The sequence below is a fragment of the Trachypithecus francoisi genome, unplaced genomic scaffold (genome assembly GCF_009764315.1).
Source record: "Trachypithecus francoisi isolate TF-2019V2 unplaced genomic scaffold, Tfra_2.0 Lachesis_group15, whole genome shotgun sequence".
In the NCBI taxonomy this organism is placed as follows: Eukaryota; Metazoa; Chordata; class Mammalia; order Primates; family Cercopithecidae; genus Trachypithecus; species Trachypithecus francoisi.
In genome coordinates, this window is record NW_022681460.1 from 52133740 (window position 1) to 52267497 (window position 133758).

At 43.8% G+C, this 133758-nt stretch overlaps 2 protein-coding genes and 1 non-coding gene across 3 annotated transcripts; 2 read left to right on the forward strand and 1 right to left on the reverse strand.

The window, feature by feature from the left end:
- The first annotated feature begins 14398 nt into the window (after window positions 1–14398).
- Window positions 14399–37443, forward strand: NR2E1 (nuclear receptor subfamily 2 group E member 1). Its single transcript, XM_033234785.1, has 9 exons — window positions 14399–15167; window positions 19848–19993; window positions 23208–23295; window positions 24875–25110; window positions 26457–26603; window positions 28676–28772; window positions 29160–29309; window positions 29896–30001; window positions 35947–37443. Exons 1-9 carry the CDS (start codon window positions 15143–15145, stop codon window positions 36107–36109), a joined length of 1158 nt encoding a protein of 385 aa, XP_033090676.1. The 5' UTR covers window positions 14399–15142; the 3' UTR covers window positions 36110–37443.
- A 24090-nt stretch (window positions 37444–61533) lies between these two features.
- Window positions 61534–112039, reverse strand: SNX3 (sorting nexin 3). The gene is made up of 4 exons (XM_033234786.1): window positions 111536–112039; window positions 72958–73053; window positions 64793–64917; window positions 61534–62273 (listed from the first exon to the last, which is right to left on the reverse strand). The coding sequence occupies exons 1-4, from the start codon at window positions 111695–111697 to the stop codon at window positions 62168–62170; spliced, it is 489 nt and encodes a 162-aa protein (XP_033090677.1). The 5' UTR covers window positions 111698–112039; the 3' UTR covers window positions 61534–62167.
- LOC117098181 lies at window positions 93869–93972 on the forward strand. Its single transcript, XR_004443234.1, has one exon. It is a non-coding gene; the product is annotated as a small nucleolar RNA U13 (small nucleolar RNA).
- Window positions 112040–133758: the final 21719 nt, after the last annotated feature.

Here is a 133758-nt window from a genome sequence, read left to right on the forward strand (position 1 = left end):
ACAATAATATAAATGTAATAAAGACTCCACTTAAATGATGAAGATTGTCAGACTAGGTTTCTGAAAATCAGCAATATACTGTTTACATGAGATTTTTAAAACATCAAGTCATAGAAATGATGAAAGTCAAAGGACAAGAAAACAAATGTTAATAGAAGAAATATGATGGGGCTATCTACATTGATATAAAAAAAGAGACTATGGCCAAAGCATTACTAGAAATGAAAAGGATTGCTACCTAATTCACAAAGAATATAGACCAATTAATTCTACGCTCATATGTACCAAAAATCATGTACTCTTTTTTTTTTTTTTTGAGACAGTCTTGCTCTGTCATCTAGGATAGAGCGCAGTGGCAGAATCATAGCTCACTGCATCCTCAACCTCCTGAGCTCAAGTAATCCTCCCACCTCAGCATCCTAAGTAGGGGACTACAGATACAAACCACCACACCCAGCTAATCTGTCTTGTTTTTTGTAGAGATGGGGTCTCCCTATGTAGCCCAGGCTGGTTTCAACTCCTGAGCTCTAGCAATCCTCCCACCTTGGCCTCCCAAAGTGCTGGGAATATAGGCGTGAGCCACCGTACCAGGCTGAAAAGACATTTTTAAAATACTTAGGTAAATGGAAAAATAGCAAGTTGTTAGTAGAAAGCTTTATCAATAGCGTGAAGATGTTAATTCTCCCCAAACTGATTAAATCCAATTCCAGTGAAAATATCAACAATATTTTTCACCAAACTTGACAGGCTAATTAAAAAATTTAAATGGAACAGCAAAAGGTAAAAAATAGCTAAGTGTCCCTAAGAAAAAGAATAAGGTAAGCAGACTTGCCCTCCCAGATGTCAATACTTACTAAGTAAATAAGACATTGTGATATTAGCAGAGGTATCCCACAAAGAGGCCAATGGAAGATGATAGGGAACCTGGAAACAAACCAATGCATATATGGAGACTTGATTTTATAATAGAGTGGGCTCCAGAGATGAGTAAAGAGTCAATCAATGGGCCAGGCAGGGTGGCTCACGCCTGTAATCCCAGCACTTTGGGAGGCTGAGGAGTGTGGATCACGAGGTCAAGAGATCAAGACCATCCTGGCTAACACAGTGAAACCCCATCTCTACTAAAAATACAAAAAAATTAGCTGGGCGTGATGGCAGGTGCCTGTAGTTCCAGTTACTCGGAAGGCTGAGACAGGAGAATGGCTTAAACCCTGGAGGCGGAGGTTGCAGTGAGCCGAGATCACACCACTGCAGTCCTGCACTCGAGCCTGGGCGACAGAGAGAGACTCTCATCTCAAAAAAAAAAAAAAAAAGTCAATCAATGGTACTAGGAAGTTTGATTTTGTATTTATTTTTTATTTTTTGAGATAGAGTCTCACTCTGTCACCCAGGCTGGAGTGCAGTGGCACGATCTCAGCTCACTGCAACCTGCGCCTCCTGGGTTCAAGAGGTTCTCTTGCCTCAGCCTCCTGAGTAGCTGGGGAGCAATAATAACTCTTACTACCTTCTGGTGGGAGTGTAAATTAATACAACCATTTAGAGAAACAGAATGATAGTAAAATTCAGTAGGAAAGTCAATTCTGCTCCTGGGTTTAGGTACTAGAAAAATTTTTGCATATGTACACCAGGAGGCATGCATTACAGATTCTCATAGCAGCATTGATCAGAATTACTAAAAAGAGAGAGACAGAGAAAGGGAGAACCCAAATGTGCATTCATAGTAGCAAGGAGTAGTCACTTGTGGCATATTCCTACAGTGGAATACTATACAACAATGAGAATGAAGAAACCCCACTGTGCAAATGTAACACATTTAACTTAATACCAACATTAAACAGAGTGTTGGAGAAAAACCCAAATCACTGAAGCTATATAATGTATGCTTCTGTTTATGTAACATTCAAAAAGGAAAAGCAAAACTTCACATGATTTTAGGGAATGTATATATAGAAGTTGTAAAATTATAAAGAAAGCAAGCAAATGAATACAACACAACTCAGAGTGGTGATTATCTCTGGTGTGTGTTGGTGGTTAGGGGAGACACCACCTAAGGGGGCATGAAGAGGTCCCCTACGGATACTAAGATTCTGTTTCTTTAATGTAGCTGCTAGGATATAAAGATTCATTTTATTTCATTCTTTTAATTGCTCAAAAACATTCATACTGTATTTTATATGTATGGTACATTTCACAATCAAATGGTCCATGTGGCCAGGAATGGTGGCTCACACTTGTAATCCCAGCACTTTGGGAGGCCAAGGCCGGTGGACCGCTTGAGGTCAGGAGTTGGAGACCAACCTCGCCATCATGGTGAAACCCTGTCTCTACTAAAAATATAAAAATTAGCCAGATGTGGTGGCATGTGCCTGTAATCCCAGCTACTCAGAAGGCTGAGACAGGAGAATTGCTTGAACCTGGGAGGTGGAGGTTGCAGTGAACCAAGATTGTGCCACTGCACTCCAGCCTGGGCAACAACAGAGCAAGAAGGTCTCAAAAACCAACCAAACAAAAAACAAGTAGCCACTGTGTGTTATTTCTGGGATCTTGACTAAACACATTGAAGCTGGGCTATGTCTTCTCTGTCTCCCTCTCCAAAATGAGTTAGAAAATTCCATTCTGGCCAGGCACCGTGGCTCACACCTGTAATCCCAGAACTCTGGGAGGCCGAGGAGGGCGGATCACCTAAAGTCAGGAGTTCAAGACCAGGCTGGCCATCCTGGTGAAACCCAGTCTCTACTAAAAATACAAAAATTAGTTGGGCATGGTGGTGCATGCCTGTAATGTCAGCTACTTGGGAGGCTGAGACAGGAGAAACACTTGAACCTGGAAGGCGGAGGTTGCAGTGAGAAGAAATGGCACCACCGCACTCCGGCCTGGGCAACAGAGCAAGACTCCGTCTCAAAAAATAATAAATAAATAAATAAATAATAAATTTTAAAAATGAAAATTCCATTCTTCTATTGATTTAAATCTAGTCGACCTCTGGACAAGCCCTTCCCTTTGGCTTATTACTACTGTATTCCAAATCTAGTGCTGTACTTGTCCCTGCTCCACCATTATCAGCAGTCAGATTAAAATAATTCTTTTTTTTTTTTTTTTTTTTTGAGACGGAGTCTCGTTCTGTCGCCCAGGCTGGAATGCAGTGGCCGGATCTCAGCTCACTGCAAGCTCCGCCTCCTGGGTTCACGCCATTCTCCTGCTTCAGCCTCCCCAGTAGCTGGGACTACAGGCGCCCGCCACCTCGCCCGGCTAGTTTTTTGTATTTTTTAGTAGAGACGGGGTTTCACCGTGTTAGCCAGGATGGTCTCCATCTCCTGACCTCGTGATCCGCCCGCCTCGGCCTCCCAAAGTGCTGGGATTACAGGCTTGAGCCACCGCGCCCGGCCAGATTTTTCTACTTTTCTGGCAACCTAAGCTTAGGGGGTACTAAGATCATCCTCTTGCCTTTCCAACAGTGTTTGCTCAGCCTGCAAGTACAAGAGGGGGGGAAAAAAAGAGGTTTAATTATAATCACTTCTCCAGGAACTGCTTTCCTCTAATGATGTCCACATCAAGTGACTCCAAAATAATTCTTCATTCTAAAAGAGAGTAATTCTGGCCAGGCATGGTGGCTAACACCTGTAATCCTAGCACTTTGGGAGGCCAAGGCAGGTGGATTGCCTGAGCTCAGGAGTTCGAGACCAGCCTGGGCAACATGGAGAAACTCCGTCTCCACTAAAATTACAAAAAATTAGCCAAACATGGTGGTGCGTGCCTGTAATCCCAGCTACTTGGGAGGCTGAAGCATGAGAATCTCTTGAACCCTGGAGGCAGAGGTTGCAGTGAGCTGAGATCGTTTCACTTCACTCCAGCCTGGGTGACAGAGCAAGACTCTGTCTCAAAAATAAATAAATACATACATACATACATAGAAGAGAGTAATTCAAGGCCTTGAATATCAACCAGAGTGAGTGATGGAAAGGCTTGATACCTGTATGTCACTCATGGCTTTCATGGGTGGACCTTTTCAAAATCACCCAGTGTCCCCCTCTCTGAAAACCTTCATCTGTAAAACAGAAATAGTAAACAACTGTGCTGAATGTTCTTAGAAGGCGTGGTCATAAACTTTCTATTAATAGGTGGTAGAGCCTGTTGTCAACTCTGTCTAAATCTATACATTAACTTGGAGGTTTCATCAGTCTGACTCGTATTTTCTTTTTTCTTTCTAATTCAGTAGCCCAGCCTTTACACCCTCACTCAACTTCTTTTGGCACGGACATGCTCAGCATTGCCATACTTGCTAATAAAGGTAAAACCTATACTTTTTTTTGTCAGGCTTTAATAACTTTCATAATGAGCTACCATGCCTGTCATTTTTTTGATTTGAACTTGCAAAGGCATCAATAAATTAAAAGAAAGCATACTGAGATTTGGTGGAGGAAAAAAATGTCCCAAACTCATCTTTTGGAAATTCAAAATACACAATAGAGCAACAGCTGTTCTAGATTTCCATCAGAGATTAGCAGATAAGTTATTATTGAAATTCAAAGTTGTGACATCTTTAGATAAATATTTGCCCTTGATTTTCACAGCCTCTGATTCAACAGAAATCTGGAAGGGTTCACAGCTTGGCCCAGAGAAGATCGTTTTAAATCTACAGCTTTAAAATGTGGTTGAAAAGGAGCCCAGGTTGGATCCTGCCAGCAGGTCTGCTGGCCGCTGTTACCTCCCCACTGTCAATGCCTAGGTCTCTGCCTCCAGCCCTGTTTCAGCCTGTCCTTGAAGATTTGCCTCACCTCATTTACTGAGCTTGCCACAGATTCATTACCTGGCGTCAGAGCTCTCCTCTCACTGAGCCTGCCCAGAGGGCTGCCAGTATACTAGCCAGATGCCGCTGGAGGGACTCCACAATAAAGCCTGGCTATTGAAGACTTCGACACTCTCATAAAGTCACATTGCCAGCTATAGAGCACACAAGTGACCGCAGATCCAAGCCTCCTTCCCTCCCCAAAAAACACCTTGGATAAAGCCTTGGGATATCATCCACATGGCTCCAGCCAACACATGAATTCCCTTACACCAGCACATGGTCTCTCTTTCCTGTTCATTCACTTTGGAAGACAGTCCTTGAAATGATAAGGCCTGGAGTGTCTTGTACAACTACCGCCAATCCAGTTTCCAGCAGAGGCTTGTGGGCTAGGGAGTGTATCGATTTGTATTGTTAAAGAAATTTCCGGCTCCTCTCAGTGTCAGCTGAAGGGCCCTCTGCAGTCATTCTCCTATTTTGAGAGAAGTGAAACGAGGAGACCAACTCCTGGTTGCTTCCTACGGGGTGTTTAGACCAGTGACAATGTTAGTCCTACAATTTGGATTTATTTGTTTATTTATTTTTTAATCACCGCCATTTCTCCAAGTACAAAGTCTGTGTCTGTAAAGCAATTAGATATCTTCCATATGTTACACTGGCAAGTCCATCTCATCATTTTACAACGGGATGGTGACTTCCTTTAGTCCCCCATACTGACCGCGGTCCCTCACCTACTGACTGATTGACTTGTAAATCTGCCCCCACCCACTTGTCTGTCCATTGAAGGCAAATTCGCCATCGGGAACACAGTAGTTTCTCAATAACTATCTGATGAATGGCCACCCTTCCCGGGGTTTAGAATATCAAAGGGGCGTGTCCTTTCCTCCGAAATCACCTGCCTGAGCTTCCCGCAGCCAGGTGTCCCCAGCCTTCATCTCGGTCTGGCCACCACCTCATCCCGTTTCTCCGCGGCTTCCAGGCTTCGGGCTGGGATCTCAGCTCCTGCCTGTAGGTGCGGCCCAGCGGGTGCGACACGCGTCGGAGCCGGGCAGCGGAGGCGGGGACAGGGACGCGGCAGCCACACCCGCGTCTCTTTCCCCTCCCGGGCATCCCCGAGGGCCCTTCTGCCTCCAGTTCCTTGAGCCCCCAAGCCCCCCGTGCGGCCAGAGCTAGTCGCAGGAACAAGTGGAGAATCTTGGCCGCGGCCCCCTCCCCCGCCTTATAAAAAAGAAATTGACTTTTGTTTGGAGTTTGTGAAAAGTGGGGCTCGGGGCCCAGTCAATGGGGCGCCCCGCGGCGCGGGCTGAGTGGAGCTAGCGCGAACCGCTCAGCCGCGGCCCCAATTAATCCGCCCTTTGTGCTGCCCGCCCGGCCGCCCCCGCCGCAGCCGCACCAGCGGCCCATTGTTCGGCCTCGCCGGGCCGCGGGATTTACCCTTTTCAAACAGCCGGTTTTGTCCAGGGCAGTTCGAGCGGAAGTTTCTCACTGACAATTTGCCCCAAATAGATAGATTTGTCAGAAGCGACCTTCGGGAAGGAAGCAAAAAGCCACCGGCCCAAAGGTTGGGCCCGAAACAGGGACTCTGCGTCCCACCCGCGGCCGCGCCGCCCACCGCCCCGCGCCCCCTTCCCCGCGCCCCCTGCCCTGCGGCCCAGAAGCCCCGCGGGGTCCCGACCACCGCCTCTGCTGAGCCAGACACTCCGAGGACCTGACCTCCGTTTTACCCATCTGTAAAATGGAGCAGCTGGGCGCTGGCAAGCCGTAAGTCCAAGAGCTTTGGCTCCACCAGCGTGTACGACGCTCATTTCCTTTCTCTCTCCCCACACCCTTTCCAAAAACTGTAAACCAGAAAACCTGGCCAGGCCTCCGCGAAGGCGAGAAACGGTCTTGAAGGTGGGTCGCGGTAACGCGCTCCGGATCGTGCATGTGCTGTTTCGCCGCTGCCCTCCGACTCCTCCTTAACAAAGATGTCAACCGTGCGAAATCACAGGTGGTGCCTTTGTAAAACCAGCTATTGTCCCCTCATAAGTCAACATATAAAACGCTTTGTACTGAATGGCCCATGATCTGGAGCTCTCAACTTGGGAGTCGAGCTGTTAGATATTTTTTTCCCCACCCACCAGAGCCACTCTTCTCCCAAATGACCTCACTTAATAAGCAAAATTTAAAAGGGGGGGGACTCAACACGCTGTGGATGAAAAGAATAGTTACTGATTTCTTCACACTTAATGGCACGTAGAAGTCTTTTAAAATACAGTCTCATACCAAACAGATCTATGAATTTTAAGCAGAACTGAATTGTATTAATCAGTTGATGGGTTTGTTCATCTTCTATCACTAGATGAGAAATACAAAGGTTGGGACTCCACAGCATCTAATTCTACTGTACTTAAGCAATCTCCCTTTAGTCCAGAAAATTTCCTGCTAGCTGCACATGAGAGAAAAATTGAAGCAAAAAAAAAAAAAAAATCTGTTTTTTGTTTATCCATCAGGTGAATACACACTTCGGCATCATACAGAGGAAACCCTAGGTGGTCTTTAGCAAGATTTCAGTGGTTAAGAGCTACAATTTAGAAAAGATGACAATACATACACAGTGTCAATAGTATTTAAACAAACATCCCAGACAACAGAATAATGGTTATTAACTATGATGCTTTGGGCTTCTGACTAATTTCCCATGTCTGTCTGCAGCCAAACAGCTGCAGGATTTTTCCCCCTTTAAAAACTGTTTGTGCATCATTTTAAAAATTGCATTTAACAGCCATAGTCTCCAAAACAGTCCCTCTGTGTGGAACTGAAGTGAATGGTTTAGCAATAGCGATGAAGCCAGTAAGTAGTAAGAATGTCTTTCATGCCAAAAGAACTCTAACCACTCTGCTAGAAATGGGCTACTTTAAAAGATTTTACTCTCTGAAATGTAGACAGCTGTCTGCTCCCGTATGACCTTCAGTATGGTTTACATGTCTAAATAAATGGAATTATTTAACCCTGCTCACACGTGCACTAGTGTTTTCAAAATTGATTAAGTTGTGCAACTGTACTAAAGTGTACCTTTCTTGGGGTTTGAAAATATTAAAGAAATCAAAAGAGAGGGTAAGATTATTTTGCAAAATTGTTTTCTCACTCTTCCAGACAAATATTACATTTTTAAAATTACTTGGTGATCCAAAGATTAAAATGAATGCATTTCTGTATACCCCAAATATGCAATTTCAGTGATTATTTAGCTACTGCAACTGGAAATACATATATTTAGGGACACAGATATGTACAATTATGAATACTTGGGTAATTACACATTGTAACTAACCATTAATGCATGGACTAAAGTCAAATTGCCTCCACTGTTTTCATTGTTATTTAGTACTTAATGAGTATCCACTTGGCACTAAAAGATGGTCAAAATATATCAAACAATGTCAGCCTTCCAAAAAAGGCATCAAAATACTTACATCCTAGATAGATACACATATGTTGTATGTAGTGCATGTTGGTGTTTCAAATATCTCATTATTTATTGTCCTGATCTGATAGAAATGTTAGATTTCAAATCACTGTTTCATCTACCCCAAATTCATGTCAGTTACACCTGAAATTTTAGAGGCTGAGGAGAAATGTCTGCAACCGACCTCCTCAGTTGTGAACTCCTATACCTGAAAGGCCAAATCCTCCTCCTCCCAGCAGGCAATCATCTTATGCCCTGAAGCATGAGATCTGATTACCCCTATCATCATCTTAGCTTGCATAGATACAGATGTTATTAACGGCTGTAGTTTATCCAACCCTTTTTTAAAACGCAGCTGCAGCATTTGACTTGGGGACCTCCTGTGAATCCCACTGGTTGACTCCGTCTTGCACAAAGCACGTGGGGTTTCGGGGAGGGAGAAGAGAGAAGGAGGTTTGTTTTGTTTTGGAGGGTTTTTTTTTTTTTTTTTGAATCAGAGTTCCCTAAATAGCCACTGGGCATCTTTGTAAGTGATGTGAATTCTGAAATTACTTACTAGAATAGGACAACAGAGTACTGTGTGAACTAGATCTGTTGGAAACAAAGCATAGGAGAACGTATGATGCTTTTCACTTCATTGGCAGAGATCAAATACGTGGTCCTGATATACTCATCCACATAATAAAGAATTGTAGCTTATTCTCAAATATTATTGGCCACATTCAAACTGGAGTACCTGATTTTACATAACAATTGTTTCTACAAATGTTGAAACAGTAACCTGGATAAAGTAGGTCCTAAACCTGCTGTGAAGGGAAGACCGCGATGTTTTTCAAATCTGAAAGGCCCAGATTGTCAATCCAGGCAGATCAAATTCAGTGACTAATTGCTCAATCTAATCATTGACTTTTTCTCAGCATCTATGATGTGTGTCTCTAAATATTGCCCCTGTAGGTCACATCATCCCTTCTATAAAACAGAGAGGACACCTCACAGGTTTTCTATACCTTGGAACACAGCAAATTTTAAGTACTGGCAGAAAGGGAATTTAGAAAATAATCCTGTGAAGAAAAGGAGGCTGACGTTGCACAAATACTGAACTATAGTTTCAAGATGCACAAAACACTGTTCTTAATTCTGATTACTTCACTAGTAAGTAAGTGAAATTGCTTTAATTGGAGCTTCTAGAAGCCCTTCTGGGAAATGAGAGGTAGCTCGATGCAGTGGAATGCAGTGGAATGAGTATTTCAAAGAGCACTGGACTCAGCATCAGGAGCTCTGGGTTCTGGGGATGGTCTCTGTCTCTCAGTGAGTAAGCAAAGACAAGTTGTCTCTAAGGTTCTCACTTTCCTCACCCATAAAATGACTACATTAGAGGAGTGCCTTGTGACTTATGTGTTCTGTGATTCCGGGCTAAATGGAAGCTAAGTTAGACTGTGTAATTCACAGGAAATTAGGAGACTGAAGAAAGCTTGGCAGCCAGTATCTCCCTGGATGTAGTCTGTGCTCTGCTTTCTTTAGTCATTCTTTTGTTTTCAGAAAGCCAAAAATGACCTGCACTACTTCCAAACGTTTGGAGATCCAGAGGACCTGTCCCTGTTCCCTTCCTACTCCATTGCTGAGGCTGAGCAAAAATGAGCTCCTCACCTCAAGCTTCAGCAGCTTTCATCGAGTATCATCAGGCAGGTTCACTCATACATTCCACATTTACAAAGCACCACTATGTGCCAGGGTGCAAGGGACTAGAAAGATGTTTCTACTTGATTATTCTCGGAGCCAGAGAATGTCAAGACACAGCAGGACTCTAGAAGCCTCAGAGTCTCAGCCCGACCTTAGAACTGAATTTTTGCCCAACCAAGGGTGTGAATAAATGCAGAGACATGATTTGTTATTTGTTAAGGTTGTGTGTGTGTGTGTGTGTGTGTGTGTATGCGCGGGGGGGGGTCACACAGAGCACTGTCTTCTTGTTGCTGTTAGCAAGTGTTCATCTTCCTACTTGTGGGGAGTAACAGACTACTTTTGGCAACACAGTGCTCAAAAGTGTCAAGAAAAAACCCTGCAACTCAGGACCCACTGGATTCTAGAGAACAAGGGTCCCTTTTCTGGATTGTTCTTGTTTATTTGGGGGGTAAATTTGGATAGGAATCAAACAACTTGTAGAGAGATCCACAGCAGAATCAACAGCAAGCCTGCAAACACTGTTTCTTTCATTCTGGCACTTAGCAAGCACCTACTATGTGCCATACACTGCTTCATGCCCCACCTCCTCTCTCACCATCCACTGGGCAAACAACAGCCATAGGTTGAATTATGATGTGGAAGCAAATGCAAATCAACTTCCTCCTTCATATAAACAAACAAACAAACAAAAACTTGTGTCAGAGTGTCTTTTGGATACTAAACATCAAAACTCAGCCAAGCTCCGCTGGTAGGTTTTCCCAGCCATTTGCTGGGTCTGAGCATCTCTTTACTCTGCATGTCAGTAAGGGGAATGGTATTTTAAAGGAGTGACTCTCTAGAGGCTGAATGGCCTCTGTGAGGGAGTTAGTCCCTGGTTGGGGAAGGAGTCTCTTTAACACCAGTTCCATCAGCTCTGCTTGCTGATGGGAAAGCTTGTCCTTTCACCTTTAGTATTTTAATTTAGAACAATGTGTGTGTTTGGAGGGGGTGTTAATGGAAAAAAATGTCACCATTTTTAGAAAAGCTAGTGAATGGCAGAGTTAGCAGTCAACCTCAGATAGTCTGAAACTTAGAGGGGTGCTCTGTACCCCTGCCTCTCTCATACAACCTAGTTAATAGGATTCTCTTTAACAGGGCATTAGCAGAGCAATGAGCTATAACACAATACAGTCCTGAGAGGACTGTAGAATCAGTAGATTCTCCTAACACAAGGCCAGCTTTCCAGGGCAATTCTGGACAGCCTATCCCACTGCACACTCGTTTAGGGCTCCTTGACATATATTTCCAGTGTCCTGTGTTTCATCCCAATCTAAAACATTTATCACCTTTTATGTGTCTGCTCCCCGCTACATTGAGAAAGGAGTCATGTCATTAATCTCCTATATCCCCAGGGTCTGGCATGCAGTATTTGATGAGTGGGTAGATTGATGGATGGGCAGAAATACCTCTTGATCCATGGTCTTCTCATGGTCTTATTTCCTGTCTCTTGGACCAAAATGTAAACCTCTTTCAATAAAAGATACCTTCCCTGCGTTTTAGGCTTTGGTTTTGGTTGAGAGCTCCATACTCACAAGTGCCTACGGAGGAAACTAAGGGCTATGTCTGAACCTGTTTAGAAGGGTTTCAGAACCTCTGAGGGTGTGGCTATCCCCACCACCCTCCAAAGCTATAAACTTATCCTTGTAACTTAAGGTCTTGTCTCTGTTAAAAGATAATTCTGAAGACAGATGGTATTTGCCCCTTATCAATCATTTCCTTTAATGGAACACAGGAAAAATCTTTGAAAGTTAAGACTGAACAGGGTGAGAATCCTTTTACAAATAACAATCTGGAACCCAGAGAGGTCTAGTCACTTGCCTAAGGTCCTGAATCCCAATCTTGTGGTTTCCAGCATTTAGCCTGGCTGTGCCTCCCCTGCCCCTCAGGGCATCTGCAGGTGACTTCCCTTATTCATTTGCCCAACATTTATGCAGCACCTACTATGAATCAGGCAGCATGCTGGGGCCTGTGGATAGAAAGATGAAGAGCCACAGTCTTTGTCCTGCAGAGGCTTTCTTCTCTGAGCGGTACCCATGGTAGCCCCAAGTTTCTACGCCTTAAATTCGAGGTCCCCCGTGGCCTGCAGCAGCTTTGCCTGAGTAGAAGGCAGCCGGCACTAAAGCTCCTGGCTTCTTTGGGACCTGGTGGGCGACGGGGCCTCAGACCCTCCCGCCTACCCTGGAGCTTGTTGCCGCCGTTACCACTGAACCAATCATGCCAGAAAGTCATCACGATGATTTCAGAACTGTATTGTGATTTATGCAAAGCGCGCCGATAATTACAGCCGGGCGCACAGAACACAGGATGCATATGCTGCGGGTGTGTGCGCGCAGTGTTGTGCCTTTTGCCAGGGCTGAATGGGGTGTGTGTGTATTCCGTAGGCATCTTCTTGACACCCTGCTTGATTAAGGACTGGTGACAGGAAAAAGAGGGAAGATACCCATTTTGATTTTGAGACAATTTGATGAGCCTTGGGAGTATTTTCCAGAAGTTTTGGTGCCTACAAATGAGCCAGCCTGGCGGGAGTGTTCGAGAGTAGGGGAAGAGGTGGTTTGGAGCCCAGGAAAGCCATCGTCCAGCCCCCGCACAGGCAAAGCAATTCGTAGTTCTCCTTCTCGAAACAGACCCCTAAATGCTTCCCCTGGAGACAGGCCTGGGTCTAGTCACCACCCCTCAAACTGCCCTCATCTTCGCCCGAGATAAATTAGTTCCACCCTTGAAGTTCTTTGTCCTTAACCAAGCACCGTCTTTCGCGTCCGCGTTATGGGGGTGGTGGTGGTGGTGGCTGAAGCAAGTGGATTTCTGGCGTGAGCCAGAACCTGAGGATTCCAAACGAAGCCTGGCATCTTACTGTGTTTCTCAAATCCTGCCCGAAATTCCTCCCTTCTCTGTGCGCCGAGTTCGAGAAAGTGCCACGCCGCCGGTCGGGCTAGCTCCACAAGCAGCTGTACAAGTTGGCTGTAAAAAACGCTGATTTCTCATCCTGTCACCTAATAAAACCCTATGCGCTTATGGCCTCGTCCCACAATTCCCCAATCGCGTCCCAATTCGGAAAACGGAGGAGGAGAGAATAACTTGAGAGATAAAGGTCCCCCATCTTGCTCTTTCCAGCGGACCCCAGCCTTGGTGGCGGCGCTCCACTCGGGAGGATACAGGCTCTGGTGTGTGTGGTGTGAGCGACCCCGAGCTCGAGGCCAAGCCAAGGCTGGGCAGAAAGTTGCAATCACGTGCTATCGCAGCCCACGGGAGCGCACAGCCCGCTCCCCCTGGGACGCCCGGGCGGAGGACCCGCTGCGCCCTCCCAGGGCTCGGGGGACTCCAGCATTCACTTGCACGCACAGGCAAACTCTGATTGAAAGCCTGGGATGACACCGAGTCTGGAGAAAGAGGGACCGGGGGTGGGCTGGCCGAATTGCAGAGCGCGGGCCACAGCTCCCCTCCCCTCGAACATCGAGCGGAGGGCGGGAGGTGTAACCTCTGACCTCTGGCCGGGCCCACGCCCTGAGCAGGGACTGGGAAGCTCTTGTTCGACAAGTTCAAGCTGCCGAGAGAGCTTAAATAGAATTAATCTCTTAGAGATCGGGGATCATCGCTCCCTCGGCATGCGCTCTCCCAGCACCGCGCACAGAGCAAGGCGCGAGAGAGCTCAGGAATCGCGGGAAGGCAAACGGAATGGGGCCGGAGTAGGGGATGAGACCAGCTCTTCACGATCCCTCCGCCCGGAGAGCGGGAAACCGCGATGCCCGCAGAGGACAAGCCGTGGGAGGGAACGCTCTGCCCTCCTGCCGCCCGGGTGCAGATAATGGAGCCGACAAGAGATTCGTTCAGCGTCGGATGGGCCAGCTCTGCTTGGGGAAGCTGGCGGCACCCTCCCCTCAGCTGGAGACCAAACCCACCTCGCGAAGGCCGAAGGAACGCGGAACCTCCAGAAGACCCCATCCTCAGCCCTGACTTTCCGTAGATATGTGCAAAATGAGTAAATTACTCACCTCGGGCCAGATCCAAGTTTTACCCAACAGAAGGGGCACGGGACCAAGAATGAACCAACTCACATGGCCGTGTCCGGCGCGCACAATCACACGCCAGCACACAGCCACCCAATTTCTTCCGCGAATCTATCTGGCACTCTGGAGAGAGGGGGAAAAGCGTTTTGAGAAAGCCCCGTCACCCCTCCCCTTCCTTCTTGCCGTGAAATATACGAATTCATTTTTTATTACGAGCCGCACCGTCCTCACCATCACGCACGCACAGAGCCACACTCCCGTATTCACACTTTCTAACTCGTAAGCTCTGAGAGCGCCTGCATTTTCTTTGGGAGCCGCTTGGAGGTTCATTAATATCATTAGCATTTAACCCCCTCCCTCTTCCCATCCCCTCCCCGCACATGGCTGACGTCAGACCCCGCCAGGAGTTGGGGGAAAAGCTAAGTGGGCCAGGGACGCCCTATTCCCCTCCCCGCGGCTGCCTGTCAGAGCGCTTCTGGAGATATTACAGGGGACCCAGCCCGCAGCGACAGGCACAAAGTCACGGGGTAATGAACTTCGGGGACCCTTCGCCGCTGCGTGTGCGGCTCTCCCCGGAAACCCGGACCTGGCCGCCTCTTCCCTCGGAAGATTTCCCAGCAATCTAGTTGTCCCACTCTGCGCTCGGGTTCCGGCAGCGCGGAGCCCGTCTGCCTCTGAGACTGCGGTTGTGTTTTCCTTCTTTCCTTGGGAGACCAGCGGTCGGCAGAGATTGCCCACACTCTGCATACCTATGTAGAGGGAGAGATTGAAGACTGAGTGACAGGAATGGGGAAAAAGAGGGATTTCGCTCCGTAGGAAGGCCATTTTCGTGTCTCCATCTCTGTCCTTCAACATCCCTCTCTTGCTGTTCTCCCTTCTTCCTCAGTCTTCCTGTCCATCTCTTCATCTGTCGGTCCATGTGTGTGTCCATATCAAGCAGCACTCCCAGCAGCTGCGGTTTTGCAAGAGCCGGGAAGAAACTTAAGGATGCTTAAATTTCCACTGTGGAACGAATTCTGAGCGCCCAGGGAGCAGCGCAGCGCGCGACTGACACCCACCTGTCCCGCCCAGGAGCCTTGCAGGCTGGAGGGCGGCTGGAGAGCGGCGGCGCCGGGCGGCGAGGCGGGCGCTGCCTGCCGGGACTCGGGCAGCGCCCACCAACCGCTCCGCCCCGGGACAGCCAGCATGAGCAAGCCAGCCGGATCAACAAGTGGGTACCTCTCCGGCCGCCGTGGGGCCTAGACGCGCAGCGTGGGGCGGGCGAGCAGGGAGGCTGGGGAGGTCCTGCCTGGAGCGCTGCGACTCTGAGCCCCGGGACTCCAACGGGCGTGTGCGTTCGGCCCAGCCCTGTAGACCGTGAGTTGGAGCATTTCGTGGTGAGGGGAGAGCTGTTTCGTTGCCTCTGGATTGTTTGATACCCCCTGTCTGGTGCGGTGAGAAGGTTACGACCCGCGCAGCCCACCAGTCGGATGAGTTGCCTCCATTTAGCCGCCAGGTGCTGGGTGGGGGGGGCCATGGGGGCGGGAACTGGGCCGCAGTTTCAGGCGGTAGCACAATAACACACTCGCTCAAAACTCCGAGCTCCAGCGCGCAAAAGCAACTCTGTGCAAAGCGGATTTTGAATGGAATGCTTTGCACCCCGTTTCTAGCTATTTCAAATAATCCTGCAAACTGGGAAGCAGAAACAATTTAAAAGTCACATTTTCCTTAATCCTAAATCCGCGTAGGTCATAACTGGGGAATTTAAAGTATGGCGAACCACTCTAGCAAAGAGAGGACCAAATCCCTAATCCCAAGGACTTTTCGAGCCGCAGCCCAGCAGAGGCAGGAGTGCTTGGCCTGCTCCCTCCGTGCGCTTCTCTCCTTCCTCGAACTTCCTTAGTTGCCGGCTCTCCGACCGCCAGGCCGCAGCTGACCTCTCGCCACCCCGAGACTCAGGAGCGCCGGGCTAAGTGTGTGTGCGAGGGCATTTGCTTGCACCATGCCTGCGGAACCCAAGAATGTGCAGGCCCCAGCCAGCGTTGAGCAGGCGCAACCACGGTGCTTAGATCTCCCGGGGGCATTTCAGTTCCCGCCATCCCGTGGCCCACGGCTGAGGGGCTCCAGGGTCTGAGGCTGGGGACGACCGTTGCCGCCGCAGTCCCCATATCCCGAAGTTGCCTTGCTGCCCGTGTTGTTTTCGCGGATAGCATTTTTTGGCGCTCTATGCGTTCCTTCCCGCCCCCTCCCCCTTTCACTCGCCCTCATTGTCCTGAGTCTTTGAAAGTTGGGAGAATCGGAGATACTTCTGAGGACTGGTAATGAAGTCTCACTTAAGTGGGATGCAATTCCCGCCCTCCTATCCCCCTCCAAGAAGGAGGTTGTATTTTTCACTTTGTCCGTTGATTTTGCTTTGGGTGCTGACCTTTTAAAAATTAAAGTAAATTGAACGTGAACAAAAAGAAAAGGAGAAATATTTCGAGCTGGGGCAGAGGGAGCAGAGAAGGAGCCCTAACCGCGGCCAGAATGCAGAGCGGACCCTGGCGCAGGACTGAGTTTCCCGTTAGGCTCGGGCCTACTCTGGCCCTCGCTGTTGGAATTTCCAGGAGGCAAAGCGACCTCGATTTTTGTTGCCCGCATTCCCGGGCGTGAGTGTCCTTCCCAGGAGGCGCAGGAGGCCGTTTCTGTTGCATTCTGAGCCTCCATTGCAAAAACTGAAGCCCGCGGGTCTCGGCAGGCCTCCTAGCTCGCTCGCCCCGGGACAGGCCCTCGCCTACACCCCTGGAAGTAAGGAGTACCGGGCTCTTTCGTCCATTTCAGGGTGCGGAGCCGCTGGGGCCCTTGAAAGGTGAGGCCTCAGAGGCGAGGGAGGGGTGAGCGGGGAGCTCTGCCCGCCTGCGGCTGCGCCCCTGCTGTGGACTAGGAGGCAGGCCAACCCTCCAGACGTTGGGGGAAAAACCATAGCGGGCTCATTGCGGAAACTTTGGCCGTTCCAACTTCCCAAGAGCCTGAGTGAGGCCTTGGAAGCCTCCAGCCCCGGCTCAGGTCGGGACGCGGCTGCTGAGCTTTCTCAGGCCCGCAGGACAGAGGCCCCCGCCCGTGGCGCCGCTGCATCTAGGCCCTTTCCAAACCGGTGGCGGCAGCCAACCCGAGACCTGCGTCCCTCGGACCCGGGGCGGCGAGGAGGTCGGCGCGCAGCGGGCCGGGTCAGGACTGGGTCGAGCAGCCAGAGCTGCAGCCCCCGCCTTGCCCGGCTTTTCGCGGCTGGAGAGCAGAGCGATGTCACCCGGAGCCCCGCCTGGGTGGTAACGAGACCCTGGCCAGTCACCCCTGCAGCCCAGACTAACTTCTTTCAACAGCCTCTGATGGTAATTACAGTAATCGAAGCTGCCATATATCTTTAGGCAATTATGACACACAAAAAGCCCCGAGGGGACCCCCTGGCGAGGGAAGTTAAGAACGGTTTTCCAGCTTCAGGAAACTCCGGCTCGCCTCACGTCGGAGCTCACTCGGCTTGCTAAATGAGAGGAGCTTTGCAACGGGGTCAACCAGCTTGTCTCGTGACCCCAAGTCACCTTAACGTGGCTGGGTGGCGGAGTCTGAGGCACAGACCGGCTATGCCCCGGAATTTTCGCGTCCCTCCCTCCTGGGCCCCGCCCCAGCCCGGTTGCCTGTCTCTAATCTGCCCCAGAAGCCGCGGCTCGGAGGTCTGCGCAGAGGCAGGACTCGCACTGGTGGTGGCCTAGGGGGCAACAGTCCGGAAGCTCGGGCGGGGGAGTCCGAGGAGGGGCCCCCACCCTGCGCTGGTCTTCCCTCCACCCTCGTCGGGTTCTCCAGCGATGCTGTCATGGGCTTCCTGTCCGGATGGGAAGTGGGGAAAAAGAGACCCCATCACTGCTCCTCCCACTCACTCATCTTGGCATCTTCAACAGTGCCACGGGGAAGAGGATAGCTGGGGTGACAGTACTGCTGGGCCCCAAACGTGGATCCTGGAGCGGTCAGAGGGCGCGTGTTGTGCAGAGGATGGTTGTAAAATATAGAAACCAAGTTTACTGCTTCCAGAGTGAGTGCCGTGCAGCGGCGCTCCAGACCCGGTTCCTGAGCGACCAGGAACTCCCTTGGGCGCAGTGACAGGCCCAAAGGAGTGGAGGACAAGACCCGCTGTGCCCTCGCCTGGCTCTCTCCAGCCCCTCCCTCCCACAGCACAATCTCCCCTCCCGCCCTGTGGGAGAGGGGGCGCCGAGCCGGTGGCCGCCGCGCCGCGCGCCTCCCCTGCCCGCCTTTGTCGCCGTCCGAATTCCCATGCTACTCTTTTTGACGGGTCACTGGTGGCTCTATAGGCAGGTGCTGCCGCGGGGTTGTAATTACCCGGCCGAGCCTGGTCGTTACCGAACACCCCCCACCCCCAAGCACGGTCCCCCGCGCTCTCTCTCCTCCCACCCCCTCCACCTGAGACTAGGCTGGGACCCAGGGTGCAAGCTCGCCCGGACGCCTCGAGTTCCAGGAGCAAGTTTACACCTCCGGTGCCTCGAGGCCCTCCCCGCGCCACGCCCTCACCTCCCCTGCTCCCCTCGCCCAGACGTTTCACTGCCGCCCCTCCCCACCCCAATCTAATCGTAGTCCCCAACCCAAGCGCTTTCCGCAGAAGCTGTCGAATTTCAGGGAGGCCTGAGGCCGCTGGGGCCCAAACTGAAGGTCTTCGGATGGGTAGAAGAAGAGAAAAGCAAGTGTTAATAAGTCAATTGTTATCAACTATTGTTATTTTTAAAATTAAAGTGTTAATTAAGTTAACAGTTTAATACTCCCTTTGTTTTGCGGGAGGAAGCATTTCTAAGTCCCTATAAACCGCTTCAGGCACTTGTTGGACTCTTGAACCTTAGAGGAAAAGAATTCCTCCCTTTCTAAACGGCCAAATATTACCCTTTCCCTGACACTCCTCCAGGGTCTGTGGCCACCCCAGGCTTGAGGGGATTCCAGGGAAAGTTCTCTTGAGGTGGGGTCCATGGGGGGTGGGGGGATTCAGCCTAGAAAAATCAGTCAGATTCTTAATTTAAAAAAAAATCAGGCTCACACAGCACTGGAAAAACTGGGAGGAAGAGACCCAAACAGGACCAAGCGTGTGGAGGCCAGTCGTCTAGGGAGAAAGGGCTTAGGAAGTGGAGGGAGAAGAACGCCTGTCCCAAGCTAACCCGGCAGGGAACCAACAACTTGCGTCGCTCCCTTCTCCCTTGCCTAGCCCCGAACCACTTTGCGGAGAAAATAATTTTTTCCTAAAAGAAATAATTTCTCCAAAGCGACTCACCAAGCATTTTTTAAATAGGTAAAGCGAAAGTTGGCCAATTACCACTACCCTTATTATCATTAATAATCCAAGTATTAGCATTACAATAATAATCCTAATAATAACACCGCCCGGCGGAGCTCAGAGAAAACTCGATTGCCTTCCAGCTGCCACCACTGGTTCCAGCCGTGTTTGTTTTTCTTCTTTTCCCTTTTACATTTCAAGTTTGTCTCCTCGCGCGCTCACTAACAACTTTCTCTGTTAAATGCAAAAGCGAAGGAGGGAGGCGGCCAAACTTTCCGCGGAGCAGAAAGGCAGTGGAGGGCCGCGCTGCCGCCCGGGCCTGCTGTCATCTTTTATTCCAAAATGGGTCTCGCCGATTAGAGGAGACCCAAATACATGTAGCGGTGCATGAATAATGCTCATTGTAGGAAACTGACACTTGCTCAAGGAAAAAAAGTTTGGCTATAAAATCACTTCATTATTTGCTTTTACCGCAGCTTCGGTGCTAATCCCTTCAGAGGTCAGATTGCTTAGCATCTCTCTCTCCCTCTCCCCTTTTCTCCCTCTTCTCCGCCCTCCTTTCCCTCTCGCCCCTTCCCCCCTTCCCGGTCTTTCCTGCGATTTCAGGCCGCATTTTAGATATCCCCTGCAAAGTGTGTGGCGACCGCAGCTCGGGGAAACACTACGGGGTCTACGCCTGCGACGGCTGCTCGGGTTTTTTCAAACGGAGCATCCGAAGGAATAGGACGTATGTCTGCAAATCTGGAAACCAGGTACCTTAGCCAGGGCTGCACTGCTCGGCTCCCCTCTGCTGCCTCCTCACTCTTTTGTTTGTGCCAAGGCCTCCTCTGAGTTTCCACGCTGTTGAGGAGAGACCCAGCCCTGACCTCTCCCTTCCTCTCCTCTCCTTCTTGCCTCAACTCTTGGAGGCCCTTTGGCTGGGGAAAGGCGGGAAGAGGTAACGGAAGATATGAGTTTATAGGAGGAAGTCTGAAGTCCTAGAGCCTCCCTACACTTTTTTTTTTTTTTTTTTTTTTAAGTCTGACAGATTTTGACACTGGTTAAGGCCCATGCCCAGTGGCTCTAAAGCTGGTCCAAGGGACCTAAAGAATTTAGCATCTAAACCACAAGTAGCCAGAAGGAGAAAGAGCTTTGTTATTGTGCCTGCCCACCCCACCCTCACTCCTAGCAGCATCAAGCTCAGTCCCCTGATCACTTGCCTGGGATGCAGAAGTAAGTGGCACACAGACATCTGAGTCAAGGTCACCACCACCTTTAGCTGAGACCACCAAGTGAGTGCTGGCTACTTGAAAGAGAGGCAGTGCTTTCTGAAGAGCTGTGCCTTTTCAACTCCAGAGAAGCAGGGTTGCTCTGGAATTGGGCAGTGGGAATTCAGCACCCATGTGACCTTAGCTGTGCCTTGTCAGAAAAGGGCAGGGTGAGGAAGAAGAGAAGATTCAAAAGGAAGGTGCAACTGGGATCCTCCTCAAGCTTCCATATCCCTGTTCTCCTTCTCTGCTTAGAATATGGACCCAGTTAGTGGTTTTGGTCTTGAGTAGGCAAAACTGTCTCAAAGAGACAGAGGAATCTGGCATGGGCTCAGTATGAGCCAAAGCTTCTAGAAAGAGTGAGCAGAACCCCTTGACTCAGTTTCCAGCTCAGTAATAGGCTGATTTTAACTAAGGAGATCAACCTTCTGGTCCCACACTTTGCCCTCTCCTTACCAGCCACTCAGACCCTCAGCACAGAGGCCTCCATTTCACTCCTGGAAAGATCCCTGAGGGTGCATTAGTCAGGAGTCATCCTTTGGTAACAAAACAGTAAAACACTTTTCACTAATTAGTAAATATAGGGTACATGTATACACATGCATACATTGTCTGCTGCTAGCGAATTGTTCTGATGTCTTTTTCTGAAGTCATGTCTGCTCATATCATTTTCTAATAGTTTTGGATTAACCACAAAAACAGAAGATATTTGCATTGAGATAAATTTTGAGCTCTCTAGCCCTGTTACCTGTTTAATTGGATACTGTATCAGTTTCTGGCTTCACCATATGGACACATCACATTTTACATGCATAGGACTGTATCCCAATAACTCCACAGGATTGTGCGATTACTGGGGGTTGTCAGATTTGAACTAACTTCTACTTAGATTGTCTTTTGCTTTTATGCAGTGAACAGAATTGGAAAATCAAGATCTCTGATGTTGTGCTTGATCTTTTAAAAGGGGATGGCTATCAATTCAAGCATATTGATATCAGTCCAAGTGCTTGTAAAGGACTGATAATAGACTCATCAGGCCTGGTGTTCTTCTTGCAAGGAGAGTAAATGATCATAGCTGAGGCATTCATCCTTCTCTCTGGCACTAGATATTTATATACATTTGATCTGATTTGAAGACACACTTAAGAACTAATGAAGGTTTCCATTTTGCATTTACATGTTTATAAGAATACTGGAAAGATACCATCTGAGGATAGATATATGATTACATTTAATAATGAGTTTAAAAAGCCTATTTACAATGAACTATTACATTGGCCAGCAAAGATGCCCTAAATGATTCACTTTGGACCCCAAAATTATTTTCTTTCTCTCTTATTCTAAGATTAAATTATATTCCAATGTATTATTAATAGTAATGAGGACATTTAGAAATGGATGTGAACATCTGTCCCACCTTTATTTTAAATAAATCATCATATTTTAAATTGGAGAAGCACGAACTCATAAAACTGCATTCTGATGTGTAATTTTCCCCTAAAGGGCTTCTGGGGAAAAAGCATACTCCAACTCCAGAGTATATGAATTTTTGAGATTATGAAGCAAAATAAAAATACATTTATTATCTTTCCTCGCTACAAATGTAACAGTAGCAACTTCTATAAATATAGGAGAGCACACAATGTCTTAAACATTTTCTGTGTATAAAACTCGTGAACATGACTCTTTATGTATCCATGCACATGTCCCCTCAGTAATGACACCTAACACTGAATAAATTCCAAAGGAAACTTTGTCTGTAGATTTCCTCTTTCAATGGCTAGTTTTTTTTGGAAAATTGCATTAGGTAAAACATCTATTTTCTCATGCATCTCAGATAAATATTTCTAAAGAAGTGACCACCTTTATTTTTTCAGTTACCATGCTAACATTCTTAGTCCATATTATCATTTAGACTGACAGTCCGTCACATTACCTTCCTGGTCCTGTTTACATGGTGGGCATTTCTATATTTTGCTCAAGCCTTGAGCTCTTCCTTTTTCACCCTCACCTTCTCTAGGCCTTGCCCTCCTAACCCCTCACCTTCCAGGAAGGGCTGTGTTTCTATGCAGCTGGGCCAAGGCTAGTCTTTAAGGCAACTCTCAACTTGCTGATGATAAGGTTGGCTTCATACAAAAGCAAAAGTGAGGTAACAGGAGAGTGAAGAATAAATGGGAGAGATTTATCTGATAGATAAACGGGCTTGCCCAGAAAGTGGCAGAAAAAAGGTAGACTCAAGTACTGAAATCGTTGGTGGGAGGGCGGTATGGCGTGAATCCTGACCCAAAAGCCAGCTCTTAACGGAACTCAGAGGCCTCCTTCTCTGGGGCCAAGTCGCTGTCTTCGGTCCTGAAGTCTCATCCCTGTTCCACCACTCCGCGACCGGCGGAAGTTCCCCTACCGAGAGCCCCGCAGGCCTGCGGGGTCTGCTAACCCGGCTCTCTATCCTTCACCTGCTTGGAGAAGGACGTTTTCCCCTTGTCCGCTTTCTTGGGGTCCGGGACTGGCCCTCTTGAAGTAGCCTGGGACGTCCCAGCCCCTTCTTGATCTGGCCCTCCTCATGCCCAAGGCGCTCGCGTTTTGCAGGCCCAGGCTCGGGGCTCCAGGGCCTGTGGTCGGGCAAGGTCGCGCCTCCACGCCGTTTCCCCGCCCGGGTGCCGGCTCCGGGTCTCCCGCCTAAAGGCCAGGGGGACCGCTGACTCCCTGCGCTCTGTTCCAGGGAGGCTGCCCGGTGGACAAGACGCACAGAAACCAGTGCAGGGCGTGTCGGCTGAAGAAGTGTTTGGAAGTCAACATGAACAAAGACGGTAATCAGTGCATCCCTTTATTCCAATGTTGATTGAGTAGTAAGGAAATTATATGTACAGAAAATACTTGGCAATCCTATGCATGTAAATCAACTCCGGAGCGCTTCTTTCCAGATGCTGGGAATTGGCCTCGGGCTTTCAGTCGTAGCCTTCCCGTCTGTCAGCAGGAGCCACTGACGACCCCTAGAATTCCCCAGGGCAAGACCCATGCCCACATCAGGAACTTGCGCCACACAGTCATTTCCACAAAGGCAGCCCTTGGGGGGACCCCACTCTCCAGGGGACCGCGGCGCATTTTCTACCTCCGGTCCTAATCCCTCTTTGCAGCCCTTCGTGGCCACCCTTAAGCCTGCTAGCCTCCCCCAGGATCTTAAAGTCTGGATAGTCTCACGGGGAGGAGATCATACGGGCTGGAAGATCGCGGTGTGTTGGAAAAGCGAGGGCAGAGACGCGAAAACGCGCAATTTCCAGCCCGTTTGCAAATTCAAGATCAGTACGGCCATTGGGCCGATGTGAGCTTTTCCAGGGCCTTCTCTCTGTTCTACAGAAAAGAGGGAAAGGGGGCTGGAGAGGCACGGTGACGCCCATGGGTGCCTCGGACACCCAGCTCACCCAAGGCTCTTAAACGCAGAGCAGCAAGAACCAGGACGTCAGAGTGCTTCCTGGGCCTGGAGTACAGTCCGAGCTGCGTCCCCCACTGCAGCCTGTCGAGGGCGCCCCAGGCTCAGGCAGGGGGCGAGGGTAAAGGGCTGGAGGACACCGTGGGGCCTGGGAACAGGGTGCGAGTGGGTTTTGCTGTGAGGCGGCTCGGGCCGGGTGGCTGCTCCAGGAGGAGAGAGCCCCTTCCTCCGCGGCGCAGGAAGCCGGAGGGAGCGTCCAACCTGTTGAACTTGTGTATTGACAAGTTGTCAAGCTCGGCGGGCGGAAGATTGCCCTGAATTAATTTGTTTATTTAAACTGTTGGTGGTAATTGTCACATCTCCCCTGCCTTTCTCCAGCATACTAGGAGACGGGTTCTCCCTCTTTCCATCCCCTAGCAATCCCGGGACTCGGTTCCTTTTCCCCTGCGGCCCTCAGAGGCCAAAAGCCATTTCGCTGGGGGCAGGGCCTGGGGGTAGGGAGGGTTGTTCTTGGGCGGAGTTGGAAAAGTCTCTGCAGAGACGAGGTGTCTGGCGTGCACTACGCTCCCTCTCTTTTGGATGAGTATACCTCTTTTGGGGCGAGTATACCCGCCTACTCCGGCCCAGAGGGTCTCTGGTTTCCCTGAGAATCCCCTTCCCTGGTCGGAAGGAGCCCTGGACCGACCGAGAACACACTTAGTCTTGCTTGAGGCTCTGCCATTATCATGGTACTTTGAGCACGGGCCCCTCTTCTAAGTCTCAGCTTCCGAATCTATTCACTGTAGTGGTTAGACAATCTCAGAATCCCTTCCTCCCTCAGATTCCCTCTCTCTTCTTTTCACCTCTTGGGCGATTTTGCCTGCCCAGACTTGACATTGGGGCGGGGCTGGGGGGAGCGCCGCAGCAGCTGTGTCCCGACGTCTCTGATCGCCCGCATACGTTTCTGTTTGCCTCTGCAGCCGTGCAGCACGAGCGGGGGCCTCGGACGTCCACCATCCGCAAGCAAGTGGCCCTCTACTTCCGTGGACACAAGGAGGAGAACGGGGCGGCCGCGCACTTTCCCTCCGCGGCGCTCCCTGCGCCGGCCTTCTTCACTGCGGTCACGCAGCTGGAGCCGCACGGCCTGGAGCTGGCTGCGGTGTCCACCACCCCTGAGCGGCAGACCCTCGTGAGCCTGGCTCAGCCCACGCCCAAGGTCAGTGGCCTTGCTGGGCCCAAAGAGACTCGTGCCAGCGAATGGAGGAGAGGGACGCACCCAGTTCTTCTGAGCTGTGAGGCGGATCAGGCATACTGGGGAGAGAACTCCAGGGTGCTTGGCTGGTCTCTGCATGGAGCTCCAGTCCCCCTGCTCTGCCTTGTTTAGCCAGGGGTGTTCAAACTTGAGTGTACAGTAGAGTCAACCTCCGAGTGGCTACAAGTGTGCAGTCCCGATCTTATCCCCCCAGAAATTTCGTTTCTGTAAGTTTGGGGTGGAGTCCAGGAACCTGCACCTTTAGGAAACACCCACTGGTGATCGGTGGTGGGTGGAGCCCTCGTCTAAACCCAGAAGGCAGCCTCAGGTGTTCCTAAAGGCCAGAAGAACCAACGTTCGTTTTTAGAGGAGAGGACTTGGCTACAGCTGGAGGAAGTGCCCCAGAATTCCAGATCTTGGCCTGTATGCTCTTGGGTAAAGCCATGAGTTTCTAAGGCAAGAGAGAAATGTGGAGATCACACTGTTAGAACAGTTTGAGGAATCTGAGTTCATTTCCCATGGTTCCTCACCTACTTCTGAGGCAGGTGGATTTACAGCAGAGTTGATTCCATAGGAGCAGGGCCCAGCCTGAACCACCTGGAAAGGCTGCCACCTAAGGCCTACCCTCCAGGCCTCCAGCTGATACCTACTAAGACCCCCATTCCAGGTCGATGAGGGCCTAGGATGTCCCTCAGAGGAGGGCCAGCTGCAGCCGCACACTGCAGGGAAGCCAGACACCTGGGCACATGCACACGCACAATATTTAATATGGCTTTCTTACCCTTGATGTGTATAATAAGCTCAGGGAAGTAGTGTTATGAATATGTTGTCAGTTATGAATGGGAATGCTCTGTGAATGATTAAGATGTCTAATTGAAATATTTCCATAATATACTAATCCTTTCTAAAAATACTCATATGCATATTTGTGTTTGGGATGCCTATTAATTTATACTTTTTCACATCTATTTTTATTTACACAAATGCAAGCAGCTCTTGTCTAAATTGGGAGCCAGGCTTGGCTCAGCCCAAGGAAAATTTGCTGCAGGGGATAGAAAAGCCAGAGGACCCTCTGGAAGGGAGAGGCTCCCAAAGAATGGAAATGGACCTCCCCCAACCAGTATTACTTTTCAAACTCTATAGATAGAGATGTTTGATTTTTTTGCCCATCGATGGCAACTTCATGTTTAAGCAAAACATCCAAATTCCTTTTTATCCCCTCCCTTGCTTTAATTAGAAATTAAGTTTGTCTCTTCTTGCAAAGCTGTGGTTTCCTTACTTCTAGGTGTCTTTCTTTCTTCCCCACCCAGTACCCCCATGAAGTGAATGGGACCCCAATGTATCTCTATGAAGTGGCCACAGAGTCAGTGTGTGAATCAGCTGCCAGACTTCTCTTCATGAGCATCAAGTGGGCTAAGAGTGTGCCAGCCTTCTCCACGCTGTCTTTGCAGGACCAGGTATGACCACCAGAGCACTGAGGCCTTGGGAAAAAGAGAGTTGGGAAAGAAGCAGTAGCACTTAGTCTTATAAAACTCCCTCCATCCCCAGGTAAACCACCCGAGGCAGGCATCCATTCTTAACAGCAACGTGGAAACTACTTGTTTTTACTTGCTTCTTCCCATGGGCTCAAAATATCTACCTATATGATCCTTAGTAAGAAACGTAATTACATTATTTCAGAAAAGCTGGGTCCAGTCTATGAAAAACACACATACAAGAACATTACCTCTTTTTGTTTGATTGAAACAGCAAATATAATACCAAATTTTAAAATTGTAATGATTTTCTAAAACTGTCAAAACAATGTTTTACTAAGAACATTGGAACTGAGAGAAGTAGAAGGTGGTAAGAGTAGTAGATTTTCGGAACTGATGTTATTATTTATATTCTCAGCTTTATGTTCTCCATTGTGATGCTCCCAGTTTTGGTCATTAATTGATCAGCATGTAAGACCAAGGGGCACAGTGCACACCTCCTGCAGGCTAGGATCTTCCTCGATTCTTCATGTGCTTTTAGACATTTTGTAAACAAATAGGCATTTTGCATAATTCTGTGGTTGTAAATGACATTCAGAGGAAGAAAAAGTGTGTGCAGTGAAACATTGTATTGTACTGAGACCCAGAAATTTTGTTGTTAGGAATATCAGAAATGCTAACATTTTTCTAACCTTAAAGGAAAGAAAGAAAACAAAGTGTTCCCAACCATTGGCTGTCACCAGTGCATTCACAGGAATTAATGACAAATTTTCCAAAAGGCTAATGTAGTTCTAAAAGCAAAGGATTTATTTCTTCAATTCATTTCATACCTAATTAAAGCATAATAGTGGCCCTTTATATGAAGTATGTTTCCTACGGAAAGATCAGGCAATGTGCTAAAAGCATTTCATCTTCTAGCATGAGATGTTCTTTTTTTCACGGCCTGCCCTTTCAAATATGGCCAGAATTAGATATTGTTTACCTTGCATTTTACAATTATTTCCTGTACTTAATGCAATAAAACTAAAAATAAAACATTTAAAAAATTAAACCCTTTGGTCTAACTGTGATTTTGGTTACAAGCCTTCATGATTCAGCTCTTAGCTCCCAAAAGAAATCCTTTTACATAAATCATTTAGAATTGGCTGGTTTTTAGTTTTGAGATTTTTTAAGGTAGTTAGGTCCTATCTTTGAACAGGTTTACTGCTTAACTCTAACCATTTGCTGTGTGTGTGTGTGTGTGTGTGTGTGTGTGTGTGTAGATTGGCTTTTTCTTTTTTTTCAAAACAAGTATTTGTATACTCTCACCCAAACAAAATTTACTTACTGTCTGCCACTTAGCCCTTTGGTAGAAATGCTTCGACAAAGAGCAAATTGCAGTGAAATGGTATCTGGTATATTAATTTGGAAAAAGAGACAGATTTTCATTTTAAATATTCAATAGCACACTTTATTAGAATAAAAATGACAAGCACCTTGATGCTGTCCATTTATGGGTCTCAGAAAAATCACGCAGTGAGATGAGGAAAACTCAGCAAAACCCGATTAACATAATTGCACCCTGATTTCCCCCGAATGCCTCTTGGGAATTAGTGATCTCTGTCTCTCTCCCAGCCCAGCCCCCTCAACCCTCCAGGAAGATGGGGACCCAGCTCTGCAAGTGTCTGAGGAATCCTCAACCCTGCTAATAGCAGCATTCTCTGTGAGGGGAATCCACCTGCTGGGCTGCTGGCATTTCATAAAGCCTCGGTCTCTAGAGGAGCTTCTAGGTGGTCAGGAATGGGTGGATACAAGGACAAGAAGGGCAAATCCTTTTCTGAGAGAAGGAAACTTTGGAAAATTGGAATGGCTGACTCTCAAATCCATGTGCATATCTATAGGCACCTTTTCAAAAGGAAAATATGGGAAAATAAGGGAAAGCTAGAATATTCAGAAAAAATTACCAAGACAGGCATTTAAAACACTTTTTAAAATAATGGAAATTTACATAGTGAAATTGTTTATAAATTTATAAATTACACACTATATTATATTATACATCTATTGTATGACAGCTGATGCTTTTGGAAGATGCTTGGAGAGAACTGTTTGTTCTAGGAATAGCACAATGGGCCATTCCGGTTGATGCTAACACTCTACTGGCTGTATCTGGTAAGAATTGCACAATTTAATGACTTTGTTGTAGAAATTACCATAAAAATACATTACTGAAAAAAGAACAACATGTAAAGAATAACAAATTCCTGCTGAACAATAGAGTATACCTGTCATTTATAAATCTATATTTAAATGCAAATAATGTTGTTTTGTTGTATTCATGACTGCTTGCATTGTTATTTAAATGCAAATTACTGTGTTTGTTATCATCCAAGAGAAGATTTTATATTAACTTTCATACAATATAGCCAGTTTACATGGAATCAGATATCTTAGAGTGACAATTGAATAGATATTGATATGCAGGATTTTGTCAAAAATCAATATTAAATCATGAAAATGCCTTCATATTAGAGTATTTATCCCATATTTTTATTCTAGGCATGAACGGTGACAACACAGATTCCCAGAAGCTGAACAAGATCATATCTGAAATACAGGCTTTACAAGAGGTGGTGGCTCGATTTAGACAACTCCGGTTAGATGCTACTGAATTTGCCTGTCTAAAATGCATCGTCACTTTCAAAGCCGGTAAGCAGACACAGACCCCTGTTTCTTCTCCTTCCCCAGTTTTGCCACCTCACTAATTCAGCCATCTTGAAGTTTGAACTGACCTTTGCAAAAAGAGGTGATGGTTTTCAAGGGAGCTGATACTCTTAATCTGGCCCCATTTTTGATTGCTATGGGAACCTGCGTATTCTGCTGGGCATCCACTTCCACAGAGGTGCATTCCCAGACCCAATTTCTTTTTTTCTATTTTTAATTTTTTAAATTTTTTTTTGAGATGGTGTCTTGCTCTTGTCACCCAGGCTGGAGTCCAATGGCCCCATCTCGGCTCACTGGAACCTCTGCCTCCTGAGTGTAAGCAATACTCCTGCCTCAGCCTCCCAAGTAGCTGGGATTACAGACACGTGCCACCATGCCCGGCTAATTTTTGTATTTTTAGTAGAGACAGGGTTTCACCGTGTTGGCCAGGTTGGTCTCGAACTGCTGACCTCAAGTGATCCGCCTGCCTCGGCCTCCCAAAATGCTGGGATTACAGGCATGAGCCACCATGCCTGGCTCCCAGATGCAATTTCTATGCTGTCTATCACAGTTTCCTGGTCTTCATTTCTAGTTCCTACACATAGTGGTTCTGAACTGAGAAGCTTCCGGAATGCTGCTGCCATTGCGGCCCTTCAAGATGAGGCTCAGCTAACGCTCAACAGCTACATCCATACCAGGTGACCCTTGTTTGCCTTGAACATGTACTTAAGAAAATTGCCTCATTGTGAACGTCTGAGCAGGCGGTAATAAGCCAGTTCAAACATTGTGACTAATTATCTTGTTGCCAGCCAGTTAATTTAGGGAGAATCCATGTCGTTACCTATCATCTCAGCAAATCTAATTAGATGATCAAACTGAAAGCACTGTCAGACATATTACAGTTGTCCTGGTGGAACAAACTAATCCATCAAAATAATGGAACAACATTTGTGTGAATGGGTATGGAGGGGTCAAAAATGAAGCCCAGGCCAGGCACGGTGGCTCACGCCTGTAATCCCAGCACTTTGGGAGGCCGAGACAGGTGATCATGAGGTCAGGAGATAGAGCCCATCCTGGCTAACATGGTGAAACCTCGTCTCTACTGAAAAATACAAAACAATTAGCCAGGCTACTCGGGAGGCTGAGGCAGGAGAATGTGGTGACCCTGGGAGGCGGAGCTTGCAGTGAGCCAATATTGTGCCACTGCACTCCAGCCTGGGTGACAGAGTGAGACTCCATCTCAAAAAAAAAAAAATGAAGCCCAGAGTGTCATGGTTGGTATGTGAGAGAGTGGCCACATCATCCTTGAGAAAACACAGGTGCCTTTCTGCAGATGCCAATCTCAAATAAAAGGATGAGAGAACTTTCCAGAGAGGTTTTTTTTTGAGACAGGGTCTTGCTCTGTTGCCCAGGCTGGAAGGCTGAAGTGCAGTGGCATGTGAGCATGGCTTACTGCAGCCATGAACTCATGGGCTTATACAATCCTCCCACCTCAGCCTATTGAGTAGCTGAGACTACAGGTGCATGCCACCACACCCAGCTAATTTATTTATTTATTTATTTATTTATTTATTTATTTTTGAGATGGAGTTTCACTCTTTTACCCAGGCTGGAGTGCAGTGGTGCAATCTCTGCTCAGTGCAACCTCCGCCTGCAAGCTATTCTCCTGCCTCAACCTCCCAAGTAGCTGGGATTACAGGTGCCTGCCACCACGCCTGGCTAATTTTTGTATTTTCAGTAGAGGTGGGGTTTCACCATGTTGGCCAGGCAGGTCTTGAACTCCTGACCCTGTGATCTGCCTGCCTTTGCCTCCCAAAGTGCTGGGATTACAGGTGTGAACCACCACACCTAACACAACTAGCTAATTTTTAAAGTTTTTGTAGAGATAAGGTCTTGCTATGTTGCCCAGGCTGGTCTCGAACTCCTGGCCTCAAGTGATCCTCCCACCGAAGTCTCCCAAAGTGCTGGGATTACAGGCCTGGGCCACTATGCCCAGCCTAGAGAAGTCATCTTTTCACCTATCATAACTGTTGTTTGGCCTTGGTGACTGGTATCTATTATTTTGAGTCATAACATCTACCAGGTTACCTCTGGCTTTGCAGGGCCCACATGCAGAGGCTGTTCTTGACTGTTTGTAGGAACTCTCAGAGACTGGGGCTCTAACAAAGCTCCTCCTGGCCCAGCACTGGGCAAGCCCATCAAGAAGTATAGACTGGGGGCTGAGCTGGCTCACACCTGTAATCCCAGCACTTTGGGAGGCCAAGGCAGGCAGTTCACTTGAGCTCAGGAGACCAGCCTGGGCACAACATGGCATGACTCTGTCTCTACCAAAAGTTAAAAAAAAAAAAAAAAAGAAGTATAAATTTTATTATGCCATTAAGGGGGGGAAAAAAAAAGGCTGGCTTTTAAAGAGAAATGGAACCTTTCTAGTTTCCTGAGTTAGGACTGTGGTAGATTTGAGGTTGGAATAGAGTTGCTATTCTCTAGGCTGATTTGAAAGGAACCTGCGAAAGCCCATCTCCATAATCTCAACATCAGCTATAGACACTGTGGTGGGAATAAATACATCAAATGGGTAGAGGCTGTTAATGCCTCCCTCAACTAATGGGTCAGAGAAATCCCAAGTCAACTCTGTCCATTTGGGGTGATACCACTTCTGCTAAGGTCTCCCTATTTCTATCATAAACCCTCTTTTGAATACTAAATGAATAACACTGTTCCCTGTCCATGGAATATCACTGAAACTATGTTGATAGTGCACCTGCATATGTTTTTCCAAATTAAAATGCCAGGATTTGAAATTTTTAATGCATATCGAATTACAGAATATATATAGTAGGCAGTTAATATTTGTTCAAAATTATTAAATGGAGCAGTACATAATCTGGGTACTTCCACTAACTTGTAGGCCGGGCAGAGTGGCTCACGCCTGTAATCCCAAGCACTTTGGGAGTTCAAGGAGGGTGGATCACCTGAGGTCAGGAGTTCAACATCAGCCTGGCCAACATGGTGAATCCTGTCTCTACTAAAAATACAAAAGTTATCTGGGTGTCATGGCATGCACCTGTAGTCCCAGCTACTGTGGAGGCTGAGGCAGGAGAATCGCTTGAAGCTGGGAAGTGGAGGTTGCAGTGAGCCGAGATTGTGCCACTGTACTCCAGCCCCAGGTAACAGAGTGAGTGAGACTCTGTCTAAAAAACAAACAAAAAAATAAAAAAACAAAAAAACAAAAACAAACTAACTTGTATGTACTAACTGACCTTTGACATTTAGAATCATTATAGTATTAAGAACTTAAAAATGAGGCCGGGCGCAGTGGCTCATGCCTGTAATCCCAGCACTTTGGGAGGCCGAGGTGGGCGGATCACGAGGTCAGGAGATCGAGACCATCCTGGCTAACACGGTGAAATCCCGTCTCTACTAAAAATACAAAAAATTAGCCGGGTGTGGTGGCGGGCGCCTGTAGTCCCAGCTACTCGGGAGGCTGAGGCAGGAGAATGGCGTAAACCCAGGAGGCGGAGCTGGCAGTGAGCTGAGATCCGGCCACTGCACTCCAGCCTGGGCGACGAGCGAGACTCCGTCTCAAAAAAAAAAAAAAAGAACTTAAAAATGAGAAGAACATGGTATCCAGTTATTGATCCAGTCAAGCCTTTACCGAGTACTGGCCACATGCGGGGCTGCAGGTGGGCATTACGGGATACCAGAAGGAGCAAGACACTGCCCTTTATCATCGCAAGCAGTGGGCAGCCCTGTCACTCCAATCCAAATAGAGAAGAGAGGAAAGCAATGTGGGGAATGTGAGAGATGAATCCTAGACAGAGGGAGTGAGGGACAATTGGAAAGGCTGAAAGTCTGATTGGTGGAGGAAGGAACATGTAAGTTGGTCCTTCAATAGGAGGAGGATTTCAGCAGGAGAGAAGTTGTATCTTGAGAGTGGTGGAGGAGCTGGTAGGTGTCCTGTGGGAAGTGCCAGGGAGGTGAGTGAGGAGGGGAGCCTGGTGTGCCAGGAGCTGCTGATAGGGTGGCCCAACAGAATTCAACCATGGGTTAACAACAGCCTATTTTAGAGAAATGGCAAGTAAACTACATCTCCCCAACACCCCAAAAGAGGAAAATCATGTATGGAAAAAACACATCTGCTTTGCCATGGAATTCGTATTATTTCTATTAAATATTTGAATAGTAAATATTAAATAAGTATCTTATTTCTTATTAAATAATGGAATTACGGAATTTCTTATTTTATGGAATTCTTATTTCATTCTGATATCAGCTACAGCTGTAATTTAATATTTATATCTAGGGTCATACATGTGACAAAAATGACTATGCCTTATTTCTTAGCCCTTCAAATCAGTGAACACTTTTGCCTCCAGCACTTTCCTGTCTAGAAAAATAAAATCTGAAATTGAAATGAAAAGTTAACACGCAAACTGAAATTGAGCCCAATTGTATATTACAGCTCTCTAAGCTATTTCTCTAATTATCCAGGATGTAAGGAAGAGCCTAGGAATTGACATTCCACACAAACTATATGCTATAATGAAGATCAAATGTGCAAATCTGTAATAGACCTAAAACACTTAAACCTGAAAGAAAATCCAATTATTGATGCTAATAGATGAAGACAAGGGCATAGATATTCTAAAAAATAATTTTGATTAGTCAGACTCCCTCTCTCTCTCTCTTTCTCTGTCTGTCTCTCTCTTTCTCTCTCTCTCTCTCTCTCTCTCTCACACACACACACACACACACAGTTTTTGTTTTGAATGTCCAGGCTGTGTTGCAGTGGTGCAATCGTGGCTCACTGCAACCTCTGCCTCCTAGACTCAAGCAGTTCTCCCACCTCTGCCTTCTGAGTATCTGGGACTACAGGTGCCCAGCGAAGTTTTGTAGAGATGAGCCTTGCTTCGTTGCCCATGCTTATCTTGAACTCCTGGGCTCAAGCGATGCTCTTGCCTCAGCCTCCCAAAGTGCTGGGATTACAGGTATGAGCCTACCACATCTGACCTCATACATTGCTATTTCTGGTAGTACCGTATGCTACATATAATAGACAATTAATTTTTGTTGACTGACTAACCAACCCTTTCCCAACTAGAGAATAAAATAAGTGGGAGAGTAGATGAGTGGGTAATCTGTTTGCAGAAAATCAGGAGTTGGTTGTCTATGGATTCCCCCAAATTCATCCTTTCTGAAGGTGATGATTTCTCGCAGTGGTTTCTCACCATGGGAAACGTTCAGCATGTTGGGTGGATGCTGCAGATGGCAGAGGTCGTCCAGGCAGCCACTGCCTCCAGCTTGCTGCAGAATTATCTCTACTATGCCTGGTCCTGGGAAGGGAAATATAACTGTTGAAGAAAAAGGTGGCCAAGGTGAAAGGGAGACATGGATTTGGGGATTACTTTCCAAGAAACATTAGAAATACATTCAACAAGGAGAACAAGTGGTAGGATTTAAGGTTTTCTTTGTTTTGTTTTGTTTTTCTTTTTTTCTTTTTTAATGTAGATAAGCTTCGCCATTTCCACACCACACTACTAGATGTGGTCTGGTGGCCCCTGTCCCCAGGTGGTCATGAAAATGGGCAGTGAAAGAGTCAGCTGAGGTCCTGAGAGGCCCAGAATGAACTATAAGCCTTGTCTTCTGTGGAAGAGAAGGACTCTTATGTGCCCAAAGCTAAATAGACAAGCATGAAAGTTGCTCCCCTGAACTTTATTTGCAGAGTGGAGTTATCCAGCAGTTAAACATAGCCACCTGACTCCTTTGGAGGAATTTTGATATCCCTTAGCTTCTAGCACCTTGTGGCCTGGGTTGAACCCAGCTTAGTCACAGATGTGTATCCCCGAAGGTCAGTTTTTTAGGTGTTTCATTTCAGTGGAGGGAGCCTTCCTTATGTATATTGATATCTAATTCTAACTATTGGCTGAAGAAGTATCAGGGCTGCAGTGAGGAGGTGGATGCAGGCATCTAAAGGCAGCAGAAGATTGAACTTGCACATCTGAGCACAGATATATGTTGGACATCAAGAGAGGAAATTGTTAAGCAATTTCTCACATCTTTAATTACATGCCAATTTCATTGACATGAGAGTTGGGTGGCACTGCCCCAACAGAACTTAGTCTTTAATTTGCAGTGTAATAAGGATGGAATTATTCCTGAGAGAGACTAAGTATAATGCCTGAATAATAATTTGGAGAATTGCTTAGAAAAAGAAGCCATTTTATGTGAGGGAAATAGCCTTGTGAAGGAGTCCTGAGAATTAGAAAATGTGTATTCTGTTGCTAGCTTTATCCTCAACGTCCTGGTCATTTTCTATAATGGAAATCTTAAATTTATTATTTGGCTTAAAATTAGTATTATGTTTCTTAAAATTCTTTTTTTCCCCAAACAAAATGCAATCCTTTTGTTAATGTAGAGAGAGTATCTGTGTGATTTTGGCAGCATCATTTATGGTCTCCCTGCCTCAAGTAGTCTACCTGCAAAACAGGGACAACAGTGCCTGTCCAAACTTTGCTGCAGGGAGACTGTGTTATTCAGGAGACCTAGATCAGGAATGCAGGAGATGATGTATGTTCAAGTCTAAGACATTAGTTTCCATGAGTAATGGACTCTGACCTTGTTTTCATGGCTTCTCATATTCCAGATATCCCACTCAACCCTGTCGCTTTGGAAAACTCCTGTTGCTTTTGCCAGCTTTACGTTCTATTAGCCCATCAACTATAGAAGAAGTGTTTTTCAAAAAAACCATTGGCAATGTGCCAATTACAAGACTGCTTTCAGATATGTACAAATCCAGTGATATCTAAGCTCACAAGGTACCCACTTTTCAGGATGGGACAGTATCAGATGAACTTCGACCCACGGAGAACAAGCCTCAACTAACAAACCCTTCAGGAAGCATACACCGGGGAATGTGCAGCCTTCAGGAAAAAATGCCAATTGACACAAAACATTCCAGTAGCTATGACCTGCCGCCCTGACCAGGGTAGGGAGGCTGGGAAGGAGAGGGGTGCAACAGGACCGCCTGCGCTGAAAACTCACTGCTGCCATGCCCTGGGAGGGGGCAAACTGGGGGTTGCCACAGGCCATGCCATTCTGCCTCTTACCTGGAAGATCAGGCTGAACGATCAAAAGCTGAAACATAAGTAGTGCTTTCTTTTCCTTTTTAGCATATAAAGTTTGGTAACCAAATATAGCTCTGTGTATAACATCATACTGCGGCCTTCAGAACTACGTTATGTTGGAGCATTTATTTTAAAAATAATGGTAGGTTTTAAATTAAAAGTGTTATCAAAAGTTTCCCCTCTATTGTAATACATTATTAAATGGCCTTCAGAACTGAGTTAATAAGTGAAAAGTAGCTTATGCTATGTGATTTGCTTTTTCGCTATTTTCTTTTTTCTTTTCTTTCTCCTTCTTTTGTTCTTTCTTTTTCTTCTTTTTTAATACCATAGGCCAGGCAACCTTGTCAAAGGAATTGGTGGACAAAATGAGATTCTCACCAGGACTTCAGGTTGGATAACATCTCAAAAAGAGAAGAGCTTTACTAAAAGAACATAAGTCAAGGGAGAATGAATCAAAACAGCAAAACCAAATAAAGTGGAGATGAGTGATTGAGTGAGGTAGATTGCTGTCCCGTTAACATAGTGCTGAAACCAAAGGCAGTGGGGGTCCAAACTCATGGTTCAGCAAGTCACACCAGACAGGAAATGAGTATGGACGTAATTGCAGAAGGAACTTCAAGGAGATGAATGCTAAGAGGGCTCTTGATTGATCCATTGCTAACAGCCTGAGACTCTTCAATGCCTTTCCGAAAACTGGTTTCTAGTAAAGCCTTGAATGAACATACACACACACACACACACACACCACACACACACACACCGTCCTACACTTTAAGCTGCTCCTTTGGTATGACTCTATACTTACGGAAATGTAGAAACAAACATTTTTAAATAGCTGCTGTACTTTTCACATTTTGATTTATTAGGTACTAGCACTGAGGGAAAACATTCAGCACTTGGACTATCATAGGAGGAGTAAAACTTTCCTTGTACAAAGTGAATTAACTGATTTGTGAAGTTAAAAGGTTGTACTCATTGTATTTACAAAGAATAAAAATATATTGAATTTAAATGAACTCTGCCTGATTTCTTACCCTCCCTCTCTGGCTGGTTCTCACCCACCAGAAACAAGGTAGGGGCAACAGCTGGTGTTAAAACTGAAGCTCGGAGCACTCCAGCACAGAGCCTGCAGAACCGAACTACAAAGGCAATTTCCTTCTTACAGTGAATACCATTTGGAAAATGAATAAAGAAATAAAACGTAAGATTCTGTTCTCTACAGCTTTCAAATGTAATTGCATCTGTTAGAAAAATTGCTGTGTGAGGAAGAAAGAGGCCGATTAACAGAGTCTTCGTTCCTTCCTCTGTTTCTAACTCTCTTGCCAACATTTCAATCCTGACCAGACACCTGAAACCATTTAATGATCAAAAATATGAAGTATGATAAAGTTCATATGGTGAGTAAGATGTGGAAGGAGCAGTAGAAAGGTCATCCAGATGTTCCCAGCAAGTCTTAAGGCACTGGTCCCACAAGGAAAGGCCAGAGATAGAAATCAGAGGTCCCCAAGACCACAGGCACTGTGGACTCCTTTTGGGTGGCAGCTCCAGCAAGAGATGCTTGTGCCTCTGCTCTTGCTAAAATGGCCTTGCAGACTGCATATGTGAAATTTCAACCAGCCGTGCACTTCTTGTCTACTTATTCTGCAAAGAATGAGAATTGGTCTTAAAGAAGAGCACAGTACTCAAAGATTGTGCAAAATGTCCCTTGCAACACTGTTTGTATTTAACAACTTTAATATCCATTGACAGAGAATAGGTACATTGTAGTGAATACAGACCGTGTTGCCATAGGCAAAGTGAATGGCTAGAGCTAATGTATCAACATGGGTAAATCTGAAATACAGTGTGTTTGTGTGTGTCATGGGGAAAGTAAATTGCAGAGGACACAGACAGCTTAGTATCATTTATATAAAGTTTTACAAGGCCGGGCGCGGTGGCTCAAGCCTGTAATCCCAGCACTTTAGGAGACTGAGAAGGCAGATCACAAGCCCAGGAGTTCAAGACCAGCCTGTGCAACAAGGTGGAACCCAGTCTTTACTAAAAATACAAAAAACTAGCCGGGCGAGGTGGCGGGCGCCTGTGGTCCCAGCTACTCGGGAGGCTGAGGCAGGAGAATGGCGTGAACCCGGGAGGCGGAGCTTGCAGTGAGCTGAGATCCGGCCACTGCACTCCAGACCGGGCGACAGAGCAAGACTCCGTCTCAAAAAAAAAAAAAAAAAAAAAAAAAAAAAAAAGTTTTACAACCTACAGAACAATACTAGACAATGTTTATGGGTATATAAATGTATAGGAAATATTTAAAATAGGCATGAGTATTATAAATACTAACTGCTTGATAGTGGCTACTTCCAAGAGATGGGATGGGTGAAGCATACTTAGAGGACCCTCAAATGTTTCTGTAATGGTTAATTTCATAAGAAAAAAAAAACTCAAACAAATATGAGATCAATGACAAGATTTAGTAAAGCTGAGTGATGGGTTCAAGGCTGTTCATCTGTATCAGTCAAGTTTTCCTTCAATAATACTGAAAAACAAACATCCCTCAAAGCTTACAGCAATAAACTCTTATAACTTGCTCACAGGACTGCCAGTCTCGTGTGGGTGTGCAGGGCTTGGCTGGGATCAGCTGGAGCTGACTCCAGGCTATAGTTTGGGTTTAAATATGTTCCAGGGAGTCTGGGGGAGGTGACTCACACCTGTAATCCCAGCACTTTAGGAGACTGAGAAGGCAGATCACAAGCCCAGGAGTTCAAGACCAGCCTGTGCAACAAGGTGGAACCCAGTCTTTACTAAAAATACAAAAAATTAGCCAGGTGTGGTCATGTGCACCTGTGGTCCTAGTTATTTGGGAGGCTAAGGTGGGAGGATCACTTGAGCCCAGGAAGTCGAGGCTGCAGTGAGCTGTGATCATGCTGCTGCACTCCAGCCTGGTGACAGAGTGAGACCCTGTCTCAATAATAAATAAATAAATAAGCTTCAGGGTTTCCTCATCCTGGACTAGCAGCTTTCCTAGGATAACTTCTTTTCATGGCAACATGCAGAAGTGCAAGAGGCTGATGCAAAGACATTTACAGCTGCTACTCACTTCACATTGCTTACTTTCCCCTGGCCACAGCTAGATTGATGGCCAACCTTCCTAACCTTAAGTAGACAGAGAAGTGTACTCCTCCCGTGGAGGTGGAGTGAGGGGAGAAGATTCACTGAACTGTAACAAAACCTAATACAATCACAATCTACTTTAGTCTATTATAAATATTCTCAGGGAAATTAAAAGAGAGTAAGATTCTTGGAACAAGCCACAGAATACTGATTCCTACTGGGATGACTTTTGTTTTAGGCATCTCTGCCATTATTTAAAAAAAAAAAAAAAAAAAAGCAAGCCTGGCCTTCAACATTTGAAAAAGCCCAGAATGTAAAGCATTTAAAACTCAGTAACAGTCTCTTCTGGGATGTTGGGGTTTCTGCTGGATGTAGCCTGAGGATGGGCTCTTTTGGGTTCTTGAAGAACATTACTACGTGCATGGACTTAAGGCAGATATTCTCTATGGTCTCTATGGTTGGTGTTGTGGGGGAGGCTCAACAGTGGTCTGTGAATACACAAATTCAAAATATGCAATCCAAATGGACAAATAAGAGATGCATTCAGCCAAGTGATTATTGCAGTAAAAAAAAAAAAAAAAAAAAAAAGTCTTCAGTGCTTCTCCTTTTTTTTTTTTTTTTTTTTTTTTTCTGACAGAGTCTTACTCTGTCTCCCGGGCTGGAGTGCAATGGCCCGATCTCGGCTCACTGCAACCTCTGCCTCCCGGGTTCTAAGTGATTCTCGTCCCTCAGCCTCTGGAGTAGCTAGGATTACAGGCACAGGCCCACGCCCGGCTAATTCTGTGTTTTTAAAGGAGACGGGGTTTCACCACGTTGGCCAGGCTGGTCTCAAACTCCTGACCTCAGGTGATCCACCTGCCTCAGCCTCCCAAAGTGCTGAGATTACAGGTGTGAGCCAGTGCGCCCAGCCTAGAGCTTCTCCTTTGATAAATGTTTTTTCTAAATCTGGGAGGGTCACTTTTCAAAAGTGTTATTTACATATCATGGCAATTAGGAATGATGTCTTACATTTGCGTTTAACTTACTTTTAGTTATCCTTTGATACAAGAGAAGAGAGAGAACAGGGGGTGAGTTCAGGCACTGAATTGAGACTCCTGTTATTTTACATATAGATTAGGTTTTCATTCCAATGTAGGAGCCCAAGCACTGAATCCAATGGCCAGAGATTGCTCATGGCTGCCTTCCTTACACATTTTTATAAAAATGGTAACACTACTTTTCTGTAAGTTTCTTTTTGTGCCTAAGGCTATCTCTCCTGATGAATACATATGGCTCTACCTCATTCAATGTAACATCTATCTAGTATTCCATTTTAAGGATGAACCACCATGTACCCAGCTAATTCCTTGTTCAGGAACTTGGTTTGCTTGCAGTGTTTCACTATAATAAATTAAACTGCAAAGAACTCACTTTCCATGTACAGTTTTGTGGGTTTGGGGGGTGTTTCTGTAGGATAAATTTTTAGAAGTGGCATTTCTGGGTCAAAGATTATATGCATTTTTAATTTTGACAGATACAGCCAAATGGCTCTCCAAAGAGTTGTATCAATTTGCACTCCTGCCAAGAGGGTATGAGAGGGCCCATTTCATTGCTCAGAATTTAAAAGTGCTTAATCAGACACAGGCTTGATGAACACTTCAGAAGCTGTTAGAAAAATACAGAGAATGCATATGTTTCTATTGTGAATATGCCTCTGCTACAATGCTTACTGGACTCATTAAGTAGGTCTTACCCTGTACTGATAGAGTTTGGTTCCACCAAATTTTTAGTGCAGGCCACTTCTAAGAACTTTTGGGAGTGCCCATGCTACAGTGAAGTTTGAGAGAAAGGGTAAATGAAAATGTGAAAATGTAGAACCAGGTTGGCTGACGCTTTTTATTTTATTTTAAAAATTTAATTAAAATAATTTTTTTGGGATAGTATCTCACTCTGTCACCCAGGCTGGAGTGCGATGACACCATCTAGGCTTACTGCAACCTCTGCCTCCTGGACTTAAGTGATCTTCCCACCTCAGCTCCTGAGTAACGGATACTACCATGCTCGGCTAATTTTTTTGTAGAGATGGGGGTCTCGCCATGTTGCCCATGATGGTCTCGAACTCCTGGACTCAAGTGATCTGCCCATCTCAGCCTCCCAAAGTTCTGTGATTATAGGCGTGATAATTTTTTTTTTTTTTTTTGACACAGAGTCTTGCTTTGTCACCCAGGCTGGAGTGCGGTGATACAATCACAGTTCACTGCAGCCTCCAACTCCTGGACTCAAGGGATCCTCCCACCTCAGCCTACTGAGTAGGCTAGGAGTAAATGTGCATGCCATCATGCTCAGCTAAATTTTTTACTAAATTCTTTTTCTTTGCAGAGACAGGGTCTAAGCTATGTTGGCAAGGCTGGTCTCAGATCCCGGCCTTGAGTGATCCTCCTACCTCAGCCTCCCAAAGCACTAGAATTACAGGTGTGAGTCATTGCACTTGGCTGGCTTATGTTTTCTACTACTAAGATGCTGCTCTAAGGATCTTGTACTACGCATTTTACAATACCTTTTTGAAAACAATCAGTTCTAGAAATTGAAGAACAACAACTCTCTTTAACTGAATAACTCCAGTACCTTTACCACAAATTACAAATGGTTTCTTTTCAATGTAGGGTTCATTTTTAATAATGTTTTTAGATTTTTGAAACTCATTTTGTAACATGGCTGAATATTGAATATTGCTGACCTCAATATAGACCATCAGGGAGTCTCATCAGATCTTTTACCGCACACTGTGAGGCAGGCTTGTCAGCAATGTGGCAGAGGGCAGACTCTCAGATGAAGAAACCAGGACGTTGCCACATATCCTGGGCATCTTCATGATGTGCCAAGATATTGCAATGCTCTGCTGGGAAACCATGGGTGGAGTCAATGTATTGAGGAGACTAAGGTCATAGTTTGCATTTTCAGGTGAACCAGGTGGCCTTATTCTGTCCATGGAACTGATATCTCTAATATCTGTCAATCACTATGTCCCAGGAAACTGAGCAAGAGTCAGGAGAGACCTGGACTCTTCTACTATGCAGGCTAGAAAACAGCTCACAGCTCCCAACCCCCGACGGTCAGAACAGAGCATCTTGTTTGACACAGCAATGGGCCTAGTAGAAGGAGCATTGGCCAGGGGGAAGAGACTGAGGTTCCAGTTGTGACCAGTGTGATCTCTGGCAGGTCAGCTAACCTGTTTGCACCTCTGGGTTTTCATCTGTGAAAGGAGTATTAGGCTCAGTGATGCCTAATTTTCCTCCTTCTGTTCTAAAATCTCATCATCATCTTTAACTGATGTGGTGCTAGGAGACCCCAGAAGAAATTCTCCTTTGTGGGAAGAATTAATCAGAGTGCCCAGGTGCAGTGGCTCACACCTGTAATCCCAGCACTTTGGGAGGCCAAAGCGGGAGGATTGCTTGAGGCCAGGAGTTTGAGACCAGCTTGGACAACATGCTGAGAAAAAGAAAGAAAAGAAAGAAGGGAAGGGAAAGGGAAAGAAAGGAAAGGAAAAGAAAGAAAGGAAGAAAGAAAAGAGAGAAGAAGGAAAGGAAAGGAAAGGAAAGGAAGAAAAGGAAAGGGAAAGGAAAGAATAAAAGAACAAATCAGATTAAGCACATTTGCAAATGTGTTCAACCTTGGCCACTTGCTTCTTTTAGACTGGTCCTTCTCAATCTTTTTTGCACATGGAATCACCTGGGGAGTGTTAAAAATGCTCAGTGTCCAAGCTGTACCCAGATAGATTACACTAGCATTTCTGGGGCAGGGCCCAGGCATCAGTGTTGTTTTGTTTGCTAGTTTGTTTGTTTTTTGAGACGGAGTTTCGCTCTGTCGCCCAGGCTGGAGTGCAGTGGCATAATCTCAGCTCACTGCAAGCTCCGCCTCCCGGGTTCATGCCATTCTCCTGCCTCAGCCTCCTGAGTAGCTGGGACTATAGGCACTTGCTACCACATCCGGCTAATTTTTTTTTTTTTTTTTTTGTAGTTTTAGTAAAGACAGGGTTTCACCATGTTAGCCAGGATGGTCTCGATCTCCTGATCTCATGATCCATGCACCTCGGACTCCCAAGTGCTGGGATTACAGGCTTGAGCCACGGCGCCCAGCTGGCATCAGTGTTTTTAAGGCAATTCCAGTGTGCAACTAAAGATGAGAAGCCCTGATGCTGGCCTTTGGTCAAGAACCCTGGAAAAGGGGCTCATCTTCAGGCTCCAGAATCGTCTGTGCCCTCATCCGTCATGCCTGGTTGGTCTCCCCCTACTTTCTGGTGACCTTTTAAAAAGTTAATTCTTTCCCCTCTTTTTTGCTCTGGCTTGTCATTGAACTCACCCAGCTGATTGTGGCGCTTATGATTGAGAACCTCTTCTGACCGCTTCTCTTTCCCCAGAAATTAACATGATCATTAAGGCTTATAATTTTACTCACCAGTGCTATCAATCAAGGGGCTGCAAAAAGGAGTTAAGAGTCCTTTTGTAATTGGCAGCAGCCTGTGATTTGGAGCAGAGCATCCAGGGTCTGTGGGAGGCTGGAGGTGGGGAGGGCCTGGGGTGCAGGGAGGGGCTCTGCCCCCCTTGAGCTGACTCCCAAACTTTCCCCCAGGGGCTAGCGAGTTTCAGTCTTCCTCTTCCCTGAATATCAAAATAAGGAAGCCAGTTCTTGCCAACGGGACTCCAGGCTCACCCCAAGCTCTGCCATAGGAAGGGAGGTCTCTCAAGGCATCCCTGGGATAAGGAAGATCAGGGAATTTTGTATACACTAGGCAACCCAGGTCTGGCTGGGGAGGGGCAGTGGGCCCAGATTATCTGTAGTTCAGAAGTGGGATTGAGACTGTCAGACCCAAGGAGGTGATCCATCCTTCCCTAGTCCCCTTGGAACCTTGTTTAGGGCAACAAAAACAACAGCTGAGCCTGATGCAATGCACCCTCCGCCGCTCCCCACAGCCCAGGCAACTCCATGCTCCTTCCACATGCAGCGAGCTGCAGAATCGCAGTGCCCTGGGACAAGGGCTGACCTTCCCTTCTGGGAGGGCTGGGCTGTCTGAAGACATCTCTGACCCATGCAGTGCCTTGTGGTATATTTTTTAGATACAGGGTAAGTGGCATGTATGCCAGAGGTGATAGGGTAGTTATTCTCTCTTTCTCTCTCTCTCTTTTTTTCTTTCTTTTTTTGAGAAAGTGTCTCACTCTGTCACCTAGGCTGGAGTGCAGTGGTGCGATCTCCACTCACTGCAAGCTCCGCCTCCTGGGTTCAAGCGATTCTCCTGCCTCAGCCTCCCAAATAACTGGAATTACAGGCACGCGCCACCATGCCTGGCTAATTTTTATATTTTTTAGTAGAGATGGGGTTTCACCATATTGGCCAGGCTGGTCTCGAACTCCTGGCCTCAAGTGATCTGCCCACCTCAGTTTCCCAAAGGGCTGGGATTACAGTCAGAAGCCACCATGTCCAGCCCTATTTTATTTCAATTACAATATTGTAACCACATGAAAGTGATTTATTTTTATTTTTATTTTCATTATTTATTTATTTATTTAAGATGGAGTATCACTCTGTCACCCAGGCTGGAGTGCAGTGGTGCAATCACAGCTCACTGCAACCTCCATCTCCTTGGTTCCAGCAATTCTCCTGCCTCAGCCTCCTGAGTAGCTGGGATTACAGGTGCCCACCACCACACCCAGCTAATTTTTGTGTTTTAATTTTGTAGTTTAGTTTCACGATGTTGGCCAGGCTGATCTCAACCTCCTGACCTCAGGCGATCCGCCTGCCTCAGCCTCCCAAAGTGCTGGGATTACAGGCATGACCCACTGTACCTGGCCATTTTTTTTTTTTTTTTTTTTTTTGATAACTCTATAGGAAAATCTGGAGATGGATAAATCACCTATAATTCTACTTCTCTAATACAACTATTTTATTTTTGCCTTTTTTTCTATTTCCTACACGTGTACCTATGTATTTTAACATAATTGTAATCAGAGTAAACATGTTTTGCATTCTGATAGCCCTCTTAACATTCGATCTCTGACATTGTTACTAGTGGTTATGAAGTCTAGAATTCCTTTTGGTGTTTGCATAATAATTCTGTTAGTTGGTGTGTGCCATCATTTTACCTGCCACTCACTGTTTTGGCTAATTAGGCCCAACAAAAATGTTTAAGAAAATCAGTTTGCAACATATGAAACAGCATGAATATGACTTACCCGTGGGGATTAGATTCCCGGTTCTTACCTCCTGAGAGTGGGACTCAGCAAGTGCGAGGTGGAGCCCTGGCACCTGCGTGTCACAACCCTGATGCCACTGGTCCTCACTCCGTACTTCCCTAAACACTGCCCTAGGGCTTGCTGAGTTTCTTCAGGGACCATCAATGATAGGGGCTTGGTTATAGCCACCACAGAAACACCAAGAGCAATTGCTTTCATCTTCCCTTCCACTTAACACCAAGGTTGGGCAGAAGATTGGAGTTAACATCTCTTCAAACATCGTGTGTAGGGGCTGGGCGCAGTGGTTCATGCCTGTAACCCAGCACTTTGGGAGGCCAAGGCAGCTGGATCACTTGAAGCCAGGAGTTCAAGATCAGCCTGGGCAACATGGTGAAACCCCGTCTCTACTAAAAAATACAAAAAATATAAATAGCTGGGCGTGTTGGTGCAAACCTGTAATCCCAGCTACTAGGGAGGCTGAGGCAGGAGAATCAGTTGAACTCGGGAGGAGGAGATTGCAGAGAGCGGAGATCATGCCACTGCACTCCAGCCTGTGTGACAGAATGAGACTGTGTCTCAAAAAAAAAAAAAATATATATATATATATATGAAATATATATACACACACATATATATGCATGTGTGTGTGTGTGTGTGTCTCACATGTGGGTGGACCAGGTGCAGTGGCTTATTCCTGTAATCCTAGCTGCTTGGGAGGCTGAGGCAGAAGGATGGCTAGAGCCCAGGAATTCAAGGCTGCAGTAAGTTTTGTTTGCGCCATTGCACTCCAGCCTAGGCAAAAGAGTGAGATCCTGACCCTGGAAAAAAAAAAAAAAAAAGAAAGAAAAGAAAAGAAAAAAAAACAACTGTGGGTTACACTGGAGCTTCTTCTCCATGGGGCTGTTCTTCCCCACCTGGGCACTCGCTCTCCTGGAAGGTGGTGCCACAGGACATGTCAGCACCTTGTGGCCCTAGGTCACATCTGCTCCAGGTGCCTTTGTTCCAGTAACTCAATACGCAGATGATGGGGGAGTGGGAGGGACCCACATTTTCCAGCTGGTGGAGATCTGGGCAGTCAGCACAAGGAAGGGGGCAGTGAGGGATTGTTTGGCTCATGCTGGGCTCGCCTTACTCCCGGCAGCCCGGGCCTCTCTCTCTGCACACACAGGCTGCCCTTGCCAGCATCTCTTCTCTCCCAAGCCGAAACTGTCTGGCAGTCTCTTCAACCTGCTTTCTTTCCTCCTCTTTGGTGTCTTGGTGGTCAGAATTATCTGCAAAAAGGAAAATGCCTGCCTTACCTTCCTTTATTTGCCTTAAACCTCCCAAATCTGGGTCTAGCCCAGCTATAAGCAGAGGCTGAGCAAGCAGGCCCCGGGAGTGAGACTGGGCCCAGAAAATGGCTCCAGAAACCACCAGATGACCACGAGTAGACTGTGGTGAGCACTTGGAGTAACTGCCATGTGATTCCACCCCAAATCTGGCTGCGGCTCAACTTCTTTCAGAAAGGGAGAGGGAGCTGCCACCTCTGAAAAATCAAGTCAGCGACCAGCCCAGCCGCCTGCCATGTCCTAGCTGAGTTTCGTTTCAGGGCCACAGTTGTGAGCTTATTCTTCGCTTCGTTATGGGATCTCTGGGGTGTCGATTTTTCTGGCTAGAAACCTCTGTGGCCTGAGTTCCTGTCCTGTGTCCAGGAAGAATGAGGCACACAGACAAGTGAAGGGTGAAGAAGATGAAGAGTTTTATTTAGTGTTAAAACAGCTCAGAGGAGACCCACAGTGGGTAGCTCCTCTTTCCAGGCAGATCATCCTGTGGAGTGTTGAGCTCTCAGCAGAGACGTGGCCCTGGAAAGGTTGGCTTCTCTCTGCAGGCAGGTCATTTGGATGTCTCTGCAGGTCTCTGAAGCTCCCAGCAGAGAAAGGAGCTCATCTCTGCAGGTCTCTGAAGCTCCCAGCAGAGAGGGTCGTCTTGTCTTCCCATTGTCTCTCTACCCTCTTCTTTTATGGCCATCCTCTGCCCTGCTCTGGCTGAGCCCAGTTTTCATGGACCTCAGAGGGGAGGAAGTGGGTGCCAATTGGTCCATGGGTGGCCACGGGTGCCAGGAAGAGGCACCACCAGTCCCCACTTCAGTCTGTGGGACTGGCAGCCTGGCCGTCAAGCCCTCTCTGGCCTGAAAGTGGGGCCTTGCTGAGGATCTGCCCCATTCAGGCCAGGACTCTGTCTCCCGCTGCCATTCAAGGCCTGGGGGCTCAGCCCCAATCCCACTCCAAGATCAGAGCAGGCGCCAGAAGTGGAGAGAGGTCAGGCAGTGGGAACAGACACCCTCGAGCCTGTAGGGATGTGGAGGGGTTGGGGAGTGTCCTTCCTGGGGCCCCTGAAGGTGCAGGCTGCAGCGATGCAGAGGTCCTGCACCTAGGAGGGCCAGGCAGTGGGAGCAGACACCCCCAAGCCTGCAGGGATTGGGGTGGGGAGTTTCCCTCCTGGGGCCCCCGAGGGTACAGGCTGCAGAGACGATGGGTCCTGTGCCTAGGAGGGTGGCTGCAGTCTCAGCAGATCCTGCCTGCACCCAGCCCTCCTCCAAGAGCATAAAGAGGTTCGAATCCACAGCTGTAGTTTGGGTGGCTATAGCCCTGCCCAGGAGTCGGGGGACTCCTGCCTGCTCCATGGAGCAGGAGGCCTGGGTCTGCAGCTGTGGTTTGGGAGGCTGTGGCAGCTCCAGGAGTTCCCATCCCAATTAAGAAAAGGCAGAGCTCCCAGTGGGGCTCCCACTGGCTCCATGGAGTATGCAGTCCCAGCCGCGCCTCCCTGCTGCAGCTGGCGTGATGGCGGCAGCCACAGCCATCAACTTTGCCTTCATTTAAGTACAGGCCATAAGAATCGTTATAAATGAGTAATAAAATAACTGGGATGATAATTTAAATATATATATTGCCTGGTTTCTGAGGGGATAAAAACCGACTTACATTTTCTCATCATCTTCATATCCCTCATATTGTCTTAATTTTAGTTTTCTTTCTTAATTACTTTATTTTATTTTATTTTACTGTTTTCTGAGACCCGGCTTGCTTCATTGCCCAGGATGGAGTGACGTGGCATGATTTCATCTCACTATAGCCTGCATCTCTTGGGCTCAAGCGGTCCTCCCACCTTGGCCTCCTGAGTAGCTAGGACTATAGGTGGGCACCACCACGCCCAGCTAAGTTTTGTATTTTTTGTAGAGACAGGGTCTTCCTATGTTGCCCAGGCTGGTCTCGAACTCCTGGGCCCAAGCAATTCACCCACCTCAGCCTCTCAGAGTGCTGGGATTACAGGCATGGGCCACCAAGACTGGCCTTAATTGCCTTATTAATGCAGATTCACAGCATGAAAGGAAGGGTGCAATGGTAAAACCTACCAAAAAAATTGAAACTAGATACATCAGCTCTGAAAAATCAACAAATTATTCTCTAGGACTGTAGTCCTTTATTTCAAAAAGGATTTTCAAATGCATGTTTTAGTGGAATTGGCAAATTTACTAAAATTTCCATTTGCTTTGATTTTTTTTTTTTTTGAGACGGAGTCTCGCTCTGTCCCCCGGGCTGGAGTGCAGTGGCGGGATCTCAGCTCACTGCAAGCTCCACCTCCCGGGTTTACGCCATTCTCCTGCCTCAGCCTCCCTAGTAGCTGGGACTACAGGCGCCCGCCACCTCGCCCGGCTAGTTTTTTGTATTTTTTAGTAGAGACGGGGTTTCACTGTGTTAGGCAGGATGGTCTCGATCTCCTGACCTCGTGATCTGCCCGTCTCGACTTCCCAAAGTGCTGGGATTACAGGGTTGAGCCACCGCGCCCGGCCACTTTGAATTTTTATGTGGTGCACACATTCACTCTAGGAGGTGCTGCCCATCTCTGGAGAGAGAATCAGAGAAGAGGAAGCTTTATGACCTGACCCCCAGGGCCCAGGAGGCTGGATCTCACACAGTCAGTGCCTTCTTCCGCCAGAGAGGTGCAGTCATGGAGGTCAGCAGGCCTGCAAGACAAGGTGTGGACAGTTTGAAGTTTTTTGGCGGTTGGCAGGGGTGGGGCGAAGTCCCGCTCTTGTCACCCAGGCGGGAGTGCAGTGGTATGATCTTGGCTCACCGCAACCTCCGCCTCCCAGGTTCAAGTGATTCTTCTGCCTGGAGACAGGGTAGAATCCCAGACTGGTCTCAAACTCTTGGCCTCAAGGGATCTTCCCATGTGGGCCTTTAAGTTCTTTTCATCTACATTTTCCAAAAAATCTATCATGTGGTTTTTAATTTGCATTATTTTATTTGTTTATTTAGAGGCATGGTTTCGCTCTATCACCCAGGCTGGATGGAGTGCAGTGGTGCACAGTTCACTGCAGCCTTGACCTCCTGGGCTCAAGCCACCCTCCCACCTCAGCCTCTTGAGTAGCTGGGACCATAGGCGCACGCCACCAAGCCTAGCTAATTTCCCCTGCTTCTTTCTTAATATGGAGGTACTGACTCAGTGTTTACATTTGAGGTTTTCTTCTGATTCCCCCTGCCTGAGGGCTTTGTCTCACAGTGCTCTTAACCACTGCTTCCCTGCAGGCCCTCCCCAGCAACAGTGCCCGGGCTGAGGACAAAGTGCACCAAGCAAGCTTCTGTTTGGTGCTGAAATGTGCGGGAATGTCTATGGGAAGGTTAGAGAGTGGTCAGTGGTGTCGCATTTCTGCACAAGTACGGATCCAGGATAGAGAAACATACTTCTTTTTCTCAGAAAATTCTTAGAAATCAGGAATACTTCTTCAAGGAATTGTTTTTAATTTTTTTGGTCTTTTAAGCAAATTATTGATATGTGTGCAACATGGATGACTCTTAAAACATTATGTGGAGCGAAAGAAGCCAGTCCAAATAGAAGTGTAGTGACCAGCCCAAGTCTGGGTGACTTCAAAGCCTGTGTTCTTTTTTTTTGTGAGACGGAGTCTCGCTCTGTCGCCCAGGCTGGAGTGCAGTGGCCGGATCTCAGCTCACCGCAAGCTCCGCCTCCCGGGTTCACGCTATTCTCCTGCCTCAGCCTCCGGAGTAGCTGGGACTGCAGGCGCCCACCACCTCGCTCGCCCAGTTTTTTTGTTTTTTGTTTTAGTAGAGATGGGGTTTCACCGTGTTAGCCAGGATGGTCTCGATCTCCTGACCTCGTGATCCGCCCGTCTCAGCCTCCCAAAGTGCTGGGATTACAGGCTTGAGCCACCGCGCCCGGCTAAGCCTGTGTTCTTTCAACCACTCTCCAAGGGCCCCTCAGCTCCCTGAATCCCAGGCCCCTCCCCTTGGTTTCTAGTCTGAGCCCCAGGTCCGCTGTTAGGGGAGGCCCTTGGACAAGTCCTTTCCCATTATGAGAGGCTTAGATGAGATTGCTTCTAAGATTTGTTACAGTTCTAACATCCTAGCACTTTCCAAGTCTATTTCTTTTAAAAAATTTACTTGTTTTTGGCCAGGTGCGATGGCTCACACCTGTCATCCCAGCACTTTGGAAGACCGAGGCGGGCGGATCACGAAGTCAGGGGTTCGAGACCAGCCTGACCAACATGGTGAAATCCCGTCTCTACTAGAAATACAAAAATTAGCTGGGCATGGTGGCACGTGCCTGTAATCCCAGCTACTCAGGCTGAGGCAGGAGAATCACTTGAACCTGGGAGGCAGAGGTTGTAGTGAACCAAGATGGCGCCACTGCACTCCACCCTAGGCAACAGAGTGAGACTCCACCTCAAAAAAACAACAACAAAAAATTAATTAATTAACTTGTTTTTGAATAGTTAATAGTCACATGATACAAAGTTCAAAAGGATATACATGTCACAGACCAGGAAACTAAAGAGATAGGAGGACTAAGTGAAATATGGTTTCCTGGATTGGCTCCTGGAACAGAAAAAGGATATTCTTTAAAATCAGTGAAAGTGGTCCAGCACTATGGCTCACACCTGTAATCCCAGCACTTTGGGAGGCCAAGGTGAATGGATCACTTGAGCCCAGGAGTTGGAGACCAGCATGGGCAACACAGTGAGCCACACACCCCCATCTCTAAAAAAATTTAAAAAAAAAAAAAAAAAAAAAAAAAACTAGTGAAAGTCAAAGTTTGGAATTTGGTTAGTAACAATGTACCAATACTAGTTTCTTTCTTTTTCTTTTTTTTTTTTTTTTTTGAGACAGTCTCACTCTGTTGCCCAGGCTGGAGTCCAGTGGCACAATTTCAGTTCACTACAACCTCTGCCTCCTGGGTTCAAGCGATTCTCCGGCCTCAGCCTCCCGAGTAGCTGGGATAACAGGTGCGGACCACCACACTCGGCTAATTTTTGTGTTTTTGGTAGAGAGGGGGTTTCACTATGTTGACCAAACTGGTCTCGAACTCCTGGTCTCAACTGATCACCCGCCTTGGCCTCCCAAAGTGTTGAGATTATACGCGTGAGCCACCACTCCTGGTCCCAGTGCTTGGTTCTTAGTTTTGACAAATATGCCATGGTCCTGTAAGATGTCAGCATGAAGGGGTATATAACTCTTTGTACTCTTACAACTTTTCTGTAAATCTAAAATTATTCCAAAACAGGCCAGGCGCAGTGGCTTATGCCTATAATCCCAGTACTTTGGGAGGCCAAGGTGGGTAGATCACCTGAGGTCATGAGTTTGAGACCAGCCTGGTCAAGATGGTGAAACTCCATCTCTACTAAAAATACAAAAATTAACCAGGCGTGGTGGCAGGTGCCTGTAATCCCAGCTACTTGGGAGGCTGAGGCATGAGAATCACTCGAACCTGGGAGGTGGAGGTTGCAGTGAGCTGAGATTGTGCCATTGCACTCCAGCCTGGGTGATAAGAGCAAGGCTCTGTCTCAAAGAAAAAAAAATTATTCCAAAATAAAAAGGGTTTTTGTGTTTTTTGTTTTTAAAGTAATGTTTTCCCTTTGTCCCTGTCCTTGAGCCAGCCAGTCCCCAAGCCACACAACCAATGTTCAATGTTATCTGTTTCTTATATAATCTTTAAGATATATTCAATTAATATTAAAAGAAAATCTATATTCTACAAATATATCTCCAAATAGAAAGTGTGCTCTGAGATAAATTCCTAGAAGTGAGATTCCTGGGCATATAGTTTTCATAGTTATTGCCAAACTGCCTTCCATAAAAGTTGTAACAATCTATCCTTCCACCAGACAATGTGTGTGAGGATCTGTTGTCTCATCAACTCAGACTGTGATCTGAGAGTGAACTGGAATTCACTTACTTCAGTTTAAGTCAGACTGTCAACTCTCAAAGTGCTCTTGAACAAAACTTCTGTAGAAAGCTGCCACAAAATGGCGGCTCCATTCTCAAGGAGGGAGTAGAGGCAAGCCGGGAGTTGGCTGCAGTGGCAAAGGGTAGCAAGGCCATGAAGAAGCGCTTGCCAAATGATTAACATTCCTGTCGCCAATTACTACTGTCCTCAAGACGAGAAGACATTCACAGAAGGGCATTGTCTCTGCTCCACAGCACACAAAGGGTCAAGCCTCACAAATTTGCTCCTAGTTGGGGGAAAAAACCCTCACAGGTCAAAGTGTTCAGATTACAGATTCAGGAAAATCCCTTTGCAGAAAGAAGACAGCAAATCCCCAGTGAAGTTGAAAGGACAAAACTTTCTTCACCTCAGAGACACTCCAATGAATAAACCGGTTAAACATGGTTTGGATTTAGTGAACATGAAAACAACTGGATTAAAGTATAATCTAGCTAGAAAGCAAAGGAAATGTGCTGAGAGAGCTAAGCAATGACAAAGCTGCGGTGTTTACATCTGTCAAGCAGGAACAACCATTCCAGGTTTGTAACTGAATTCTCTTAAATGTTTAACTTTTCTTTAGCTCAACATGAGCCTCTGCTCATGTTGGCCTCTTTGATAACACTGGCACCAAGGCAACTGTGTGAGAACGAGGGGTGTAGAGTCCAGGAGTCTGCAGGCACCAGCTGTCAGGGCGAGTGTTCGGCATGGGCCTTGGCCAAGCTGCACACAGTCCAGATTGGAGGCAGCATCCATCACACAGGTGCAGGTTTTAGAATCACAAAGACTTGGGTTTGAATCCCAATTGTACTTTTTACTGGCTGTGTGACCTTGGACAAATTAAACTCTGTCCCATTTCCTCTCTTGGTAAAATGAAGATAATACTCATCCAATAGGGCTGTTTTGATAATTAAATGAGGTAATACATGTAAAAGCCTACACCGAAACCTAAACACTCAATAGGTGGTCGGATCACCAATCTCCGTCTTTCTGTCTCTCCTGCTCCTGCTTCCCCTTGTACACACACTGGAGCACCAAGTGAACCTGTTCCACATCAGGCACTTCAGATCTTACTCTGTGACAGAAGCATTCAGAGTTTTTACATTAGGGCTTCTTAAACATTTTTGTAAAGACCCCTACTCACATATCTGTTTGTAAAAGTATAAAATAAAATACATAGGATTATAAAAGAAACCAACTTATTGAAGTATGTTTATTAAAATATTTTAAAACTTGTGATAAAATATGTGCTTCTTTGGAAAATGTTAAACAAGCTGGGTGCGGTGGCTCACACCTGTAATCCCAGCACTTTGGGTGGCCAAGGAGGGCGGATCACTTGAGGCCAGGAGTTTGAGAACAGCCTGACCAACACAGGGAAACCCTGACTCTACTGGAAAAAAAAAAATTAGGCATGTGTGTGCCTGTAGTTACAGCTACTTGGGAGGCTGAGTCTGGAGAATCACTCAAACCCAGGAGGTGGAAGCTGCAGTGAGCCGAGATCGCACCACTGCACTCTAGCCTGGGCAACAGATTGAGACCCTGTCTCAAAAAAAAAAAAAAGAAAAAGAAAAAGAAAAAAAAAATTAAACAAGATCTGGGGGTGAGTCTGATAACTACAACAATTTTCAAGCAGTGATCAATGTATTTCAAGATCTGCAACAACAAATGTGATATAATTAACATATTTACATTTTTTAATTGGTGATAGTCAAAAGTCCTGCTTCTACTAATACTCTGTTTTACTTCTACATTCATAATGGAAGAAATAATAAATTTCAGTTACAGAATATTAAAGGTGACCCCCTCTCTCTCTTCCTTAGAGCAGAAGAAAAAAAAGAATATTAAAGATACACCATTTTCCCATTCAAATTAGACTCCAGGTATTATAAAATATTACCACCTCTGTTCTCAAGACTACTGATAAAAGATACTTACAAACTGTCAAGCCAGCACTCCCTTATTTTACTTTTTTCTCTCACTTCTTTCAAGATTTTATCTTGGTCTTTGGTTTTTTTGCAGTTTGAACATGACATCCCTAGGTGTTTTTGTTATTTTTATTTTTTTACCAACAAGGTTATTATTTTTAAATTTATTCTGCTTGGTGTTCTCTCAGCATCCTGGATCCGTGGTTTGGTTCACTAATTTTGGAAAGGTCTCAGCCATTATTACTTCAAACATATAGACAGTTTGAACGACACGGGTTTGAACTGCGCAGGCCCACTCATACATAGACTTTTTCAATAAAAGTAACAGAATGTGCCCGTCCCTTCTGCCTCCCCTTCCACCTCCTCCACCTCTCCGCCTCCCCACCCCTAGACAGCAAGACCAACCCCTCCTCTTCCTCCTCCTCAGCCTACTCAACGTGAAGATGAGGTGAAGACTTTTATGGTGATCCACTTCCACTTAATGAATAGTGAATGTTTTCTCTTCCTTAGGATTTTCTTAGTAACATTTTCTTTAGCTTACTTTAAGAATACAGTATACACGTAACATACAAAATACTTGTTAACTATGTTATCAGCAAGGCTTCTGGAAAACATTAGGCTATTAAATTTTGGGGGAGTCAAAAATTATATGCAAATTTTCAACTATATGAGGGGTTGGCACCCCAACCCCTGCATTGTTCAACTGTATATATACTTTTTGCTCTACTCTCTCTTTTTCAGGTATTCCAGTTACACATATGCTATATCTTTTGAAATGATCCCAGTTTTCGGATGGTCTGGGTTTTTTTCCTACTTTTTCTCTTCCCATTTCAGTTTGGGAAGTTCCTATTGACCTACCTTCAAATTCACTAATTGTTTCCTAAATGTGTCAAGTCTACTTATGAGTCCATCAAAAACATTCTTCATTTTTATTATAGTGATTTTGATTTTTAGCATTTCCTTTTGAGTTTCCATCTCTCTGATTACCCATCTATCCTTGCACATGTCTACTTTTTCCATTACAAATTTTAATATGTTAGGTTGTAATTATCAAACAAGGAATCGGTGTCATATCCAACTCTGGTTCTGATTGCTTTCTCTCTTTAGACTGTTTTATCTTTCTTTTTGGCATGCCTTGAAATTTTTTGTTGAAAGCCAGGTATGTTGCACTGGGTAATAGAAACTGAGGTAGACAGGCCTTCAGTGTGAAGGTTCATGGTAATCTGGCTAGAGGACGGACTGTGCTTAATGTTTGCTGCAGTTACAGGTGCCAGAGGTTTCACCTTCCTCTAGTGTCTTTGCTTTTGCCTGTCTCTTAACTCTGGGTTTCCCTAGTTACTCCTCCACAGAGGGGGACTTCCAGCTGTAATCCACTACGATTACACTGGAATCCCATTGGTGTGGTGGTAAACTGTGGGAAGCGGGATATTCTATAATCTTTTTTTTTGAGACGGAGACTCGCTCTGTCGCCAGGGCTGGAGTGCAGTGGCCGGATCTCAGCTCACTGCAAGCTCCGCCTCCTGGGTTTAGGCTGCCTCAGCCTCCGCAGTAGCTGGGACTACAGGCGCCCGCCTAGTTTTTGTATTTTTTTAGTAGAGACGGGGTTTCACCATGTTAGCCAGGATGGTCTCGATCTCCTGACCTCGTGATCCGCCCGTCTCAGCCTCCCAAAGTGCTGGGATTACAGGCTTGAGCCACTGCGCCCGGCCATTCTATAATCTTCATATTAAATCTATGTCTCAGTGGGCCTGTGAGCTTCACAAATGTTTTTCCAGTGATAGAGCTTTTCCTTTCTGGCCTCCTACTCCCTTCTCTGGCTGCAGCATTTCTAGTCTATTTCCTTGAAATCCTGACCCCTCTTGACTAAGTCCCCATCCCCGCCCCAATTAAGTAAGACAGGAAGCCTAGAGGGGAGGGGCTAGAGTGGGAAGAACGCCCTTCCGCCAATTGGGATAAGGCTCTGGCAGTCTTTCACCCTGGAGAGTAAGCCTTTGTAATAAAGGTTTTGGACATTGATCCCTTTTCCACATCAGAGCCACAGATCTTACTAGAACTTCACTGAGAATGTGGTGGGATTCTTGGAGGTAAAGCTGACAAACCTGTGGAGACCCCTCTTAAAGACTACGATCCCCAGGGACTTCTCACTCTCATACTCGCCCACACTCAGCCGCTAGCAATTCATTACCATCTCAGTGTTTCCAACTAGCTTATGGCTCCAGTAGCTTTTGCTCCAGATAAGCAGATTTTGGCTGTCTCTCTCTAGATAGCCCTGTTTCTCCAGACTTTAGGATGGTGGTTTGCCCTTCAACCTCAATTCTCTGATGGGTCCAAGAAAAGTCATAGATTTTCCATTTGTCCAGATTTTTCTTGTTGTAAGGACAAGATGGTAACTTTTTCTCTTGAGAAAGGGTCTCACTCTGTTACCCAGGCTGAAGTGCAGCAGCGCAATCACGGCTCACTGCAGCCCCACCCTCCCAGGCTCAGGTAATCTCCCGCCTCAGTCTCCCAAGTAGCTGGGACTACAGGTGCGTGCCACCATCCCCGGCTAATTTTTTAATTTTTATAGAGAAGTGCATTTTGCCATGTTGTCCAGGCTGGTCTCGAACTCCTGGGCTCAAGTAATCTGCCTGCCTCAGCCTCCCAAAGTACTGTTGATTACAGGTGCATACCACTGTGCCAGGCTTGGTGCCAACTTTCAAGCTTTTTACCTGTAGAAGCTTAAACCAGAATTATTTATTTCATTTTGGTCATTCCCTTCCATCCACCTGAACTACTGTGTCCCTTCTTGTCCTCACATTTGCCGTGACCACTGTACCTCTTAGTCTTTTCATGACTGGGTTTGAGGAAAGGGCTGGTGTTTGATTTCTCCTGTCTATCAGCACTTTGCACAATCAAGTGCTTGGTGTTGCTAGTTGAGTCCACTGGGTTGCTTTCATTTCTGGCACTCACTCTACAGTAAAGAGCATCTGGGATGAGGTGTTGTTGCCCAGCACCCTCTAAACTTCCGTTGTGCTTTTAAATTAATTTCCCTGGCCTCCAAGTCAGTCTTACTTTCTTAGCAAGGTTGGAATAAAGCAAACTTCACTTCCTGTAAATCAGGATTTACAAAAGTAATTTCTCAAGTTCTGATAAATCCTTTTTTCTCAATTTCTTGATTTCTTTTTGTAATGACTTAAGTAGCCAGGTAAGATCAGATTCGACCAAGTTCAAGGATATCACAGGGCCTCCGAGCTAAATGACCAAACCTGACAGTTTCAGAATTACTTGGGAAGCTTTAAAAAAGAAAATCCTAAACTCAGTCCTAAGAGAGTAATTGTGGTGGGCAGCTATGTTTAGGAAAATACGATACTTCTAGTAAGCTGTGCATGTCCAAAAGAGCTACTTACACCTAAACTTAAAATCAAAACGAAAAAACATACTAGGGAGACAAAGTGAAAAATACTATTAGAAAAACCAAACCAAACCTATTCATTCATAACAAAGGACATAGGAATTGTTTCTTAACATTCACCCTTTCACTCATTCAGTAACTGTATTGAAAGTCACAGGCACGGCTGGGCGCGGTGGCTCACGCCTGTAATCCTAGCACTTTGGGAGACTGAGGCAGGTGGATCACTTGAGGTCAGGAGTTTGAGACAAGCCTGACCAACATGGTGAAACCCCGTCTCTACTAAAAAAATACAAAATTAGCTGGGCATGGTGGCGCACGCCTGTAATCCCAGCTATGTCGGAAGGCTGAGGCAGGAAAATTGCTTGAACCCAGGAGGCGGAGGCAGTGAGCCAAGATCACGCCACTGCACTCCAGCCTGGGGAAAAGTGAGACTCCATCTCAAAAAAAAAAGTCATAGGCCCTGTCCACAAGGAAGTACACCAAGCCATGGCCTTTAGAATCAAACATCTTCACAGTTTATATCCAGTACCATCCTCTTCTGGTTAACCTTGAAAATTCTGCTCAAGCTTTCAAAACCTCAGTCTTCTCATTTGTAAAAATAACATTATCTACCTCATAGGGAAGTTCTGTGACAGAGATCACAGTGGAATTATTACAAACTTATTCTCTCTATCCTAAAACAGTTTTAACCCCTTTCCTAGCCTAAACACTGGCGTTTTGTTAATAATAGCAGCTGGCACCCACTGAATATTAATCTATATGCCAGGGAGTGGGCTAAACTCTGTCCATCCATAGCTCAAACACATTTTATCTGTAAAGGCCTGGGGGCCACAGCCTTATTCCTTCATTGGCCATATTCACCCCACTCATGTAACCAAAAAACGCAAAGCAAGTGGACACAACAGGACAGACTTTTAATCTAGGGTGGCCTCCTAGCAAAAAGGGCTGAGTGGAAAAACCATGGGATGTAATAAAAAGGAGATGCTCCTCCTCCCCTAACACCCCTTCCCCCAAGTCATAATCACTACCAGGGGTCATGATGGCAGAACCTCTGGGTAGCAAATCAAATACCAGATAAACCTATTCTGGAACTGCCATGGTAAATGAGTAAGAGTGGTACCATTTGCTACTATTACTGTTGTATCCATGACTACCACAGTCAACTGATAACTATTATTATGCTTTTTTATGTTCCGACACTGTTCAATGAATTTTACATGTAATCCTCAATGTAAGTTACTAAAGTTACCACCGATATTGACTCTTTATAACTGGCAGGAGTTGAGACAAGGCAATTAAATACTTAAATAATGGACACAGAGCCTGAGATTCCTTAGAATTACCCATCTATTGCTTTGTAATTCACTGCCAAATTAGATTTTTTAGGAAGATTCTTAAGGGATTCTGGAAACCCCTCCTATGTAGTTAGAATTATGAGCACCTGTATTTTTACTTCAGTGGGTTAAAGGCATAGTTTTACTATAAACCATGGTCTCAATTTCCTACGAGACAACACCGAAAAGTACCCTCCTCCATTAGGCAAAAACATGTTACCTAGAATAAACTTTTCGCCTACTTTAAAACCATTGACTTTTCAAGAGCATGCCTGCCCTTAGGAAATTGTGGTAGAGGTTAAAAGTGGGCAGGCTGGTACAAACCATCCTAAACCACACTATTCCTTATCTGTAAGTGATCAAAATCAAGACTCTATGTTGAGTGGAAACCTTGACATTACTGACATTTTTCTGTTGTGGGAGGCTGGCTTGTTCATTGTTAAGAGGTTTAGCAGCATCTCTGACATCCACCTGTTAGATTCCAGTAACATTCCCTAGTTGAGACAACCAAAAATATCTTCAGACATTGCCAAACATCCCCTGGGGGACAAAATCATCCCTGGTTGAGAACCACTGCTTTATTTTAATGTTTAACAGAAAAAAAAAAAAATTCTTTTGAGACAGGGTCTCATTCTTACCCAGGCTAGAATGAAGTGGCATTATCTTGCCTCACTGCAACCTCAACTTCCTGGGCTCAAGATACACTTCCAGCTAGCCACCCAAGTAGCTGGGACTACAGGCACACACTACCATGCCCAGCTAATTTTTAAACTTTTTGTAGAGACACAGTCTCACTATGTCACCCAGGTTGGTCTCAGAACTCCTGGCCTCAAGCAATCCTCCTGCCTTGGCCTCCCAAAATGCTGGCACTATAGGTGCAAGTCACTGTGCCTTGGTGAGAACCACTGCTTTAAAGAATTATTTGGTTTTGCAGAGCTACCATTATTCTGTTCTGCATACCCAAAACTGACAGCCTTTGACTTTACTTCTCAGTTCACTGAAATAAAATTTACGTGTTGCTTAGCTTTGTACCTTCTTACTTTACGGTAATTGAAATGTCCAGTATTAGGGAACTGTGAAATACTGTTTGAGCAACGAAAGGCCTTATGGGGCAACTATGACTTCTTCCTATGACTTCCATCTGCTTGGTGGACATCCTAGTTTGGCCAAGACCTAAGCTTGTTTCCTTTTAAATGGACTGATCCATCTTCAGAGGAGACGCCTCTGCTGTAGGAGGACAAAATTTCTTTACCTTGGGATTTAACTCCAAGTCACAACGGGTCCCCAAACCACCAGAAGTTGTACGGACTCAAACTAGAGACCACATTCTGGCTGAAAGGTCTGACCACAACACAAGCTAGGCAGCAAGAAGTCATGTATTTTCTGGTATCTTATCATTTTTGCAGGTCAGGCTACAAGATTGTGCCCTTCTCTTAAAGAGGATAAAGTGTGCTACTATCCCAAACCAAATTAAAGAGAAAGCACAAACCTGCTGACTAAGAAGAGTTATTACACCCCTGCTAAATTTATTTAAACAAGTCACTCAGTTGAACTAGGAAAAAACTTCTGAAAAATAGGAGAAATGGTATTGACTTATCTTTAAAAGTCCTTTTAATAAATGACTTGAGATTATAAAGCAGTTTTGAAATACACAAAGTGCTTCAAAATGATTCAGTAAGTCTTAAGGAATACATTTTTTAGTATATCACTTTTGTTGTTGTTGTTGTTGAAAATACCCCATTCAATGGGTGGAAGTATATTTGATGTCACCACTGTTTAAAGGGAATGGAATGACAGGAATGAGAAGTATATAATTAGTAAATAACCCCTCTCAACAAATGACTTAAGCAGTCACTCATAGAGAGCAAAGAAAAGCTGGAGGCAACACAACCAGTGCATATCAGAAATGCATTTTAATTTTTATTTGAAAACAACTTAAATTTTTAGACAAATGATTTTAGTATATAAATTTGATTTTGTTTTTATACAGAATATAAAGATTTCCCTCATTAATCTTCCATGTGAAGGGTATTATAAGCCTGAAGGAAGATACTTTCTGCACACAAGTACGTATCTTATGTGTGCAGTATTGGAAACCAATGGTGTAGTGCTCCTACACATAAATTGGGTCAAGTGACATCACACATTAAAAGGGGGAAAGAGAAATATTCTAGTTAATCAGATGCAAGAAGCAAATAAGACACAAAAACTGTGCAAATAAGACCAAGCCAGTAACTTTAGTTAGGACACTGCAGATTACATTGGAATAACAGGTTTGTGAGGCTATAGTGTGCACCACATTAAAACAGCAAGGAAGAGCTATTTATATAGAAAGGCTGGAATGAGGGATTTTCACTAAAGCAAATTAACTTCTTGTCCACTGCCAAAACAAAACAAAACTGAGCATATGAGTGTTAGTATACGGAAGGCATGTTATACCAGTTTCTGTGCAGCATGCTAAGTTAGAACTTCTTCACTGGTGCTTATCAATCATTAATAGTCACATTTTTGCCCCTTCTTGCCAAATTTCAGGCATGTCTTATTTTAGATGGAGTATAGCTTTTATCTATTATTTCATCTTGTAAAAACATGTGAAGACAACGTTCATTCTGTGCCAGAGGATGACCAGCGACCCTAAGAATAAAAAATATTAATTTAGTCCAATATTTTATACAAGGTGGGGGAGTTCAAAACACATATTTTAAGGTTAAGAAGCATGTATAATTTTTTTTTTTTTTGAGATGGAGTCTTGCTCTGTTGCCCAGGCTGGAGTGCAGTGCCTGATCTTGGCTCATGGCAACCTCTATCTCCTGGGTTCAAGTGATTTTGTGCCTCAGCCCTCTGAGTAGCTAGGACTACAGGCGTGCGCCACTATGCCCAGCTAATTTTTATATTTTTACTAGAGACGGGGTTTCACCATGTTGGCCAGGCTGGTCTCAAATCCCTGACCTCAAGTGATCTGTCCACCTCAGCCTCCCAAAGTGCTGGGATTACAGGCATGAGCCACTGTGCTTGGCCCAGAAGCATGTACAGTTTACTAATAAGTATTATTGTGGACTGTCCATAAAGCTATGCACTATCAACTAATGGCATATTTTCTTTTGTTTGGTTCACAACTCTTCATTTAGAAAACATTTAATCACAAATTTTTCACTGCTTGTGGTACATGTATCCAATTAGCTTTACATATAGCTGGTGTATTCATAAGAAACTTAATTTTAGGCCGGGCGCGGTGGCTCAAGCCTGTAATCCCAGCACTTTGGGAGGCCGAGACGGGCGGATCACGAGGTCAGGAGATTGAGACCATCCTGGCTAATATGGTGAAACCCTGTCTCTACTTAAATATACGAAAAACTAGCCGGGCGACGAGGCGGGCGCCTGTAGTCCCAGCTACTCCGAAGGCTGAGGCAGGAGAATGGCGTAAACCCGGGAGGCGGAGCTTGCAGTGAGCTGAGATCCGGCCACTGCACTCCAGCCTGGGTGGCAAAGCAAGACTCCGTCTCAAAAAAAAAAAAAAAAAAAAGAAACTTAATTTTAATGTTAAAAGTGAAACAGGTCAATTGATGTAAGAATCTTTTTTTTTTTTTTGAGATAAAGTGTTGCTCTGTCACTCAGGCTGGAGTGCAGTAGTGTGATCTCGGCTCACTGCAACCTCCACCTGCCAGGTTCAAGCGATTTTCCTGCCACAGCCTCCTGAGTAGCTGAGACTACAGGCGTGCACCACCACGCCCCACTAATTTTTGTATTTTTAGTAGAGACAGGGTTTTGCCATGTTGGCCAGGCTGGCATTGGAACTCCTGACCTCAAGTGATCTGTGCACCTCGGCCTCCCAAAGTACTGGGATTACAGGTGTGATCCACTGCACCAGGCCAGAATCTATTTTAAAGAGGAGAAGATACAGGATTGAAGTTAGAAATACAATGAAGTTCAATAAAAGCCCAAAATACTAAAAAAACAGGCACAAATATCCAAGCATTTTGTTTTTGCCTGCTTAAAACCAGACTGGGCAACCAGACTCCTATTTTAGAACTTAAAAACATCTAATACAGGCCAGGCGTGGTGGCTCATGCTTGTAAGCCCAGCACTGTGGGAGACTGAGGCAGGCAGATCACTTGAGGTCTGGAGTTCAAGACCAGCCTGGCCAATATGGCGAAACCCTGTCTCTACTAAAAATACAAAAATAAGCCAGACACTATGGTGTGTACCTATAATCCCAACTACTCAGGTGACTGAGGCATGAGAATCACTTGAACCTGGGAGGTGGAGGTTTCAGTGAGCCAAGATTGCACCACTGCACTCCAGCCTGGGTGACAGAGCAAGACTTTGTCTCAAAAAAAAAAAAAAATTGGTTTACAGACAATGAAGATTGAGTGCTACAGTAGATAACCAAGGGCTTTATGTAACCCTTTCTCTTCTGTTTACCACTCATGCATCTTCAAATCACTACATAAAATTTAAAGTGTAAGCTCAGATTACCATATTCTGTAGGATTTGATTTACTTTTCCTAGTTTAAGGCCAATGCACAATTACAGTGAGGTTTTTCTTGGCATAAATCTTTCTATCACTCTGGCTTTCTATTACTTTACAAAATAGCTGTATTTCAAACGGGAATAAAATTAAAAGCTAAAAATATTGGTTTGAGCTTATCAAGAGTTTCTAAAGTAAGAGAGAAACAATCCTAAGTCTTCTTACATTTTCAAAAGAATACATTTTACCATGAAAATTAAAAACGTGCACCTTTATACAAGACATGCTAATACCTCCATCTGCAATCAGACAAGATGATTGCAAGTATATTGTAAGTTTTATTGTTCATGCTAGAACATACCTTAAATCAGAAAGAATCATAAGTAAAACTGTATTTTTAAATGCCGTAATTTTAAATGTAATTTGCATAAATTAACCAAGAAAAACAAATACAAAACTTAGGTCAACACAAAGATGCTCATTTCAATCACTCAGGTGTGTTAATATTTATCACATGATATTCAACTTGTCAGACACTTTTACTTTGTTTAAATGATATGAAAAGTTAGGAAATGGCTAAAAGGCAACAGTGCAGTTTAGCTTAACATCTAAACTGTAAGTAGTCACTTAAAGTAGTCTCAAAACATACCTCACTGCTACACTTTGAGGAACAGGAAACACTTACTTGTTTATAAACTGCTCCAGCCCCTGTTTTCTTTCCTCAATAAAATTGTCATCAAATATTCCATCATCTCCTCTAAAAGGAAGCTGACGCAAAAACGCTTTCCCAGGGAGTGGCGGAACTACGACCTAAAACATGAAGACAGAAAATTCTTGATCATGATGACTGGTTGTGAAAATGTATAGAGCACAGCATGAACACAAAGCATGTCCTCACTACGGCAGCCATCACCTGATCAAACTAGTTTAAATATAAAAGAGCAAAAAATACACTGAAAAAAGACCAAATGTTTAGACAAATGCAGAATAGCCCATCAGACAAAAGCTCCTAACTCAAAGGCAGGGCCCAGAGCTTATATTATTTTTCTTGGCCTTATCGAAGCACAGGTATACAAAGAGAACACTCACAATACTGAAATAAAGGTTACCATGCCCCTCAGACACTTGTGATGCCACTTGGAGAAGGCAATGCCTTCTTGCAATAGAAACTGCAGAGATCAAAATCAACTCTTAATTAAATGAAGAAATATTAATGTTCTCTCTGCAACATGGTTAGATAAGAATTCTGGTTTCAGCCGGGCGCGGTGGCTCACGCCTGTAATCCCAGAACTTTGGGAGGCCGAGGTGGGCGGATCATGAGGTCAGGATCATCCTGGCTAACACGGTGAAACCCCATCTCTACGAAAAAACACAAAAAATTAGCCGGGCAAGGTGACAGGCGCCTGTAGTCCCAGCTACTCTGGAGGCTGAAGCAGGAGAATGGCGTAAACCCGGGAGGCGGAGCTTGCAGTGAGCAGAGATCACCAGTGCACTCCAGCCTGGGCTACAGAGCGAGACTCCATCTCAAAAAAAAAAAAAAAAAAAAAAAAGAATTCTGGTTTCTTCAACCTCTTACCATCTGCATTATAGTCTTTCCTATTTGTGTTTGAGGTGATGAAAAAATATCAATAACTCTAGTTGTCACTATTCTGTTTCCTAAATTAAGAAACAAGTCAACTTTCTCCCAAATGCCCTATCCTGCGTCTTTTCCCAAAGACCTGTCATTTCTCCCTCCCCGCACTAAAGGAAGATCCCAAATTTTCCCCTTCAAAGCCTAACCAAGGGTCAACTCCTGCGATCTCTCCCTTCTGGGAATTATCTGGAGCTCAAATACTACTCTAGGCCAGGTGCAGTGGCTCACGTCTCCAATCCCCGCACTTCGGGAGGCCAAGGCAGGCGGGAGGATTGCTTGAGCCCAGGAGTTTGACACAAGCCTGGACACATGTCTACAAAAATTTAAAAAAACTTAGCTGGGTGTGGTGGTGTGAGCCTGTAGTCCCAGCTACTTAGGAGGCAGAGGTGGGAGGATCACTTGAATCCAGGAGTTCAGGACTGCAATGAGCTAAAATCAATTGCTGCACTCCAGCCTAGGTGACAGCGAGACCCCGTCTTAAAAAAAATAAACAAATTTTTTAAAATGTTATTCTGGAGCTCAAAATACTTGTTTTGATTAAATAGCACCTAGCTATTTCACAGGTTACTTTGGTTTCTCTATCCTAGCATTATTGAGAATCAGGTAATTTTTGTACTGGGGGGCTTTCTTGTGCATTATTTTCTTTCTTGAGATGGGGTCTTGCTCTGTCACCCAGGCTGGAGTTCCATGGTGCAATCATGGCTCACTGCAGCCTCCCCCAGACTCAGGTGATCCTCTTGCGTCAGCCTCCCGAATAGCTGGGACACTACAGGCACACAGCGTGCCACCATGCCTGGCTAATTTTTCTGTTTTTAGTGGAGATGGTGTTTCACCATGTTGTCTAGGCTGGGATTCTTTTCTTTAGCTGTATCCCCAGCCTCTACCCACTAGATATCATAGCACCCGCTGCTGAGACAATAAAAACTGTCTCTAGACAGTGTCAAATGTCTCCCAGGGGATAAAACTGTCTTTGGTGGAAAACCACCAATCTATCATACTAATGTCTTCAAATCAAGACCCCTGTCTTAGGCTTCTTGTGGTTATTTTAAGAAAAACTAGGCATACAACAGAAGCTCAAATATCTGTTAAATGACCAACCACTTAGCTGGATCCTTACTTTAAACCCAAACAGAAAAATGTGTAAGCAAACAATTAGAACAAGGAGAAATACAGATAGTAAACTGATACATATATATATTTCTTTTCACTAATAATAAAAATTACACATATTCAAAAAAATTAAAACTTTAAACCTTTGATACAGTTTCTACACCAAGGAGTTTATCCTCAAACAAAATTCAATAGGGTAAAAAAGGGAAAGAACAACTCGACTTCATGTAGATTAACAAAAAACAAAATAAAAACAAAAAACGAAACGTCCAAATAAACTTTATAATCCCTTCCTAGATTTACTCTCCCCACATGACCAATGATGAAGATATCTAAGGACTTATCTCTGTGAACTTATGCTAGCATTCTTAGATCTCACCCCCATGTTAGCATCTGTTTAGCTGAGAGTTAAAATCTGCAGGGACCTTTTATAACTGAGAAACAAAGGAATGCTAACCATTAAGTTCCAGTAGAATGGCTATCTGGTGGGCAGGGAAAAATATCTGTATCTACACAATTATTATTTAAAAAAAGAATCTAGACCCAGTGTGTTAAATAAACAACCACCATTAATTCAGGGTAGAATTTAGCATGAAACTTAACAAAAGTATGGCTCGAGGATGTCGGTTAAAGAAAGAAGGAAAATGATTTAAAAAATTTAAGAATATATATATATAATTAAATATATATAAATTTCATATATAAGGGAAATTTAAGAAAAGGATTGCTATATTATCCTCTGTAGAGATACATTCTTCCTAACATATTCAAACTAGTCATTCAAATGGATGGTGAGGTGGTAGGCAACAGGATTAATAACCTATAAAAATCATAAATGGCTTATCCAGCTAAGATTCTCTTCTACATCAAATTATTTTTGCTAAAGCAGTCTGAAAACACCTAATTGGAATTCTAACACCAGGTTGGGTGCGGTAGCTCACACCTGTAATCCCAGTACTTCAGGAGACCAAGGTGGGCAGATCACCTGAGGTCAGAAGTTCGAGATCAGCCTGGCCAACATGGTGAAACCCTGTGTCTACTAAATATACAAAAAATTAGTTGGGCATGGTGCTGCATGCTTGTAACCCCTTTACTCAGGAGGCTGAGGCAGGAGAATTGCTTGAGCGTGGGAGGCAGAGACTGCAGTAAGCCGGGATTGCACCACAGTACTCCAGCCTGGGCAAGAGCCAGATTCCGTCTCAAAAAAAAAAAAAACAAAAACAAAAAACAAAAACTAATACTAATTAAAAGGTCACGAATGCAAAGATATGTGCATGTATGTGGGGTGAGAAACAGAATACCTGGTGAGCAAAATATATTGAAAGCGAAAGTAAACTAGAATAAAAGCTAAAAGATCTGACCATAATACATGTCGGTGAATTTCTAGCTTAGTTTAACAGACCTTAGTTAAAAGTACTAATATACCACAAAACAACTTGATTACATTGTTCTTTCCAATACTGTAATATGAGTACAACTTTCACATGGATTTAACTCTCAATATATTTAACTGGTCTAATGTTAAATGTGAAGTATTGTGCTTCAAAGGACAATATCAAGAAAGTGAAAAACAACCCACAGACGTATCTCATAGGGAACTCTAAGAATCTTATATATTCTCGACATAACTCTATAATAAAAAAGATGAACCCATTTAAAAAGGCAAAAGATCTCAATAAAGATTTCTCCAAAGAAGATACATACACGGCCAGTAAGTACATGAAAAAAAATCAACATTAGTGGCCATCAGAGAAATAAAAATCAAAACCACAATGCAATACCCCTTCACAAACAGTAGGATAGCTATAATAAAGAAGACAGGCAATATAATAAAGAAGACAGGCAATTAGTAAGGATGTGGAGAGGAGTAGAACCTCACATTGCTTGTAAGAATGTTAAAATTATGCAGTTGCTTTGGAAAAACAGTCTGCCAATTCCTCGAAAGGTTAAAAAGAGTTATGACATGACCCAGTAATGTACTGGTAGGTATATACTGAAAATAAATGAAAACACATGCAGACAGAAACCTATGCATAAACGTTCACAGCAGCAATACTAAAAATAGCCAAAAAGTAGAACCAAATGTCCACCAAATAAGTGGATAAATAAAATGTGGTATAAGCATACAATAGGATATTATTTAGGAATAAAATGAAATGAAGTACTGATGCATGTTAGAAAAGCATGAACTGTGAAAACATGTTAAGTGAAAGAAGTCAGACAAAAAAGATCACATATTCGGGGCTTCCATTTATATATGTCCAGAACGGGCAAATCCACAGAGAAAGGAGACTAGCAGGTGGTTGCCTCAGGCTGAGTGAGGAAGGGTTGGGGAGAAATCAGCAGTGACTACTAATGGGGACAGGGTTTCTTTTAATGGGTGATAAAAATGCTCTGAAATTGACTAGTGCTCTAAAATAGTGATGTTTGCACAACTCTGTGAACATATTAACAACAAGTGAATTATACACTTCAAATGGGTGAAGAGCATGGTATGTGAATTATATCTCAATAAAGCTGTTACTAAAAACAAAAGCGGCCGGGGCGGGGTGGCTCACGCCTGTAATCCAGCACTTTGGGAGGCCAAGGTGGGCAGATCACGAGGCGAGGAGATCGAGACCGTCTTGCTAACATGGTGAAACCCCATTTCTACTAAAAATAAAAATAAGAATAATAAAAAAAGCAAAATATACATTCAGCAAAAGTTTATTAAACATTTCCAGTGTGCCACATGGTATGTCAAGCAAAGCCCAAAGCCTATGTATCAAGACACTTCTCAGCTAGGTGTGGTGGCTCATGCCTGTAATTCCAGCACTTTGGGAGGCCAAGGCAGGAGGATTACTTGAGGCCAGGAGTTTGAGACCAGCCTGGGCAACATAGTGAAACCCCGTTCTTACAAAAAAATTCTAAAAATTAGCTGGACATGGTGGCTCATGCCTGTAGTCCCAGCTACTTGGGAGGCTGAGGCAGGACAATCACTTGAGACCAGGAGTTGGAGGATGTTATAGTATGATATGATCACACCACTGTATTCCAGCCTGGGGAACAGAGCAAGACTCTGTCAATCAATTAATCAATTTCCTAACCATCTGTAATTTGTATATAGTGAGATACAAATCTTTATTTCCTAATAGACAAATATTTCAACTCCATTTGCTGAATTCCTTTCCCACGGAATGACAATGTTATTTTTGTTATGAACTAAATTCCCTATAAATACATGGGTCAAAGTCTAAACTCTATTACATTCCACTCATCTATTTGCCCAACCTAAAGCAATATACACTGCATAACAGTGTTTCCATCAGAGATGGACCATGCAAGATAATAATGGTTGTGCCATAAGATTATAATGGAGGTAAAAAATTCCTATTGCCTAGAAATGTCTTGGTGATCCTGATTGTGTGCAGGCCTAGGCTCCTATGTATATTTGTGACTTAATTTTTAAGAAAAAGTTAAACAAATTTTAAATAGAGAACAGCTTATAGAATAAGAATATAAAGAACATATTTTTGTATAGTTGTTCAACATGTTTGTGTTTTAAGCTAAGTGTTAAATTACAAGAGTCAAAGAGTTAAAGTAAAAAGTTTAAAAACTAAGCTAAGGTTAATTTATGATTGAAGAAAAATATTTTATAAATTTCAATGTACAGTGTTTATAAAGCCTGCAGTAATAAACAGTAATGTCCTAGGTCTTCACATTCACTTGCCACGTACTCGCTGACTCACCCAGAACAACTTTCAATCCTGCAAGCTCCATTTATGGTAAGTGCCCTATACAGGTGTACCATTTAAAAATTGTCAGTGCTTTAAAAAAAAAAAAAAAAATTTTCCACGCTGTATTTTTTACCATATCTTTTCTATGTTTAGATGCACAAATGCTTCCCACTGTGTTATAACTGCCTGTAGTATTCAGTACAGTAACATGTTGGATAGGCTTGTAGTCTAGGAGCAATAAGCTGTACCACATAGCCTAGGTGTGTAGCAGGCTACACCATCTGCGTTTGTGTGAGTATACTCATATGATGTTTGCACAAACAATGAAATCACCTAAGGATGCATTTCTTAAAATGTATTCTCATCATTAAGTGCCATATGACTACACCACATTGTTTGAATTACTATAGCCTTAAGATGTTTTGACGTCTGGTAGAACAAACACCTGCTGCCCACTATATACTGAAAATATTTTTTGGTTATTCTTGAGTTTTTTCTGATTCTAAAGCTCATATATAAATCTGCAAGTTTATAAACACCCCTACTGAAATTTCTAGTAGAATCTTATGAATTTATAAATAAGTTAGAAGATACTACTCTACTTCATGCAGGTCTCTGCTAATGTCACCTAGAGCGAGGCCTTCCCTGTGCTCTATATGAGAGTGGCTCCCCTGGCACTTCCTACTTCCCTTAGTTTAGCTTTTTTTTTTTTTTTTTTTTTTTTAGAGCTTCTCATTATCTGACATCTATATATTTTACTACATTTTTCCTGCCTTCTCTTTAACAACCCCCTCCCCGCCGCAATTTACCTAATAAGATATAAGCACCATAAAAGAGGGGACTTTAATTTGTTCATAGCTCTACCTATAACTCCTAGAACACAAAGAATGAGCTCTCTTAAAATGTTCATAAAATAAACAAATCTTCAAAAGTAAATATTCCAAACGAGGAACACAGTATTACAAGGAATACAGTATTACACTTTTTTTTTTTTTTTTTTTTTTGAGACAGGGTCTGGCTCTGGTGCCCACGCTGGAGTGCAGTTGTGAGACTACAACTCACTTCAACCTCTGCCTCCTGGGCTCAAGTGATCCTCTTGCCTCAGCCTCCTGCGTGCTGGGACTACAGGTGCATGTCACCATGCCTGGCTAATTTTTGTATTTTTGGTAGCGATGGGGTTTCACATGTTGCCCAGGCTGGTCTCAAACTCCTGAGGTTAAGTGATCCATTGGCGTTGGCCTCCCAAAGTGCTGGTATTATAGGCGTAAGCCACTGCACCTGGTCCCTCTTTATTTAGGTCTTATTCTTTTTGGTAAAGTTTTAGAGCTTTCTTAACATGGATTTTGTATTTCTAGTTTTATTCCTATTTAAACATTTTGGAAGAGATGGGGTGTGACTCACTATGTTGCCCAGGCTGATCTTGAACTCCTGGGCTCAGGAGATCCTCCTGACTCAGCCTACCAAAGTACTGGCATTATAGGCATGAGCCACCATGCTTGGCCTTCTTTACATTTTTGTTGGAATGCTATGATCTGCATATTTTGTGCTCTTATGCAGCCATTTTTAAGCTAGAAACAGAAAAAAAAAAAAAAACCAAAACCCTTATTAAACTTGAGAAATGAGTACAAACTAGCCTTCATCTAGTTCAGGACTCCTACCATACCCACTTCTTTTCACCTACTTTCTAGTCACAAAATAACTTTTCATCATTCTGAGCATACCATGTCCTTCCACGACTCCTTGCCTCTGATGTCATTCTGAGGCAGGGCTGAAATGAGAGACATCAGAGTGAGACCTTGCTTTAACTTATTTTGAAGCCAAAGCTACCAAATTCTATTCTAAGAAGATCAGGCATGTAACAGTGTTTTTAAATTGCAGGCAGCAACCCATTAGTGGATCACGGCCATCATTTAAAAACGCTAATCTGAAGAGTATCAACATATATCACACAGAGTGAGGTCATTACTGCTTTATGAAATTTCTGTTACATGAACACGTGTGATGAAAAAAACTTATGTGTCAGTAAAACAAAGTTGGAAATACACTGACATTTATAAAATGTACTGAGAAAGAGAAACCTGGCTTAAGTGTGTGGAGAGGGGAAGATGGAATAGGACGATGAGGGAAAGGAAGGAAGTAATAGCAAGAAGATTCTAAGAAGTGTTATTCAAGTGTGAGTCAGCAAAGACCTCAACTGGGCCAAAGTAGACAAGAGAAAGTTCTACGGAAAATCTTCAAAGACTCTACCTCTATAAAATGACATCGAACTATTTGAAAAAAAGAAATCACATTTGCTTTTACCCATTTTATTCAAGATCATTTTCCTGAGAAATATTAAACATTAAAACTTGGAATGTTTTGCTTTAAAACTGTATTTCGAATCATTCTTACCTTGCTCTCTCTTTCTAATTCACTTCGCAGCCATTCAAAGTCACTGTATCTTCTTCTAACAGTAGATTCTTTCAGCTTGAAAATAGGAAGATTTGTCTGAAACAGAAAAAGTTAGTCCTAAATTGAAGTACATTAAGGAAACTTCAAATAAATGGGGGAATGGGGGAATCTAGGCTTGCCAATTGATAATATGGCAAACCTGATTACCTTAACAAAAGAAATCATGACTTTCTTTTTCTTTTTTTTGAGACAGATTCTCACTTTGTTGCCTAGGCTGGAGTTTAGTGGCATGATCTCGGCTCACTGCAACCTCTACCTCCCAGGTTCAAGTGATTTCTCCACCTTAGCCTCCCAAGTAGCTGGGATTACAGGCACCCACCATCATGCCCAGCTAATTTTTGTATTTTTGTAGAGATAGGGTTTTACCATGTTGTCCAGGCTGGTCTTGAACTCCTGACCTCAGGTGATCCGCCCACCTCGGCCTCCCACAGTGCTGGGATTACAGGCATGAGCCACCGCACCCGGCCGAAATCATGACGTTTTTAAGATGACCTTTTACCCATAACAAAAAAAGACTTTGCTAGTTCTTTTTTTTTTTCTGAGACAGAGTCTCGCTCTGTTGCCCAGGCAGAGATGCGATCTTGGCTCACTGCAACCCTATGCCTCCTGGGTTCAAGTGATTCTCCTGCCTCAGCCTCCCAAGTAGCCGGGATTACAGGCACCTGCCACCAGGCCTGGCTAATTTTCTTGTATTTTTAGTACAGGCGGGGTTTCACCATGTTGGCCAGGCTGATCACAAACTTGTGATCTCATGTGATCTGCCGCCTCAGTCTCCCAAAGTGCTAGGCTTACAGGCCTGAGCCACTGCCTGGCCCACTAGTTCTTCAAAAGTATTTACACAAGAATACAACTTTTAAATGTACCTTTGCATGCATGGTTTTGGATGTCATTCTGCCTGGGGCTATCTGCATAAATGTAGGTCATTTTCTTATTATTTTAGTGAGCTTTAAAAATGTCAACTAAGCAGGGGTGAAAAAAGGTTGGCTCTTGACTATTCTTCTAGCTAGTACCTCAGCAAACAGTCCTCATAGGGGAAATACAACTAACCTTTTTATTTTTAAAATTTAATTTTCTTGGTGCTCATTCATTATAGCAAAACCCCAACTTATGTCTCAATGCCTATCACTGCCCATTGATGTAGAAATTCTTTTTCTTCTCCCAGAGAGAGGGTCTCACTGCATTGCCCAGGCTGGATTTAAACTCCTAGGCTCAAGCAATCCTCTCACCTTGGCCTCCCGGGTAGCTGGGACTGCAGGGTCATACCACTGTGCTGGCTCACTTAACCTACTTTATTTTATTTTTTGAGACGGAGTCTCGCTCTATTGCCCAGGCTGGAGTGCAGTGGCACGATCTCGGCTCACTGCAAGCTCCGCCGCCTAGGGTCATGCCATTCTCCTGCCTCAGCCTCCCAAGCAGCTGGGACTACAGGTCCAGCCGCCACGCCCGGCTAATTTTTTGTATTTTTAGTGAAGACGGGTTTCACCGTGTTAGCCAGAATGGTCTCCATCTCCTGGCCTCATGATCCACCCACCTCAGCCTCCCAAAGTGCTGGGATTACAGGCGTGAGCCACTGTGACCCCGCCCACTTAGCTACTTTTAAATGAAAACAAAATATTTTGTTAAGAGGATTAGATTAGATCTTGCATAAAAAAAGACCTAAATAAAACATTATTCTTAACGGCCACCTAAAAAATGCCAAAAACAGTAGGGGAAGTGCTGCATACAGTGTCTGTGGTCTTACCACTAGTAGGAAATTAAATCGTACTCAGTAGACCAAGCTCATAAACCCACAGCTTTAAAAACAGAGGGCAAGAACTGAAAACATAACACCCAGTACTTGGAAGTTACTCCAGAATGTAAGAAAATTTCTGGAGACTTTGTTCTTTATAAGATTGCAGCCGGGCGCAGTGGCTCAAGCCTGTAATCCCAGCACTTTGGGAGGCCGAGACGGGCGGATCACGAGGTCAGGAGATCAAGACCATCCTGGCTAACACGGTGAAACCCCGTCTCTACTAAAAATACAAAAAACTAGCCGGGCGAGGTGGCGGGTGCCTGTAGTCCCAGCTACTCCGGAGGCTGAGGCAGGAGAATGGTGTAAACCCGGGAGGCGGAGCTTGCAGTGAGCTGAGATCCGGCCACTGCACTCCAGCCTGGGAGACAGAGCCAGACTCCGTCTCAAAAAAAAAAAAAAGATTGCAAAGGCTACTTGTTGCCACTTCAGTCAACTTCTAAATTTAAAAAAAGTAACAAGAAAGATTTCTATTATCTTTTACTGGATTCCTTTTAAAGAAAAAATTTGCTAGGCCTGGTGGGGTGGCTCACGTCTATAATCCCAGCTCTTTGGGAGGCCGAGGTGGGAGGATCACGAGGTCAGGAGTTCGAGACCAGCAAGAGATCAGCCTGACCAATACGGTGAAACCCCGTCTCCACTAAAAATATAAAACTTAGCTGGGCATGGTGGCGGGCGCCTGTAATCCCAGCTACTTGGGAGGCTGAGGCAGGAGAACTGCTTGAACCCGGGAGGTGGAGATGGCAGTGAGCCAAAGATCGCTCCACTGCACTCCAGCCTGAGCAACAGAGCAAGACTCTGACTCAAAAAAAAAAAAAAAAAAGATGCTACCAAATCCAATAAAAAATGGTTTATGACTAAAGACACTAAAGACTATTAGGAGTGGTATGAGACCATTATTTTATAATTAAGAATAGATTTCAGGCCTGGCATGGTGGCTCATGCCTGTAATCCTAGTGCTTTGGGAGGCTGAGGTGGGAGCACCACTTGAGGCCAAGAGTTACCAGCCTGGGAAACATAAAAAGATTCCATCTATACAAAAAATAAAATAAATTTACTGGGCATGGTGGCATGTGCCTGTGGTCCTAACTACTTGGGAGGCTGAGGTAGGAGGATCTCTTGAACCCAGGAGTCAGGAGTTCAAGACTGTAGTGAACTGTGATTGTACCACTGCACTCCAGCATGGGCAATGAACGAGACCCTCTCTCAAAAAAAAGGAGAAGATAGATTTTATTTTATTTGAGACAGGGTCTCACTCTAACCCAGGCTGGAGAGCAGCGGCATGATCATAGCAGGGTCAAGTGATTTCTCCCACCTCAACCCCCTGTGTAGCTCAGCCTACAGGCACATGCCATCACACCTGGATGATTTTTGTACTTTTGGTAGAGACAGGGTTTCATCATGTTGCTCAGGCTGGTCTTGAACTCCTGAGTACAACGAATCCACCTGTATTGGACTCCCAAAGAGCTGGGATTACAGGCATGAGCCACTGTGCCCAGCCAAAAAGATTTTAAAATGTGCAAAATATCAGTTTGTAGGTGACAGAAATGACTTAACACAATAACTAATGCCATACTCTACCAAAAATACTACTCAACACTATATATTCTCTTAGATTATATTCTGTCTGTTAATTCAGACCTCGAATTAATTAGCACAGAATTTGCATAGAACTGCAAAGTGTTTTACAACTGGAAGAAAAAAGTGCCACCTGAAGGAAAGACTGGCTTCCTACTGTGTATACAGGGACATCATCTTGTAATATTAACTCCTAAGAAAGTTCTACCTATTTGTTAAGCTTAATGCCACTGGTAAATAGCTGTCACTCAGCACAATAAAAGCTTTTTATTTAGGACCTTACATCCATTTTGTAGTGGTCTCAATTTTTTCCTAAGTGTATTAACTTCTCTATGTTGTATACCTTATAGCTTAGAATTCTCAACAGATCTATTGGGCATAACAGTGTATAGGTTTCAAGCATGAAACCAAATCTCACAAGAGATTTAAAAGCACTTGAATTTTCTTTCCCAGGTAACCACAACATTGTTCATTGTATTAATGACTAAGGAAATAATTGCACCTAACAAGACTCTTATTATACTAAAAGTCAAGCTTATATTTAAAGATGCTGGCTTGTTGTACAGAGGGTATTCTCATTCCCCGCAGGGAATAAAATTAGGTCCCCTGGAGAGTAGAATAATTCCCAGAAAGAAAGCACTGGATTATTTCTCTCTAATTTCACCTATTGGCTTTTTAACCAAGTTCACCCTTCCGCATTAAAATATTAAGTCTTTGTAAGTGTCTTAAAGATAAAAAGGCCTTTACAGAGTTGAGTGTTTTCTGCAGGTGAGATTTTACATTCTGAATTCCCTCCTCTCAAATTACTTTACAAAGGGGATTAACTGCTCTCTTTATTCAAATACGTTAAGATCAAGCTTGTGAAAAGAGTCCCCTAAGAATTTTCATACTTCTGGGTACGGAAGTCTATAAAGTTAATCTCTGAAACAACATATCAAGCTTACAGGTACAATGTTGAGAGAAGAGTGCCAATTCAGCTCATTTTACCTTCCATTTTCCCTTTTGAACTTTTGACACAATCATGATTATATCTGATTCACTCTAATAGAAAGGGGAGGGGTGATGGGGGAAAAGTCCTTTCACTTGTATGATTAGCTAATAGTTTGATAGTTTATATACTTAAAGAGGATCATGATTAGCTTAAGAGAGTTCTTTTAGTTTTCTTAACTGGTTATGATTTCTTTTTGCATGAGGACTTCTTTAGAGTTTAAAGTCACATCAAGAAATTCGAACATCACTTGTCCATTACATATGCAGTGGTTAACTTAGCTTGTTAAACGTCTTCCTGATCATTACAAGGACTTGTAATTCAACGTCACCGATTAAAATAAGTAAGGGGAAATGTGGGGTTTTTTTGTTGTTGTTTGTTCACTGCTGAAACTCCTGTGATTGGTCACTTTCAACTTACTCAACTTCTATAAAATGACTGAAGAGAGAAGTTTTTTACCTACAGCTTCAGGAGGACTAAACTATTATTTACTGATCATCTATAAAAGGCACCATGCTAGATAAGGTAGAATCATTATTTGTAATGATGAATAAGATGCAGACCTGGCCCTTATCAAACATATAGCAACCAAGGAGGTTAGAAAATAAGCATATAAAAAGTTGAATTTCCATGGTTAAAAATACTACAAACTGGCTGGGCATGATGGCTCAAGCCTGTAATCCCTGTACTTTGGAAGGCTGAGGTGGGAGGATCACTTGAGGCCAGGAGTTTGAGAACAGGCTAGGCAACATAGTGATACCCCCATCTCTATAAAAAATAAAAAAAATAGCTGGGCAGGCTGTGCGTGGTGGCTGACGCCTGTAATCCCAGCACTTTGGGAGGCCAAGGTGGGCGGATCATCTGAGGTCAGGAGTTCGCAAACAGCCTGGCCAACGTGGTGAAACCCTGTCTCTACTAAAAATACAAAAATCAGCCAGGTGCGGTGGTGGGTGCCTGTAAGCCCAGCTACTCGGGATGCTGAGGCAGAATTGCTTGAACCTGGGAGGTGGAGACTACAGCAAACCAAGATCGCACCATTGCACTCCAGCCTGGGCAACAAGAGCGAAACTCTGCTTAAAAAAAAAAAAAAAAAAATTAGCTGGGCATGGTGGCACATGCCTGTAGTGGGAGGATAAGGTGTCAGGATGGCTTCAGCCTTCAAGACTGAGGCTGCATGAGCTGTGATCACATCACTCACTGTACTTCAGCCTGGGTGACAGAGGGAGACTGTCTCAAAAAAAGGGGGGGGGGCATTTTGGTGAATACATTATCCATTACTCTTTTTTTTTTTTTTTTTTTTGAGGCGGAGTCTTGCTCTGTCGCCCAGGCTGGAGTGCAGTGGCCGGATCTCAGCTCACTGCAAGCTCCACCTCCCGGGTTCCCGCCATTCTCCTGCCTCAGCCTCCCAAGTAGCTGGGACTACAGGCGCCCACCACCTCGCCTGGCTAGTTTTTTGTATTTTTAGTAGAGATGGGGTTTCACTGTGTTGGCCAGGATGGTCTCGATCTCCTGACCTTGTGATCCGCCCGTCTCGGCCTCCCAAAGTGCTGGGATTACAGGCTTGAGCCACCGCGCCCGGCCCCATTACTCTATTAAATGCACATAACTTTTGAATGAACAATTTCAATGGGAATTAATCCTACAAATATTTCTACACATACAAAAATATTTCAGCATTGTTTGTAATAGAAAAAAAAAAAAAAAAGACCAGAAACAATAAATCTTACATTACAAACTTACATTACACAGCCTTTTACAAAATATAACTCAGCCATAGGTTAATCAGAAAAGCTGTCTAGAATGTATGACATATACAAAGTTTCAGGCCGGGCGTGGTGGCTCATGCCTCAAATCCCAGCACTTTGAGAGGCCGAGGTGGGTGGCTCACTTGAGGTCAGGAGTTCAAGACCAGCCTGGCCAACACAGTGAAACCCCATCTCTACTAAAAATATAAACATTAGCTAGGCGAGGTGGCACGAGCCTATAATTTCTGCTACTCGGGAGGCTGTGGCAGGATAATCGCTTGAACCCGGGAGGCGGAGGTTGCAGTGAGGTGAGATCATGCCACTGCACTCCAGCTTGGACAACAGAGCGAGACTCCACCTCAAGAAAAAAAAAAATAAGTTTCAGAACAGTATATTCTATAGCATAATACCATTTGTGTAATACAAAAAGCACGAAGGAATTGACAATTGATTTGGCCCAGATTCATTCATTCTTTCCCTTCCTTTTTTTTCCTTTCCTCAGTCTCTCTGCTTCCCCTCCCTCCCTGCCTTCCTTCCTTTAGAGACAGGGTCTCCCTAAGTTGCTCAGGCTGGTCTTGAACTCCTGGGCTCAAGGGATCCTTCCACCTCAGCCTCCCAAAGTGCTGGGATTTGAGGTGTGAGCCACCGCATACGGCCAGCCAGGACTCTTTTTTGTTTTGTTTTTGAGACAGAGTTTCCCTCGTTGCCCATGCTAGAGTACAATGGTGAGAGTGCAATGGCCTCAGCCAGGACTCTCTTAAGACAGAGCTAGCCATACTATAAGACAGTTGAAAACGGTGACAATGGTGTGAGCTAAATGCAGAGAAGTAAGTACACGGTATATTTAGTATATAATTCTTGAATATTCTAAAGCATAGGGAGTGGTGGGAAATAAAACTGAAAAGTTTAAACTGGACTCTAAATATAGGGCTAAGGTGTCTACCTGTCAGCACTGGGAGTTAATATGTTTGAATAGAAAAATGATAGCTATGAACAGAAAAAATAGAACAGAGAAGTTACCACAGAAATAGAAGCCACAGATGAGCTGCATGTAGGCTTAAGGTGTAGAATTAAGAACAGATGGCTCTAGTTGATTACTAGGTTTATCTGCTTTGAAGTGTATGGACAAGAGTCAGACTACTGAGGCAAATTACAGCAAAAATCCCTTAAAGGTTTTATCTTGGATGTCACTTTAAATGCTCTAGATTTATCCAGAAAGAATGCTGAATTCTGAAATTAAACGTAAATCAGGCTTAAATATTGTTAACTTACTTTAAGATGACTAAAACTTTTGAAATTTAAACAGCAAGATTTAGTATTCTCTCACCCTAATATTCATATTTCCCCCCAATTTTAAGAGAAGTTTCTTAGTATCAGGCTGAGTATAAAGTGGAAGCCATAATTTTCTTCCTAGCTACTGTTCATTTTATTTCCTAACAGGTAAAAGTGTCAAATACAACCATCTGTATGAAATAGTATTTGTAGGAAATACAAGAAATATGTTATTTGTGGGAAATAACAATAGATCAGCCAATATGGGCACAGTGATCACAGACAGGTAAGATGGGAGACAAGCAAAAGTAAAGTACAGCATGGGGCAAGAACCAAAAAGTAAGCCACAGCCTTCATCTATTTGTATAGGTATATATTAGTAAATGCTGAAGACAGTGAGTTTGAATAACCCTGGACTACTTTAAACTTCAGTTTTGTTCATGGAGCTCAAAAGTTCTGCAAATCACGTTTCATCATATTATCTGAAGCAAAGACAGAGGCTCAAATAATCTGGATAGCTCTCAAGGGTTCTATGTAAGAAACCCAATATTAACAGTCACTTAAAGCTATGTCAGGGCCCAGACTAACATTTAAAGAGCAGATAATTATAATTATCTGCATCTCAAAAAAGTTAAGTTCGTTGCCTGGAATCCACTGAGTCTATAAAACTATCTTATTCCACACTCAAAATATGCCTTTGTTAATTGTTATTTGCCAAATGCTAATCTGTTACCACTACTTAGTAACATTTCTTTGGAAAACTATAAAACAGACTACCAATATTATCAAAGAAGACAGGAAAAAACAGAGGGTCTCGCTGTGTTGCCAAGGGTGGAGTACAGTGGCAAGATCCTAGCGCACGACAGACACTTGAGCTGGAGGGATCCTCACCTCTGGTGGTTATTTTTTTTTTTTGAGATAGAGTCCCGCCTTGTCGCTCAGGCTGGAGTGCAATGGCGCGATCTCAGCTCACTGTAACCTCTGCCTCCTGCCTCAGCCTTCCGCGTAGCTGGCGTAGCTGGGATTACAGGCGCGCATCACCATGCCTGGCTAATTTTTTTGTATCTTTAGTAGAGATGGGATTTCACCATGTTGGCCAGGCTGGTCTTGAACTCCTGACCTTGTGATCCACCCGCCTCGACCTCCCAAAGTGCTGATTATCAGTGTGAGCCACTGCACGTTTCAAAGGTTCTCTGGACTAAAAGCTTATTCTTCATTTAAATGACTTCTTCTCAGCCTTATTAAGAGTTCATCTAGGTTATAAACCATATCTCAAGGTCACAGGTAAACACCTTAGCCCCATATTTAGAGTGCAGTTAAAACTTTTCGATTTTATTGCCCACCATTCCCTATGCTTTAGAATATTCAAGAATTATATACTGCACGTTGTTTCTTTAGTCACCTTTAACCTAGAAGACTCGCCCCTGCCTTGTTGTCATTGAAGACATTGACAATAAAGAGTTCAGGCCAGCTATCTGAGCTACATTCTACATTTGGGTTTGTCTGTTTCCTCATGACCAGTTTTGTTATGCATTGTTGGCAGTAATGTTCCTAAACCGCAGGAATGTTGATGCTTTCTGAGGCATCACATCAGAAGGCACATAATGTCAGTTTGTCCCATGACTGGGTCACTTGGTAAGGAGAGGTCAGATTCCTCCAATAGTTATCTTTCCCCCACCTTTTAATACCTTTTTCTTGAACCAGCCCTTCATAATAAAATTTAGTGCCATTTAGAATTTGCCCAGCGAATTTGTACTTACAAAATTATCAGACCACAGAATAAACTCTGCTTCTTGGAGAATTCACATTTTTAGGTGAAGTTATTTATCTAACTTTAACCATTAGGAGAGAGATTGCTTTACTGAAGGAAAGCCCCACTCCCTGCCAAATACAGTATTAATATACAGATGTATTAAGTATAGTACGTTCTCAATTTGTTGATTTAATAAACAGAATTAAAGAAGGGTTTATAGTCTACTTGGATATTTGTACTCTTCCGGAGAAATTCAGGGTAATGCTCAAGCTAGGAGGTATCTTGCTTTTCATTTGCAAGATGAGAATATATTTTGCTTGGCTCACGAAAAAGTGATGAAATAATTACAAGATCCTGGGACAGTCAAAGAACTAAAAAAGAACAAGACTAAAAACCTGAAGAGAATTGTTCAATGTTATTTTGTTGCTATTTGTTCTAATATACCAGGAACAAAACTGCAAAGTGATAAAATGTTAAAAGAGGTATGTGTATGCCAGATACTAAACCAGCCATTTTCTACAAAAAGTATTACTAATCACACAGGGTGAGATCATCAGGAATGCAAATGGACATTATATACTAAGGAAAAGATTTTTGAAACCATGGTATAGAGGTCTAAAACAAGTGCTCCCTTCAAGTCTAAGCATAAGAAACTACCACATTATTGGTCTCCAAAAAGGTAGGTCTTATACACTTACACAGGCTGACCTATTAAAGTCAGCAGCTCACAGATACCCTATATGTTACCTGATTATCACTGATAGCCAAGCAGAAAACCAAGCCTCAAAATGTGATCACCTGAATATAGCTTAACAATAGATATTAGAAAAATGTTTACGAGGTGTTTCTAGTATTTCTTCAGATAGTGTCACGTGTACATTTGAAAAGAGACTGGCAACAACATCAAAAGTATACTCAATAGGCCATACTCTATTCAACCAATCCTAAGAGATGTAAATGGATGCCCCACTACAGTTCTCATTAAACAGCCGCATTTCTCCAAATATCTACATCTAGAGATAAAAGATAAACTGAGAAGTGCTTAAGCTATTACTTCTCCCTTCAGTACTTTTGATACCTGTTTTACCCAATCTGGAACAGCATGAATAACTGGAGATATGGTCTATAACCTAGATGAACTCTTAATAAGGCTGAGAAGAAGTCATTTAAATGAAGAATAAGCTTTTAGTCCCGAGAACCTTTGAAATGTAGATTGTCACTAAGCCAAAGTATTTAGTTTCTTTCTTTAAAAAATAAGGACATGGCCTTCCAGTGATACAATTCCTCATTATTTTAAAAGAAGTATTCTTTATGGTATAATTTCCAAAACAGTAGAGAATAAATTATCTAGACTACCTTAAATGCATAAACCAAGGAATTCCAGATATTTTTCCTACATTGCCCATATTCTTCATCTGTGAATTAGCAACAAGACTCACTGGAGAACTCACACAAGGTTTTCAATGAGTAATCTCTAATGAAACTGTGCAATAATAATTCTATTTTAAAGGAAAATTCATTCATAACAATTCATGAAGATTTACATAATCCTACAGGCTTATGCTGAAATAAAACTATTAATAGTCTAATACCTTTTTTGGACAATCTTTAAAATGCAAAACTATTTTCTGTATCTTCCCAACTTGTCCAGTGCTAAGAAACACACTCAAGTGACACCAACTAGAGAATCTCATGCAACTGATCTAGGGTGGAATCTGGACATCAGCATTTTCAAATGATTCTCAAGTGCATCTAGGGTCAAGAACTGCTGCCCTAGGAGTTCGAGACCAGCCTGGCCAACATGGCGAAACCCTGTCTCTACTAAAAATACAAAAATTAGCCGGGTGTGGTGGCATACGCCTATAATTCCAGCAACTCGGGAGGCTGAGGCAGGAGAATCGCTTGAGACCGAGAGGCAGAGGTTGCAGTAAGCCAAGGTTGTTCCACTGCACTCCAGCCTGGCTGACAGAGGGAATAACTGCTGCCCTAGACTTAACAAATGTGAAAGAGGGTAGGAGCTTGGGAATTTGTACAATCACCAAGTAATTCTGGTTTAGCTGGGACAGATATGGGCAATAATATTTTACCTCTTTAAGGGTAGTGATTTGGAATAATACTGCGAGAACGGAGTGTAAAGTCATTATAAGTAAAACTATGATGTGGAAGCCAGTTAAAGAATATTGGTTAAGAAGCTCTATTCAGTAAGTACTGGTATTTTCTAAGCTTCTACATATGGAGTATCAGGCAGCTATGGACCACAGGGATCTCAAGACATCCTCCTCAAGGGTTATATTTACATCATATTTACAGTGTGAAGGCGGATGGGGACGGGATTCATTACATGTAGCATTTACAACCACAATCACATAGCTCTTTGATGTTTGAATGAAAGAGTGGAGACCAGTATTTGAGTATCAGGGTAAAATTAAAAAAAAAAAAATAAAACATATACATGTGACAGCTGGGTGCTGTGGCTCACGCTTGTAATCCTAGCACTTTGGGAGGCCGAGGCGGGTGGATCACCTGAGGTCAGGAGTTCAAAACCAGCCTGGCCAAAATGGCAAAACCCGTCTCTACCAAAAGTATAAAAATTAACCAGGCATGGTGGCATGTGCCTGTAGTTCCAGCTACTCGGAGGCTAAGGCAGGAGAATCGCTTGAACCCAGGAGGCAAAGGTTGCAGTGAGCCAAAATTGCACCACTGCACTCTAGCCTGGGCGACAGAGTGAGGCTCTGTCACAAAAAACAAAACAAAACATATACATGTGAATATATTGAGTCTGCATGGTGGACTTATAAAAGACATCCTTACAATTAAAAAACATACGTACTGGCTTGTAGATATTCCATTTCAGTATACAGCCTTTTAGATTTTTATATATACAAATCTTATTTTTATTAAATATATTATCAGCTTCTCATATCATTGACATGATTATATATAGACATCCCTGGGTGAGAGGCTGTATAGTACAATGATTAAGCACACAGTTCTGGAACTGGAAAATCTGGTTTTAATCTGAATTCCTGCATTAACCAGCTATCTAACTCTGGGCAAAATGCTATGGATGAAAACTAGATTAAGCCTTGATACAGATCCAGGGAGTTTAAATATTTTCCTTAGGATAAACCCTAAAGGTGAAATTCCTAGGCCAAAGACTATAAATATTAAGCCTTCAAGTTGTCCTCCAGAAAGGCTACTTTGCTGTAGAATGAGAAAGAACACTGTAGTAGTAGCTACTTTACTTTAGTAGCCTACAATAAACCATAACGCTGAATATTTAAATATTGTTCTGTATCCTCTCTCACACTGGCTTGGCCATGTGACTGCCTTTGATGAAACATTTGTGAATTGGGGCCTGTCCTCTTGGAACATCTGTTCATAAAGACATTCTCTCTTGGGATCCTGTCACCGTTATTCTGTGAGAAGTCTAGCTCTCCCCATGAAGAACTGAGGACCTGATCTACGTTCCCATCTGAGCTCCCAGCTGGCAGCCAGCCATATGACTGAGTTATCTCGAAAATAAATCCTCCAGTCCCAGTCAAGTGTCCCCACAGATACCAAGTGGAATAGAGACAAGTCATGACTTCTAAGACCTGACCAAACTGTAGAACTGTAATGAAGTGAATGTTTAATTATAACTGTTTTCGGTCACCAACTTTTAGGGTTTTTACATAGCAATAATCAACTGAAGCAATAACCTGACTTTGGTAGAGTTATGCTAAACAAGATGCAGATTATGACAGGATAGTATTTCATCTCTAAAAACTTGGTAACTCAAAAGTATGTAGACTTGGGCTAGGCGCAGTGGCTCACACCTGTAATCCCAGCATGTTGGGATGCCACTTGAGGTCAGGAGATCACGACTAGCCTGCCCAATATGGTGAAATCCCGTCTCTACTAAAAATACAAAATTAGCCAGGCATGGTGGCACATGCCTGTAGTCCCAGCTCCTCGGGAGGCTGAGGCACAAGAATCACTTGAACCTGGGAAGCGGAGGTTGTAGTGAGCTGGTATCACGCACTGCACTCCAGCCTGGGCGACAGAATGAGACTTGACCTTAAAAAAAAAAAAAAGGATATAAGACTTGTTATTTAATTCTTTGCTCTTTACTTCTTTTCTAATTCCTTAATTAGCTTCTGATTATATTCTGAGTAGTTGAGGTTCCTCAGTAATACAGAAAAGTCAATTAATTCTGGATTATTCAGCAAGGAAAGAATTCCTTCATAATTTAGAAATCTGACAAAATGAGCTAAAGTTTTTCTATGCTAAAGAAAGGTAAGATTCTAAATAAAAACTGTAATTTAAGACTGAGTTGCGGCCGGGCGCGGTGGCTCAAGCCTGTAATCCCAGCACTTTGGGAGGCCGAGACGGGCGGATCACGAGGTCAGGAGATCGAGACCATCCTGGCTAACACGGTGAAACCCCGTCTCTACTAAAAATACAAAAACTAGCCGGGTGAGATGGCGGGCGCCTGTAGTCCCAGCTACTGGGGAGGCTGAGGCAGGAGAATGGCGTAAACCCGGGAGGCGGAGCTTGCAGTGAGCTGAGATCCGGCCACTGCACTCCAGTCCGGGCGACAGAGCGAGACTCCGCCTCAAAAAAAAAAAAAAAAAAAAAAAAAAAAGACTGAGTTGCTCTCTACAATAAATAACTTAATAAACCTCTAAGAACAGTTGCATGAAACAGTTTTGGCCGGGCACGATGGCTCGTGCCTGTAATCCCAGCACTTTGGGAGGCTGAAGCAGAATGATTGCTTGAAGTCAGGAGTTCAATACCAAGCTGGCCAACACAGCTATACCCTGTCTCTCTCTCTCTACCTCTCTCTCTCTCTCCTCTCTCTCTCTCTCTCTATATATATATAATAGTTTGCCACCTATATTATAAAAGAACAAAACTAAGCTGTTTCTTCAAAGCTTGAAGTATTACCTGGAAAACTATAAAAAACATGAAAATGAATGTTTAATAAGTCTAAATTCTCTAACACATGAGTGATACATATGTTAATAAACTCTTCCATAGTGATTAGCTATAACAGCAACTAGACAATGACATTAAACACTATACACATGCATGCTTTATATTTGCAGATTGACAGTAGTGCCATTACAACACTTTACTCCTTTCATAAAGCTCCACAAAGAATGTTTATTGTTCTAACAGCCTGACAGTACTCAAATCACTAACACAAAAATCTTTTTATTAGAAATGGAAAGTAACTGTCTAAGAATCCCCCATATAAACCATGGTTAAGAGGAGCTGCAACTTGCCATCAAAAGTTTCAATACATAATCAGATCAGCACAATTTAAAATATTTTCTGGCTTCTTTAACTGTTAGGTATAATAAGCGTCTGAGGTGGAGCTGGAGAGCAGAATATTCTGGTTCTTTTCCTCATAATTTAAAGTTGATTTCTAAGTACTTTGGCCACCTTTCTCTCTACCTTCCAATACCTTCCCCTCTACTCTGAGTTGCAGAGTTTGTAAGAAAAGGAAATCATTCCAGATCCTTTATCTCTAGCCCTCAAATCTTACTTGGAAGCATGGTAAGATTTTAAACCATGACATCTATCAATATTGATTATGACAGCTCATTAGCCATTAAAATGATGTTACTTAGAATGCTAATAAGTACACAGCAAAAAAGTCATGAAGAAACTACTATGAGGCCAGGTGCAGTGGCTCACGCCTGTAATCCCAGCACTTTGGGAGGCCGAGGCAGGCAGATCAATCACCTGAGGTCAAGAGCTCGAGACCAGCCTGGCTAACGTGGTGAAGCCCCATCTCTACTAAAAATACAAAAATTAGCCAGGCATGGCGGTGAGTGCCTGTAATCCAGCTACTCAGGAGTCTGAGGCAGGAGAATCACGTGAACCAGGGAGGCAGAGGTTGTAGTGAGCCGAAATTGTGCCACTGCACTCTAGCCTGGGGGACAAGAGTGAGACTCCGTTTCAAAAAGAAAGAATCTACCATGATGGGCTGGGTGCAGTGGCTCGTGTCTGTAATCCTAGCACCTTGGAAGGCTGAGGTAGGCTGACTGCTTGAACTCAGGAGTTTGAGACCAGCCTTGGCAACATAGCAAAACCCTATCTTTACTAAAACTACAAAATTAGCCAGGCATGGTGGCACACGCCTGTAGTCTCAGCTACTCAGGAGGCTGAAGTGGGAGATCACCTGAGCCCAGGAGGTCAAGGCTGAAGTGAGCTGAGATGACATCACTGCACTCCAGCCTGGGCAACAGAGCAAGACCTTGCCTCCAAAAAAAAAAAAAAAAAAGAATCCACTATAAATGGATACCCCTCTTCCCCAAAAAGAATCTACCATGAACTAAGTACATGAACATTGTCCCTGCATTAGCTGATTTTATGACACAGTTAAGAATTATAAGAGGATACCCAAGCAGAGTAGGTGTCACAGTACAGACAAAAATAAGGTCAGGAAAGAGAATTAAAGAGATGGAATACCACTGGGGAGGTTTCTGTAAGAGAGTACATAATTTTTAGAGTACATTATGATAAAAACATGTATGTACAATGTTTCAGTCTCAGAGGCTTTAAAGCTAACAAAATTGTTCTAAGTATACTTTTTATAGCTACTTACACCATTATGTATCAAAAGCGTTCCTGAGAGCCAGGTACAGTGGCATGTGCCTGTAGTCCCAGCTACTAGGGAGCCTGAGGTAGGCGGATCCTTTGAGCCCAGGAATTTGAGACCAGCCTAGGCAACTCAGTGAAACCTCCACCTCAAACCCCCCTAAAAAAGAAAATTTTTTTAAAAAAAGTGTCCCAGTTTTGATGCTCATATTTGTGGATGAAGAGTTTAAAGTCTCTTACTTTTCCGCTCACCTAAGAAATTCCAGGTTTTATTCACTAAGGCTGTATCTTAGAGAAACACACAAGGTTCAAATAATTGGTGTATCACTTTTGTAGTAGAAGTTCTTGACATGTTGCATGAGGTGGGGGGAAAATGCAAACAAATAAATATTTGCTTTGTACCAATGATAAGAGCTAACCACAAACCCGTAACACCTTTTCTTTCTTTGTTTTTGGAGACAGAGTCTCACAGGTCACCCAGGCTGGACTGCTATGTGCAATCTTGGTTCACTGAAACTTCCATCTCCTGGGTTCAAGCAATTTTCCTACGTCAGCCTCCCGAGTAGGTGGAATTACATGCATGTGCCCCCAAATCCTGCTAATTATTATTATTTTTTTTTGAGATGGAGTCTCGCTCTGTCACCCAGGCTGGAGTGCAGTGGCCGGATCTCAGCTCACTGCAAGCTCCACCTCCCGGGTTTATGCCATTCTCCTGCCTCAGTCTCCTGAGTAGCTGGGACTACAGGCGCCCGTCACCTCACCCGGCTAGTTTTTTGTATTTTTTAGTAGAGACGGGGTTTCATCACATTGGCCAGGCTGTTCTTGAACTCCTGACCTCAAGTGATCCATTCGCCTCAGCCTCCCAAAGTGCTGGGATTACAGGCGTGAGCCACTGTGCCCAGCCCTTGATGCCTTTTCTGATTCCTAGAAGTAGCAGGGAAAAATGGATTAGTCAAGCAGACCCGGGTTCAATTCTTTCTGGAACTCATTAACAGTATGATCATGCCAAATTACCAAATTACTTTCCTTCTCTAATCTGAGTTTTACCATCTTTAAAATGAGCCAGGTGCAGTGGCTCATGTTTGTAATCCCAGCTACTCCGGAACAGTGCTTGAGGCCAAGAGTTCAAGACCAGCCTGGGCAACATAGCAAGACCCTGTCTCAAGAAAGAAAAGAAAAGAAAGGAAAGGAAAAGAAAAAGAAAAGAAAGAAAATACTGTCACTTACCTTAATAATTACGTAGAAACTATTATTATACATTCTTCTCACACATTCTCACAGGTTATCACTTACTGAATACTTAATGTGGGGCAAATATTATGCCTTAAGTCACATTTACTCCTCTGAAGTTTTATTTTATGGTTGAAGACATTCAAAAGAGAAGAATTAAGCAACTTGTTCAAGGTCACATTTCCATTAACAAGAGAGAGGATTATTGCACGGGTTCAACTTCAAATCCATGCTCTAAAGTCATACTATGGTTATAGTACGTGACCCAAAGCAGATATTAAATAAAGCTTTAAAACTCTACTAAATGAGCATTTAATGACTACCTCAACAACTACTATGTTCAAGGGGCCTGGGAATATTTGATTAAGAGGCTTCTAAAAACATTTAAACACTGCATAAAAAGTGTTTCTGAGCACCCATAAATTAAGAGTAAAAGCATAATAACGTAAAGAAAAACATAACATGAATAAGACCATTTCTCTTAAAAATATGAGAACCTAAAAGAAATGTATAAAATAAAAAGGTAAAGGGGGAACTGCTGGAATAGTAGAGTGAGAAGTTCAACAGAGCCTCTCTCCAAAATTCAATGAAAAAACTAGACAAACACGTCAAACCACCATATCAGAACTCTGGAAAGTAGGCACAGGTGTATAACAAATTGAAAAGTGATCATTCAAGAAAAACTACTCAACTCAAGAAGAGCAGAAGTCTGTGTGTGAGTTTTTTTGTTTTTGTTTTTGAGAAGGAGTCTCACTCTTGTTGCCCAGGCTGGAGTGCAGTGGTGCGATTTCGGCTCATGGCAACCTCTTCCTTGTGGGTTCAAGCGATTCTTCTGCCTCAGCCTCCCGAGTAGCTGGGATTACGGGCACCCGTCACCACGCCTGGCTAATTTTTGTATTTTTAGTAGATATGGAGTTTCACCATGTTAGCCAGGCTGGTCTCAAAATCCTGACCTCAGGTGATCCACCCGCCTCGGCCACCCAGAGTGTTGGGATTACAGGCATGAGCCACCTTGCCCAGCCAGAAGTCTGTGTGTTTTAACCTAGGGCTATTGTTACCAAGCTCCACCAGCTCTACCAATGGTAGTTCTACCAGGATGGGGCAAGCTGTGAAAACCAACACCATCACTGCTGGAGGGGTGCCACTGGTTAGGAGTAGAATATAGAAAAGCCCCAAATGCGGGACTGTTGTTGAAACCAACAGCAATATTGGCAGCAAACAGTGGGGAAGGCTAATATTGCAGCAACCCAAGGTTGCAATATTGGGGGCAAGCAACAAACCAGCAGACTTACCAAAAGAATTACATAGCCATGGTGGGCCTTGATTAGCTCCCAGGTATCTGTGGAGGTCTGAGGGTCTGTGTGATGTCAGGAGCGGTGGCTCATGCCTGTAATCCTAGCACTTTGGGAGGCTGAGGCGGGGGGATCACGAGGTCAGGAGTATGAGACCAGCCTGGCCAACATGGTGAAACCCTGTCTCTACTAAAAATACAAAAAATTAGCCGGGTATGGTGGCACATGCCTATAATCCCAGCTACTTGGGAGGCTGAGGCAGAAGAATCTCTTGAACCCAGGAGGCAGAGGCTGCAGTGAGCCAAGATCACGCCACTGCACTAGAGCCTGAGCGACAGAGCAAGACTCCGTCTCAAAAAAAGAAGTATGTGTGCTTACACAAAGCTGTGTGCATGCTCAGCTGGAGAGGACCCTAGTTATACAAACATCCATGGCTGAATGACACCTTTAACAGACACGGGACAGCCATGGACACGAGAAGACGGCACGAAGTAAAAGCTGGGGCAAACTTGTAAACTGCCTGAACTTTGACTTTGTTTTCCAACTTGCATTGGCAAAAAGCAGAAGCTAGTCAGGTGCAGGGCTCATGCCTGTAATCCTAGCACTCTGGGAGGCAAAGGTGGGAGGACTGCTTAAGGCCAGGAGTTCAAGACCAACCTGGCCAACAGAGCAAGACCCTGTCTCTTAAAAAAAGAAAAAGGCTGAAGCCTCACTGGCTCAAGTAGCTACGCATAACCTTTAACCAGTCATTTCTGACCACTAAGATAAACTGACAGACTGACTCAGGGTGACCCTTAGAAAACCTGGCAAAAAAAAAATTGATCTCTGCTATCACCACCTCATACTACAGACTTAATGCAGGCAACTCCCAAAAAAAAAATAGCAACAACCACCTCCCTTTGGGGAGGGGCAGGAGGCAATCTAACTCAGAGTCTCTACAATGTATTATCTAAAATGTTCAGTTTAACAAAAAATTATGAGACATGCAAAGAAACTGGAAAGTGTGGGCCACAGACAGGATAAAAAGTCAGAAACTGTCTCTGGGGAGGTTCAGCTGTTCAGCTGTCCAGGATTTCCAAGCAGCTATCAATATGTTCAAATTAAAGGAAACCATGCTTAAAGAACTGAAAGAAAAGCATGATGACAATGATTCAAGGAATAGAGAATCTCAACAAAAAGATTATAAAAAAACACTGAATTGGACCTCTACAGCTGAAAAGTATAATAGCTGAAACGAAAAATTAACTGAAGGGGATCAACAGTGGATTCAAACTGGCAGACAAAAGCATCAGCAAATTTGAAGACACATCAAGAAATTGTCCAATCTGAAAAGCAGAAAGAAAGAAAAAAATAAGAATGAACAGAGTCTCAGGGACCTGTAGGATACCAACAAGCCTATCAACACACAAGTAATGGGAGTCCCACGATGAGAGAAAGAAACAATAAATAATGGCTGAAAACTTTAAAAATTTGACTAAACCCTTAATCTATACATCCAAGAAGCTCAATGAACTCTAAGTAGGATAAACACAAAGAGATCCCCACCCAACAATCACAGTAAAACTGTTAAAAGCCAAAGAAAAGCAAAATCTTGAATTTAGTGGCAAGAGAAATCTACTCATCAATACAGGGGATCCATAGTAAGATTAACAGCTGACTTCTCACCAGAAACAATGGAGACAAGGAAGCAGCAGCATATTCAGAGTGCTCAAAGAAAAAAAAAATCAACAAAGAATTCCCTATCCAGTGTGGTAGGCTGAATTCCAAGACGGTGCCTAAAGCTGCCACCACTTGGCATACACACCTCCCTGAGAATGTGAGAAAGGCCTATGAATGTGATGGATGTCACTTCCATAATTAGGTTACAATACATGGCAAAGGTGAAGGGATTTTACAGATATTAAACTCCCTAATCAGTTTGACTTTGACTTCACCGAGGTTTTTTGTGAGTAGTCTTGACTTAATCAGGTGAGCCCCTTAAAAAGGGGCTTTAGTCTTCACTGAGATCAAAGAGTTTTTTTTCACTGGCCTTTAAGAGGAAGGCTACTCTAAACTCTACAGCTCCAGGAAAATAATACTGCCCACAACTGTGTAAGCCTGGAAGAGAACTCTGGAGCCTCAGATAAAACCACAACCCTGACCAACCTTCCTTGATTGCAGGCACTGTGAGACCCCAAGCAAAAGGTCCAGATAAGCCATATTCAGACTTCTCACTTACAGAAACTTGTGAGATATTTGGTGGTGTTTTTTAAATAATTAAAAACTCCATCTATTTATTTTAATTTTTACTTTTTTAAAGAGACAGTGTCTTGCTTATTTCCCAGGCAGGAGTACAGGCTATTTACAGGCATGATCACAGCACACTGCAGCCGCCTCAAACTCCTGGGCTAAAGTGATTCTCCTGTCTTAGCCTCCTGTGTAGATGGGACTGCACCTGGCTGGGGGTGTTTTGAGAGCTACAATTGTGGTAATTTTTAATTCAGCAATGAAAAACTAATGCATCTAACAAGACTATCCTTCAAAAATAAAAACATTAAGACAGTCCCAGACAAAAAAAAAAAGACTACAAGCCTTCATAGTTAGCAGACCTGACTTAGAAGAAATACTAAAGAAATCCTTCTGTAGTTCGTAAGCATGATGATTGGGTTTTCACGCTCATGTGTGTGACATGCCTCCTTCAAACCTTGTTATGACTTCAGCACATTACCCATCTGAAGGGAACCTTAGAAGAAGAAAAAAGAAATACTAAAGAAAGCCCTTCAGGCTGAAAAAAATGATACCAGATGGTAAATGAAATCCACATGAAGAGCCAGGCGTGGTGGCTCACACCTGTAATCCCAGCATTTTAGGAGGCCAAGGGCGGGGTGGATCACCTGAGGTTGAGAGTTCGAGACCAGCCTGGCCACCATGGTGAAACTCTGTCTCTACTGAAAATACAAAAATTAGCCAGGCGTGGTGGCATGCGCCTGTAATCCCAGATACTTGGAAGGCTGAAGCACAAGAATCGCATGAATCTGGGAGGTGAAGGTTGCAGTGAGCCGAGATTGTGCCACTGCACCCCAGCCTGGGTGAGAAAGTGAGACTCTGCCTCAAAAATCAAAACAGGTTAAAAGTGAAAGGACAGAAAATTACATACCCTGCAAATACTCATAAGAAAACTGGACTGGCTATACTAGTATTAGATAAAGTAGACTGTAAAACACAACAGATGAGTAAGAACTGAGGGTTCTTGGCAAAAAGTCATAAAGAACTACTTTTTTCCTTGCTTTTATAGTTTGAAGGGAAAGAAACTGCCCTCTCCAGTTTCCCTTTTTTTTTTTTTCTTCTTTATGAGATGGTGGGTCTCACCCTGTCACCCAGGGTGGAGTGCAGTAGTGCAATCCTGGCCCACTGCAGCCTTGACCTCCTGGGCTCAAACAATCCTCCCACCTCAGTCTCCCGAGTAGCTGGGACTATAGGTGCACGCCACCATACCTAGCTAATTTTTGTATTTTTTGTAGAGAGGAGGGTCTCATTATGTTACCCAAACTGGTTTTTAACTCTTGACCTCAAGTGATCCTCCTGCTTTAGCCTTCCAAAGTTCTGGGATTACAGGAGATAGCCACTGTACCTGGCCCTCCATACTATTTGTTTCCATATTTATTACTGTGGTAAAATATGCATAATATAAAATTATCATTTTCAGCATGTTTAAGTGTACAGAGTTCTGTGGCATTAAGTAAATTCATATTGTTATGCAAACATCACCACCATCAATCTCTAGAATATCACATTTAAAATAATATAGTCTGTAAGAATATAAGTAAGAAGTTTTTTTTTTTTTTTTGGCTCTGCTGCCAGGCGGGAGTGCGGTGGCACGATCTCAGCTCACTGCAACCTGCAACCTCCACCTCTTGCGTTCAAGAAATTATGTCTCAGCCTTCCCAGTAGCTGGGACTACAGGAATGCGTCACCATGCCTGCCTAATTTTTCGTATTTTTAGTAGAGATGGGTTTCGCCATGTTGCCAGTTTGGTCTTGAACTCCTGACCTCAAGTAATCCACCCACCTCAGCCTTCTAAAGTGGTGGGGTTACAGGCAGGAGCCACTGTGCCCGGCCAAGAAGATAACTTTTTTTTTTCTTTTTAAGTTCTGGGATACTTGTGCAAAATGTGCAGGTTTGTTACACAGGTATACATGTGCCATGGTGGTTTGCTGCACCTATCAACCCGTCATCTAGGTTTTAAGCCCCACATGCATTAGGTATTTGTTCTAATGCTCTCCCTCCCCTTGTCCCCCAACCCCTGGCACGCCCTGGTGTGTGATGTTCCCCTCCCTGTGTCCATGTGATCTCATTGTTCAACTCCCACTAATGAGTGAAAACATGCGGTGTTTGGTTTTCTGTTCCTGTGTTAGTTTGCTGAGGATGGTGGTTTCCAGTTTCATCCATGTCCCTGCAAAGGACATGAACTCATTGTTTTTTATGGCTGCATAGTATTCCATAGCATATATGTGCCACATTTTCTTTATCCAGTCTATCACTGATGGGCATTTGGGTTGGTTCCAAGTCTTCGCTATTCTAAATAGTGCTGCAATAAACATACATGTGCATGTGTCTTTATAGGAGAATGATTTATAATCCTTTGGGTATATATCCAGTAATGGGATTGCTGGATCAAATGGTGTATTTCTGGTTCTAGATCCTTGAGGAAATGCCACATTGTCTTCCACAATAGTTGAACTAATTTACACTCCCAACAGTGTAAAAGCATTCTATTTCTCCACATCATCGCATCTGTTGTTTCCTGACTTTTTAATGATTGCCATTCTAACTAGCGTGAGATGGTATCTCACTGTAGTTTTGATTTGCATTTCTCTAATGACCAATGATGATGAGCTTTTTTTAATATGTTTGTTGGCCGCGTAAATGTCTTCTTTTGAGAAGCGTCTGTTCATATCCTTCACCCACTTTTTGAAGGGGTTGTTTTTTTCTTGTAAATTTAAGTTCCTTGTAGATTCTGGATACTAGACCTTTGTCAGATGGATAGATTGCAAAAATTTTCTCCCATTCTGTAGGTTGCCTGCTCACTCTGATGATAGTTTCTTTTGCTGTGCTGAAGCTTTTTAATTAGATTCCATTTGTCAATTTTGGTTTTTGCTGCCGTTGCTTTTGGTGTTTTAGTCATGAAGTCTTCGCTCATGTCTATGTTCTGAATGGTACTGCCTAGGTTTTCTTCTAGGGTTTTTATGGTTTTAGGTTTTACATTTAAGTCTTTAATCCATTGGAGTTAATTTTTGTATAAGGTGTAAGGAAGGGGTCCAGTTTGTTTTCTGCATATGGCTAACCAGTTTTCCCAGCACCATTTATTAAATAGGGAATCCTTTCCCCATTGCTTGTTTTTGTCAGGTTTCTCGAGGATCAGATGGTTGTAGATGTGTGGTGTTATTTCTGAGGCCTCTAAGTAAGAAATTCTTAAAAGAGCTTTGAGCGTTCCTTTTTTTTTTTGAGATAGGATCATGCCCTATTGCCCTGGCTAGACTACAGTGGTGCAATCTCGGCTCACTGCAACCTCTGCCTCCCAGGTTCAAGTGATTCTCCTGCCTCAGCCTCCCGACTAGCTGGGATTATAGGCGCACACCACCACGTCTGCCTATTTTTTTTTTTTGTATTTTTACTAGAGACAGGATTTCACCATGTTGGACAGGCTGGTCTCAAACTCCTGATCTCCGGTGATCCACCCACCTTGGCCTCCCAGAATGCTGGGATTATAGGCATGAGACACTGCACCTGCCCTTTTTTTTTTTTTTTCTTAAAATTGTATTGATTCTTTTTATTTTTTTTGCCTGGGAACACAAACTCATTATAGAATAGAATGTGTTCTCAGCATTTTATTTTATTTTTTTTTAAGAGGTAGCGTTTGCTGTATTGCCCAGGCTGGAGTGCAGTGGCAAGATCATAACTCAGTGCAGATTCTAATTCCTGGCCTCAAACGATCCTCCCACCTCAGCCTCCCAAATAGCTAAGACTACAGGCTCAAGTCCACACTGGATTACCTTTTGGCAAGAGGAATCAGGAAAGATCATTAGAGTTTGGCATGGGAAAAGAGCAGGTAAACTTTCTTAGCTATATCATAAAGCATGATCAGGAAGTGATATGGTTTGGCTGTATGTCCCTACCCAAATCTCATCTTGAATTGTAACCCCCATGTGTAATCCCCCAGGTGACTGGATCATGGGGGTGGTTCCCCCATGCTCTTCTCGTGATAATGAGTGAGTTATCACGAAAGCTGATAGTTTTATAAGGGGCTCTTTCTGCTCACTTTCTCTTTCCTGGTGCCTTGTGAAGCAGGTACTTGCTGCTTCTTTGCCTTCCATGCTTGTAAGTTTCCTGAGGCCTCCCCAGCTACGCAGTACTGTGAGTCAAACCTCTTTCCTTTATAAATTACCCAGTCTCAGGTAGTAAATTTATAGCAGTGTGAAAATGGAGTAAGACAAGAGGAAAAAGGAAACGATTATTGCTAAGTAAGAATGATGAAGTGGTCGATATCCCTGATCTATTTTTTCAGTGTGTGACCGGGTCTCACTCTGTTGTTACCTAGGCTGGAGTGCAGTAGCACGAACACGGCTTAATGTAGCCTTGACCTCTTGGGCTCAAGTGATCCTTCTACCTCAGCCTCCTAAGTAGTTGGGACTACTAGTCCATGCCACTACGCTCAGCTAATTTAAAAAAAAAGTTTAAGTCTCCTTATGTTGCCTAGGCTGGTCTTGAATGCCTGGGCTCAAGGGATCTTCCCACCTCTGCCTCCCAAAGTGCTAAAATTATAGGCATGAGCCACCATGTCCAGGCTATCATCTGTTTTAACTGGAAATAAGAGTGATTACAGTTTGTAAGAAAATGCAGTAGAATAAACTATATCAGAGAAAACACAGAGTGAAAGTGCCTACCATACTGCCTGAACACTGATGCTTAAAACAAATCATAGCCGGGTGCAGTGACTCATGCCTGTAATCACAGCACTTTGGGAGGCAGAGGCAGGAGGATTGCTTGAGCTCAGGAGTTCAAAACCAGCCTGGGCAACACAGCGAGACCCTGTCTCTATTTATCAAAAAATTAAAATTAAAATAACAATTTTAAAACCAAATTATACATTATATATAAAATTATAAATAAAAATCGAGAAAAATGTTTGAGTCAGAGAGTAACAAGGAATCACTCCAGTATTACTGTGTGATTCTGGCAGGTCATTGACGTCAGATGTTGGCAGTGAAGGACAGAAGAGACAGGTGCTCCCCCTACCTAAAACACTACTGGCTCTCTTTTTGCCCTCACACACTTCTGGCCCCTCAGGGCAGACCTGGGTTTCCACTACACCTTATGCATATTTTATGAATTTACCTCTCCCTACTCTCCTTACCACCAGTTTGGAAGCTTCTAAAGGCTAGGCATGTCTTATTCATCTCTTAAACAAGCATCTAGCAATGTCTGGAATATAGCAGACAGTTCATAAATGTTCATTTATTGGACAATTCTGGGGAAAACTTATCAGAGAAATCTAGCCCTGTTTCAGGCTGTTGTGAACTTACTAAATGCAGTAACATATGTTATTAAACTTAGCATTCCAAGTACTCAATAAAGCAACTGACCCACAGGAGCTACTCAAGTTAAAGTCAACAACTCTAAAAAAGAAATTTAGTTAGAAAAAAACAACTGATCAGATGTCTTGAGGGAAGAAAACTCAGCAAATATCAATTATAGATAAGAATCATATCCTGATGTCTAAAGAAAAACGCTCTAAAACGGCAATTTATCCCAACTTAAGTATATCAACATAACCTGGCCTTCTAAACTAAGACTAAAATTCTATCAGTTTACTACGTTGTCCCATTTAGAGTCGGTATCATAGTTTCTCAATTTTCCACTTAACTCCTTCCTTTCTTTTTTTGAGACAGGGTCTCACTCTGTCACCCAGGCTGGAGTGCAGTGGTACCATTATAGCTCACTGCAGCTTCAACCTCCTGGGCTCAAATGAGTCTCCCACCTCAACCTCCTGAGTAGCTGGGACTACAGCTGGGCACCATCACACCCAGCTTTTAGACAGACAGACAAAGTTTGTAGAAAGGACTTACCTATGTTAATAGTTCAACCAAGACCAATTTAAATTTTATTAACTATTGTTTATACAATGGCACACGGCCCTATTACATAGGGGGTTAACATGTAAGAACACGAAACATTAAGACGGGTGTCATGGCTCACATCTGTAGTACCAGCTACTCAGAAGACTGAGGCAGATAAGAGGATTGCTTGAGCTCAGGAGTTCAAGACCAACCTGGGCTATATAGTGATATTCTGTCTCTTAAAAAACACACACACACATAAAACCCCACAAATCATTAAATGATGATACTGTATAAGAAATTAATTAATTATACAAAAATTAGCTGGGTGTGGTGGCACGCGCCTGTAATCCCAGCTACTTGGGAGGCTGAGGCAGGAGAATCGCTTGAACCCGGGAAGTGGAGGTTGCAGTGAGCCAAGATCGCGCCACTGCACTCCAGCCTGGCAACAGAGTGAGACTCCACCCAAAAAAAGAAAAAATTAATTAATTCTGGCTAGAAAATATCTAAACCGTGATCCTGGCTAGAACTGATTGCAGTCAATTTTGTTTGGCATCATCTTCAGTGTTGGCACTGGTTTGCTGACCGACCCTGAACCACCATGAACCTGCTGCCCACTAGTTTATCAGCACCAACTTTCTTTGCTTTATGTGGGTATTCAAAGGAGTTTACATAAAAGGCTTCGAGTGGGAAAATAAACTTCAAAAGTTGAAAATCCTTGTGCCTGGCCTTAGTATTACCAGTGGGATGACAACACAAAGTTACAATTTCTATGTAAAACTGGACCTCTAGGAGGAAAGAATGGTATTTAATATTTCATTCACCACCCAACAATAGGGCTATGCATTAAGATCCTATTATTTGATGAATGTGCAGTGTTATATTTAATGACTATTTCCTCAGTCATTTACTACTGGCTTCCTAAATGAATGTTCTTTCCACAGCCTCATGATATTTTTTAGGGTTTGAGACAGGGTTCTACTCCGTCACATAGGCTGGAGTGCAGTGTTGTGATCTTGGCTCACTGTAACCTCCACCTCCAGGGTTCAAGTGATCCTCCCACCTCAGGCTCTTGAGTAGCTGGGACTACAGGGGCACACCACCAATTCTGGCTAATTTTTGTATTTTTAGTAGAGACAAGGTTTTGCCACGTTGGTCAGGCTGGTCTTGAACTCCTGACCTCAAGTGATCCACCCACCTCAGACTCCACAAGTGCTGGAATTACAGGAGTGAGGCACCATGCCTGGCCTCATGTTTTGATAATAGATTCTCCAAGTACCTTTTGATTTCCATTATTTCAATGTTACATGAGCAAACTCTAGACATAAAATTGGCAAACCTTTTCTTAAAGGGCAAGATAGTCAACATACTGTTTCAACTACTCAATTCTGCCCTTATAGTATAAAAGTAGTCTTAGATAATATGGGAAGAAATGGATATGCTGTGTTCCAATAAAACTTTATTTATAAAAAAAGGTAAGCCCACAGTTTGCCAACCCTTGCTCTATCTATACTCCTTAGTGTCCTAAGAATGTCCTCAGTTATATACCATGGGGGAATCTTTGGGTGTAAATTTAAGACAAGACCTGGTGATATACACATACATGCCTAGCTGACAAGATTTTTCTCTACTTGTTTCCACTTGAAGATAACCAGTAAAGTCAACACAAGAGAGGGGTGAGATACCAAGACCAGACACAAGGAGGGGCTTTGAGACTCCTGTTTCTCAGTATGGATGAGACTTATTGTACAACAGAGAAGGTCATTCCACAAGGGCAGGACTAGAAAAAACAGAAAGCAAACAAGCTATAGGTGACAGGTGCTAAAATAACTTTAGGAAAGCCAAAAGAAATGCTCCATCAGTGATAAAATCTAAGTTTACAGAACAAATAATTATGGAATGACCATTCCAATACTGCTGGACACAAAGTAACTTTACGAAATTATTTTAAGTAATTATCTACTTCTCTGCTAGGAGATTAAGTGATTCTCTGCTAAGAGACACTGGCCTCATTTATTTTGGTGGCTCAAATTATATACTCCCATCATTCAATGTCAGCAACTACAATGGTGATCCTAAGTAAAACCAATATAGTTTTAAGCAGCCTTGGAAGGGGAAAAAAAAAAGGTGAATCAACTATTTTTAGAATCTCTAGCCCAATCTCAAGGTATACCTCTATCAGATATGCCATGTCTTCATGCTTGCCTTTTTTCTCAACTTAACAAAATTATAATGAAAGAATCAAAACTTACTCACTTAAGACTTCCAAACTAATGAAAGTACAATTTTATTTCTTGCAAATCAAATGAACTTACTCTAAACCGAAATTCCAGGCATCAGCAATAAAAAGGAAGTAAGAGATGATCACAGTGTAGCTTAAAGCCATATCCTAGAAGGGCCAACCACAACCATTTGTTAATGTGGCAAAGCAAAGAACAGTATCTACTCTTCCCTTCTTCACATGGCTGCCTGGTTAAATTTCCCAGCTTCTTTTGTAGCTAAGTACGGCAATGGGGCAGAAACAGAAATAATACAACTTCCTGGTTGTGTCCTTCAAGGGCAGAAATAAACCTTCCCCCTGGCTAGAATGTGAATATATTAGAAGCTGATAGTCAAGCCATGATACTAACCCTAGACTGTGCCTGCAACCTCTCCATGTGGAGAAAAAACCAAAAGAACAACAAAATTATCTTCTTTATCTGAGAACAGCCCAAACTCTACACTATTTGATACAACCTTTCTGGCACGCTATAGCAAACATCACATTTTACCAACACATTCCAAATTCCGAGGTTGTCGGTTAAATATTTCTTTAAAGAAGTAGTGGCCAGGCGCGGTGGCTCACGCCTGTATTTTGGGAGGCTGAAGTGGGCAGATCACTTGAGGCCAGGAGTTTGAGACCAGCCTTGGCAACATGGTGAAACCCCATCTCTACTAAAAATACAAAAATTAGCCGGGCATGGCGGTGCACGACCTGTATACTCCCAGCTACTTGGGAGGCTGAAGCACGAGAATTGCTTGAACCATGGAGGCGGAGGCTGCAGTGAGCTGAGATGGCACCATTGTACTCCAGTCTGGGCAAGAGAGTGAGACTCCTGTCTAAAAAAAAAAATTAAACAAAAAAAACAAAAAACGAAGTAGAACTTTGGTTGAAAGCTTTATGTCTTTCAACTAAGGAATCAAAACAGTAAACTGCAGTTCCAGTTTCCTGTGCAGGGTCTGAGGAAGGAATGGCAGGCACCACGTCCAGCCTTCCTGACAGGCACCTACGGCAAGAAGCCCCTGACAAGAAACAGGCCAAGGAGATGTATGAGGAAGACAAGGATTTCAAGCAGAAACAAAAAGAGGAGCAGAAAAAACTTGAGGAGCTAAAAGCAAAGGCCACAGGGAACGGTTCCCTGGACAGGTGGAATTAACAAATCTGGCAAAAGTCTATGGTCATTCTATCCTGAATGCATCCAATTGCTCATCTGATCTCAGAAGCTAAGCAGGGTTGGGCCTGGTTAGTACTTAAAAGGGAGAAATCTGGAAAACAAGAACAAAAACCAAAAAACGAACCACTGTGCCCGAGGCAATGATTACCCTTGATCCCATTCCTATTTAAATATCTGTATTTCCTACCATAAAATCTTCTGCTTCCACTCTAGGAAGCAAAGGATGAAATGTCTTGGAGCCTGTTGCACATTTAAGAATAAGCTTTCTCTCTCTCTTTTTTTAAGCACAGAATCTCGCTGCCACCCAGGACGGAATGTGGTAGTGCAATCTCGACTGACTGCACTCTCTGCCTCCAGGGTTCAAGCAATCTTTGTGCTTCAGCCTCCTGAGTAGCTGGGATTATAGGCATGCACCACCACACTGGCTAATTTTTGTATTTTAGTAGATACGGGTTTTTGCCATGTTGGTAAGGCTGGTCTTGAACTCCTGATCTCGGGTGATCCACCCACCTCAGCCTCCCAAAGTGCTGGGATTACAGGCATGAGCTACCTACCGCACCCGGCCCTAGGAATAAACTTCTGGAAAAAAGAAAATAGCAGTTCCAAGATTTTCTTGGACATCATCTTTCTTATCTGATATTCAATTGCTGGCTCTGTTTACATAAAAACAGCATAACATGGTACAAACATCAAAGTATCTAATAATAACAGTCTAGTACTTTCTGGAAGGGGTGAGATAAGCATGATGATGAAGGTGAGCAGGAGAGGAAAATGTCTATTACATGTGATCACCAGGATAGTTCAAAGCATTTTTTAAGATTTTCCCCTTTAAAAGTATAAAGTGACAATATTTATAAAGACTCCTTTTTTGAGGCATGCTTGATGGTATGCAACAGTAATCCCAGCTACTTGGCTGAGGTGGGAGGCTCACTTCAGCCCAGGAGTTCAAGACCAGCCTGGACAACACAGCAAAACACTGTCTCCAAAAAATTCCTTTCTTAAATGAATATGTATTTTTGTCTTTTTTTTTGTTTTTTACTTCTGGCTTACTTTCATGATTATTATACAGGGATATAGACATGGATGATGCAAGACAAGGGTAAAAAGATCTGGCTTGACTGGATGTAGTCTGTGTCTCCTCTTCTTCCCAAAAACTTAAGCTGTAGAGATCAGTATGCTTTCAGTTAATATTTAAATGCCTCCCCTCCAAAAAGTTTTCTATCTTTGGCAAATGTCGCTGGTTTTCCTCTCTGTTGCCAAGATCTGCTATTCATTTCATGTTTTACTATTTTAGAATCTGTTTTTTTTTTAACCCCATCAAAGCTACCAACCACTGTGGTTCTATGTATATTTCTCCTCCTTCTCTACTGTCTATCTCAATGAGACAGAGCATGATAAACAGCAGCAGAAATCCTTGCTGCATATCAGTAAAGTGCCCTTACTGGGATGCTTTTTAAACCACCACTGCCAGCCGGGCGCGGTGGCTCACGCCTGTAATCCCAGCACTTTGGGAGGCCGAGGCGGGTGGATCATGAGGTCAGGAGATCGAGACCATCCTGGCTAACACGATAAAACCCCACCTCTACTAAAAATACAAAAAATTAGCTGCGCGTGGTGGTGGGCGCCTGTAGTCCCAGCTACTCAGGAGGCTGAGGCAGGAGAATGGCATGAACCTGGGAGGCGGAACTTGCAGTGAGCCAAGATTGTGCTACTGCACTCCAGCCTGGGTGACAGAGCAAGACTCCGTCTCAAAGACAAAAAAAAGAAAAAAAAAACCCACCACTGCCCAAACCCCACCCCACCCCTATTAAAAGAGAACCTGAATGGTTTCAAAGCCTCCTCAGGTGGTATGAATGTTCTGTGAGGGCTCTGGGCAACCACGGTGAAACCTTTGACTGAGACAAGCCTGGGCTACATGGAGAAACCCTGTCTCTACAAATACAAAAAAATTAGCCAGGCATAGTTGCACGCTCCTGGAGCCCCAATTACTCAGGAGGTGAAGGTGGGAGGGTTGCCTGAGCCCAGGAGGTTGAGGCTGCAATGAGCCGAGATTGCATCACCGTGCACTCTAGCTTGGGCAAGAGTGAGAAACTGTCTCAAAAAAAAAATATGGGCTCTGAAGGTCAGAAAAATCTAGGTTCAAATCCCAGTTTTACCATTTAATAGCTGTGACCTTGGGGAAGTTAACTTTCCTAAACTTCATTTATTTGTAAGTGTTCACTATGTGCCAAGCAGTGTTAGATATTGAGTAAGGGTGATTATGACCCCCTGTCCTCTAAGAGCTTATAATGGGTGATAGGAACTTACAGGAAGCCAAAGACAAGCAAACAAATTTAATCCTAACAAGGCTACTAGGACACACAGGAAGGAAATCTGGTCCAGAGTCAAGGGATCACCAAAATCTCTAAAAAGCGGACATTAAGGCTGAGTCCTGCAGGATAAGTCATAGTAACCAGATGAGGCTGTTAAAGGAAGCCTGTTCTTAATAGAGGAGGAAGTGTGTGCAAAAGGCTTGGATACAAAAGAACTCAGCTTAATTGGGAGATACCAGTTCAGGACTGGAGTCAAAATGAGGAAAGGACAAGAGATGAGGATCAATTGGGACTTCGGCTTCTACATCTGCAAAACAGGAGTATTATCTGCTCTGCCTGGTTATCTCAATATTAAATTTTACACATACAGCACAGTGCCTTGCACATAATAGATACTCAAATGATACACCCCTTAACAGAACAGAATCCCTAAAAACTCAATATAACAGGGCTACTTTAAAATTTCCACTTTCTTCCTCCCCCACTCTCCATTCTCTTAAGGGATGGATGAGATAAGAACAGAATCTTCACTGCTAATAACATGCTTCTCCTTGATGGAGATCCTAGAAATGTCAGCCATAGCTGGCAGGAACATGTATAACAGACAACATCTCATTGGCCAATTGATAGAACTACACAGATTCTGCAGATGTCCTTTGGCATCAAAATGTCCTGATTTTTTTCTTTTCTTTTCTTTTTTTTGAGACGGAGTCTTGCTCTGTCGCCCAGGCTAGAGTGCAGTGGCGCGATCTCAGCTCACTGCAAGCTCCGCCTCCCGGGTTCACGCCATTCTCCTGCCTCAGCCTCCCGAGTAGCTGGGACTACAGGCGCCCGCCACCACGCCCGGCTAATTTTTTGTATTTTTAATAGAGATGAGGTTTCACCGTGTTTGCCAGGATGGTCTCGATCTCCTGACCTCGTGATCTGCCCACCTCGGCCTCCCAAAGTGCTGGGATTACAAGCGTGAGCCACCGCGCCTGACCTTTCTTTTCTTTTTTTAGAGACAGGGTCTCACTGTGTCACCCAGGCTACAGTGCAGTGGTGTGATCATGACTCACTGCAGCCTTGACCTCCTCCTGGGCTCAAGAAATCCTCCCACTTCAGCCTCCCACATAGGTGGGACTACAGGCACATACCACCACATCTGGCTAATTTTTAAATTTTTGTAGAGACAGGGTCTCACTGCATTGCCCAGGCTGTGTGGCAACACCTGAGCTCGAGTAGTCCTCCCACCTTGGCCTCCCAAAGTGCTGGGATTACATACAGGATTTGCCATGCCCGACCCCCCCAAATCTTTAAAATACTATTAATATTTTAGCCCTTCAATAATACATGTTTATAATTCCTAAAATTAAGTCTAAGATTTTAAAATTTATTTCTCAGCTTCCAATCTGGATATTAATGACTCCTAATTTAAGATTAGATGACTGACCCAGAGCAAAAAACATACAAGTTTAGAATGGCAAACAGTCAAGATAAGATGCTACATTTATTTAGCATCTTGTTAAAATTTTTATCAGCCAACGTTATTATTCAGCTTTATGCTTTAATAAAGCTCAACTTTAAAAGATTATTTGGAGCCGGGTGTGGTGGCTCATACTTATAATCCTAGCAGTTTTGGAGGCTGAGGTGGGAGTATCACTTGAGCCCAGGAGTTCAAGAGCAGCCCGGGCAACATAGTGAGATCTCGTCTCTACAAATAATTTAAAAATTAGCTGGGCGTGGTGGTGTGTGCCTGTGGTTCCAACTACTAGAGAGGCTGAGGTTGGGAGGATCATTTGAGCCTGGAGGTCAAGGCTTCAGTGAGCTGTGATTGCACCACTGCACTCTAGGCTGAGAGACAGAGGGAGACCCTGCCTTGAAAAAATAAATACATACACAAAGGTTACTTGGTTAAGTACCAAATAAGATAGCTTCTTTTTATACCATGCTTACTTAATGAAGGTATACTTCCAAGACAAGTAGGTTTCTTGATAAGAAAATCTAACAATTTTAGTAACTCAATTACACGTTAACACATAGAAAATGTAGTTGATCACTGACGTTTAATTTAGAAAATGTCTATCTTCAGAAAGAGCTAAATTTTGCGTGCTTATTATGTGCCAGGCACTGTGCTAGAAAGATTCATGTGCCTTATCCCATTTAGTCCTAAGAGGTAGGTACTATTATTAGCACACCTATTTCACAGAGGGGAAGTGGAGCTTTGATTTTGTACCCTACCCAGCTAGGAAATGCTAAATCTATTCTTTGAACTGAGGACTATGTCAGAGCTCAAGAAAGATTCTAATTCCATTCCTGTTCAAAACAGTGGTCTCCAGGTAAAATAGATCTTGATTAATTTAAAAATCTCCAGAATATTAAAGTTACATTATAGCACAAACTTATAAACAGTGACTGAATTTTACTTTCAGCCTTCTCTTTAATATGCCTAAATAATTCTAGACCTTGAACTTTCCTAAACCTTTAATCATTTATGGCGCTCTCTGCTGCACCTATCCATTAGAACAATTTTTAAAAACATAACACTGTGTAATTATTTTCAAAAGCCCAGAGATACTAATCAAGTGATCCTAATAGTCTTAAACACTATCCTCAAACCAAAAGATAAATGGAGATTGGGAAACTTGCATTCTAAGTGCCACCATCCAGATAAAATTGCCCTGTGAATTAGAGTAATTTCAATCAGATCCTGTAAAACTGAAAATTTTTCTCAAGACCAGAATGAGACAGTAACTGTAAGATAGTTTAAAAGTTCAAATTCTGTAACATAAAATGGTTTTCCACATAGCAAATTCAATAGCAAAAGGTAGTCAGTAGGGGTTAGGGAGAGCAGTAACAGTTTAGAGAATAATAAAATTGCAGGGCTGGGTGAGGTGGCTCATGCCTGTAATTCCAACACTGGGAGGCTGAGTGGGGCAGGGTCACTTGAGGCCAGGAGTTCAAGACCATCATGGGCAACATAGCAAGTCTCATCTGACAAAAAATAAAAAATTAGCCAGGGATAGTAGCACCCTGTAGTCCCAGCTACTTGGGAGGCTGAGGCGGGGGTAACACTTGAGCCCTGAAGTTTGAGACTGCAGTGAGCCACGATCACACCACTGCATTCCATCCTGGGCTACAGAGCGAGACTCTCATCTCAAGAAAAAAAAAAATTACAAAATATTAAACTATTCATGTCATAGCCACTCTGCCTTAATGCAAGACTAAAATTACTCTAAAAAAATCATATGCTGCTCAAATAAGGGCTAATTTCCTTACTATATGGTGTCCTTAGTTTTAAGTTAACACATTACATACTAAAAGAAATCCAGGCTGGGTGTGGGGGCTCACGCCTGTAATCCCAGAACTTTGGGAGGCAAAGGCGGATGGATCATGAGGTCAAGGGATCGAGACCATTCTGGTCGACACAGTGAAACCCCATGTCTACTAAAAATACAAAAATTAGCTGGGCATGGTGGCACGTGCCTGTAGTCCCAGCTACTTGGGCGGCTGAGGCAGAAGAATAGCTTTAACTCGGGAGGCAGAGGTTGCAGTGGGCCGAGATTGCGCCACTGCACTCCAGCCTGGCGACAGAGCAAGACTCCATCTCAAAAAAAAAAAAAAAAGAAAGAAAGAAATCCAAGGGCATTTCATGCATTAAAAACTCAATTAGGTTTTCATATAGGCACCTGCATTTACGACTGTTAACAGCTATTAACACCCAGTGAGTTGGTTTATACAAAAATACAAACCAAAGTAAGCGTATAATTTGTTAGTTCTCTGACTCATTAATCATTCTTAAAAAAGATTATTTTCAGGCCGGGCGCAGTGGTTCATGTCTGTAATCCCAGCACTTTGGGAAGCCAAGGCAGGTGTATAATGAGGTCAGGAGTTCAAGACCAGCCTGACCAACAGGGTGAAACCCCATCTCTACTAAAAATACAAAAATTAGCCAGGCGTGGTGGCGCATGCCTGTAATCCCAGCTACTCAGGAGGCTGAGGCAGGAGAATTGCTTGAACCTGGGAGGCGGAGGTTGCTGTGAGCCAAAATAGCGCCACTGCACTCCAACCTGGGCGACAGTGCGAGACTCCATCTCAAAAAAAAAAAAAAATTTTTTTATTTAACATACAAATGACTATTCTGGGCTCAAGTGATGCTCCCATCTCAGCCTCCGGAGTAGCTAGGACCTCAGGCATTCGCACTACCATGCCCAGCTAATTTCTTTTTTTGTGGAGAAGGGGTTTTAACGTGTTGCCCAGGCTGGTCTCAAATTGCAGAGCTCAAGTGATCCACCAGCCTCAGCCTCCCAAAGTGCTAGGACTAGAGGCGTGAGCCACTGTGCCAGGCCCAAAAACCATTTTTAAGTGTCACATCAGTTATTTGCTAAGGTATTAGCTGTATTTAAAAAAAAAAAAAAAAAGAGTCCCAGCCTCTTGGGAGGCTGAGGCAGGAGAATGGCATAAACCCGGGAGGCGGAGCTTGCAGTGAGCTGAGATCGGGCCACTGCACTCCATCCTGGGCGACAGACCGAGACTCTGTCTCAAAAAAAAACAAAACAAAACAGGATTAAGTTATTATACTAGAATCCATTTAATATAATGCACTCGGCAAGACAAACTCAAAGTTACTAAGTGGAGGAAGTGTAGGCAGGATATTCCAATTCAATTTTGTGACAGGAAGTACCTGCTATGGAAGTCTAGAAACAAGAATACCAAGTTCTGTTTTAGCACAAGAGAAAAAAAAGAAAACACTGGTGTATAGGGCAAAAGAGGAAGTTCTTTCTAGTGAACCATCTGTCAGGTATTACAGACAATTAGGAAAACATTCACTTTTCTGCTAGGTTTATGTGGGAATGTAGTTCCCCAGGTGTACTGGAGCCTGGATTTTGCAGTTTCCCTATGGCAACATAGCCTATGATTCAATTTTTATTTTTTTATTTATTTAGAGACAGGGTTTCGCTCTTGTTGCCCAGGCTGGAGTGCAATGGCCCGATCTAGACTCACTGCAACCTCTGCCTCCCCGGTTCAAGCGATTCTCCCAGCCTCAGCCTCCCGAGTAGCTAGGATTACAGGCATGCACCACCACACCCGGCTAATTTTGTATTTCTAGTACAGATAGGGTTTCTCCATGGTCAGGCTGGTGTCGAATTCCCAACCTCGGTGTTCCGCCCACCTGGTCCTCCCAAAGTGCTGGGATTACAGGCGTGAGTCACCGCGCCCCGCCTATGATTCACATTTTACACATCCATAAGAAGACAACAGTGGCTTGAAACATTAAACTATTCGTTTCATATTTTAAAGTTTAACTTTTTAGTATCAATGCTAACTACGTAAGAATCGTTTTTTAAAAATACTTAAGTTTCACAACTTAAGTGAATATACTACTGAGCTGTACACTTAAAAATGGTTAGGATGGCAAAGTTCACGTTTTGTGTTTTTCACGACACAAAGTGCATAAGTCAATGAGAAATTATTTCACTTAAATGTTAATAGTAGCTTGTCATATAAATTTTGATTAAAGGCAAAATCATCTTATACTTAATTTTTAATAAAGTAATTTGCTGTCATCTTTAAGTTAATGTTAATTTTTAAAGATGCTTCCATACATGGGCAAATTCTTTAATACTGAACTATAGAGTGAAAGTGAAGCACTATTTTCAATATCTTTCAAATCATCTGAATTATTTATTGCCAACAAACACTAGTTGTGAAATTAGGTATATTTTATTTCTGTTGATTTCTTCATTCAGTTAAATGCAAATCTCGAATTAAGACAGCAAGATCCCTAAATAAATAGGCTTTTCTTAAAGCAACTGTAGTTTTGGATTATGAGGTAAGTGACACCACACTTCAGCCTTTAGCAGGGCGGTGGCCCAAAGTGCTTAAGTCAACCATGTCCAGCCACCCTTCTGGTCTGGCTCAGCCCTATCAAAAATTGTCAGGCTTCTGTGAACTTTCATTAAGTCCCGTTTAGAAGACTGCACAACCTAGGTTACTTTAGTAGCTCGGGAAGGGCCCGGAGCAGCGGGCTTGGCTTGCTACCTCTGGGAAGTCTCCAGGAAGAGAAAACTGGGAAAAGGCTTTAACTTTGCGCAAGCCCCTTTTCTCAGTCAACATCTTCTTCCCTTCCCTGTGAAGGGATGTGTTCTCGAAAGATCTACCCCTTTCCAACTCAAATGTCATTCCCAGATCAGCTGCTGGAGGGGCAAGCGGCGCTCAACCCACGCCCTCCTCTTCGAGCACCTTCTCCAAGTGCCAGGGCGCCGGGCTCGCTCTGCAGCCCCCCCACACCAGCCCTATAGGAAGAGGGGCCCTGGCTCACGACCCCGGCCAGCCTCTGCAAGGGGGCTCCCGGCCTGGGCGGCTGTGGCTGCCCGCGGAGGTTCACTCCTGGGCCGAGTTGGGGGTGACCAGAGCCAGCGGGAGGGGTTTCTTGGGAAAGGGGAAAGACGGCCTCACCTTGACCCTGATTTCGTAAGTGGTGAAGCGGCCCCGGCCGACCCCCACCGTCTGCGGGTTGCTCACATCGATCTCGAGGAAATTGCTGGGGGGTCCGTAGGCATCATTGAGGTTCTGCGGCTTGGTGATCAGCCGCCGGGTGTCAGCCACGGTCTCCGCCATTTCGCTGTAGCCGCCGCCGCCGCCGCGGGCTCCCTCCGCCCCCTCCGCGTTCAGCCGCCGCCTCCGAGGCTGCCCGCCGTGGGGACACGGGGCTCGCGCGCAGCGGTCGCGAAGCGAACGAGCACGTAGAGCGGGCGTTCACCCCGCACGCGAAGCTCCTCCCCGCGCCCCTCAAGCTTCCGCCGCCGAGCCCAGGGGAGAAACAGCTGACTCGCTGGAACGCCGAGCCCAGGTCCTGGGCCCGGCCGAGGCTGGGGAGGGGCACTGCGGGTTGGGGTGTGAGGAGAAGCGGTGTCATGGGACTCGCGGTTGCAAACAGGTTCCGGCCGGACTACAACGCCCACAATGCACCGCGAGCGCCGCCGCCGCCGGGCTGCGGCCGACGAGGCGAGGACCCAGACGCCCAGGGGCGGTGCTTCCTGTGTCTCTGCGCCAGCCTCGGCCTGCGGCGGGGCAGAGCGCCGGAAACGGCCTTCGCGGCATTAGGAAATGCGGGCGAAAGTTAAACGGGGAGATTTTAGAGATTTGCCAGCAAATCGAAACAAAACTGCCCCTACTAACTGTACCAACAGTGAACCCCTGAAAATGCCTTTCTGGAGAGGGTTAAACAAATGCCTGAAATGATTTTGCCATAAACCTGAGCATTCCACCAGACACCCGTCTGGATTGATAAATTGAAACCAGTAAAGTGTGGGAGTGAAATAAAAACAAAAGCCCTAGCTAAATCCTAGCATTATGGTCAAACCGTATTTGGAGACAGGTCGGCCCGCTAAAACAAAGTAACAGTAGACCGGCTGCAAGCTGCCTTGGGTGTCCACTTTCATTTCTCACGAAGTCCTGGTAAGGTTTTTTTTTTTTTTTGTTTTTTTTTTTTTTTTTTTTTTAATATTAAACGTACCTCTACAGGACTGGAAATGCAACTCACATAAGCCTTTTTAAGAAACAGGGAGGAAGGCCGGGCACGGTGGCTTATGCCTGTAATCCCAACACTTTGGGAGGCCGGGGCGGGCGGATCACGAGGTCAGGAGTTCGAGACTAGCCTTGCCCACATGGTGAAACCCCATCTCTACTTAAAAATGCAAAATTAGCTGGGCGTGGTGGTGTGCGTCTGTAATCCCAGCTACTTAGGAGGCTGAGGCAGGAGAATCGCTTGAACCCAGGAGGCGGAAGTTGCAGTGAGCGGAGATCGCGCCATTGCACTCTAGCCTGGGCAATAGAGTGAGACTTCATCTCAAAAAAAGAAAAAAAAGAAAAAAAAAGAAAGAAAGAAATGGGGAGAAAACCCAGTTAATTAGGTCCTAGTTCATCTCTCATGGTCCAATGGGAAATGCAGATTTAAAATGTTGAGATACGATACATTTTTTCTCTCTTTGCCCGGAGAGTTATCCTTCTTAATGGTATGGTCTCACAACTATTTCTGCATTTTTTAATATGTCAAGTTTAATCCTATAATTACTTTAAATAACCTGATCTTCCCCTCCCCCGTTTTTTTTTTAGATTTTAAATTATTAGTAATTATTTGTGGAGACGAGATCTCACTATGATTCCCAGGCTGGTCTCCAACTCCCAGCATCAAAGTGATCCTCCCGCCACAGCCTACCATAAGTACTGAGATGGCAGGCATGAGCCACTGTGCTCAGCCTGATCTGTCCCTTGATCCGTTGAACTGAAATTTTCTTTTCTTTTCTTTTCTTTCTTTTCCTTTCTTTTTTTTTTTTTTTTTTTTGAGACGGAGTCTCGCTGTGTTGTTCAGGCTGGAGTGCAGTGGCGCATCTTGTCTTACTGCAATCTCCACCTTCCGGATTCAAGCAATTCTCCTGCCTCAGCCTCCCGAGTAGCTGGGATTACAGGCGTGCGCCACTACACCCAGCTAACTTTTGTGTATTTTTTTTTTTTTTTTTTTTTTTTTTTTTTTTTTTGAGGCGGAGTCTCGCTCTGTCGCCCGGACTGGAGTGCAGTGGCCGGATCTCAGCTCACTGCAAGCTCCGCCTCCCGGGTTCACGCCATTCTCCTGCCTCAGCCTCCCGAGTAGCTGGGACTACAGGCGCCCGCCACTTCGCCCGGCTAGTTTTTGTATTTTTAGTAGAGATGGGGTTTCACCGTGTTAGCCAGTATGGTCTCGATCTCCTGACCTCGTGATCCGCCCGTCTCGGCCTCCCAAAGTGCTGGGATTACAGGCTTGAGCCACCGCGCCCGGCCACTTTTGTGTATTTTTAATAGAAATGGGGTTTCGCCTTGTTGGCCGGGCTGGTCTCGAACTCCTAACATCAGCTGATCCGCTTGCCTCAGCCTCCCAAAGTGCTGGTAGTACAGGCGTGAGCCACCGTGCCCGGCCAACAGCAACCATTCTTAATAACACTAAGAAACACTGGAATAAAAAGAAATTACTTGTCCGGGTGCGGTGGTTTACTCCTGTAATCCCAGCACTCTCGGAGGCCCAGGCGGGCGGATCACCTCAGGTGGGGAGTTCGAGACCAGCCTGACCAACATGGAGAAACCCCGTCTCTACTAAAAATACAAAATTAGCCGGGCGTGGTATCACATGCCTGTAATCCCAGCTACTCAGGAAGCTGAGGCAGGAGAATTGCTTGAATCTGGGTGGTGGAGATTGTGGTGAGCCAAGATCGTGCCATTGCACTACAGCCTGGACAACAAGAACAAAACTCTGTCTCATAAAAAAAAGAAAAGAAAAAGAAATTACTTAAATACATTGTATATTATTTTCCAGAAAACAACATTCATTTATTCATTCAACAAATATTTGTTGAAGGCCTATTAGATGTTTTCATTCTAGGTACTAGAGATTAAAGGGTAGATAAGTCAGGTTTATAACCTAGTATATAGTCTATCTTAGGGAGACAAATCAGTAAATAATACACCTGCCAATATGATTGGTGCTATGAGACAAAACTGAATAATGTGACAGATAGCGACAGACAAGCTCATTAGATAGTAATGCTGGGCATGTCTCCTAATACAACAGACCAAATGGGAATTTCACTGGTATGATTAGAAATGTGAGCTCAAGAAATGTATATCAATGGCTCTGAATTGAAGTCTATGAAAGCTAAGAGACCAGAAACTACTGTATTATGTTGTCATCGGTGACACCTGAACAAAGCAATCATAGAATATTCTTATAGAATGCTTCTGTCTAATTCCTTGGCGGCCACTCAGGGCACACTTGGGCAGCCGGAACAAATGCCTGCAGTGGGGAAGCGGCTAGGAGGGACAGCAGCACAGCATCATAGCACAGTTGTATAGCCAAAGAAGACCTTCCTGGTGTAAATATATGGAAAAAAAAATCTTTATTTTTCAGGAATTGTGATTGCATTTCTAGAATGCAAATCCAGAAAGAATAAGCTACTAGAATTAACAAGAAAATGTAGTGGCAGAATAGAAATATAGAATGTAATAGCTTTCCTTTGTCTAGGCAATATCTAGTTAGAATGGAAATGGAAGAAAATACACTGTTCGCAAGTGACCAGAAGTACAAAATATCTAGGAAGGAAGGAAGGGATAGGAGCTATAGGGAGCAAAGGAAACATAGGACTAAAACTATGAAATTGTATTGAAAGATGTAAGACAAAACCTAAAGAGAAAAGAGTCTGTGTTCCTGGATGGGAGGACTTAATATCAGAAAAATGTCACTCTTTCTAAAATTAATAACTTAATACAATTAGAATCTCAGTGTGGTTAGTTTTACTCACCCACTCCTACCTTGGATGGATGGGTGGCAATGAGTCAAGTTTTTTTTTTTTTTTTTGAGATGGAGTCTTGCTCTGTTGCCCAGGCTGGAGTGCAGTGGCACGATCTTGGCTCAGTACCTCTGCCTCCTGGGTTCAAGCTATTCTCTTGCCTCAGCCTCCTGAGTAGCTGGGACTACAGGCGCCAGCCACCATGCCCAGCTAATTTTTGTGTTTTTAGTAGAAACGGGGTTTCACCATGTTGGCCAGGCTGGTCTCGAACTCCTGACTTTGTGATCCACCCACCTCGGCCTCCCAAAGTGCTGGGATTACAGGTGTGAGCCACCGCACCTGGCCCAAAGGTTTTATCATTCAGAAATGGCAAAACTCGGCTGGGCACGGTGACTCACACCTGTAATCCCAGCTCTTTGGGAGGCCAAGATGGGCGGATCACCTGAGGTCAGAAGTTCGAGACCAGCCTGGCCAACATGGTGAAACCCTGTCTCTACTAAAAATACAAAGAAATAGCTGAGCATGATGCTGGGCGCCTGTAATCCCAGCTACTCCAGAGGCTGAGGCAGAAGAATGGCTTGAACCTGGGAGGTGGAGGTTGCAGTGAGCCGAGATGGTGCCACTGCACACTCCAGCCTGGGTGACAAGAGTGAGACTCCATCTCAAAAAAAAGAAAAAAAAAGAAATGGCAAAACTAGCTCCAGAATTTATATACTTACCAATATTTTATGCTGCCTCTTAGGCAGGAATTCAAATAGACAATAAGCATAAAAAAGAAATGAAATTACTATCAGATGACTGTTTAGTGAGCTCAGAATAAACACAAATGGATAATCTTAATGGCCAGAGCCTTCAAACTGTGATAATTAATACTCTACTCAAAGGACACACCTCTCAGGGCACCCACAGTGATACCAGTATACAGACAACTTATTTTTCTAGAATTAGGCCACTTTAGGAAAACATAAAATTGATGATAGTTTTCTAACATTTTAGCTCATCGTTAGAATATATTCATGTCTTCTCCTCCTACCTCCACTTCAACTGCCACTATACTCAAACTCACTAATCATATAAATGCACATTAAACATGAATACTTTTTTCTGTCTATCAGAATGGCAAAAATCCAAACGAACAGAAACACACAGTAGGAAAGTAGGAAAACAGGCATTCATATTTTGATGACATGAGTATGAATTGTTACACCCTTTTGGAAAAGTAATTTGATGATATTTATCAAAAGTAAGACTATTAGAGTTGTTTTACCTGCAAATCTAACTTTTGCTGCAAGAGTCCATGGTACACAAGGTTGTAAGGGCAAGGATGTTTATCACATCTTTGTTTGTAGTGGCAAAAACTGGAAACAGCTCCAAGGCCTATCAGTTTTTAAAAATGCTTGAATTAGGCTGGGCAATGGCTCATACCTGTAATCCCAGCACTTTGGGAGGCCAGGTCAGGCAGATCACTTGTCAAGACCAACATAGGGAAACCCTATCTCTACAAAAAATTTAAAAATTGCAGGGCATGCTGGTGTGTGCATGTAGTCCCAACTACTTGGGAGGCTGAGGTGAGAGGATTGCTTGAGCCCAAGAGGTTGAGGCTGCAGTGAACTATGATCATGCCACTCTACTCCAGCCTAGGTAACAAAGACCTTGTCTCAAGAAATAAAAAAAGAAAAAAAAAAAAGAAATAGAAATAGAAAATGCTTGAATTATAGTATATTTAAACTGTGGGAAATTGTATAATGATTAAAGTAAATTAACTGGTTATATTTTCGTTTATTAGAATAATTGATTTTTTAGTTATTAGAATTAGAGGGGGAATATCCATGATGTATTAGTGAAAGCACTGAATCCTAGCCACTAGACTACCAGAGACCATGATATTGGTAAGTGAGGATCACAAAATAATCTGTCTGCTATGGTCCATTTGGGTAAACAAACAAAACCCTATCAGTAGGCCAGCCAGAGTGGCTCATGCCTGTAATCCCAGCACTTTAGGAGGCTGAGGCAGGTGGATCATTTGAGGTCAGGAGTTTGAGACCAGCCTGGCCAACATGGTGAAACCCAGCCTCCGCTAAAAATACAAAAAAATTAGCTGGGCATGGTGGCACATACCTGTAATCCCAGCTACTAGGGAGGCTGAGGCAAGAGAATTGCTTGAACCCGGGAGACAGAGGTTGCAGTGAGCCAAGATCACGCCACTGCACTCCAACCTGGTTGACAGAGTGAGACTCTGTCTCAAAACAAACAAAAAAAACCCACCCTATCACCCTACATTTATATTTGTATATGTTTATATGTGCATGGGGAGAAGTATAGAAGGATATACACCAGGGTATTAGTGCTGGTAGCTTAAGAGGGTGGCAATTGAAGTGGAGGTAGGAGGAGAAGACACAAACATATTCTAAGGATGAGGTAAAATGTTAGAAAACTATCATCAATTTTCTGTTTTCCTTAATGGCCTAATTCTAAACAGAATAAGTTCTCTGTGTACTGGTTTTGCTGTGGGCATCCTGAAAGGTATGTCCCTTGAGTAGAATATTAATTATCACAGTTTGAAGGCTCTGGCCATTAAGATTATCCATTCCTTAGCCGGGAGTGGTGGCACGTGCCTGTAATCCCAGCTACTCAGGAGGCTGGGGCAGGAGAATCACTTGAACCCAGGAGGTGGAGGTTGCAGTGAGCTGAGATCGTGCCATTGCACTCTAGCCTGAGCAATAAGAGCGAAACCCCATCTCAAAAAAAAAAGATTATCCATTCCTGGCTGAGCACAGTGGCTCTTGCCTGTAATCCCAGCACTTTGGAAGGCCAGGGTAGGTGGATAACTTGAGATCAGGAGTTCGAGACCAGCCTAGTCAACATGGTGAAACCCTGTCTCTACTAAAAGTACAAAAATTAGCCTGGCATAGTGGCATGCACCTGTAATCCCAGCTACTCGGGAGGCTGAGGCAGGAGAATCACTTGAACCTGGGAGGTGCACGTTGCAGTGAGCCGAGATCACGCCACTGTACTCCAGCTTGGGTTACAGAGTGACACTCCACCTCAAAAAATAATATTAATTAATTAATTAATTGGGATTCTGTTTTATCAATCAGTCCCTTGTGAACTTGATTAATGTGTCACTTCCTCAAAACCTGATCACTTCTAAAGGAAAAGAATAAAACCAAGTCACTGAACCTCTTAAGTGTCAGACTCTGGAATTATGGCTGTCAACAAAAAGAGTCAAACTGTGTGAAATATTTGAAGAGATTTATTCTGAGCCAAACATGAGTGACCAGTGGTCCATGATACAGGCCTCAGGAGGTCCTAAGAACATGACCCCAGGATGGTCAGGGTACAGCTTGGTTTTATACATTTTAGGGAGACATGAGACATCAATTAATACATGTAAGATATACACTGGTTTGGGCCAGAAAGGCGGGACAACTGGAAGTCAGGGCTTCCAAGCCATTAGGCAGATGCAAAGGTTTTCTGATTGGCATTGGGTTGAAAGAGTTATTATCAATAAAAAAGAATGTCTGGGTTGTGATAAGGGGTTATGAAGAAATAAAAGTTTTATTTTGCAGATAAAGCCTCCAGGTAGAGGGCTTTAGAGAAAATAGATTGTAAATGTTTCTTATCAGATCTAAAGAATCTGTTCCATCGGTAATTCCAAAAGGGAGGAGGGTATGATAAGGCATGTCTGACTCTCCCTTCCCATCATGGCCTGAAGTAGTTTTTCAGGTTAACTTTGAAATGCCTTTGGCTGAGAGGAGGGGTCCATTCAGATGGTTGAGGGGACTTAGAATTTTATTTTTGGTTTACGTGGCAAACCTAATGAGATCTGTCAACTTCTCAAGTGCCAGCTGGGTTTCTTTTACATCATTTTTCCTATGTGGAGCATTTCAAATCTCACACCCTGACCTACCCTCCAAACTCCTGCTCCCAGGCTGCTGAGCATTCCTGGAGGAAATCTAGACCTACTGGCACCTTTGCAAATTTATGGTTTCCAACTTCAGTTGATCCTTAGACACATCTCAGAAATACCATTTAATTCTTTTTTGTTTTTTAGATGCAGTTTCGCTCCTGTCGCCAGGCTGGAGCACGATGGTGCAATCTTGGCCCACTGCAACCTCCACCTCCTGGGTTCAATCAGTTCTCCTGCCTCAGCCTCCTGAGTAGCTGGGATTACAGGTGCCTGCCATCATGCCAGCTAATTTTCGTATTTTTTTTTTTTTTTTTTAGTAGAGATGGGGTTTCACCATGTTGGCCAGGCTGGTCTCAAACTCCTGACCTCAGGTGATCCACCTGCCTCAGCCTCCCAAAGTTCTGGGATGACAGATGTGAGCCACCTTGCCTGGCCTCCCCTGTTTAATTCTCTTCTCATATTTTGCATTCTTCTTCCTTACTCTCAGCAGATAACCTTACTTCTTCCTGCACAAAGAAAAGTGAAAGCCATGAAGCTCGGTATCTCCCTCCTCACCACCAATAGACTATTTACAGTATGAGTCAATTTCAGAACTTCTGAGAGCATGAAGCAGACCCACACCACTTCCAGCTTTTGAGGATCTGGACATTTTCAACTTTGGTACTGAGGAAATTATTTAAAGGCATTGTGAGTTGTTTGTTAATTTTAAGTAGATAAAGCATTTACATTATTTAAAAATCAAAATGTATTTAAGGGTGTTCATTGAAAAATCTGTCGCCAATTCCTGTCTCCAGCCATCCTCCCTTCTCTATTGACAGCCACTGTTGGCAGTTTCTTATGTATCTCATATATATGAAAGAAATAGTACGATAGGATACAAACACTTTTGCACCTTACCTCACTTAAATGTTATATGCCAAGGTAGTTACACATCTATATCTGTACAAGAGCAAAGTATTCTATGATATGCCATAATTATTTAACTTGTCTTCTACTGACAAATACATGTTGATCCTCATCTTTTACTATTATAGTGCTATAATGAATAACCTTGAATATGCCAGTCATTGTACACATGGGAGCATATCTGTAGCATAAATTGCTGTGAATAGAATTACTGAGGCAAAGGATATATGCATTTGTAATTTTGAGAGATATTGTAAACATTTCCTTTCATATAGATGAGAAAAAAATAATTCAAAGCAGCCTGAGCTTGGAGAGGTATGCAAAATTTATCAGGCCCAGAGAAACTTTAAGCAATAAAGACCTTTTTTTTTTTTTGAGACAGGGTATCACTGTCACCCAGGTTGGCATGCAGTGGTGCAATTATGGCTCACTGTAGCCTCAACTTCAGCTTTGACTTCCTGGGCTTCTGCAATCCTCCCACCTCAGCCTCCTGAGTAGCTGGACCACAGGTGCATGCCACCACCCCCATATACTTTTTGTATTTTTGGTAGAGTTGGGATTTCGCCTCATTGCCCAGGTTGGTCTCAAACTTCTGAACTCAAGCTGTCCACCCGCCTCAGGCCTCCCAAAGTGCTGAGATTACAGACATAAGCCATCATGCCTAATAAGACTTTTTTTTTTTTTATAGGCAAAAGGAGGTACTGCCTTGTGGGAGCAGATAGTTTATATATCTTATTTTAAATTAGTAAATTGGAATTCTGTTTTAACAGCCAGTTCCTTGTAAACTTGATCAGTGCATTGCTTCTTCAAAACCTGGACGAGCGTGGTGGCTCATGCCTGTCATCCCAGCGCTTTGGGATCACTTGAGGTTAGGAATTCAAGACCAGCCTGGCCAACATGGCAAAATCTCATCTCTACTAAAAATATAAAACAATTAGCCAGGCGTAGTGGCTCACACCTTTAATCCCAGCACTTTGAGAGGCCGAGGAGGGCAGATCACGAGGAGATCGAGACCATCCTGTCTAACAGGGTGAAACCCCGTCTCTACTAAAAATACAACAAAAATTAGCCAGGTGTGGTGGCGGGCACCTATAGTCCCAGCTACTCAGGAGGCTGAGGCAGGAGAATGGCGTGAACCCAGGAGGTGGAGCTTGCAGTGAGCCAAGATCGCGCCACTGCACTCCAGCCTGGGTGACAGAGCGAGACTCCGAGACTCCGTTTCAAAAAAAAACAAAAAAGAAATTAGTGGGGCATGGTGGTGTACACCTGTAATCCCAGCTACTGGCGAGACTGAGGCAGGAGAATCCCTTGAACCCAGGAGGTGGAGGTTGCAGTGAGTTGAGATTTGCCACTGCACTCCAGCCTGGGCCACAGAGTGAGACTCTATCTTAAAAAAAAACAAACAGGCCGGGCGCGGTGGCTCAAGCCTGTAATCCCAGCACTTTGGGAGGCCGAGACGGGCGGATCACGAGGTCAGGAGATCGAGACCATCCTGGCTAATACGGTGAAACCCTGTCTCTACTTAAAAAAATACAAAAAACTAGCCGGGCGACGAGGCGGGCGCCTGTAGTCCCAGCTACTCGGGAGGCTGAGGCAGGAGAATGGCGTAAACCCGGGAGGCGGAGCTTGCAGTGAGCTGAGATCCAGCCACTGTACTCCAGCCTGGGTGGCAGAGCAAGACTCCGTCTCAAAAAAAAAAAAAAAAAAAAAACAAACAACAGCAATGAAAAACCTGATGAGGCCGGGCGCGGTGGCTCAAGCCTGTAATCCCAGCACTTTGGGAGGCCGAGGCGGGCGGATCACGAGGTCAGGAGATCGAGACCCTCCTGGCTAACACGGTGAAACCCCGTCTCTACTAAAAATACAAAAAACTAGCCGGGCGCGGTGGGGGCGCCTGTAGTCCCAGCTACTCGGAGGCTGAGGCGGGAGAATGGCTGGAACCCGGGAGGCGGAGCTTGCAGTGAGCCAAGATCGCGCCACTGCACTCCAGCCGGGCGACACAGTGAGACTCCGCTTCAAAAAAAAAAAAAAAAAAAAAAAAAAAAAACCTGATGAGTATGGGACTTGAATCATGACCTCTTAAGGGCAAATACTTAAAGGCGTTTTGTTCCTGACTTGCTGCCTCACCCATTATCTTCATGTTTCTGGAGTCTGTGATATAAAGAATAAAGTATAAAAAAAAAAACAAACGACCCCATCAAAAAGTGGACAAAGGATATGAACAGACACTTCTCAAAAGAAGACATGCATACAGCCAACAGACACATGAAAAAATGCTCATCATCACTGGCCATCAGAGAAATGCAAATCAAAACCACAATGAGATACCATCTCACACCAGTTAGAATGGCAATCATTAAAAAATCAGGAAACAACAGGTGCTGGAGAGGATGTGGAGAAATAGGAACACTTTTACACTGTTGGTGGGAGTGTAAACTTGTTCAACCATTGTGGGAAACAGTGTGGCAATTCCTCAAGGATCTAGAGCTAGAAATACCATTTGACCCAGCTATCCCATTACTGGGGATATACCCAAAGGATTATAAATCATGCTGCTGCTATAAAGACACATGCACACGTATGTTTATTGCGGCACTATCACAATAGCAAAGACTTGGAATCAACCCAAATGTCCAGTGACAGACTGGATTAAGAAAATGTGGCACATATACACCATAGAATACTATGCAGCCATAAAAAAGCATGAGTTCGTGTCCTTTGTAGGGATGTGGATGCAGCTGGAAACCATCATTCTCAGCAAACTATTGCAAGAACAGAAAACCAAATACCGCATGTTCTCACTCATAAGTGGGAATTGAACAATGAGATCACTTGGACACAGGAAGGGGAACATCACACACCAGGTCCTATTGTGGGGAAAGGGGGTGGGGGGAGGGATAGCATTAGGAGATATACCTAATGTAAATGACGAGTTAAACCTATAATCCTAGGGAGGGACAGGAGGATTGCTTGAGTGCAGAGCTTGAGACCAGACTGGGCAACATAGTGAGACCTGCCTCTACAAAAATTTTTTAAGAAATTAGCCAGGCATGGTAGTGTGCCCTTGTAGTCCCAGCTACTCCAGAGGGTGAAGTGAAAAAGGAGGATCACTTGAACCCAGGATGTCGAGGCTGCAGTGAGGTGTGAAGGCACCATTGCACTCCAGCCTGGGCAACAGAGCAAGATCTGTCTCAAAAAAGAAAGAAAGAAAGAAAAACCCACCCCATTTGTAACTGCTGCTAATAGGAGTGCATATTCAGGGCGACTTGAATCAACATTGCTGGGTGGCCATCCTGAAGCTTTGGGCTCAGTTAAACTCTACATTTAACATATTTCTCAAATCTCCTTATTGAAGGTTGACATAGGTTTTGCCAGTTTATACCCTGTTCAGCAATGTATGGAAGTGCTTGTTGGAATGTATGAAAAGGGTGTGTGTGTGGCAGGGGGAGGGGGTGGCGGTTATGAAAAGCACCAAATTAGTAGGGGCTAGGCAGAAGTGTGGGTAGTCTGGACATCCTGTTTGCAACTGGCATCTGAAGTGGGGGCAGTCTTATAGGACTGAGCCTTAACCTGTGGGGTCTGCACTAACTCTGGATAATTAATGTCAGAATTGAATTGAATTGTTGGATACCCAGTTGGTACCAGGAGAATCAGAGACTACACACATAACCTTGGAGATGATGTTAATGTTGTTTGAAGTCCTTTGTGACGGGACCTATGTGACCTGCTCCTTTGTGATGGTCCTCCTGGGAACCCTTTGCCAACCCCCATGAAGAGCCCTTCTCATCTTGTTGTGTTCTAGTAGCATATTAATCAGTCTCCCTGCTCTCAAAGGCTAACTACTTCCACAGTCATGAAGAGATCAGCACATGGATTGCTCTCTGGACAGCCTGAGTTTGATGTCTCTGGGAGGCTAATACTTTAGTTGAACACTGATTTCTTTGTATATTTGTTCAGTTTTATTTAGAGAAGAGGCTAACTACTGCTGGGGAAGAGCAGGAAAGAGCCAGCCCCTGCTTGCATGCCATCTCAGCCAAATAAGCCTGGTGGTAACTTTTAATTTTCTTTTTTTTTTTTTTATAGAGATGGGGTCTTGCTATGTTGCCAAGGTTGATCTTGAAGTCTTGACCTCAAGTAGTCCTCCCCCTTTGACCTCCCAGAGTGCTGAGATGACAGTCGTGGGCCACTGTGCCAGGCCCCTCGTGGTAACTTGACTTTCACTCTTGGTAGGTTAGGGAGGTTAGTGACCATCTGTTTTGTTTTAGGCATGCTCATTAAGGGGTCTTGCTCCCTGCTAGACTTTACAAATTCTCTTCCAAGGCACGAGTTTCTGTTCTGTTACATTGTTTGTGCCTTGCCTCTTGTATGTTGGTAAATCAGGCAGTGCTGGGTTGGTTGTATGAACATCAGAACCACCTTTGTCAAGTTCTTCTCCATCAATTACCTATTTTTATCTTGTTATATTGTTTGCGCCTTGCCTCTTGTATGTTGGTAAATCAGGCAGTGCTGGGTTGGTTGTATGAACATCAGAACCACCTTTGTCAAGTTCTTCTCCATCAATTACCTATTTTTATCTTCTCCCTTATGCGTTGTGGCAGCCATGAGACTGCGTCTCTCAGATCTCCAACTGCAGAAAGCATAATTAACCTTTGGCCTCACCTGCTGTACTCTGAAATTCATGACTATTGCATTTGCTCAGAGGCTACACTTTCCATGGGCTGCTCCCAGCCAACGGCCAAGCACATCAGGGATACTAAGGCAGGCTTATTCCTTTATAGATGACATTGGACACAATGTCTGAAAAAGTCAAAAGGAAGCATGACATGTGCAACATGTGCAATTCTTGTCTCAAGTCAGGTGGTTAGCTTCTGAAAAATCATAGGCACAGAATTTTTGTTGAGATAGGGGAGCGCCTGATATCATGCAGAGTGTGTGATTTCAACCATGTAAAGGCCATGTTACATGTTAGTGTAAACCTGGATCAGGGCAGAAATAAAAAAGTTCTCAGCCACAGGAATCCTGGAAACCAGGCATTTTCACTGCTTCTCTCAAGAAGATGAATTACCCACTTTCTGAGTAAAGAACCACCAATGTATCTATCTAGAGCAATGTTTCTTCAACTGTTTTTTTTTTTTTTTTTTTTTTAAGACAGAGTCTTGCTCTGTCACCCATACTGAAGTGCAGTGGTACCATCAGAGCTCACTGCAGCCTTGAACTCAGACTCAAGTGATCCTACACCCTCAGCCTCCCCAGTAGCTAGGACTAGAGGTATGTGCTACCACCACATCTGGCTAATAAAAAAAAATGGGGGGCCGGGTGCGGTGGCTCAGGCCTATAATCCCAGCACTTTGGGAGGCCGAGGTGGGTGGATCACGAGGTCAAGAGATCAAGAGCATCCTGGCCAACATGGTGAAACCCCATCTCTACTAAAAATACAAAAATTAGCTGGGCATGGTGGCGTGCACCTGTAGTCCCAGCTACTTGGGAGGCTGAGGCAGGAGAATCGCTTGAACCCAGGAGGTGGAAGTTGCAGTGAGCTGAGATCATGCCATTGCACTCCAGCCTGGCGACAGAGCGAGACTCCATTTCAAAAAAAAAAAAAAATTCTATAGAGACCAAATCTCATTTTTTTTGCCCAGGCTGGTCTCAAACTCCTGGGCTCAAGTGATCCTCCCACCTTGGCCTCCTGGAGTGCTGGGATTACAGGAGTAAGCCACCTCGCCATGCCAGAGCAATACTTTTTCAAACACTAATATGCATACAGATCACCTGGACCTTGTGAAAATGCAGATTCTGATTCAGGAGTTCTAGGATGAGGCCTGAGATTTTGCATTTCTAACGAGTTCCAGGTAATGCCAATGCTGCTGGTCCCCAGACCACACTGAGTAGCAGGGATGTAGAGAATCTCAAGAATGCCAGATGTATTTGCTTGATGGGATCTTGTGGAGGGTGCCATTCCAGAACCATTAGCATCATGTTATTTCTTTGGCTGAACAGATATGGCTTTCTTAGGGTTCTCAGACCCTCTGGCTATTCACGTGACAAATATGTACTGAGCACCTACAAGAAATCAGGGACTGTGCTAGGTGCTAGGGTGGGTGTGAGACATATGGAGAGGAGACAAAGTGGTAAACAAGATACAGTTTTTCCTTCCACGATCTTTTGTCTTTTATGCTTTTTTAGAGACAGTCTCGCTCTGCTGTCCAGGCTGGAGTGCAGTGGCACGATCATGGCTCACTGAAGCCTCCACCTCCTGGGCACAAGCTATCCTCCCATCTCAGCCTCCTGAGTAACTAAGACTGCAGGTGAGTACCACCATGCCTGGATAATTTTTTAATTTTATTTTTTGTAGAGACAGGGTCTTGCTATGTTTCCCAGGCTGGTCTCCAACTTCTGGCCTCAAGTGATCCTACTGCCTCACCCTCCCAAAGTGCTGTGATTACAGGCATGAGTCACCATGCCTGGCCATGATCTTTCAGTCTGGTCATAGGGGCATGAAAATGAACAAAGCCATGTCAGGAGAGTGTCATAACAGCCACATAGCCCAGTCTTGGGGGAAGAGTAATGGAGGAAGGATTCCAGACGGAAGCAACAAGGAAACTGAGACATGAAGTTGGTGTTTGACAGGCAAATTGCATATGTTTTGGGTGTGCTTAAGTGTCTGAAGTATATTCCAGAGGTAGAGATAAACAGTTGAAGAGGTCCAGAGGAAAGAGAGAGCATGGGACACTTAGGGAACTAGTGTAGTTAAGGACTATTGGAATGAAAGGGAAAGAAGATCAGGACTCAGGCCAGAGAGACAAGGTCATGAAGGGCATCATAGTCCGTGTTTATGGTTCTAGACACTATCTAAAGACACTCTAAAGTAAACCATGGAATGAGTGTAACTTATTTTTAGCTCAAAAAGATAACTGTGACAGAACAAAGACAGTAGCAGTAGGAATGTGGAGAAATTAATGGACTTGAGAAATACTTACCCTGTTTCTCTGATTTGACCCAAAGAAGGTACAACTGAGGATTGCTCAGACCAGAAGTCTGTGAGATGCCAGGTCAGAGGAAGATGTCAGGATATAAAAAGCACCATGACTTCCATTGGGAGTGGAGGGCCTGGCAAATCTCTGTGGATTGTTTTCAGGGTTCTAATGAAAGCCCTTAGCCACAGGGATATATACTCCCAGGAACAACAGGTTTGATTCCCAATTGTATTTGCAGAGGAAGTTCTTCTAACTTTTCATTTACACATCCTCACAGGAGGTATATTTGTCAGGAACCCATGGGTTGGGTTTGGTAGAGACTCTGACCAGGCCTGCCAGACAAGACTTGGTGCACTAAACTGTCCAATATTCCCAAACCTTTAATTACCTCAACGAAGTATGAGAATATCATTACAACTTTTGCCACCTGTCACACCAAACACTCACACAGGCACCCACAGGCTATTTCTGTTTGTTATCCTACTCACTAAATAAAGCTCAACTTGTGTGAAGTCAGTCTAATGCCATTTACCCCTAAGCATTTCCCAATATTTACATCCTTTCTGCTGCAAATATTATCATTACTTATCTAATTACTTTGGGCTTATACCTCTGAGACATGTTTTTGTCTTTCTCATCTACCCCTCACCCCACCTCCCTGCCATAACTTAATTTATTTAATGTTAGACTATAGAGCTCTCCATATACTGTTTTCCTTTCTCTAATCTCTTCAGTCCATTGTGAATAATAGCATGATGTGCATATCACTATCCTGGTATACTTTGCTTTTATATTATAAATTATTTCTTGGCTAGAATGTTTTTAAAAATTTTTTTTTGAGAGGGAGTTTTGCTCTTGTTGCCCAGGCTGGAGTGCACTGGCGCAATCTTGACTCACTGCAACCTCTTCCTCCCGGGTTCAAGCGATTCTCCTGCCTCAGCCTCCCGAGTAGCTGGGGTTACAGGTACCCACCACCTCACCTGGCTAATTTTTTTTTTTTCTTTTTGTATTTTTAGTAGAGATGGGGTTTCATCGTGTTGGCCAGGCTGGTCTTGAACTCCTGACCTCAGGTAATCCCCTGCCTCTGCCTCCCAAAGTGCTGAAATTACAGATGTGAGCCACTGTACCCAGCCTAGAATTTTATATTTTATATAAATCTGTCTGGTTTGAAGACAGTACTATAAGCAAATAAATTCTATTTAATCAAGGGTTGGTAGAGATGTGCTTAGTAGCTGTGTAACCTTAGGCAAGTTATTTTACATGTCTGGGTTTCCATTTCTTCATGTATAAAATGGGCACAATAATAGTCCTTAATTCACAGGGTGTTACGAGGATTGAAAGAGTTAATATTTGTAAGACAGTTGGAACAGCGCCAGAGACTTGGTAAGCTTTGAAATACCTGTAATCTGTGTAGAAGTCAATAAGGAAATGAGTTTATCAAGAAACAAAGAACATGGTTGAAGATGAGACCTTGAATCCCACAATAAGGAGTGGCGTTTGGTGGTGTTTGGCTGGGTTTGTTAGCTGAGGATAGCGAATGAATGTTATATCTAGGTGAATCTAATAATGGAATTGATTATTCTCTTGACCAGAAACCTGAGCTTAAATCTATTGATAGAATGTTTGAACTGTTTGACTTACTATTGTCTTAGATTCAAAACATTGGTTTTCATAGGCATTTCAGTTCAATGCAATGTCAATTAAGTAGGTCTGAAGTAAAACAGTTACCATGAGAGGTTTATATTACTATAGCTTGCATTTGAGAAAGTCAAAATTTTCAAAATATGGTTAGTTCCAAAGTATATTTTTGATAAACCAGCTTGAATACTGCATTGTGGATAACAAGGTTAAATAAAGGTTCTAATAAGACAAACAGTGACAATTTAAATAAATCAGATGTTTTTGTCGAAGATTACTCTGTGATTTTCTCCAATTATTCATGACATTTCACCCATGCATATTGTGATCTGCTTTAATAGTGGAAGAAAAAAAAAACCCTTGTCTCCTTGTTTATTCTTTGTTCTCAAGGAGATAAGCTGTTTATAAAGACACGTTATTTGTTATTTAAATCACTTTTACTGAAGTTGTTTATTTCCTTGTTTCAGTTTCTAAAAATATTGCAACAATTGTAATGCTTCTTAGAGATGTCTATTCAATTCAGAGTGATTTGTACTGAAATTCTTTGCTAAATGGGCACAGGTGCTGATGTGTATAACATGCTAGAGTGAGTCAAAACTAATAAGTGCTAAAAAAAAAAGATAGTGGGGATATACTTGTGTCAACTTTAAAAATCTATGATTAAAAACATTTTAGACCTAAAGTCTTAGCTATTTGTAAAGGTCTATCTCTACACATGCTTTTAAATAAGAATTTAATAATAGTAATAATAATAATGAAAATAATAAATTAGGTATAACACCAAAACCATAAGCAGAAAAGCTGCATAATTTAAATACAGAAATCTGTTTCCTAGAAAATGCCCTTTAATCACTTTGCAGACTTTGAAGATCATAATTATTATATAAAAGTAATTACATTAAAAGATAATTTACCTGGTAGTAAAGTATCAAATTAAAGCTGAAAAACCATACTTGTAAACAGAATTATATATTTTAAAATATTGTTAAACAGCAAACATGTGAAATTGTATCTCCTGCTTCTCTCTTTGCTATGCATAAAATTACCTCCAGAAAAAATTTTGGTGATTTGGTACTATAAAGTTACATGGTAGTAAAGTATACAGCTACATTACATGTCTTGAATATCAACCTAAACTATGACTTATCCTAGGTAATCAGCAGGATTGATGTGTGAAATAAAGCCAAGCAGATTTGATATTTTAAGGGACAGCTGATTATTTCTAAGAACTAAAGGTTGAAAATCCAGCTGGGTTGATTTGGCTTGAAAAAATGAAGTCTGGTAACGTAATTTATAGTATCTATTCCTGCTGAGTAAGCCCTGGATACTGCAAACTCGTATCTGTGATGTACATCTCTCCCTTTGAAATTGATGAGAATTGCTTGGGCTAAGTGAGAGGCATGCTGGGAAAATTGGGCCCTTACAACTGGTGTGTATAGACATTAGAGGTTTCATGACACTTTCCTCATCTGGTCCCTCAGTTGTCTCCAGTTCTGGTTTTGGCAGAAGACACTCAGCTTTGGAAGGAATACTCCTTGAATTAGATATGTCCAGACTAAAAATTATTCAGGTGTTATCACCTAGAGAGTCTTACTTGAGAATTTCTTCATTATCAGTAAAGTTGGGTAAATAAAACTTACCTTGATTTAAATCTTATCCAAGTAATCTCAAGATGTCCATTTGAAAAACAAAACAAAAACCAGCTGATATCTTTGAAGTCTAGGCCAAATCATGGCTAATTTTGAGTGTAGTCACCTGGAGCAAGTACTATACTTATAAACAAATTCATATAGTTTTATCATGGCATCTTTGAGTTTTGAAGATTGGCTGCATTTTAGGCCAACTTCAGTTTCTCTGAATAAGTGGTCTATAGAACTGAAAAACACTCAATTTGTTTGCCTGGTTACATCTCATTAAATCCAACTAACCAATCAACAAAACTAGATTGGTTATGACTATCAATGAATAGCAATCAAAGTATTATGTGGCATGGTCTACTTTTTGTCTATCTGTTGATCTGGTTTAAGGGTTATTTCCATTACCATTCAGTTAACTTCAAGAAGGTATAGTAGCTGTGTTATATTGGACAAGTCACTTACTGTATCTCTCAGAATCATGGAGTTTTTTTGTTTGTTTGTTTGTTTTAATTGAGACAGGGTCTCGCCCTGTTGCTCAACCTGGAATGGAGTGGCTCGAAAACAGCTCACTACAGCCTTGACCTCCCAGGCTCAAGCAATTCTCCCACCTCAGCCTCCTGAGTAGCTGGGACTACAGGTGGATGTCATCATACTTGGCTAGTTTTTAAAAGCATTTTTTGTAGAGATGGGGTCTTGCTATGTTGCCTAGGCTGATCTTGAATTCCTGGCCTCAGCAATCCTCCAGCTTAGCCTCCCAAAGTGGTAGGGTTACAGGCGTGAGCCACAACGTGCCCAGCCCCCTTGAGGATCTTAAAATAAATGTATTCATTAAGTCTGAATATCAACAGTAGTATCAAGTATATAATGTATGTGTAATGATGGATACTAAATATATATTGCAGTATTAACCTGGAACATTCTTTTTTTTTTTTTTTTTTTTTTGAGACAGAGTCTTGCTCTGTCACCCAGGCTGGAGTGCAATGGCATAATCTCGGCTGACTGCAACCTCCACCTCCCAGGTTCAAGCAATTCTCCTGCCTCAGCCTCCTGAGTAGCTGGGATTACAGGCACGTGCCACCACGCTCAGCTAAGTTTCGTATTTTTAGTAGAGATGGGGTTTCACTATGTTGGTCAGACTGTTCTTGAACTCCTGACCTCAAATGATTCACCCACTTCGGCCTCCCAAAGTGCTGGGATTGCAGGCATGAGCCACTGCACTTGGCCTAAACCTGGAATATTCTTAAAATTGCCTTGAAAATATTAGAAGTCAATTGATAGTTTGGATAATTATTTTCATTAAAATTTTCTTTCTTTTTTTTTTTTTTTTGAGGTAGACTCTCACTCTATCACCCAGGCTAGAGTGCAATGGCGTGATCTTGGCTCACTGCAACCTCCACCTCCCGGTTCAAGCAATTCTCCTACCTCAGCCTCCCTAGTAGCAGGGATTACAGGTACCCACCATCATGCCCGGCTAATTTTTTTTGTATTTTTGTAGAGATGGGGTTTCACCATGTTGGCCAGGCTGGTCTTGAGCTCCTGACCTCAGGTGATCCATCCATCTTGGCTTCAAGTGCTGGGATTATAGGCCTGAGCCACTGTGCCCAGCCAAAACTTTTTTTTTCTCATTTAAAAAATATCTTGAACCTGACCTCAAGTGATTCTCCCACCTCAGCCTCCCAAAGCACTGGGATTATAGGCGTGAGCTACTGCACTGATTTTTCAAATATTAGTAAAAACCATCAGAACATGTGTAGGAAATAAAGGGGGGGTTACCAGTTTTTCTAGAGTAATATATACAAAGGTGCATGTAAACAAATAAGATGCTTGGTAAATCACCCATGATATGTCGCTTACTGAGTATAAATTATTTGAGTGATCTGAGAGGATGGTGAGGTAGGCAGGAGCCAGATATTTATTTTCTAAAGGTCCATAATAAAGAAATTGTACTTCATTCTGTAGACAGTAGGGAGGCATTGCAAATTTAGGAACTGTGAAGGTTCATAGTCAGAGAGGTGACATATTTGGAAAGATGCATTTGACAGCAGTATGGTGTGTAGGGGAAAGAGCCAGAGCCAGAGCTGGGAGATGACTGCATCAGCCTCTGAAAGACAAGAGGGAGACCCAATGGTAACAGATGGATTTAATCATATTTGGTGAAGGACTGGATAGGAGGGATGAAGAAGAGAAATTAGGTGATGATTCCCAGATTACAAGTTTGTGTGTCCAGTTGGGGAACGTTAGTATTGGTTGGTGTTTGTTGCTATTTTTAAAGGGAAGATGGTGGCTGGGTGCAGTGGCTCATGCCTGTAATCCCAGCACTTTGGGAGGCTGAGGCGGGTGGATCACTTGAGGTTAGGAGTTTGAGACCAACCTGGACAATATGGTGAAACCCCGTCTTTACTAAAAATACAAAAATTAGCCAGGCGTTGTGATGCATGCTTGTAATCCCAGCTACTTGGGAGGCTGAGGCACGAGAATCGTTTGAACCCGGGAGGCGGAGGTTGCAGTGAGCCGAGATCGCACCACTGCACTCCAGCCTGGGTGACAGAGCAAGACTCTCTACAAAAAATACATATGTGTATATATATACACATATATGTGTGTGTGTATTTTTCATATATATACATGTATATATATGGAAAGCTTTTTTACCCTCTCAAAATTTGGATAAGGAAGAAATACATAGGTAAATACACATATATTATCGTGATTCAATTTTTTTAAAAAGGATATTCAAAACTGAAAAAAATACCAACCAGTTATTTTTAATTTGTTGTTGAAAATAAGTAGTAAGAAACTAAACAAAGGCTGGGCGTGGTGGCTCACATCTGTAATCCCAGCACTTTGGGAGGCCGAGACAGGAGGATCACTTGAGGTCAAGAGTTCAAGACCAGCCTGGCCAACATGATGAAACCCCGTCTCTACTAAAAATACAAAAATTAGCTGGGCATGTTGGCACGCACCTGTAGTCCCAGCTACTCAAGAGGCTGAGGCAGGAGAATCACTTGCACCCAGGAGGTGGAGGCTGCAGTAAGCCGAGATTGCGCCACTGCCCTCCAGTCTGGGCAACAGAGCAAGACTCCATCTCAAAAAAAAAAAAAAAAGAAAAACAAGAAAAGAAAAGAAAAAAACTGGCTGTGCACGGCGGCTCACGCCTGTAATCCCAGCACTTTGTAAGGCCAAGGCAGGCGGATCACGAGGTTAGGAGTTTGAGACCAGCCTGGCCAACATAGTGAAACCCCGTCGCTACTAAAAATACAAAAATTAGCCAGGCATGGTGGCATGCACCTGTAGTCTC

Excerpts from the sequence above, each read along its gene's own strand:
- NR2E1 (XM_033234785.1), top strand. The coding sequence starts at position 15,143 with ATGAGCAAGCCAGCCGGATCAACAA. Across the intron at positions 15,168-19,847 it reads CAAGCCAGCCGGATCAACAA|GCCGCATTTTAGATATCCCC; the intron begins GTGGGTACCTCT and ends CTGCGATTTCAG. Across the intron at positions 29,310-29,895 it reads CATCGTCACTTTCAAAGCCG|TTCCTACACATAGTGGTTCT; the intron begins GTAAGCAGACAC and ends CTTCATTTCTAG.
- SNX3 (XM_033234786.1), bottom strand. The coding sequence starts at position 111,697 with ATGGCGGAGACCGTGGCTGACACCCGGCGGCTGATCACCAAGCCGCAG. Across the intron at positions 64,918-72,957 it reads AATTAGAAAGAGAGAGCAAG|GTCGTAGTTCCGCCACTCCC; the intron begins GTAAGAATGATT and ends TTCATGTTTTAG. Across the intron at positions 62,274-64,792 it reads CTGGAGCAGTTTATAAACAA|GGTCGCTGGTCATCCTCTGG; the intron begins GTAAGTGTTTCC and ends TTTTATTCTTAG.